Source organism: Sparus aurata, chromosome 6 (genome assembly GCF_900880675.1).
Source record: "Sparus aurata chromosome 6, fSpaAur1.1, whole genome shotgun sequence".
Classification (NCBI taxonomy): Eukaryota; Metazoa; Chordata; class Actinopteri; order Spariformes; family Sparidae; genus Sparus; species Sparus aurata.
In genome coordinates, this window is record NC_044192.1 from 1,792,057 (window position 1) to 1,901,471 (window position 109,415).

The window sequence follows — 109,415 nt, forward strand, 5'->3', positions numbered from 1 at the left end:
AATGCACCCGATTACAATATTAAAGTAATGTAACTTGATTACATTCAGTTAGTTTTGGATTAATAACAAATGAAGACCAGTGAAATTAAATATCAATAAAAAAGTAGCTTTTTGTGTATCCTGTTAACAAGTGTTTATCTGTGTTTGTTCTATTAATTTTTATCTTAACTTTTGACAAGAGAAGTTACAGTAAATATGATGCAGTTGAGTTTCTCTGGCAGGGACTCGAACTCAGGATAAAAGCAGATCTCTGTACACAGAACTTCTACTCTACTGACTGAGCTAAACAGCTTTGGACAATTAACAAATTCTCAGGCTGAAATGACGTAAACTACGTCAGATAAGTCCAGCCCACAGATTTTCTGACAAATCCAGGTGGTGCACGTCAAAAGGGGCGGTCTCACTCGTTTCCCGCGTGAAAGTTGCGCATTTCCCTCCAAAACCTCAGAGGTGTATAAAAATGGCTGACTGATCGTCACTCTGTTTGGAGCTGCTCTTCTCTGAGGACACGAACACGGTGAGTAAACTGTTCTGCGTGAATCTGCTTTATGTGTCCAGTTACCTGCTCAGTACAGGTGTATTCATGTCTGTGTGGGAGGTGTACAGATAGTTGATACTTATTGATCTCTGGTAATAAGCCCAGGTGATGTTCCTTTATATATCAGCAGCTCCACATATTAACTACCTTCATGCGCTGTCTGCCCAGTAAGTTCTACTTATGTGCGGGTTAAAATGGAGCCAGCCTCCCTCTCATGTGGTGAGATTTGTTTCTAGCTCAAATGTTTCTAAAAATAACTCTGAACAGAAGCTGAAGACGTCTCATTTAACTTTTAACTGTCAGGTAAATTCAGCTGGAACATAATCCTTTAATTACAGCCAATTAAATCCGTGATGGACGTTGTGTTTTGTTCCATGCACCAAACTCCATTGTGATTTTGGTCGTTTTCATCTCTGCCATGTTAATTACATGAATAATGCACAGTTAACTAAACTTTGGTCACTATCTAAAAACAAGACGGTACTTTCGGTAAAGTCGGCATTAAGTTGTTTTTTTTTTCACATTTATTTATAATTTAGAATGGCATGAAAGCTGTTTAGCTAACGTTATACTGGTCAGTGTAAGTGAGTGGTTATGTTATGCTATGTTAGCTAGCTGACTTTGAAGTTGTTGCAGATGCACTGCATGGTTTGGAAACACGTTAGCAGCAGCTCAGCTGCCTTTATTAACGGGTACTGACACTATAACGAGCTTATAAAGCCGTCTGAGTCATTTCATTGTGTTTTTACAGACAGGTTTACATGTTAGCTAACGTGTGTCTGTTGGAGAGTGTTAGCATGAAGGCATTATCCTGCTGTGTAATGTTAGCTTGTTAATACTAGCATCTTACAGCTGAATATCTTAGTACAGCACAGTTAGCTAACAGGCTCCATGTGTTGTGTTTATTGTCTGAGTATGTTAGTTTGTCAGCATTGAGAAGGTCATTTTGAGCAGCTAAAGTAGTTTAACACACAATATGCAGCCTCATTGTAGCTGCACAGAATGGATTCAGTTTGTTTGTCTCAGTTCTGGTTTTATGTGTTACTTAATTCACTGCACTGACTCCATGTCTGTCAACTTTACAATCATATTACTTGTCTATAAAGCGCTAAATGTTCTCAGGATTTAATACATTTGGTTAACTTTTGGTTTACCTTTAAAAAACCCATTTATTAAATCAGATTATAGCAGATTTTATAGTGCAGAGTGATGTGAGACTCCTGAAGTGATGTCATGCACATAGTTACAGACTGCTATATCATTCTTTATTATGAAATTATAATCCTGTAAGAAATCCCTGTTTTGCCGGATGTGTCTGTAATCTGATTACATCTTCTTTTTTACTGCTATAATCAGAATATATATACACAAACACACACACACATATGCATGTAGTCATCATGTTATATTAAAGTACTTCCTCCTCTCTCTGAACAGTGGGACTTGTCTTCAGCTTCAGGTGGAACAGCTCTGACCTGTATGGTGATCAGACCCGGAGAGGAGAGACACCTGGTCCAACAAGGTCAGTGCAGTATAGGCGCAAAAATTAAAGGCAGAAAGTGTGAGATTTGTCAGTTGCTGTTCATTAATACTCTCAGATCAGTAAATGATTCTAGAAGATAGTCGAGTCTCATTCACAGGTCGTTGAATACCAACAGTTTGTGTTGGTAGAAGCCACTATAGTGTCTCTGTTAGGACACGGCTCTTTAAATTTAGTAGTTTTTTAAATGTTTTTTGTTTACTGAGAGGAAATATAAACAGTCTGTCTGTTTAGAACGCCTGCATTTATTTGATCTCATTTATATATAATATAAATGATGTAATCATAATTTATTTAACATGTATATCTCCACTGTTCAGCCACAATATTAAAACAACTGACAAGTGAAGTGAGCATTGATCATCTTGTTACAATCAGATGTTCTGCTGGGAAACTTTGACTTCTGTCATTTCTGTGGAGCCTCTTTGACGAACACCACCCACCCAAACACCGTTCAGACCAACTACACCCCTTCATGGCAAAGAACCCAAGGTGTCAAACTGGCCTCCTCATTCTCCAGATCTCAATCCAGCTGAGCATCTGTTGGATGCGTCAGAACCAACTCCCATCCATGTTGGGGCCCCCGTGGATCGTTCTTGGCTCTGACTGCATCCAGTGGAAGCTCAGTTGGATTGAGATCTGGGGGATCTGGAGGCCAGGTTGACACCTTGAGCTCTTTCCCACGTTCCTCGGGTCGTTCCTGAGCAGTTTTTGCAGCGTTGCAGGCGCGTTGTCCTGCTGGGGGGGCACTGCCATCAAGGAGTGCTGCTGCCATGAGGGGGTGTACTCGCTCTGCAGCTGTGTTTGGGTGACTGGTGTTTGTCAAAGAGACATCCACATGAATGCTAGGACTCATGGTTTCACAGCCGAACATGGCATTGGAACAAAATGATCCATGTTATTTATTTCACCTGTCACTGGTTCTAATGTTGTGGCTCTCAGTGTTTACACATTTTAAATACTTTATGAATTAGATCAAATAAATGCATTTAGGCACTGTAACCAGACTTGTTTATATTTCCTCTCAGTAAAACAAAACCTGTTTAAATGACCACCTCTTCCTTTTAACCCTGTGGGTTTTGAGCTAAGACTTATACATTTTAAATGGACAGCTTCATTTATGTAGATTCAACATTAACTTTAGCCTTGGCCTATTCGCCCAGCAGGCCACTAATAAGGATCGTATTCAGTTTTTTATACGTGCAACTGCGTGGTCGTGAAGTTTTTGGTTTAGAAGCTGTTCATGTGGTCTCATTCATGGTAGAGGTGCAGCAAACTGAGCTCCAACCACCAGCAGAATGACCAGAAACATGTTATATTCTGTCAGCCTGTTTAAGGTTTTGCTTGAGCAGTTGTAAGTTTGTCTACGTCCTTTGAGTGTATAAACTATGTTGAGCAGAGCTTGGTGTTAACTTTGCATTCTTATTCGTGGTAGAAGTGCAGTGAAGTGAGAGCTACAACACCAGCAGAACTGAGCGCAGACGTGTTGTTTTGGAGGCCTTGTTGTATAGAGCTGTTTAGGGACAAAAGTTCAGTGACAGTAATCCAGTTGTTAGTGGTCTGCCAGGCAAACCTGGTGTTGTCATTGTAAGTTACAGGTTAACTTGACCGGACTTCAGCTATCTTCAATGGCAAATGCCCGAGTGCTGTCCATCGGAGCTGTAAGCTGTGTTTTCTATGAATGGCAGTAGTCAGGCCTTTGATCAGCTGCTGGTATTGGTAGTAGTGTATCCTACGAGCCCTTGTGCCATCCCGCCAACTTACAGGCCCCTGTTGTTACACACCTATGGTTGGTAGAAGCGTGCACAAAGTGTACGTGTTTAGTTGGGCCTCGTGCCTGGCTAGGGACATGCTCAGGGCCACGGTAAAAGCTCGCCTGACGCCACTGAAGCGGCTCCGGTCTCTGCCCTCATCTGTCCATGCCGAGCTCACTCGCGAGTTCAGTGTGTATGGACGCGATGCATTTGCTTGAAGATAATGTTGAACTCTGTGATAAAACACAATAAAAAAAATTGCAGGAATTGATTTTCTTTGCAACTGCGTGCAACAGCATCCTGCTTGATAACACCATGCAGAGATCATTACAAAGCTGTTACAGGGCCCTTGGCCTCACTGCCCAGCAGACCACTAATAACGATCCGATTGTGCTGTGGTGATGTTTTTTGATTTGAAGCAGTTGTTGTGGTCATGTTCATGGTGGAATTGCAGCAATCTGGTCACTAAAAATAGCTTGAGCGGTTGTTAGTTTGTCTGCCTCCTTGTGGTTGTATTGAAGGTTGTTTTCAGTTCAGGATCATCTCCACTCGAGCGCACAAATGTGCGTTCAGAGAGTGCTTGATAAGCTTTATGAAGCCTTTGAAGTTGTTGTTTTGCTGGAGAAACATCGTGGTATAAAGCTTTTCAGGCTAACAGTGTTGGCTAAACGATGTTGAGCACAGTAAGCTACGACAACCAGTTCACCACTATAGAGTTCTAGGCACAAAAGTTCAGTAACAGCAATCCAGTTGTTAGTAGTCTGCTAGGCAAACCGGTTATCAGGCTTGTGTGAACCGACCAACCACAGCAGACTTAGGCCCCACCTCAAAACCCTCAGGATTCAAGAAGTGTTTTTACAGCTACTGGATATAAAAAAATATATATCTTGAAATAAAATGTATATGAGAATGCAAGTCTTCTCACTATTAACAACTCGACTCTGTATGAGTCCTGTTAACCCACAAAGTGCGTTATTTGACGACCTGAGAATGAGACTCAAAAATCAGCTGTCTTTCTACAGAATTGCTTTATAAGTATACAGACATCACCCAATTAATCAATTCATTAATAATTGTCCTCCATATGCAGCACACTAACTCTCAACTTTCTGCTTTTAATGCTGGATCACTTAATCTATAATATACATCATGTGTGAATATTTAATATTATTTATAGGAATCTGCAAAGTAACGAGTAACTAAAGCTGTAAGACAAAGTGCAGTGAAAGTATGAATAATATAGTCAATTTTATGCAAAATATGAAAAGTATTTAACATGTATATCTTTACTGTTAAGCCATAACATTAAAACAACTGACAAGTGAAGTGAGCATTGATCATCTTGTTACAATCAAATGTTCTGCTGGGAAACTTTGAGTTTTGTCATTTCTGTGGATCCTCTTTGACAAACACCACCCACCCAAACACCGTTCAGACCAACTACACCCCCTCATGGCAAAGAACCCAAGGGGTCAAACTGGCTTCCTCATTCTCCAGATCCCAATCCAGCTGAGCATCTATTGGATGCGCCAGAACCAACTCCCATCCATGTTGGGGCCCCCGTGGATCGTTCTTGGCTCTGACTGCATCCAGTGGAAGCTCAGTTGGATTGAGATCTGGGGAATCTGGAGGCCAGGTTGACACCTTGAGCTCTTTCCCACGTTCCTCGGGTCGTTCCTGAGCAGTTTTTGCAGCGTTGCAGGCGCGTTGTCCTGCTGGGGGGGCACTGCCATCAAGGAGTGCTGCTGCCATGAGGGGGTGTACTCGCTCTGCAGCTGTGTTTGGGTGACTGGTGTTTGTCAAAGAGACATCCACATGAATGCTAGGACTCATGGTGTTCACAGCCGAACATGGCATTGGAACAAAATGATCCATGTTATTTATTTCACCTGTCACTGGTTCTAATGATGTGGCTCTCAGTGTATACACATGTTAAATACTTCATGAATTAGATCAAATAAATGCATTTAGGCACTGTAACCAGACTTGTTTATATTTCCTCTCAGTAAAACAAAACCTGTAAATGTTCAAATTTACTTCCGAATTAAATTAAATCAAAACTCCATGTAAATAAATTATGAAAAGTGATTTCAGGTTAAATACAACAGAGTTAGAGACTCAAACCTCCACAAGGAGACTCAAAACTCATCAAAAATAGACCCAGGTCTCTTTGTGGAGGACAAACAACTACCACAAAAAACTCTAAAAACAATAAAAACCTGCACAGACACACAAAACCTCTAAAAACCAACACACAAAACCCCCTAAAAACAAACAAAAACCCTAAAAACCCTTAAAACAAACACACAAAACCCCTAAAACCAAACAAAAACCTCTAAAAACAAACACACAAAACCCCTAAAAACAAACAAAAACCCTTAAAACAAACACACAAAACTCCTAAAAACAAACAAAACCTCTAAAAACAAACACACAAAACCCCTAAAACCAAACAAAAACCTCTAAAAACAAACACACAAAACCCCTAAAACCAAACAAAAGCCCCTAAAAACAAACAAAAACCCTAAAAACCCTTAAAACAAACACACAAAACTCCTAAAAACAAACAAAAACCTCTAAAAACAAACACACAAAACCCCTAAAACCAAACAAAAACCTCTAAAAACAAACACACAAAACCCCTAAAACCAAACAAAAGCCCCTAAAAACAAACAAAAACCCTAAAAACCCTTAAAACAAACACACAAAACCCCTAAAACCAAACAAAAACCTCTAAAAACAAACACACAAAACCCCTAAAACCAAACAAAAACCTCTAAAAACAAACACACAAAACCTCTAAAAAACAAACGCAAAACCTTTAAAAACAAACAAGCAAACATAAAACCACACAAAACCTCCACAAAGAGCCATCAAACTACCACTGCTCCTCTTTCTCTTCCTGCAGGTGACGGACGAGCCGCCACAGGACCTGAAGCAGGAAAACTGAGTATCGTCTTCTGATGAAACTCCTTCAGGTCGTGCAGGTGTTTGTTGACTCTGGTTTCACCTGAGGCCTGTACTGCGAAGGGGGCTCAACATAGCCAGGCTTTGTGCTCATGATGCAGCTCAACAAAGCCCCAAGTCCCCAAACAGAGTTAAACGGTACTGCGACGGTGGTTATCAACTTACTTTGTCAAGTCTGGTTCTCTGCTTTGTGCTCTGCGCGCGTACACATAAAAGGGGGCGTTTGGCGTCATATTATTCTACTTCCGTGCGAAAATGAATCGATCCCGGGCCACATATTTTACTCAAGATGAGCAGATTCTTATTATGCAGGACTATGAAGAATTCAAAGAAACCATCACGGCAAAAAGTAACACTGTCACCCCCAACAGAGCGAGGGAGGGCTGCTGGAAGAAAATTGCTGACCGTGTAAATGCGTAAGTTAACAATGATTAATATTATGATCAATATTATATTAAGCCCTTAGTGTTTTCATTTCTGAAAGCTCAACATTGTGCAACTTTTACATATTAACCCTCATTAATTTAAAATATAAATAAACTGAAGCAACAACTATCTTTTTTCATTTTTGAATGATGTCTATATTGTTTTCACATTTTACTGATCTCAGTTATAGAATGCGCGTGTGTGTTTTATTGAAAGCGAGGCTGAGTGTGCGTAGGCTATAAATGATCAGTGTTTTTTTGCATTACTGTGTCGGGATGAACAAGCAAATGTAGCTACTGTCCCTGTACAATGACAATAAAGAGCTTCCTGACAGTGAAAATAGCTCAAGCCTGTAAGATTTGTGTTTGGGCGTACACTGCCCTACAACGGGTGAAACATTGATCAGTTCATCAGTTTATTCATGGCCACATCAAAGAAATAATTAACTTTACTCATTATCTGTGACAAATAAATACTAGGTTGGCCTAATTAATATTTCATATTGCATTTTATTAAGATGTGGAAGCAGCAGTCGGACATGGCAGCAAGTTAGAGCCAAATACAAACACATCATTCAGAGTGGTATGTAGCCAAGCTGCCCATCATTTTGTCAGTGTGTGTTCTTGCTCAGATTTTCTGCATCACCAACTGAATGTAAGAAGGTTCCCGTGGCAAAAAAGACGAAGGGCTACACAAACAGTTTGCCCGACAGTGAGCGCACAGCTTCTTCCAGTGGCATTCCTGACACTCGGCTCAATAAGTGAGCAAATGTACCGTATTCCCTCGGCTGAAAATCTTTATTGCTCATAGAGAATTTCATCAGGAAATGCCAGCGGATCAGCGCGATCTCGAAGAAGCCGCTCACGTCGTAGTGCTGATGAATTATTCTTGCTCCCAGGTCCACCGGGTTCTCAATGAATGGTGACGCCATCTCCGAATGAGTTACACAGTGAAACAGCGGCGCTTTTATAGCCGATTTTAAGCTGAAACTCTGAACATAACCTGGTCGGGACCAGGTTATGAGCTAAGCATAAGTTACCATGGTGATCTAGCCGGGTTAAAAGAGAGCCACCTTCGTAGTACAGGGAAGCCTGGCTTTAGACTCAACATACCTCGCTAACCCACTAAACTGGCTTCGCAGTACACCCCTCTGCTCAGACAGTGACTGCTGTTGTCTTTGCTGGTTATTTACATAATAAAAACTTTTTTGAATTCCACTCTGTTGTGGTTTTTATAGATTTTTAAAGAACGTGTTGAGTCTTTTGATGGAGTCCAATGTCTCCTCTCAGTGGCATTTTCAAAGCTTTAACTATATTTGATGTATACATTTTCTTTCTGTAATGGAGAGCAGGGCTTCCATTACCTTCATTATCTATTCCTATTCTGGAAATGACTGATTTAGAAACCATGTGTTGTTTAATAATGTCTGAGTAAGTTAGCCTCTCTCCATCTCTTATCACATGATAACAGCAGCTCTGTGAGAGGTTTATAATGTTTTACCAGCAGCTGATATGAAATATACCTGAGATGCTGCCTGTGATGTCACCACTTGGACAGATAAAAAGTCATGTTGAGCAGCTACAGTAGTTTATATGATCATTATGCAGCCTCATTGTTACCTGCACTTTAAAATCATATTACTGGTCTGTAAAGCACTAAATGTTCTCAGGACTGAACACATTTGGTTTACTTGTACGGGGATCAGGAGGGTTATTTAAAATGTTTGTTCTGATACAGTTACTTATTTAAAAATAGTTATGTAATTGAAGTAAAACTGTCCACTCATCTAATTCATAACTGTTCACTGTGGCTTTCAAATAAGTACATTTATTTATTTATTTATTTTTATCTGTAGCTATTATATTAGCTTTTTTTCTGTTCTGTCTTTCAGATGCTGTTTTAATGTCTTTGTTGACATTAATGTCTTTGTTTAATGTTTTAGTTTTGATTACTTTCTATGTCTCTAAATGGATCTCTGAATGAGGCTTTATTTGACTGAAGGTATTTACATCTCAACCTTTAGATTTCTACACCTTCTTTTAAACCTAGTACTTATTGATATAAAATAGAAAACGGGACCTGAAATAAATCCAAAAGGCCTTTTAGTCAGGATAGTTCACAGGCTCCTCAGCTGCACCAGTAATGGTCAAATTTTTCTCTGAATGCTTTTTTTCCCACTCTCGCTTCACCTGTTTGTTTAGAGCTAATTCAGTCAGAGCCTAAATATGCTCTCTGAACTTTAAATATTAATGTTCATGTTTTTAATGTGATCACAGCAAAGGAAAAAGTGTGTGTCGGCTTGTGGTTTTACTGTATGAACAATTTGAACTTACAGAAACAATATGGTCCTTGCACAGATCGTGCTCGGGCCCTAATGATACAAGAAAATCAATTAAAGTCTGTCAAGGATTTGATAATTTAATTTGGTCCTTGGATGTAGCAGCAGTACCCAATCACTAATAAACTTGCGTTAGAGCCGATCAAGTGGAGAGCAGTCAGGGGAAGAGAAAATGACAGTTGCAGCAAAAAGTTATCTCCGTGTTAGTTTGACAAACAGGAGTTGAGGTAATTGGTAAGTTCTTGTCTTGTGATCTGATTTCCAGGTTGTTTTTTGCTGTTTCTTTCTGATTTTGCACGTTTAGATGTGGCTTTGTTTCACAAACAATGTCTACATCTTTTGTTTTCCTCACACAAAAACTCAGTAAGGCTTTCAGAGAAAGGCAAATCCTCCCAGTCCAAAGAGCTTGGCAAAAAAGTTTTGCAGACTTGTCTGGTCAAAAAACATTTCCCCTTGGAGCTGTTGTGGTCAGGTGGGGATGGACTGACCCATTTGTTGGGTGGGGGTCTTTCCAACAGCCTCCTCCATGGATGGGTCTTTGACTTTATGGTCCTCCAAGGCCCTCTTTCTGTTTCGGGCAGCTGAAGGACACAAACGAGAACAGGGATGGTTGAGAATAAGCTGCTGATGTAAACAAACAATTTTGCAAATGTTGTTTAAATCCGTATGATTATAGCCTGAGCAGAACTGGACTTTTGAGGCCAGTACCAATATTGAGATTTGTTTGTTTATATCAGCCATAGTACATTTTTTAAACATTGACAATCTTGATACAAACACCTTAGACTTTATCCAGGCTAGTAGCAGGACTATGAACGGCAATATTAGTCTGTCTGCTAGTCGAGTGTCCTTTTTTTCCACAAATCCAGGCTGGCAACTCTATTTGTCGACCACCATCTCAAAGAGTCAGTGTGCGCCAAGATGGGAAACCCAAAGTGTCAGTTATTTAACTTTAACCATTTTTTGAGACACTTCAAATATAATTTTCTACCAATTTGTAGCCATTTTGCAAAACAAACAACAACAAAACAAAAAAAAACAATGAAGAAACGATATAAATTATACATTTTAAATCAATGATTCAGTGAAAAACATGATTCACCCAAGAAGGAAAAAATGCAAAGTCTCTTTTGTGTTCTACACAAGTATCTGAACTTCCTCCTGGAAGAGAGACTGTTTGGACTTTTATCACCTCTGGTAACATTTTCATTAACTTCTCTCTAAATTAATAAACAATACACAACAGTGTTTCTTATTAATGTCTTTGAGTGAAAAGGGCGAGTGACAGCTACATCATCCACAACAGTAGAGCCTCCACAGCACTCGGTAGCATTTAATTTGGTACTTCCGGTGACAGGCAGTGTGAATTTGTAACTTGGCCTAATATTTAGTTTCACCCATGTCATTTAGCATTTAGATTTATATCTAACATTTACCTTTAACATTTATATTGGACATTTAGATTTAGCATTTAAAATTTAGATTTAGATTGATTATTTAGATTACACATTTAGCATTTAGATTTAAATTTAACATTTAGATTAAACATTTAGCATTTAGATTTAAATTTAACATTTAGATTTAACATTTAGCATTTATATTTAAATTTAACATTTAGATTTAACATTTAGATTCAGATTTAACATTTAGATTTAACATTTAGCATTTAGATTTAAATTTAACATTTAGATTTAACATTTAGATTCAGATTTAACATTTAGATTTAATATTTAACATTACATTTTTTAAATTAGATTTAATATTGACATTATATTTTTGCAAGAGAAGTACATATCAAAGTTCAGAAATTTGGCTGTAAATCTGGTACAAATTAACATTTTAAAATTCACAAGTTTTTTAAGTTGCTGTTTATTTTAGCATGCACAACTTTACATTCAGTGCCACATAGTACAAGTTTAATCAGTACTTCGACCTTTACTAGAGTCTGTTTTTACACAATTATCTGATCTGTATTTATCTGAACTTCTACTGGAAGGGAGACTGTTATCCCTTCTGGTAACATTTTAATTAACTTTCTCTCTAAATTAATAAAGGATACACAACAGCTTTACTTATTAATGTCTCTGAGTGAAAAGGGCGAGTGACAGCTACATCATCCACCACAGAGCCACCACAGCACTCGGGGAGCTTTTATTTTAGTACTTCCGGTGACAGGCAGTGTGAATTTGCATATTAGCTTAATATATGGTTTCATCCGTGACATTTGGATTTAATATTACTTAACATTTAGATTTACCATTTAGCATTTAGATTTACATTTAACATTTAGATTTAACATTTAGCATTTAGATTTAGATTAAACATTTATATTTAAGATTTAGATTTAGATTTAACATTTAGATTCAACAATTATGATTTAGATTTAGAGGTTTTATTTGGATTTAGCATTGACATTATAGAAATAAACTAGAGAAGTAAATATCACAAAGTTCACAAATTTTGCTGTAAATTTGGTCAAAAGTAAAGTTTTAAAATTCACATCTGTTTTTAAACATGGTTTGTGGCTAAATGTGGCGAGAAGTTGCTGTTTATTTTAGCATGCGCAACTTTACAGTCAGCACCCTATAGTACTCTATTACTTTTACTGGAGTAAACAAGTTGAATCAGTACTTCTACTTTCTACTAAGTCTTTCTTACAGAAGTATCTGAACTTCTACAGGAGGAAACAATGTGTGGACTGTTGACCGGCTCACCTTTGTCTACTATACAGTCCTTGATTCACAGTTAACCAGGAAGTACTCATTCAACCATAATGTTGTTCACAATTATTTCCTCCCTCACACCTCATTACTGACTCATGTTTGTGCATCTTATTGTAAAGTGTTACTGAGCTTAATAACTCATCTGCTGAAGGTGGAAACATTCTCTGAGTTCACATTTAATCTCAGCTGTACTTTAAGATACATTTGTGACATCACATCCTGCAAAACACACCAACAATGGACTTTACAGTGAAAAAGGAGACATCTCGTCAACAGTAGTCAGCCTTTAAATCAGTTTCTGTGATGAATCTTGTGCTCTGTCCACACACCACATTTCATGCCAATATGATCAATAAGTTATGCAACCAAAAACACCAGAAGTCACAGGGTCAGATTGAGGAGACAGAGTTGATGTAATTTTAACGAAGCACCTGGGAAAAAAAGACATATCAATGCAATATACAAATAAGTGTATTTCATTTGTCTTGAAACAAGTCATGTAACAAGAGAGCAGTGTGTCTGCATCAGAAGAACATCATCATTAGATAACAATCATCACAAACATCTCTGTGCAGCAGAATCAAGTTTATCACTTCACTCATTCACCATAATGAATGTTGGCAGTCAACATTCCAACAACGTTCAGATCTGTACGTATCATCACACAAACATTAAGGAGATGGGTTTCCAGCTGCGTTTGTGGAGACAAAAACAGGCATTTTAAGCCAAAACATGAACTTTTCCTGGTTGTTGTGTAGCAGAAGCACAGCATTGTGTCAACATAACATTTCACATTGAACATAAATCAACATTTAATGCAGAGACATGAATTATAAACATTTATTCTCGTGATTGAGTAGGAGATTTTAAGAACAGATCAACAAAAGATGTAGATCAGAAATCTTTTCACTTAACCAAATGAAGAGGTTGATGGCAGAGTGAATGAACCATGTTGGTTAATTAGCGAGTTAAGATTATTCCTGATATTTAAAAAATGACTCTTCAACTCTGGGTCAAATTTTGAGATAACCAGTTTCCTAAAACTCTCATTTATTGGACTACAGGGACCAGACTGATACGCCACTTCACATTTCTCGCTATGTAAAACACAGACTCCGACAACAGAAGCCCAATATATTCTAGGACTGGTGTTTTGACGCTTTAATGTCTCCAGCAAAACATCCAGGTTCTGCAAATACAAACTGATGGCAGCGTTGATCGCATAAACATAGTCTGATCTATGTCTGCCGGCCTGAATGTTCAGTCGAGCCTCATGGATTAACATCTGGAGGTGGAAGGAGGCTCCATTGATCCAGATTTTGAAGCCCTGGTTGCTCATCTGTCCATCATGCAGCAGGGAGTTTCTCAGGATGGTCAGGTGGTTGCTCAGCTGTGCTTCTAGTCTCCGTAGTTCCTCCCGTAATCGTTGCTCATTTCTCATGAAGGTGTGATGGCGCTTCACGTACTCTGACATTGTGTCCCGGACAGCGTTATGTTTCTCCTCACCAAACACACGTCTCAGCAGGCTGTATGTATCCTCAGTCGGTCCAGCGGTGCTCTTCATTACAATCTCCAAGACCATAGAAATCACCAATGCTCCAAGTCCAACAGCATTTGGGATTGAAGTCAGTGGAGCCAAACCTGATCCCAACCTGCTGATGAAGCCTGGAACGCTGTTGATCAGATCATTAGAGTAGGTCCGCAGCTCAGCGTTTGAGTTGATGCCAGAATATTTCAGCAGAGACTCGTCTATGCCGATATCTGGTAGGAGGCAGGGGTTCCAGAGTGCAACTTGATAATAGTCACGACCAAAGCGGTCGTAGTCTTCTTGTGAGTAATGAGAGCCCATGTTTTTCAAGCTGATCTGTGAGGCTCAAAGTGTGTTTGTACCAGCAGACTGAACACCAGGCAGTTCAGACTGTATGAACATAAAGTCCAACCAGCTCCCTCATTTAAAGCCATAACCAACCAACCAGGTCTCTGCAAACTTGGAGGTGTATTTGTTGACTTTCTCAACCACAGTGTGTTGAAGGCATCAAATTGTACATGTATTAACATGTTTTTGTGCTATTCAAATACGTACAATTTTTCATCTATGTTTTTTTTTTTTTTAAAAGGTATTTTAGGCCAAAACATGATACATGATTTTTTCCTGACCTTAGAGGAGGGAATGAGGGTGATTGGTGCTAGCAAAGTGTGAGATCTGCACAAAGCTGAAGGGATCTTGAATAAGGAAGGCTGTCACTTTATTTTGCAACACAATGCTGAGCACTGTGGACGAGGCTGGGCTCTTAAAAGTGTCAAGCCAGTCATACAGACAAAAGCAAACAGTAAAATTGGCCCACTTTATTTTGAATATTCGGCAAATATAATGACAGAGAGAAAGAAAAGTGTGTGTGAGGAGGAGTTTCAACTCTTATCTGTTTATTTTATCTATTTAAATAAACTGATGGTGTTCTTTCTGCCAACAGACACATGGATTCTGTTTATTTTGCCACTGATGTCCAAAAGTGTCCAAGGTCCAGAAGTTTAGAGCTTAAAAGCAAATATTTACAAGAGCAAGAAACAGAATAGACAGCATGTTAAATCACAGTCTGCAAATGTATTCAGTGCAGTACTGCTTACGAGTTTACTAATTACAGACCAATCTCAATACTGCCACAACTGTCGAAAATCCTAGAGAAGCTATTCAACAATAGGCTAGATAACTTCATCAACAAACACAAATTGCTATTGAGATTGAGGAGTCACGTGCTGATTTGGGTTGATTTGGGTGGGGTCTGAGCCGGTCGGCCATGATGGTAGGAGACGCTATCGGTTGTCAGGGGCAACGCCTGCAGAACTTCACAGAGGCGCGACTAAACAGTCCAGAGCTCTTTAATTTCTGCGCATTTATTATTTCGGCGGGACAGAGACGGATCTACGAATACGAGAAAGAAAAGGAAGAAAGTAAAGCAATGCAAAAAGATAAGGCGAAAGAAAAGGGACCTTACAGGAACAAGCTCACACCAAGCGCATAACAGCGGTATTTGGAGAAGCTCTCGGACATCCAAAATATCGACCCATACGAGCTCCCTGCAGAGGAATGGCACAGAGACCTGGATCATTTACCTCCATGCACATACATGGACATCGTCAGTTACCTTGTTTTTGGTGTAAGTTACTACACAATGCAGGAGTTTAAAAGCCACAAGTCTTCGGAAAGTTACGAGACTTTCTGCTGTGGCTGGGTGCAGGACTTGGCCATCTACAAGCCTCCAGGTGGTGAAAACAGCGTTGTACTGACAAAAAGACATTTTTAGAGAACGTACCCGAGTGTAAATGCAGAGGCAATACTGAAGCAGTTTTTAACGCAGCAGTGACTACCAGGCATGGTAAAACAGTGCGGAATTGTAAAAACCTCCTCTACTACAGAGTTAAGAACACACGTAAACAATCGTGTTTTGCCGGCGGCATCCTGCCATCATGGCGGAGAGGGGGAAGATCCCGCGAGATCGAGGGAGGGGCTTTGTACCATGACGACAACTCCTCACTCTCAATATGACAGCCAATATGGATTCAGAAAGAACCACTCGACTGCCTTTGCTCTAACTGAGTCTGTGGAAATCATTACTGACGCTATTGACCATAAACAACATTCAATAGGAATTTTCATAGACCTGAAAAAAGCATTTGACACCGTTAATCATGATATCTTAATAGCTAAACTGGAGAGATATGGCATCAGAGGTGTAGCACTGCAGTGGGTCAAGAGCTATCTACACAAGAGATCCCAATATGTCAAAATGGGTGATAACACATCGACTAGCTTGGACATAGTCTGTGGGGTCCCACAGGGGTCAGTTCTGGGTCCAAAGCTGTTTATACTATATATAAATGATATATGCAAAGTGTCAAATATTCTGAAATTAATATTATTTGCAGATGATACAAATATTTTCTGTTCTGGGACAAACCTGAACCAACTTGTGGAAACAGTAAATCACGAAATGGCCAAACTTCATGTGTGGTTTAATATAAATAAATTATCATTAAATCTTGAGAAAACTAAATACATGCTATATGGGAAAAAAGGCTGCAACAACAGTACTAATATTCAAGTAAACGGAGTGAATATTGAAAGGGTACATGAGAACAAAGTACTGGGAGTAATCATCGACGACATGTTAAGTTGGAAGCCACACATAAGACAGCTAAAAAGGAAGTTGGCCAGGAGTGTGTCCATACTCTGGAAAGCACAAAAAATATTAAATCAAAAAGCACTTCACCTGTTGTACTGTGCACTCGTCTCTCCACACCTGCAATACTGTGCAGAGGTGTGGGGACACACATATAAAGGCTCCACACAGCCTTTGTTAATACTCCAAAAAAGAGCTCTGAGAATCTTACATTATGCCAACTATAGGGCACACACAAATCAGTTATTTATTGAATCAAGAATACTTAAACTATATGACTTAATAAACTATCGCACACTACAAATGATGTACAAAGCTGCTAACAAAAGCCTCCCTCATAATTTGCAAATACTCTTCCTAGACAGAGAAGAGAGACACAATCTCAGAGGGAACATGATTTTCAGGCAAAGTAAAGTACGAACTACGTTAAAATCCTTTTCTTTATCGGTCAAAGGTGTTAAACAATGGAATGTGCTAGAAGAAGATGTCAAAAAATCAGCAACACTAAGTGGCTTCAAAAAAAAGTATGTACATTCAATCGTTGATCAGTACAGATCAATACTAGAGGGTTGATAAAGGTCAGAGTCACGAATCAACAGACACTGGGCAGACACTTTGTTGAGACGGCATGTGAGCATAACAAATACCATTCTGTACCCAAACAATAAGTTGAACCTGAGAAAATTGTATGGTCCAAGGCCAATGCCAGTTGTACATGGCAGGATGTTGTTATAATGTGCATCAACAATGTGAGATAACTTAGGTACGAACACTGTGCCACTATTGTGAGTTATCACAAGTTCTTCTGAGCTGTGAAGGACTCAACCCTGTAAATCGGCACACAAGAGTCATTCGATTGAGATTCGTCTAATATTGTCCAACTACGTTCTTAACCAATCAATCAATCGATCAATCCACGATGGAGTTGCTGAGCTGGTCAATGAATGCCATCGACAGAGTGTTCTCAACACGGCGTGCGGGTTCTGGTGAACCGACATGCCCGGACGGGACCTTTATGTCCGGCTACGTTATGGATGGTTGGGGAAAGTGGAGAGTCATCTGCCTTGCCGCACTGGATGTGGAAGATGTCGAGGACGTGTACATGTTCACGTTCATGACAATTGGAACGATCGCTTTGGGATTTGGAATCTTTATGCAATATTGGAAAATGAGAAAGATCGCTACTGAGCAGACCAGTGCGAGGGCGGACAACGCCAATACTCGGAGTGCTGTGGTCGTGATACGCTCTGACATCTCAACAATCCGCGACTTCGTGATACAGATGCGAGTTGATGTAGCCACCAATCGGGAGGACATGGCGAAGCTAGCAGCCATAAAAGCTGCAGAGGAGACTGATGAATAACATGAAAATGCATTAAAGGGCTCTTACACCATCCCAACACCATCTCAACAAATAATAAATACACTGGACTTTTGCTCTCTCTCAATTGGATATTCTGACTTTGTGGCAAGCCTGGCTATAAGATGAGGCCATAAGATGAGACTGTTGTTCACTCATGATGGACTAATATGGACACATGTGCAGACACACATGTAATCTGTATGTACTGTCTAGAGCTTGAATTCAGCTCTATATGCTACTGCTGTAATATGTTTTGTCAAAGGTCATAACAAAAGAAAAAAAGAGAAGAAAAGAAAAAAGTAATTTGCAAAAGACAAGAAAAGATCAGAATGAAGATTTTATACTGTGGGTAATGGGGGCGGGACTTGATAAGCTTTGGCTTCTCCCGCTTTTCCCTTTCGGCCATGTGTGTTGTATTATTTGAACAATGATGAAATGTGATGCTTATGAATTGACATGTCCGAAACAAACAACATAAATAAATAAATAAATAAAATAAATAAATTGTGCTAAATTACTCTTTCAGCTGTAATGTGTGATATTTAATTGAACATCTTCAGAGATTAAAGAGCACCATGGAGCCGACTCCAGGATACTGGCCTTCTAGGCAGTACAGCATAGAAAAAGCCAAATCTGAGACTGATGCTGGCAAATGCCGTACCCTGTGGACGGAGCGCCAACAAAATAACAAGCCAAATCAAGCTCCAAACTATGAGGAACTATTCAAGATAGAAGGAGCCAGCTGGTAGTTTGTCTACAAAGAGTGACCAGCACTGTCATCGGCTTTATCGTGCCCCCAGGTTACTAAAAACACTGAAGGTGCCCTCTTGGACACCCTCCCACTAGAGAAAATGTGAGATAGTGCCGAGTCTACCTTTTCCATTTCACAATGAATGAATCATGACTTTCTGCACAATGGTGCCCTTTTTTTCCCGCCCTTTCTTTTTCCATGCTTGAGGTATTTGGATCACATTGAAGAACATCTGTGTCAACCCTCATAAGGCTGTTGGCCCAGACTACATTCCTGGGAGTGTGCTCAAAGAATGTACCGCCCAATGGGCAAATGTTCTAATGGAAATCTTCAACATCTCCCTGAACAGTGCTTCCATCCCATCATGCTTTAAAACCACCACAATTGTCCCTGTGCCCAAAAAGTCACCTGTGTCCTGCCTCAACGACCACCGCAACATTGCACTCACCCCTACCATCATGGACTGCTTTGAGAGACTGATCCTGAGGCACATAAAGAACCTTCTGCCTCTAATCCTAGACCCCCGGCAGTTTGTGTATCAAGCCAACCGCTCCACCGACCACCGAGCACTCACCTATCTGGACAAAAAGGACACTTAGGTGAGAATGTTGTTCATAGACTTCAGTTCAGCATTCAACACAATCATCCCACTGCACCTGATTAGGAAGCTGAGCTTTCTGGGTCTGAACACATCCCTCTGCAACTGGATCCTGGACTTTCTGACGGGAAGACCTCAGACAGTCCAGGTCGGGAATAACACCTCCGGCACCACCACACTGAGCACAGGGGCACCTCAAGGCGGTGTGCTCAGTCAACTGCTGTTCACACTCCTGACCCCCAACTGCACAGCACTACATGACTTGAACCACATCAGCAAGTTCACCGACGAAACAAATGGGGTGGGTCTCATCAACAAGATCGACGAGTCATCATACAGAGAGGAGATGGAACAACTGATAACCTGGTGCAAAGTCAACAACCTGTCCCTGAATATAGACAAAACCAAAGAGATGGTTGTTGACTTCCGGAGAGCACAGAGGGACCACAAGCCACTACACGTCCACAGCTCCCTGGTGGAGATTGTGAAGAACACTAAATTCCTTACTGTCCACCTGGCGGAGAACATAACCTGGTCCCTCAACACCAGCTCCACCTTAAAGAAAGCCCAGCAGCGTCTCCACTTCCTGAGAAGGCTGAGGAAAGCCCACATTCCCCCACTCTCACCACTTTCTACAGAGGGACTATAGAGAGCTTCCTAGGTAGCTTCATCACTGCCTGGTTCGGAAACTGAACCCAACTGGACTGCAAGAACCTGCAGTGAGTGGTGAGGATGGCTAAAAAGATCATCAGAGTCACTGTCCCCTCCATCTCAGACATTAACACCACACGCTGCATCTGTAAGGAAACCAGCATTGTGGAAGACCCCACCCACACTTCACATAGACTTTTCACCCTCCTTTCATCTGGCAGAAGGCATTATAGCATCCGGTCTATCACTATCAGACTACAAAACAGCTTCTTCCCCAAGGCCGTAAGACTCCTCAATGCTCAGGTACTGAACTGATCACCTCTGATGCTCTATTGTATGCTGTCCTGCATCATAATATTAATAATAATAATAATAATACAGTCACTTCACAAGTATTTTTTGCACTACACTAGCAGTTACATGTAGCATCTGGAATTGTTGTTGTTGTGCTATGGTGTTGTTGTTGTTTGTTAGCATTGAAGCTTCTTGCGAAACATTTTTTCATTGCACTCTGTAATGTGTATATGGCTAGAATGACAATAAACCCTCTTAAATCTTGAAATCTTTAAAATGACCCTTAAAAGTGCGTGAAAAGTGCTTGAATTTGACCTTGAAAAATGTGTACGAACCCTGAATCTAGCTTTTCCAATTCACAATGAATGAATCACGACCGTCTGCACATTGATGCACATTTTTGCTGCCCCTACCCCTCAAACATCCAGAGTCCGCCCCTGGTAATCGATATCCAGTAATAATGTTCATGTGAGTTATTGGTCCAACTGTTTCTTAGTGTTTTTCTACACAAAAGGCAGTTAAATATTTAAATACTGACACAAATAATTATGATTATGTTCCGCTATAATGATATTTATACAGAGATTTTCTATTCAATTTGACTGAATTTGACATTTTTGAGACACTTCAACCTTTATTCAGAGCTACAACAGAAGTTGACCTTGTGTGTTCTGGGTTAAGTTTAATAATTCATCTGCTGAGGGAGGAAAGATTCTCTGAGCTCACATTTAATCTCAGCTGAACTTCTGTACTCTAAGATGACTGTGTGACAACACATCACACCAACAATAAAACAGTAAATCACACCAACAATGGACTTTACAGTAAAAAATAGTCACTGGTGTTCAGCAGTTGAATGTTGATTCATAACTGCTGACAAAACCAGCAGAATTTATGCAACTGAAAAACACAACACATTCCAAAAACACCAGAAGTCAAAGGGTAAGATTGAGGAGATGGAGTTGATGTAATTTTGACAGGGCAACTGGGGAAAAAAAGTCATATAAAGAAAAATAATATTCAAATAAATGTATTTTATTTGTCTTGAAACATGTCATTTAACAAGAGAACAGTGTGTCTGCATCAGAAGAACGTCATCATTAGATAACAATCACAACAAACATCTCTGTGCAGCAGAATAAAGTTATCACGTCACTCATTCACCATAATGAAATGTTGGCAGTCAACATTCCAACAACCCCTACGACCACGTTCAGATCTGTACGTGTTATCACACAATCATTCAGGAGACGGGTTTCCAGCTGCGTTTGGGGAGACAAAAACAGGCATTTTAAGCCAAAACATGAACTTTTCTTAACTCTAACCAAGTGGTTGTTGTGTAGCAGAAGCACAGCATTGTGTCGACATAACATTTCACATGGAACCTAAATCAACGTTTAATGCAGAGACATGAATTATGAAAATGTTTTGTCATGACTGACTCTGAGATTTTAAGAACAGATCGACAAAACATGGATCAGAAATCTTCTCACTTAACCTTATAAAGAGGTTGATGGCAGAGTGAATGAACCATGTTGGTTTAGTAGAGAGGTGAGGTTGTTCCTGATATTTGAAAAATGACTCTTCAACTCTGATTCAAATTTTGAAAAAACTTGTTTTCTAAAACTCTCATTTAAGTCAGAATCTATACAGAGATATCTGCCCGTTTTACTCACTACATAACATTTCTCGCTTTTTATAGCACAGTATCCAAGAGCAATGGGATCATAAAACCAATTTACTGTAGGATAGGTGTTGTGACTCTTGTACTTCTTCAGCAAAACATCCAGGTCCTGCAGATACAAACTGATGGCAGCGTTGATCACATTAACATAGTCCGATCTACGTCTACCGGCCTGAATGTTCAGTCGAGCCTCATGGATTAACATCTGGAGGTGGAAGGAGGCTCCATTGATCCAGATTTTGAAGCCCCGGGTGCTCATCTGTCCATCATACAGCAGGGAGTTTCTCAGGATGGTCAGGTGGTTGCTCAGCTGTGCTTCTAGTCTCCGCAGTTCCTCCCGTAATCGTTGCCCATTGCTCATGAAGGTGTGATGGCGCTTCACATACTCTGACATTGTGTCCCGGACAGCTGAATGTTTCTCCTCACCAAACACACGTCTCAGCAGGCTGTATGTATCCTCAGTCTGTTCAGTAGTGCTCTTCATGGTGATCTCCAAGACCATAGAAATCACCAATGCTCCAAGTCCAACAGCATTTGGGATTGAATTCAACGAAGACAACCCTGATCCCAACCTGTCGATGAAGCCTGGAACGCTGTTGATCAGCTCATTAGAGTAGGTCTGCAGCACAGCGTTTGAGTCAATGCCAGAATATTTCAGCAGAGACTCGTCTATGCCGATATCTGGTAGGAGGCAGGGGTTCTCTAGAGCAACTTCATAATAGTCAAGAGCAAACCTGTCCCACTCTTCTTGTGAGTATTCAGAGCCCATGTTTTTCACGCTGATCTGTGAGGCTCAAAGTGTGTTTGTGCCAGCAGACTGAACACCAGGCAGTTCAGACTGTATGAACATAAAGTCCAACCAGCTCCCTCATTTAAAGCCAGAACCAACCAACCAGGTCTCTGCAAAGTTGGAGTTGTATTTGTTGACTTTTCTCAATCACAGTGTGTCGAAGGTCTTGGAATAATACAACATATTTGTATATTTTGTTGTTTGAGCTTGGTTAGTTTGGCCAAGAATAGCATGAGAGCCACCTCAGTTCTGTATCCCCTGTCATCAGACTTGACCTCCGTCTTCTTGGAGGCCTTGTTGTTCTGTCCCAGTCCGGCCAGAGTCGGCAGACTGCCAGCACCACGCTGAGGGGAACGAGATGTAATGCTAATGGCTGGCTGCGTCCCTCCCCAGCAGACTGTTTTTACAGGAAAAAACAACTGTGTCAAAACAAATAGCAACTAGATGTTTCATGAACGCCCCATGAAACCCAAGCTCAACTATCTTTGAGGTGCGTTCAGGAACAGCTGGGACCAGGGCCACCCATGGCCAAATTGGAAAAAATAGGAAAAAATCAAGTGAACAGCCTCTTTCAACAATGGAACAAGCCTTTTACAGATGCACACGTCTGCATTTTCTGGATGCAAAGTCATTAATGAGGTCATCATATGGCAGCTGCTGTGCCACTTCTGAGTTGATGGTTATGATAGCCAGGCCACTTGAGCGTTCTTGTGCCATTGATGAGTGGAGGTATGTTTCGATGAGCTTCAGTTTTGAAAAGCTTCGCTCAACAGAGGCAACTGTAACAGGGAGAGTTACTGCAATGTGGAGGGCAATCTGTAGATTTGGATACAGGGTACATTTGTGAAGAGCCCCGATCGACATCTGATAGGTGAGCTGGCCACAGAGCTGGATCAACTGGTTGTGCACTTGGAGTAGTGATAGTAGCTGTACCTGTTGACATGGTGCTTGATGGCCCTGGTGACGTACTGGGCGTTGGCTCCGTGTCACCCTTAGTGACCATCTTCAGCACTGACCCTGTTTGACAAGGAATCCATCATACAAATAGATTATTAAGATTAGATTTGGTCTTAATATTATACAATGAAATTAATGTAAATATTAGCCTCACAAAGATTAAATTGCAATTAATGCAAATATGACCACAACTAATGATAATATTCATTATGATTGGATTTGATATTTCTACATTTAAACATTTTTATATACTTATTTTTACATTTTGTACTTAGGCTCTATATTCCCTACACAGCTGTTTACTGCTGCAATGCTTTACATTTCTCCATTGTGGGTCAAATAAAGGATTATCTTAATTTATTCTATTTTATCTAATCTTATATGACTGTCATGAATTAAATCCACCAAGAGATGGCGACATTTTACCTCCATAAGAATAGCCCAAAACTTCTGTTGATAGCATAGATTGATAGGCTATAAACCGGAGCAAACATACAACCACCAACTGGTCAATTAACCCATTTTTTTTTCAACAGAGGTGAATGTACATGCAGTTAACAAGACATTCCATAAAAGAGGTTGATAAAACTCCTTAAATTAGCGGTCTGCTAACTTGATCTACCGAGAGGGAGTCTAACACAGTTTCACGTGATTTAGACCATGGATTAAATTTACACCGGAATATCCCTTTAATCTCCAGTCCACATCTAGACAGAATGATCCTCTCTTCCGTCTCATGATTAGCAGCTGGGGTGTTTATGCCACAAAGTTTTTCTTTTTTATTTCAACAACATACCCACCTTCAAGTGAAGCACGAGCCTCTTTGCTTTGCCATTTGCTTGCTCCGGATTCATGTTGTTGTTTGGAGGCCATCTCTCCACCTGCATCCAACTGCCTGTCGGCGCGTCTGACCGCTGATTGGTCAGATGCACATTTGCAGAGAATGCTTCCCCTTGCGCAAAATGGGCCCCCCATGGATCATGGGAACTTTTTACTCTGATAGTCTTAGCACATTTCAGAGCCTGGTCTCCATTACTTTTACTGGAGTAAACAAGAGGAATCAGTACTTCTACTTTTACCAGAGTCTGTTTGTTCACAAGTATCTGAACTTCTACTTGAGGAAAAAATGTGTGGACTGTTGACCGACTCACCTTTATCTACTATACAGTCCTTGCATTACAGTCAATCAGGAAGAACTCATTCAACAATCAAGTTGTTCATGATTACTTCCTCCCTTGCTCTTAATTACTTACACATACTTTGTGTATCTTATTGGAAAGTGTTACCGAGCTTAATAACTCATCTCCTTGAAGGCGGAAAGATTCTCTGAGCTCACATTTAATCTCAGCTGAACTTTAAGAGGATTTTGTGACATCACGTCCTGCAAAACACACCAACAATGGACTCTACAGAAAAAGGAGACATCTCGTCTTCAGCAGTCGAACTTTGATTCAGAACTTGTGATGAATCTTGTGCTGTGTCCACACACCACCTTTCATGTCAATATGATCTTTATAGCAGAAGTTATGCAACCAAAAAACACCAGAAGTCACAGGGCCAGATTGAGGAAACAGAGTTGATGTCATTTTAACGAAGGGAAAAAAAGACATCAAGAAAAATAATATTCAAATCAGTGTATTTTATTTGTCTTGAAACATGTCATGCAACAAGAGAACAGAACAGTTAGTTCAGAACAGAAGAACATCATTAGATAACAATCACCACAAACATCTCTGTGCAGCAGAATAAAGTTTATCACTTCACTCATTCATCATGATGAAATGTTGGCAGTCAACATTCCAACAACCCCTACGACAACGTTCAGACGGGTGAATGAGAGTGAGTGAGACGGGTTTCCAGCTGCGTCTGTGGAGACAAAAACAGGTATTTTAAGCCAAAACATGAACCTTTCCTAACTCTAACCAAGTGGTTGTTGTGTAGCAGAAGCACAGCGTTGTGTCAACATGAAATTTCATATTGAACCTAAATCAACGTTTAAATCAGAGACATGAATTATGAACATTTATTATCAGAGATTTTATGAACAGATCAAAAAAACACGTAGATCAGAAATCTTATCACTTAACCTTATAAAGAGGTTGATGGCAGAGTGAATGAACCATGTTGGTTTATTAGAGAGTTAAGGTTGTTCCTGATATTTGAAAAATGACTCTTCAACTCTGAGTCAAATTTTGAGAAAACAAGTTTCCTAAAACTCTCATTTATTGGACTACAGGGACCAGATTGATACTTCACTTCACATCTCTCGTTTTTCATTAAGCAGTCCCCAATGACCCATGGGGCAGAAGACCAATATATTCTAGGATAGGTGCTGTGACTCTTGTACTTCTCCAGCAAAATATCCAGGTTCTGCAGATACAAACTGATGGCAGCGTTAATTGCATTAACATAGTCTGATCTACGTCTGCCGGCCTGAATGTTCAGTCGAGCCTCATGGATCAACATCTGGAGGTGGAAGGAGGCTCCATTGATCCAGATTTTGAAGCCCCGGGTGCTCATCTGTCCGTCATGCAGCAGGGAGTTTCTCAGGATGGTCAGGTGGTTGCTCAGCTGTGCTTCTAGTCTCTGTAGTTCCTCCCGTAATCGTTGCTCATTGCTCATGAAGGTGTGATGGCGCTTCACGTACTCTGACATTGTGTCCCGGACAGCTGAACGTTTCTCCTCACCAAACACACGTCTCAGCAGGCTGTATGTATCCTCAGTCGGTTCAGTGGTTCTCTTCATAATGAGTTCCAAGATAATAGAAATCACCAATGCTCCAAGTCCAACAGCATTTGGGATTGATTTCAACGAAGACAACCCTGATCCAAACCTGTCGATGAACTCTGGAACTCTGTTGATCGGATCATTAGAGTAGGTCTGCAGCACAGCGTTTGAGTTGATACCAGAATATTTCAGCAGAGACTCGTCTATGCCGATATCTGGTAGGAGGCAGGGGATCTCTAGAGCAACTTCATAATAGTCACGAGCAAACCGGTCGTAGTCTTCTTGTGAGTATCCAGAGCCCATGTTGATCTGTGAGGCTCAGAGTGTGTTTGTACCAGCAGACTGAACACCAGGCAGTTCAGACTGTATGAACATAAAGTCCTACCAGCTCCCTCATTTAAAGCCAGAACCAACCAACCAGGTCTCTGCCAAGTTGGAGGTGTATTTGTTGACTTTTCTCAGTCCAAGTGTGTCGACGGTCCTGAACAGAGTTGGGCAAGTACGTAATGCATTATTTATTACTTGTTATTATCATTTTAAAGTAATTTGTTGTATTATAATGTTACTGTCTTTGAATTGAAAGGCATTACATGTGTATTGCATTACCCTGAAGTACTTTAACCAAAATAACTGGAAATATGGATTTGGCGTTCTAAATATATCTTTTTGCGTTCAATGCAGCTCAATACATATCCAGTAGTAGGTGATTTGGTATTGCATAATGACTGAGGTTCAAATTAAATTAAAGTGCTTAGGCCTTTTGGCCCCAATTGGAAACACAATTCAATTCATTTCAGAGTTCAAACAAGTATACAAAAAGAAGTAGCATGCAGCCAAACAAGGCTGGTAAAATGGACTTAAAGCCTGCTTAAGGTTACTAACCTATTGCACCATCTACTTAACTGAAATATCTGTTAAAGGAAAAAATGGAAGTAGAGAAATCAAGTCTAAACAGAAAATCTGTTACAAATATAGAAATCACTTGTGCTATTTCGCGAGGTAGAGAGATCTTTTGGTTTTGCATGCAAAGTGCACTTAACTATGATGTTCTTCACATCCTTGTCTCTGACGAACTGAAAATAATGAGCATATGTCCATCTTGAGAATGTAGAGTCTAACTTGTCTGCTGTTGCAGTCATCTTCTCCTCAATCTCTAGCACTGACAGGAAGTCTTACATTACTGCCTTACAGTAAAAAGGATTGCATTACAGTAATTATATTACTTTTGTAACGTGTTACACCCAACACTGGTCCTGAAACTGTCTATTCACGCCACCCTAAAAAAACCCTTGAAGGAATAATCTTCAAATGGAGAGCCCTGCAGTTCAAGTTTGGAAACCACTGGGTTAAATGACTGAATGAATGTCAAGACATTAACTTTTCCAACAGACTGAACACAGTATGAAAGATCCAATTCACAGTCAACAGCCTAAGATATGATCATGAAAGTTAAAAGTGGGTCTGTTTATTTTGTTCCCTGATGTCCTTAAGTGTCCAAGGTCTAGAAGTTTAGAGCTTAAAAGCAAATATTTACATGAGCAAGAGACAGAACAGACACCATGTAAAATCACAGTCTGCAAATGCATTCAGTGCACTACTGCTTACTGTGCTAAATTGCTATTTTAGCTGTAAATGTGTGATTTTCAATGGAACATCTTTACAGGTTATTGAGCTCCATCAGCAACCATCACTTCAGTTTGTCGTGTTAAAGGGCTGATTGATCATCAGCAAATCATCTTGTGCAATCACATCAGCACAGAAGAAAACTGAAGTAATACAATTCTGTCGTCTTTAGGGTAGTTGAGTATCTGGAGTGTCGGCATTTGCTGGTTACATAATATTTTTTCTTGTTGGCAGTAAAAAAAAAGTACTTCTACTTAAGATCTTGTACAAAAGCATGTAATACTGTGATACTGGCTATAACGAGTATAGAAAGAGAAGTGGGAGCAAGAGGACTTGAACCTCATAGTCTCTAGTTTGACCAAAAGACGCCTCACAGATCCTCAAACTGGCAGCTTCAGGAATTGAGACAACAACAAAACACCAGTCTGAAATTGACAGAGAGGAGACGACTCCAGGATACTGGCCTTCTTGGCAGAACAGCATTGAAAAGCCAAATCTGAGACTGGCCAATACAAGGGGAATATGAGGATGGGCAAAAGAAAACTGAACACAGACGTTGGAGAGAAGGAGGCTGGAATAAAGTGTCATGGACAGAAGAATCCATGTTTGAGGTGTTTGGATCACAGTAAAGAACATTTGTAAAATGCAGAACAAAAAAAAAAAACATGTCTCAGAAGTGCTTCACACCATCTGTCAGCACGGTGGAGGAAATGTAAATGAGGAAGACGATCACTCTGTTGTGAAACACCATGCCTCACCTCGTGGATGGAGCTAAAACAGGCCTGAACATACCCCAAAACTCACACCTGCCAAAAATGTTATAATCTATTGTACATGTCAATTTCCACCACTAGGTGGCGCTGTAATCAAGGAAAGTGCGCTTTGCCTTATAACTCCCATATACTTTATTGCACATTCAAAAAACCTTATATCCACATGTTGCCTGAATTGTGTTGAGTCTAATATGTCCCATTTCCATTTTTTTTCCCGCTAATTTGCAAAATGTTGCAAACCTGCTTTTTCGGACTCCTCTCAGGCGATCTCACGGATTTGCACCAAAATTTGCACCAGCAGCTGTGGACTCTCCCGACAAAAACTTATTAAAAGAATTTTGATATTCCAAACAATACTCAAGTTATTAAATAACTTCTTGTAGAGTTTGGTCAAAGCAGGAAGTGTTGCATATCTCCACATTGGTGTGTCCAAATGACACAATAATACCCAACTGCAGCCACTGCGACCCCCGAAGCCACTCCAAACCACGCCCCATACAAACCACGCCCCTACAAACTACGCCTTCGTGTTGCTATGGTGGCCGGGAAGGACGATTAAACTCACAGCAGCAAATGCAAGCAGTTAAAAAAGAAGAAGAAGAAGAAGAAGACAAATGCAGGCAAGACAAGACGGCAATGCCAGTTCAGGTGAGACGCATTTATATTATTTTTAAGTTCCCGGTTAGGAGGTGTAAACATTGAACAGTTAATGTCATTTTAACCGTATGTTCGCCGGCCGCAGTTGTCAGCAGCGCCTGTAGGCAGACAAGATGGCGTTGCCGGTTCAGGTTAACGTTAGGTCGTTTACATTTTGGGAAGATGTTGACGTTTAATTTAATGTTTGAAACGTCTTTTGCCAGGCAGAAAGAGCATTAATGACTGTTTTTCAAAGACACCGGACTATATGTAAAAACACATTTTGTCAAACCGATACACTGAAAATGTCCGTAAGCAAACCCATTTTGTGTCGTCTTTTACGTTATGAAAATCAGATTAATGACTGAGCAAGGGATGATAACAGAAGTATTGAGGGAACACAGCACGTAGACGCAGAATATTGTCATTTAACTCAACATATCAATGTGTTATTTTGACAAACAAAAACATTAGAAAATAGGGTCATGTTTTATATCACTTCAAATAACTGTACTGGCTAGAGATTTGTTAACGGTGACGTTTAAGTGCATGTCAGAAATGTGCATGAGTGACATACAAATACATTTATTGCAAAAATGACAGATGTATTCTTGAATCCATTTAAATTGTTCATGTTTGATTTGTTTATTGTAAATAGCAGAACATTTGTACATTTTATCAACAAACCTAATTTGCAATGGGGGTGCGATCATTTTAAGTGCAAATGTCAATCCTCCCTGGATCCCCATAAAACAAACTGACACAGTTATGGTTTGCTTTCTGCAGAGTCCACAGGACACCGACGACATGTACAGTAAGAGGCCTTACAGCTTTCCACCCAGAGAGCATGTTAATGTGAGTGAAGTTTATCGCAAGAGAACAACATATCCAGTGTTCACAGCTGTGCATTAAGTCATGACTTTGTGTGTCTTGATTACTTGAGGACTAAAATGACAGCATGGACTAACATGATGTGGTCACCACAACCAGAGACGTTGGGATCCTGAGTGAAGACGCATCTTTCCACAGGCTTGTGGTGAGGACATGCAAAGGATCAACAAACAACAAATCTTATTTAATATACTTAACCAGAATAATTACGTTTAACATCTGAATGCTGTTTAATCAAATTTTAGAAAAAGGCTCAGCAAGCTGAACACCATAGAAGAGTCACTAGTGACCTTCATGTAACTTTCATCACTCAGGATAACGGTCTGCTGCAACATCTTGAAGTGAGTTTGAAAATGGAATTTAAGTCACATAGTGTAACTCATTTTGGTCGACACATGAGCATTCTCCTAAGAAATATATATATTTACAGGCGGTCATCGCATGAAAAGTTACATCCTCCTGGGCAACATCAAAGTGCAGGGTGATCATCTTTGTGGAGGATGAGCAGCTGGACAGAGTGCTGGGCTTCTTGACAAGCCTGGTTGAAGCACAGACAACCAGGTGTCACAATCACGTGGCATTTGTTATGGATGTGCTTCTGCCAGAGGTAAATTATGAAACTTTCTTATTTATTATATTAACATATTTTGTATAATTGTTATTATTGTCAGTCTTTAACTTATGGTTAATATCTTGTTAACTGCAACATGACAGACAACTTAAATGTCTAAATGAAAGATGTCCTTTTGTTGACCTCATGACACAGGCAACAGTCCACGCCCTTTCAGCTGTCCATGCATTTTCCATTGACAGAGCCACAGAAGTGTATAAATGTGGACTGCAGTATGACTTGAGGTATGCTACATACATAAGGAGAGTGCTAATACCTATAAGTATTGTTTTTTACATTGTTTATGACAGCCTTTCCGTGTGAATTTCCTTTTACTAATCGCTATTTTCTTCTATTTTGTCTCATCAGTGAGAAACGGCTGTTGGCTCATTACATGACAAAATACATGAGCAAGGAGGCAAAACAGCAACTAGAAAAATATGCTGAAAAACTCAGAAGAGCTCTGGACTCTGAGGAGCTTTTGAAAACGCTTTAGTATGTATGTAGGATGAATTAAAAAATTGTCTGTGAAATGATAATGTTTTATTTTATTGCCAATAAAAGTTGTTGCTGGCTAATTCATTTGTCTCAACTTTTGTGTTTTGAGGTACATATTTTAAAGACCTGTGTATGGTCATATTTATAAATACATAAATACATTTCATTTGTGTCAAAGGGCCAGCAGTCTTTTCTGTTAACCCATAACAAATCATCACCTTAGAGTGATATTTATGGCATCTGATGTAGTAGGCCAAGCTCTGTGACAGTGTGGCTCTTTGAAAAACGGCTGGTGGAAACAACCCATTTTAAATCGAAATGACTACTACTAATTATTATTATTATTATTGTTGTAAATTTTATTGATTTTAAAATAACCTTGTACACATACATTAGTCACTTATATAAAAAATGAAAAGATGCATGCACCAGATTTAGCAGTCCTATATAATCTTTTATCAGATTAATCTTTTATCCCAATCTTTTATTACTTAACTTTCTATTTTTGTATATATTTATTGTTTCAAGCACATTGTTTGCATTGGAAAGCATTTAATGTTGTGAATCAACCGTTAAAGTTGTTAAAAATGATCTGGTTATTGCTTTGTTTCCTTTGTATTTGCTTTCTAAGTGCTCTGGGCCTTCACAGCCACCGTAGTGTCGTATGGGCGTGTTTTGTAATGGGCGTGGTTTGTAGCGGCTCTGGCTTGGCTGCGGCTGCAGCTAGACCCTTCTCAAATGACCTGAAACTCAGGTTACTACTTCCCAATGAGCCTCTGAGGCACTGTGCAAAATCCTTTGGCCCATTACCACTAGATGGCGTTCTTTAGATTGAAGTATTTTGTATCTCCACATCGGTAGGTTGGATTAACACCAAACTTTGTACAATTATTGCCAATGCCCTCCGGACAATAGCTGATGAACAGTATTACCAGGGGACTCTATAGCACCCCCTGGAATATTAACAATCCAAGCCCCTCGTCAAACATGCATATACATAAATGACATTCAGTATGTATATGCATCATGACCAGATGCACAAAAAACGTCAGGGTACCAAACTGTCACTCCAACAACAGGAAGATGGCCATTTTGATTCCAAGGTCCCATTTCACCCCCATTTTGATTCTTTTCCATGCTTCGCACTTTAACCAACTCCTCCTACAGATTAAACACCACAGACTCCTTATTCACACAGTATCATCCTTACACCTTGTACATGGAAAGTTATCAAAAGCTTTCACCTACATCAAACATGGTGGGTGTTATGGTGAGGTCCATTTTCATGCATTGCCAGAGCATCAAATCCTTCAACTTAAACATACAATTTCCCATGTACACAGTTTATCACACATGTCTACGATGCGCCCTGGATACTTCCATGCATCAATACTGTGTCATATCCATAGCACCACCTACTGGACACAGGAATTCAGACAATCATCCCCCCGAAGTCACAGGGTTAGATTGAGGAGACAGAGTTGATGTCATTTTAACTCATTTTCAACTGGGAAAAAAAAGACGAATCAAGAAAAATAATATTTAAATGAATGCATTTTATTTGTCTTGAATTTGTCTTGTAACAAGAGAGCAGTGTGTCTGCATCAGAGGAACATCATCATTAGATAACAAACATCTCTGTGCAGCAGAATAAAGTTTATCACTTCACTCATTCACCATAATGAAATGTTGGCAGTCAACATTCCAACAACCCCTATGACCATGTTCACATCTGTACGTGCCATCCAGGGGATGAAAATCACACTTCATAGTTGGGGGGACAATAAATAGTAACATTTTAGATAATAATTACAGGTGGTGGAGAGGGACACAGGAATAAAAGTGGTTGCCTGTCTTTTATACAGCTTCTTTTACCGCAATTTGACGCTTTGAGTCCAACTGCACGTCTAGACTTAAAACCAAATGATTTAAATCAAATTAATATCATTTTACTAAAACTAATTATCAGGCAAACATCGAAGTTCGTTTGTCAGATTTCTCATGATCAGATAACTGCCTTTTTCCAGATTAAATATATCAGATTCTCTCTCTCAGTGTTGCACTATTGCACTGTCAGCATGTTCAAATCAAATGTTTTAAAAAATGTAATCAAAAGAAATGATAATTACAATAATTGCTTTATACTGTAGTAGTCCTACCCTATCTGTATACAAGTTCTTGTTTATTCACCCAGCAATACAAAACAATGGTATTAGGTGGAATGTGGCAATAATATTTTTTACTGTCAAATGTGTAAAACTCCAGAATGAATATCATGTGTAATAATAGGATCTCACACTTGTGACAATACTGCTAAAATATCTGTTGAAAATAATTAAGTTGTGATAATTTAATTGGAGATTGACAGAGACTGCAACATTTGACTCAAATGAAAAAAGCAGTTTTAAAAACAAAGTAGGTGCAGTATCTACTAGTTAACTGAACATAGTTCAAGACAATTAACTCTGGATAACTGGATAAAACCTTAATGGAAATAAATCTAAAATGTCAGTAATATCTGATTCTAAATCTTTAAAGATGTAAATAGCACATTATTGCGCGATTATAATGAGCACCGCTTACATTGCGCTTTCAATAAATGCTATAGCATTGTTTAAAATTATTAATTGTGTCTCAAATTATTCTAGGTGGGGGCAGCTTTACAGGAGGGGGGGACATGTCCCCTCCTCCTGTAAAGTACCTGTAAAAATACCTGTAAATACAGGTATTTTCAGCCAAAACATGAACTTTTCCTAACCTTAACCAAGTCGTTGTTGTGTAACAGAAGCACAGCATTTCCTAAAAATAACATTTCACACTGAACCTTAACTAACATTTAATGCAGAGACATGAATTATGAACATTTATTTTTGTGATTAAGGAGATTTTAAGAACATAACAAAACAAATTGATCAGAAATCTTATCACTTAACCATATGAAGAGGTTGATGGCAGAGTGAATGAACCACGTTGGTTAATTAGAGAGTTGAGATTCTTCCTGATATTTGAAAAATGACTCTTCAACTCTAAGTCAAATTTAAAAAAAACAAGTTTCCTTAGACCCTTAATTGTTTCAGATGCTTCACAGGGACCAGATTTATGTTCCACTGAACATTTCTCACCAGATAAATAACAGAATGCACAGCAATATGGAGCAACAACCCCATGTATTCTAGGATAGGTGCTGTGACTCTTGTACTTCTCCAGCAAAACATCCAGGTCCTGCAGATACAATCTGATGGCAGCACTGATCGCATTAACATAGTCTGATCTACGTCTGCCAGCCTGAATGTTCAGTCGAGCCTCATGGATCAACATCTGGAGGTAGAAGGAGGCTCCATTGATCCAGATTTTGAAGCCCCGGGTGCTCATCTGTCCGTCATGCAGCAGGGAGTTTCTCAGGATGGTCAGGTGGTTGCTCAGCTGTGCTTCTAGTCTCCGTAGTTCCTCCCGTAATCGTTGCTCATTGCTCATGTAGGTTTGATGGCGCCTGACATACTCTGACATTGTGTCCCGGACAGCTGAACGTTTCTCCTCACCAAACACACGTCTCAGCAGGCTGTATGTATCCTCAGTCGGTCCAGCAGTGCTCTTAATGACAATCTCCAAGACCATAGAAATCACCAATGCTCCAAGTCCAACAGCATTTGGGATTGAAGTCAGTGGAGCCAAACCTGATCCCAACCTGTCGATGAAGCCTGGAACGCTGTTGATCAGCTCATTAGAGTAGGTCCGCAGCACAGCGTTTGAGTTGATGCCAGAATATTTCAGCAGAGACTCGTCAATGCCGATATCTGGTAGGAGGCAGGGGTTCTCTAGAGCAACTTCATAATAGTCACGAGCAAAGCCGTCATAGTCTTCCTGTGAGTATGCAGAACCCATGTTTTTCAAGCTGCTCTGTGAGGCTCAAAGTGTGTTTGTACCAGCAGACTGAACACCAGGCAGTTCAGACTGTATGAACATTAAGTCCAACCAGCTCCCTCATTTAAAGCCAGAACCAACCAACCAACCAACCAACCAACCAATCAGGTCTCTGGTCCAGAAAAGTCAACAAATACGCCTCCAACTTTGCACAGTGTGTCAAAGATCTTGAAATTGTCTTTTCACGCCACTCTAAGAAAACCTTGAAGAAATTGTAATCTACAATTGGAGAGCCCTGCAGTTAAAGTTTGGGAACCACTGGGTTAAATGACTGAATGAATGTCAAAACATTGACTTTTACAACAGACTAAACACTGTTTACAAGATCAAATTCACAGTCAACATCCTCAGATGTAATCATTAAAGTCAAAAGTGGGTCTGTTTATTTTTTTCCCTGATGTCCTGAAGTGTCCAAGGTCCAGAAGTTTAGACCTAAAAGCAAATATTAACATGAGCGAGAGAGAATAGACACAATGTAAAAACACAGTCTGGAAATGAATTCAGTGCACTACTGCTTAAATGTCTGATTTTCAATGGAACATCTTTACAGGTTATTGAGCTCCATCAGCAAACATCACTTCAGTTTGTCACGTTAAAGGGCTGATTGATCTTTCGCAAACTCTTGTGCAAACATGTCAGCACAGAAGAAAACTGTTGTGCTGGTTAAAGAAGTAACCATTCGGCCGTCTTCAGGGTAGTTGAGTATCTGCAGTGTCCGCTTTTGTGGGTTAGATTATATTCGTATATATTCTTGGATTATATTCGTTTTTGCACAACAGTATGTAATACTGTAAAACTGGCTATAACGAGCATAGAAAGAGAAGTGGGAGCAAGAGGACTTGAACCTCATAGTCTCTAGTTTGACAAACAGACACCTCACAGATCCTCAAACTGGCAGCTTCATGAACTGAGATAACAACAAAACACCAGCCTGAACACTGATGGAGAGGAGACGACTCCAGGATACTGGCCTTCTAGGCAGAGCAGCATAGAAAAAGCCAAATAATAAAAGGACAAGATGAGGATGGTCAAAAGTAAACTGAACACAGACGTTGGACATAAAGGAGGCTGGAATAAAGTGTCATGGACAGAAGAATCCATGTTCGAGGTGTTTGGATCACATTGAGAAACATTTGGGAAACGCAGAACAAATAAAAAGATGTTAGAGAAGTGCTTGACACCGTCAGTTAGCACGGTGGAGGAAATTTAAATGAGGAAGACCATCACTCTGTTGTGAAACACCATGCCGTACCCTGTGGACGGAGCTCCAACAGGATAACGAGCCAAAACAAGATCCAAGGTATGAGGAACCATTCAAGGAAGAAGAAGTCTGCTGGTAGTCCGTCTCCAAGGAGTGACCAGCACTGTCACCAGCTTGATCACACCCCCATGTTTGTAAAAACACTGTAAAGGTTCTCTCTCAGGTGCCCTCGATAAAATGTGAGACAGTGCCGTCTAGTTGACCTTTGCCATTCCACAATGGATGAAAAATAACTTTCTGTGCATTGGTGCCCCTTTTTTTCCACCCCTGCTCCTCAAACATCCCGAGTCCACCAGTGGTAATATCTGGGCATATTGTTCATGTGACTAATGGGTTCAACAGTTTATGTTCAGCTATAATAATATTTATACAGCGATTTTCTATTAAAATCGACTTAACTTGACACTTTTGAGTGGATGTAATTTTAACAAGGAAACTGGAGGGAAAAAGACACATCAAGAAAAATAATCAAATCAGCTGTGCCCCCTTATTCTAACTCTAGCATCCAACACTTTGGGAACCACAGAAACAGACAGAAATTCACTCATCACATCTCTTTCTAGGCAGAAATGTACATGTAGAAGGGGGTTTATCAACTTTGTCCCATTTCTGAGGTGGATTCTGGGAAGGTTTTGTTTATTTCCATATATCAATCTCTTAAAATGCTCAGAAATAAAAACTTTATGAATTTGAATGGTGTGAAAAGACAATTCCAAGACCTTCGACACACTGTGATTGAGAAAAGTCAACAAATACACCTCCAACTTTGCAGAGACCTGGTTGGTTGGTTCTGGCTTTAAATGAGGGAGCTGGTTGGATATATTCATACAGTCTGAACTGCCTGGTGTTCAGTCTGCTGGCACAAACACACTTTCATCAGCTTGAAAAACATGGGCTCTGGATACTCACAAGAAGACTACGACGGCTTTGCTCATGAGCATTATCAAGTTGCTCTCTGGAACCCCTGCGTCCTACCAGATATCGGCATAGACGAGTCTCTGCTGAAATATTCTGGCATCGACTCAAATGCTGTGCTGCAGACCTACTCTAATGATCTGATCAACAGCCTTCCAGGCTTCATCGACAGGTTGGGATCAGGGTTGGCTCCACTGACTTCAATCCCAAATGCTGTTGGACTTGGAGCATTGGTGATTTCTATGATCTTGGAGATCATTATGAAGAGCACCGCTGGACCGACTGAGGATACATACAGCCTGCTGAGACGTGTGTTTGGTGAGGAGAAACGTTCAGCTGTCCGGGACACAATGTCAGAGTACGTGAAGCGCCATCACACCTTCATGAGCAATGAGCAACGATTACGGGAGGAACTACGGAGACTAGAAGCACAGCTGAGCAACCACCTGACCATCCTGAGAAACTCCCTGCTGCATGACGGACAGATGAGCACCCGGGGATTCAAAATCTGGATCAATGGAGCCTCCTTCCACCTCCAGATGTTGATCCATGAGGCTCGACTGAACATTCAGGCTTGCAGATGTAGATCAGACTATGTTAATGCGATCAACGCTGCCATCAGTTTGTATCTGCAGAACCTGGATGTTTTGCTGGAGAAGTACAAGAGTCACAACACCTATCCTAGAATACGTTCAGATGTTGTTCCATATTGCTGTGTGCACTGTGTAATACAAGACGAAGAATGTGTAGTGACGAGTGACACGAGGATATATCTCTGTGATCATCCTCAAATAAATGAGAGTTTTAGGAAACTAGTTTACTCAAAACTTGACTCAGAGTTGAAGAGTCATTTTTCAAATATCAGGAACAACCTCACCTCTCTAATAAACCAACGTGGTTCATTCACTGTGACATCAACCTCTTTTTATGGTTAAGTGAGAAGATTTCTGATCTACATGTTTCGTGATATACCAATTTGTCTATTCATATTAGTAATGTTATCCTTTTTACCGGCAGTCTTTGAGTGAATGTATGTTTTTACTTTCCACAGTCTCAACAAGAGTTGTCTCTCTTTCCTTTGACACATTTCAAAATGTCATCCTGTTTCCACTAGAGGGTGCTGCGTCACTGCCATCTAATGAAAACAGGCACATAACTCAAATGCAAATATTAACAGTCAAATGTTTTATCTGCTTGTTTCACCACAGCCACTTTGAAACAAGAACAGATGTACACAGTGACCTCTCAAAATAACAGAGTCACAGAAACTGAGGTGACTGCATGTCCAGGGTCTGTCATGAATATATTTAATACAAAGACGTGACAGCATGAGTATTTTGAGTCTAATCTCTTATGTACATGCATACACACGTCCTCAAACACCTGAACACAAGATGTGGCTGCTGTAGATTGGTCGCAGCTTTGTAGACCAGTGACTGTTTGGACCCACAGCAGCAGATAAAGAGCTGCTGGTTCTAGATAAATAGATTCACAAAGCGGACTGCAGAGTAAAGACACCAGGCGGGCGGATACAGGCTGCATGGGTCACTGTTATTCACAGCTTTTTGTAGGATTAAATGTTGTGACATCTGCTTTTATGAGTCATGTGTCTCCTGTTTATGCACGATACCAACTGAGAGACAGAAACACACAATTGCCACAAACTGTATGTTTGTGTGCATGTGGTGAACATACCTGGACGGTGACACAGTGACACATGCTCCAGTGATGTTGTGGCTTCACACTGTAACAGAGGAGACAATGCAGGCGTCAGATCTCACAACACCAAGTGATTTTTAATCCATCTCTTTATTTCTACTGATTTTCACAAAGGTTGTTGAGGTTTACCTGCAAATCTGCTCAAAGAAAGTAAACCCACCGCTCTGCGCACTTAAAGATATGATATTTCTGAATCAAACTGTACGACAAGACCTTTGTTATGTACAGTAGATAAAGTTTCCATGTCCAGTCCAGAGAAGTCCGCAAGTCTACTAAAGATAACGGCGCATTTCATTTGGTTGGACGCGACCTCAGGGATAGGAAAGTCTGAAAACACGACTGAATTCAACTTAAACCTTAAAACATTAACTCGGCTGTGAATGTTTGTGCCGAGTCACATCAGATAGATTTTCATCAGGTTGTTTCATGGTGTGTTCATCGCCAGTGAAACGAGTTCGACTGCAGTATTTGTGTCAAACAGCCAAATTACTTTATTTACACAAACTGTAAGTACGTCTGTGTGTTTGAATTGAAGTCTGACAAATCACTTAAACTCTGGTTCTGGTTCTCTGTCTCCTCTCTGTTGCATTATGTTCATGAAGTAAAGTCCATTTCCCCTCCAGCTCCAGTCAGCAGTCAGCAGAACAGAACCTGGAGGTCCGCTCCGGATCACTGCTGCAGTGAGGAGAAGAGAAATCAACTTTTTAATCCCACAAGTTCAACAGTCATCTCTAAATTCTGCTCCCGTCGGATCAGAGCAGAACCTGATGTGACTCCAGGTGTTTATTACTTCAGAAGGTCTGGATCTGCACCCTCACGCTAACATGCATGATGTTGGCAAGATTGTTAGTTTTGCAGATATTTGTGGTTGTACACCAAAAGTTAAAAAGCTGATGTTGATTTTCTGTCTCATTCGTTGGTTCTGTCTGCCGTCCGTCTCCTCCCCCACATGACTGATACTGTTTGTTTTGAACCTGTTGTCGTGTTAAAGCCCGCTTGGCTTTGATCCATTGCAATAAGTTCCAACACATTCCACTGTAACAAAAGGTAAACCGCAGAATGCCAAGTGGAACGCGCCCAGTGGATCTGCGTACATGACTCTGGTGTTTTTTTCTATTCTGGTTGAAACCTGAAGCCAACTCATGCTTCAGGACTTCAGAATGAGTTTTGTTTCTGAGTTACGGATCACTTGGTCCCATCTTCACTTCTACAAAGACTCGTGTTGAGATTCTGGTGCTGGATGGCTCCGTGCAGGTCCGTCAGGTTAATCCACAACAAAGTGGGAACAAACATTTGTTTATAGAGCAGCTTCATGCACGTCGTCATGCTGAAACAGGAAAGGGACAAAATCTGCTCTCTTATAAAGTGGACCTTTAAGTTCAGGGTCAACGATGGCGGTCGAGACCCAGAAGATGAAAACGTAGTTTCTTTCTCCAGCAGGTGGCTAACTTAGCTTAGCATAAAGACCAGAAACAAGGGTGAACATCTGTTCAAGTGTATCAAAATGTGCATACCAACACCTGTAAAGCTCACAGAGATTCATGTTGCATCTCATTTGTTTAATCTGTAGGAAAACCTGAATATTAAAATCATAATTCTGCATTATATGTGGGGTCACGACTGGGAACAGCTGCCAGTAGAGATACTAAGAAATGAGCCGTCCGAGCCGAGAAGGACAGATCCATTCAAACTGGGAAGACTGAGCTCCCAGTCAGCCGTTTCAACTGGAACTGTTCATCATCAGCTGTAGAAGAAACTGTTTATAAGTCTTATTTCTGTCTCATGAAGTCGTTCTAACACACGGTGCTGTTCAGCTTCTGTCTGTGGACGTGTCACTGGGATGTTTGAATGCACTAAGTAATCCATAATGCGTCGTTATTAACTGGTAATCCTAACAATAGCTAACCTGACTGGAACTGGTTTTCCGACTTGTTCTACTGGAACGTGATATGATGTCATACTCCGCTCCGACTTTTGAGTTAAAAAGCAACAAGTCTGGCCGAGAAACCCAAAGTCCACTGAGTTTAATCCCCGAAATGTTAAACTTTCCCTAAAGTGCAGGTTAATGTTCCAGGTGAAGTTCAGGCTGCAGACGTAGACAGCAGAATAAATGTGTTTGTTTGCTTGAAACTGAGCTTCTGCCTCAGGTGACATACCGATGTTAAACCCTCGGTATGAAGGAATTCCTTCTGAGTAATTGTTGTTGTGAAATCGGCAGCAGCGTTGGCAGAGAGACACGCAGAGCCTGACAACAGAGGGAGATCAGGAGGAGGTTTGGAAATCATGACTGCTAGCATCAGTCAGACTTCTGATTGTCAGTTAAAAGTTCGATATCTGTCACAAACTGAACTTTCAGTCAGAAGAAGAAACATCTCCTGCTGTGATGAGCTGTGGCAGCAGGCGGTGAAGCAACAATCATCTACAATATTATTGTTCAAACTTGATTGATAATTGTTATTTACAGTGATGCAATTCTTACTTTGAGTGACATTATAATCATGTGATTCAAATAAAAAGCTGCAGAATGTCTCTGAGCGAATGTCAAGAAGCTTTGGCAGCAGGAAGTTGCAGGACGAGACTTTTACTCTGGAAAACATCATTTGATTAAGTCAAAGTGGTCAAGCTTTAAACTTCCAAATACATTTTTAGCAGAACAAGAACTTCCGTCACACACTGAGAAGAAATCTTTAAATGTCCACTGAAGGAACAATTCTCTTGCACGTTGTAGTGTGACGTAAATCCACTTCACAAACCACCTGTCCTTTTGTTCTGGTGCCGACTCATCAGTTTATGTCTGCAGTAGGGCTGTAAAGTTTCATCATGAGACGATCTTTTAATCGATTCACAATCACATCACAAAGTCTGCCACGATACGCTTTCGTTTCGATTCGATACAGCAGCAGAAAGACACGGATGAAAAAGCTCTGTGGACGGACGCTGAAGCTAAAACAACGTGCAGTTTGTCAGGCGGATATTCGCCACATTATATTGTGCAAGAGGAAAATTATATGCAGCACGCGAACACTTCTCCAATGTACAAATGAGAAAGGTTGAACCTACCTGTGTCTGCCAATAGACGAGGATGTGATAGAGTCAGAAGTGGCTCAGTGAGGAACGGTAATCAGGAGGTATCAGAGGTGTGTGTGTGTGTGTGTGTGTGTGTGTGTGTGTGTGTGTGTGTGTGTGTGTGTGTGAAGGTGTTTGTTAAATGACATTAAAGTAAAAACTGAGAGTTTGTCAGCTGGAACAGATCAGTGAGTGAACTGATCCTGCAGCTTTTACAGCCTGGACAGCTCCGACTGACCAGCTGAGCTTCATCCAGCTAACGACTTTCCAAATCAGCCTCCTGCCACCTGAGTTCAGCAGATCCACAAACCACAAGCAACAAATGATGAAAATGAAACAGTGAGTGTGGATGGAAATTCTCGACACCTTTCCAACTGTTGTTTTCTCTCGTTGATTTAAACTTTTCATTCATTTGTAACCCTGCAGACAGCTGTGTTTTAAATCATTTTACACGTGATTCTGTCGGTCAGCAGATTGTGTTTATGGAAAATATCTGCTGCACAAGAAGCATCGCTTGAATTATTAAAGAACCATGTTGCAGCGGTGGAGTCACCAAATGTTGCTGTTGTGATTATGAAACTCTTGTTTTCTTTCTCTGAAGACCGAGAGCGTCCGGAGCTAAATCCAGATTAGAAACTTTTAAACTTGTCCCAGAATGCTGCTGAGAGGACAATACACCAGGCTTCCTGCCACACACACACACACACACACACACACACACACACACAGCAGCAGCATCAGGTAAAAAATATCTGTATTCAGGGACAAAACACAGACCATCAAGGACACTCACTGACCTCACGTGCACAGAGTTTCACGTGCATCTGGCCCAAGAACAAACACAAACACACTCAAGTTCTGATACACACACACACACAGAGCAGAAAATAGGCCTGAGCGGCAGGAAGAACGCTGCATCCTGACGATAACATCAACACACTGTACACAACAATCAGGCGCTCCTCGAGACGCTCCAACGGTTGATTTCAGGGATGAAGTCACTGTTACTGACACTGAGCTGAAAACACAGAAGATTAAATGACGACAGCACGACATCGTATGAAGAAGAAGATCAGTGTTTAACGTACATGTCAGCTGTCTGCAGGTCGCAATCATCATCCTCAGCGGCTAAAACTCCAAAACACCAGCTGAGTGTCTCTCAGTGTGAGTGAAGAGACTCATGTCAGGTTACACTGTGAAGGAGATGCTGCAGCAGATTTAACGTCTGGTGTGAGTGTTTCAACATGTTCCCAGGCCACCGGCTCCGACTGCAGGATCCGAACAATCCCAACAACTTGCTGCAGTGAAGCTAATGTGCGTCAGCGAGGTGAAACAGGTCAGGCTGGGTGAGGAGAAGAGGTCTTCTCAGGAGCTAACGTTAGCTTCAAGAGCCATAAAAGTTTCCTGTTGCCTGGCAGCACCATCAGCTGTGGAAGCCTCTCTCATTGGTTGTTGAAGTCCGGCTCAGAAAAAAGTTCTGACATTATCATCCAGACTTTGAATCCTAAATATCAGACATGTGTGATGTCATCAGGGTGGTTAAAGACTGGACCTGAAACCCCCTCACATCACCAGATCATCTTAGAATTGCAAATGAGGATTAAATCGACCAGAAAGTCTTGCACCACAACAGAACGTACGATGATCTTTAGTCATGACACGATATCGCAGGATCAGATGTTCTTGTTAAGAAGTTCTCCTCACTTGAGTCGAGGGTCTGAGGAGGACAGAGGATGTCGTTCACTGTGCAGTTTGTAAAGGCAGTTTTGTGCAGTTTAAATAAAGTTGATTTGATTTGATTTGATGTGTTTCTCATGGAGGTTCAGTGTGTTTCTGTCGTGGCCGCTGCTCACTGGTTTTGACGCGTTGCCTCGGTTACGGGATGCCCTGTTGTTTTCACTGGGTTGTCATGGTAACGGGTTTTACAGGTTGTCTCCTGGTCGTCGGCCAGGATTTTCTGTCTTTCACTGCCGAGTGCTGCGCTCACACCTCACAGCTCAGAAACTGGGCGTGACAGTCGGCTGGTTTTTCAGCTCCTAAAATAGATTCTGTAGGTCCAACAGCTGATCTTCTGACACCACCCATGCTGCCATATGTTGCTGCTTTAATCAATATTTCAGTCATAACAATGTTAAGTGATGCAATCATGTAAAAAAAAGACCTTCGAGTTTCAGCTCATTGTGAATCTATTGAGTCACGAGCTCGCTGCAACAATGTGAGTCTGCTGTGACGGAGCAGATTCAGCCTTTGACTGATGGTGTAAGAGTGTTATTGATACGCCTGAGTTGACACACAAAGCATTAAAATGTCCGTTCTGTGTGTCTGTAGGTGGTTTGTAGGGCAGACGAGGTAACACAAGCTTCCCTGCTCATGTTTCAGTCTTCAGACCACTGCTGCTGTCGTCTGAACAGTTAGAGAGAAACTGCAGTCAGTCAGCACAGCGTTTCTCTTCAGACTGAGAATATATGATTACAATAGCATCAAAATCTCTCTGTTTAAAACAGTAAGAAGTCTCGACACAACATGAAACTTTGCTGGTAGTATCACCAGGGTCTCTACACATGAACACGAGCATTGAGAACATTGTTTGTGTACACAGAGTTTACTAAAAAGAAGCTTTTTGAACAACTCACGTTAGCAGTAGCTTGTTCCGCTCGCCGCCGTCCTGCCAGTGGAGAAGTGTCGATCTCAGAATGTGACGTAACCTGGAGGACAGTTGCCATGAAAAATGTCTGAAACATACTGTGAGATCCACTAAAGCATATATATATTACATTTGCTAAAACATGTGTTTTCTGTCATTACGAGTCGTGTTTAACTCTCCTGAGTGTTCACAGACGAGCTGATGTTTAAAATCATCTTCACGTTATGTTCATTCTTGTCCGCCGACTTCCGACATACTGTGACAGCGACTCCTGTAGATTAAAGCCGCCAAAATAAAATTTGATTAGCAAGAACATTTGTTCCATCAGCTGCCAAAATAAAAGAGAATGACAGCTTTGGAGACCTGGAACATTAATGTAATGTGGACTCTGGTGACAGGAGTGTGATGTATGGATGTGTGTCGACACACAGAAGCTGGCGACCCGTTTAAAAGCTTCCATTGTCTCTGTGTTTCCTTCTGGATCTGTGAGGATGAATAAAGCGACTCCAGTTTTGGGACTTTTGCAGGACAGTTTTCTTGGACGCTGCATTGTTCAGGTTTTATTCTGTCACATTGTTTGTGCTGTGGCCTTTGACCCAGCAGCCTCTGGGCTGGACTTCCTGACAGGAAAACACACCGTACGGCTGCTCGGTGGGGAGAGTTGATCCTCGAGGCTGAAGTGCCGACACACAGGTCCAAACCCGTCCAGCAAACATCCTCACAACACTGACCCGCTAGAAACAACAACACGGTTCTGCTGTCACACGTTCATATCAGATAAGACGAGTCATTCTGTCAGCTGGGAGGTTTAATGAACTTTTAATTTAAGCTTTAAGTAAGTTTTTAGTTTAATTAGAACATTAAACATGGTTTCCATCTTTTTAATTCTAGAAAAGTCTGGAGATCTTTAAAAGCCATTTTTATTTCAGCTGCTCTTACAAACACCAAACGTCACAGTTTTATTACTGTCTATAATCTGAAGGTTTTACAGAAAGGTTCATATATATTTAATAATGTTTTTAGTGGTTGTTGATGTATTTTCTTATTTACGGAGTGATAAAAATAAATATCTTATAATATAATTTCCTCTGGACTCCAATACGTCAACACAATGAAACTAGATTTTTAAATCTTTTAAATAAATCAATGAAAATCAATGTGCATTTTTAATTATGAATGGCCTCATTTTTATACTTAAAATATCAGACAACTTGTGACACAGAAACAAATAGTCTTAGTGTCATTGATCAACTGGTGAAGTTTCATAGTTATGTCTAATAGTTACATCTCTAAAGTCTAAAGTCTCCCGTTAAGATACATATTAACCTCGGTACTGATTCAGGCGGGCAGAAGATGGAACGTTCAGATTTCTTCCTCATTATTGTGCAAATTTAAAAAATCCCACAACACACGTGGCATGTTAAAGCTCAAAGGTCAAGACTCGAGATCTGAAAGTGACAAAAATATGTTTCATCCTCAAAAACATGAAGAATCTGCGTCCACACGGCGGCTGAATGCTAACATCGGCATGCTAACACGCTAAAATGCTAACAATGACAGGTGTTCTCATGCTCAGTAGTTGTTATGTTTACCATGTTCACCATCTTATTTAAACATGTTAGCTAACATTTGCTAATTAGCACGTGAACAAAGACATGATGACATCAGTTCTGCAGAATATTGGACACATGAGATACTGAAGTGATGATGGTGCTGGACGGGAAGATCTACCGTCTCAGAACTCATGACGCTACATCTTCCTGGTGGCGCTGGAGGAAAGTCCGAAGATCACCAGCGTCAGTAGTTCTATAATAAGCAGGAATCATCTGGTTTTAACACCCAGGTCTGATTTCTCCTGCATCTTTAAATACACGCATTAATTAAGAGTTCAGGAATCAAAACATTCACGTTAATAAAGATTAATTTCTCACCGTCTACAACAGAAGAACATCGACACTTCAAACAAATCTTGACTTCAACTTTCTCTTTTATTAAAATCCTAAATTGTTCATCTTACAAATTAAGATCAACTTAAACAAAAAGTTCACATTCTCCAGTAAATGACACGATGTAAAAATAAAATAACAACTCAGTTACAGAAGAGTTTCTTCAACAATAACCCAAAGTCCTGAACCGTCAGTTCCTGTTTTATTTACAACATATGAAACAAGATGCAGTCGGACAGACGAGGATGAACCGGCTGACTGCGGCGCCGACGACGACAACAACAACACAAAGTGAAATGAGCAGTAAACAACAACTCACACAGAGTAAAAACACAAAGAACAGATCGCTGTCGATCATTATTGCTCAGGTGACGACAGCAACAACCAGTTCCCACGTCAGCACTGATTATTTAGCCCTGTAGTGCCGCGGTGGAAATCTACGCCAGCGTCACGCGGGGCTGCGAACTAATCGCCTTGTGTGTCACACGACATCAACACAAACGTGGAAGATGCAGTCATGAAAACTTCACAGGTGAGAGTGCTGAGTTCAGGTGGACCTTCAGAACCCCTGCTGCACTCACCGGGCCCACATTAGATCAGGAGACATCAGGCGTGTCGACTTTCACTTTCTCTCTCGTATCTAACGTGTTTTAATAAGCAGTCTACATGCAGACGTTTGAGTAAAGAGCTGTTTAACGTATAAAATGTTCAGTGTGAGGAAACGATCCTCTGTAAGAAAGAAACGACAGCCGGCCTCCTCTCGCAGCCGTCAGTCTTTGTACAAACAATATTTTCCACCTGATCGCCTCAAAATGCCCCGAGGCCTTTTTCAGTTTTCTATATTTACACCTCATTTCCCAGAATTGTAACATGACACAGCACCAGGAAATACAGTCGCAGCGCTTCTGCTTTTATTTACAACAGACTTTGTTCCCTGCAGCGACAGCGGCTTCAAACAGGCGTGTGTACCTCAATAAACACTCATCTGAAGTCACCGGAGATATTAATTATTACAATGTGATTGTAAACCTTAAGGCAGGATGATCAAGGCACAAGTTATGTACACTATGATACAGGAGTGTTACAGGAATGATCTGAACGAGAGAAAGAAAGAAAGAAAAGGGTGACGAGGTTTTCTTTACATTCCGGCAGCTTTAAATCTGTTTAACTATAAAGACAGAAACATTTATTTAGCTTTTTTTGTACGAAACAACATAAGACAGTAAAAATCTGAGATCCAAAGCCGAGTTTGACGTCAAAGTCTGACTGAAGTTTGTTATATGTTTCTAAACTATCATCACTATCGTATAACTACTCAAAAATGTTTTGGATCCAGCAGCTTTTTCAAGGCTCATGGAAAAGTTTTTAAGATATATAAAACTTAATAATGCGAAGCGTAAAAGTCCTGTTTTATAAATGTGTGTCCTCGCTGAAGGGCGTCACTGAGACAAACCACACAAACATTTACCACAGGAGAAGCCCTCCGCTCATGTAAATATGTGCAAAACCAGTAATTCAATCCCTTGAAAATTTAAAATTTAGGCAGATTTGCTGCACCATGATTATAATCAATAGTTCCTCACATCAAAAGATTAAAAATATCATCTGGGACTCGTTCAGTAAGCTCTGGCACACGGATCGTCTCCTCAGACGACATGTAGAGTTGAACTGTCTGTTTAATATCTTTTATACAACATGTGTTGTTGTAAACTACGACCCGACAAAGAGTCACAACACTCCTGCACTCATGAAACCTCCTCACATTATGAAAGTGTAAAGCCCGGCCGGTCTTGGCCCGGACAGAAAGATGGATCATCACAGGTTAATCGGTATCGGCATAAATGTTTTTCCGACACGGGGAGATTTCTAATTATGAAATTCCTGTTAAAGTTTACAGTCAGTGCTCTGTCGTCATATTCATTGTTCAACTGTAAAATATCCTGCAGACGTGTCTCGAGTGTTTTACAAACCACATTTGAAGGATCATTGTAAAAAAAAAGAAGTATCTATTTATAGTTTCTGTGTGAATAAAAATATCAGCTGATATCAAAACCAGAATTTAGTTTACTTCCATCCGCTTCAGCCCCAAAGCTCCCGCGTCGGTCGGCTCTATAAAAGAGGCAATACGGTTTCAAGACTCACAGAGACGAACGCTGTGACTGTGTCGAAGGAGCCAACATGGCTGCAATGGCTTCATTTCCAGCAGGCATCACTGAACTGTGGAAGAAGACGAAGGACTGACGACTTTATAAAAACCTCCACGGAAGAACAGAGAGTCTGGAAGTCCGACAAGTCCGAGTTTAATTTGAGGACTTGAGCTCGAAGCGGCTGTACACCTGCTTGGATTTCATCTTGTTGTACTGGTTCACCAGGTCCAGCTTGCTGTGACCCAGAGTCATTCGTTTCTGGTCCTGCCGGCTCATCACCGCGGTGGGCGACAGCGGCGGCGGCGGGCTCTGCTGGCTCTCCGGCTCAGCTTGAGAGAGGTCCGGTCCTCCCCAGGACGGGATGCCGTGCGGTGACGGAGACCTCCGGAAGTTGTAGCTCTCTTTTTCTTTGCCGAAGAGGTCTGAGAACTTGTTGAGGAACAGGTTCGGGGTAGTCCTCTGCTTGGGGGTGATCTTGCTGTCGCTGACGGGGGAGGGGCTCTGGGTCTTGGGGTTGAGGTTCATGTTGGGGGGTCCGGGGACGAACCCGCTGCTGGAGAACAGGCTCGATTTGTGGTCGTACAAACCCAGAGCCTGGAACTTGGAGGAAGTGCCGCCGATATTCGACCGCTTGACGTCCGTCTGGTTGGGCTTGTTCCACTCGATGCCCATCTGCTGACCGTAGGCCGGCGGCGGTCGGTCCATAGCCGGGCTGTGATTGGTTACTCCGTTGGCGGTGACCCGTGGTACCGGTGTGATGTGACCCTGAGGCGTCTGGGTCGGTCCTCCTCTCCTCTCCGGGCTCAGGTGAGAGTTGTTGTTGGGCTCCTTCTTGTCGTGACCTTGGGTGACCTTGTACACCGGGTTCGTGGTCATCCCAGGCGCCGCCTTCACGCTCGACACGCTGTTACTGGATTGGCTGCTGGAGTTTTCAGACACCCGGTCCCGCTGCCTGCTGGAGGAAGAGTTCAGGTCAGATTATCTGTTTTCTTTACTTTCTTCTAATCTGATGATTCAAACTAAAAAACTTCTTTCTGTCTGTTTTCTCTACATTTTATGTAACTTCTGCGAAATTGGTTGTTTTTAATTTGTAATTAATCTGTATAATAAACTTTATCATTGTTTTATTTATTATTATTATCATTAGTTGTAGACCAGCCTGTCTGTCAGTGCTTCAACTGTTCAAGGAATATTTTGTTATTCAGAAGAAATCAGGAAATAAAAAAGCTTTACTGAAGTTATTTGTTTACATTTATTCGACTGGATATCAAAAATTATCATACAAATTAAAGTTAATGTCACACTTTTTGTCCAGTTTAGATAAACTGGACATTAATATCATCGTTAGACAGCTTCTGCTGCAAAACTCTTTAATGTTACTGTCATATTAAAAATAATCCTTATTTGTTCTCATTCTGAAATATCGATATTGTTACCGGCCTTTAAAAATCTGTCTGGTTTACTCAAAACTCACATCAGTCACTGACGACTGCACGAGACACATAATTAATCTGAGATGTTTAAAGAAGCAAAAATCAATAAGTCGATAAATCAGCTGTTCAATGAATCAGCTTCTCAGATTTTAAGATTTGCTGTTTCTTGTTTTGTGTCGCCGTAAAATGAACATCAGAGTTCAGCGCTCAGAAACTGTGTTGGACAATTTTTACCGTCTGACATTTTATGGTGCAGAAATAAAAACTAATCTGCTGACAGAAACATGAACCGACTCCTCAGAGCGACTCTGCGTCCTGGAGTCAGCAGGAAACACCGTCGACCCTCGAACCAGAAAACAAACACAAGAACCATCTCAACAAGGCGACTCGAGCTCGGTACCTGTCAGACAGCAGGTCCAGACCCATGACCGGGCCGAGCCCCATGCCCATGCCGGGGGCCATCATGGCCTGGTACGAGGGGTAGTAGGGCATCCCCTCCTCCTCCGCGTTGAAGAAGCAGTCGATGATCTGCGAGTCGGCGTACAGACAGCGGAACTCGCGGTCGAAGCTGTCGGCGATGCGACCTGAGAAATGCATCACCATGTTGCTGTGCACCTGAGCCGACAGCCAGGTGAAACTGGAGAGGAGACACAGAGTGAGAGAGTCTGAGGCTCTGACGGAAATAAACAACAGCAAACATTATTGTTTCAAAAGAAAAAGAAGAAATAATTAAATCCATGTCATGAACTGGGAAGATGTCTGAATTCTGTGTAATATCATTAATTATCAAACGCATGTGTTTCAAAAAGTGTTAATGATGTTGCTGAACAAGCAGGCGAACAGGAAGTGACATCACCCTCCTGCGTTACTCTGCACACAACAACATTCATCATGTTTTCCTTCAGCGCGCGGAGGAAATCCCTCCTGACGTCACTCAGTGCATCAAAGTGGAAATCATGAAACACACAATGTGAGCGAGAGCATCAACTCTCATTATGCAGATTACTTCCGTCCACCTCCGGCTGATTAAACTGCAGATCGGCCTCAACAATTTCCTGAACGCTGATGATTCACCGCGATGATTCATCAGCGTGAACACTGAAGACGCTCGGCTGCAGCAGCAGCACCGAGGCTCTCAGACTACGAGCTGTACGATCACACAAACGTCTGAGCGGCAGTGAAGGCAGCGTTTTACCCAGCAGGCCTGAGACATGTGAGGTTACAGTGACCAATAAAAGAATAAAGATGAGGGAATCATTAAGAGACGGCATTTTATAACAGTGAGATAACAGAAGTTATTACATCTTATCCAAGGTAAACCGTTGATATGTGTTATATGATATACTGTAAAGGTAAGTTGTGCTTCATGTATTTAAGTACAGTTGCTTGCTGAGGATGATGTCATCCAACGGTGGAGTCTGATTTGGTTGTTTTTCTTCCAGAACTTTTTTTAAAAAGGTGCAGCAACGAACATTTTGATACACGAAGAACAAGGTTTTTATTAAAAAACAGCCACACAAACGCCTCCAAACTTCTTTTGTGCACGCTCACGTTTAACGTTATTTGTGACTGAGGGAAACAGAAACGATCCGGTTGTCTTTGCTACAGCAGCACCGACAGTACTGACACTGGGAAACTCTCAGAGATAAAAAGTTATCTGGTGTCACTTTAAAGAAGCTCCCATCAACTTTTGTTCTGTTGGTTCTGACGCCCCGAGTGGACTGAAGCACTCTGAGCACCTCCTCCTCCTCCTGTGGTTCAGATCTGGTTCTGGTTGCTACGTATCGATGAGGTAACGGATCTATTTGTGTCTATGTCGGATTATTACAGAGCAGCTTCTCTCCTCAGGCGCCTGAATTCATCCTCAGCACGTAAAACATTGTTCTGAGTTTATGAACCGACTCAGTGACGGGCTTTAAGAACAACTATAGAACCAGACATTAGACATATAGACATTCCTCTGTCAGATGGTCTGGTTGCTTCTGTAGTTCAAACAGAAGCATCACTTTTAAACGTTCCTTGCTGAACATTTAAAGTGTACCAACTAGTTTTATAATGTTATCAGTTGATGAGAGAGTGAATGATTGAAAGAGGCCTTTAATGCAAATACCATCAGAGCTGCGTAACTAAAACAGACTGAACATTTTGAAGTGCTCACATGATTCACCTGCAGAAGCCCTCAAGTCATTCAGCAGAATCAGAAGAAGTCACTAACTTGATAACTGTGGTTCTTTGGGAGGAGTTGTGCTTTGACAGATACGAGCTTCGTGCTGACGCACTAAATATTTGCGTTTTCCAGCTACACCTCTTCATGTCAGGCCCGTTTGCTCGAACTTGTCCAAGACGGTTTCTCAGTTAACACCCAATTTTAATTAGTATCCCACGAAAGGTTTCCTAAAAGCACACGCAGCACGAAAAACAAAATCTGGCGGTTATAAAATTGGTTCTGGAAGCAACTCATTTGGAGGCCAGCGAAGGCGTGCTGAGGCAGCCAGCGTGATGCTGCAGCAGCCAGAACCTGCAGGACCGCTCTCGGTGGTAAATCACTCAGCGCTCAGAGATGTTGGACGGCATTCAGCTGAAGATTAATTCTGGTCAGGAGGAACTGATCGGAGCACGCCTTCATGCATCAATCATAAAGTTTGTCTTTGTCGTGAAGAGGAGACAGTCGTCTTACCGCAGAGCTCGTTTAAAATCACCCTCCGTTCATAAATCCATGATCGAGATATGAAATGAATCTGTGACTGTAACACTGAGAAATATATCTGGTTAACAAATCTGTGGATTGTAAATCAACAAGCTCTTTTTTTAGAAAATATAAATAAAAACATTATAAACGTTTGTAAAACACTGATTGAAAGCCGATAAAATGATATTTTAAAATATTTACTTATATTCAGTATTTGTCGACAATCTTAACTATGAAGACTCGTTCTGTATCATCACAGCTGTGTTTAACAGTGTTTTATATACATTGTGTGTTATCTTTAAGATCATTCCTATCCAGATTGTAGAAACCAGCTACAGAAATCTACTTCTCTAGTTCAACAAGCTCTCTTAGCTTTTTTTATCCAATAAATATAAAAATAAACTCTTTTAAATGACACAATCATGTAAACACAAGTGAAGTGGCCGTCGTGAACGGGCCTCGGTTTGAAAATGCTACCTGACGCGACAGTTACGCCTAACTGCCGTGTGCTTTGTGCTAACGTTGGCCACTGAGCGTGTTGCTCTCTGTACTTTGGCTCGGAGGCTGTGTGCTTTGTGCTAACGTTAGCCACTGAGCGTGTTGCTCTCTGTACTTTTGCTCGGAGGCCGTGTGCTTTGTGCTAACTCGGTTAGCCACTGAGCGTGTCGCTCTCTGTACTTTGGCTCGGAGGCTGTGTGCTTTGTGCTAACTCGGTTAGCCACTGAGCGTGTTGCTCTCTGTACTTTGGCTCGGAGGCCGTGTGCTTTGTGCTAACTCGGTTAGCCGCTGAACATCGGCTGTGTACTGTGAACGCAGCAGATTGTTGTCGAGATGTTAAGAGATTTTCTACAAAGAAGAATAACTTACCAACTCTTCTTTAAATGTTTGTTTATCTCACAGTAACAGAGTTTAATCTGGTTTTTCATATCTTTTGATTTTTACTCGTCTTGAAGTAATTTCTTCTTTTGTTTTGAAAAGTGAAATATCAACATGTGATGTTATTCTATTGGACTTTTGTATTATTTCTTTTGTATCCATTTCTAGTTGCATCATTGCTGTTCTGTTAATTCTCGTTCAACCATTGAAAAGCATGTTAACAGCAACAGTAGTGTTGATAATAATAATAAAGTTTGCATAAGTATTAGTAGGAAGTTATTTCAGTCCTTCAACTAACTTGTAGCTTTACAAAACACTTCTTACACGTCAACATAGAGTTTATAAAAGACTAAAGAAGGACTAAAGTAAAGTACGGCCTCCTGTTGCACTTTCTTCTGGATTAACAGATAAAATCTGACATCATCGACTCGATATCAGTGAATCAGTGTTTATCATTCACTGTGCAGCAGTCGGCACTGCCCAGGTGTCACCGTGCACAGCAGCTTATTTGTGGGTTTTAGTATCAGAGTCAGGATGTTTTAGATAGCGTAGGAGGAGGGAGAGGTGCGCTCCGGTGATAAGACAACATTTGCCGCCCTGAGGCACTTTGGCAGCGATCCGGGCCGCGCCCTTCATTCCTCTGTCAGCTGTTTCAGTCTGATGACATTCGGCCTGCATACCTGACCCAACCCACCGCAGCGCACCTGAAACACACTCAGTCTCTGAGCAGAAACACTCTGCAGCCGCCGTGTCACACCTGAACCACTGACACATAGAGGAGGACGCGAGGTGAGACAGGAAATGAAATAAAACAAAGAGAGAATTAAGGTGCAGGTGGAGACACACCTGAGGCAGCTGGCTGGTTGTAAAAAGATGAAAGGATGTGTGAATAATTTTTAATTGAGTCATCATGAATACAAGCTGCTGGTTGGTTTAGTTCAGACGCCATCGCTCAAATCAGATCTACCTGCGGCTCTGCAGTCAAAGCTGGATTTATAGTCAGTCGTTCATTAGAAATGATGTAGGCAGGTAACACACCTGTGCCAGCTTCATGTCAGCCTCAACAGAGGAACAATAGAAGTGAGGAGTGAAGAGCTCCACAGCACATTTAGCCAACGTTGGTCGCATGCTAGCTGCGTCACATTTAACTTCACTGAACTGGCTTCACACCTCACAGGCTCATTCGTCTTCACACATTATCACCTCAGCCAGCGACAATATGTTATAATCAGTGTCCGTTTGTTTGTGGGTTTGTCGGCAGGATTACACAAAAACTGCTCGACGGATTGAAACCATGAAGAGTTTCACAAACACATCAGAGATGACGGAGGTCCTGCAGGAACACAGAGCTGTGTGGAAACCAGGTGAGACGACTGAGTTTATCTTCGGCTGCGAACGCTTTGAGGACAAACTGTGATCTGTGACGTCGGGCTACACAAATAAAACTGATCTGACTTGTTTACACTGATGTACTGAGTTACTATCAGCCGCCCGCATCTGATTTCTCAGAAACATGCGATCAGTTATCAGAAAAGAGCATCAGAGAAGTTTGATCTCGATGATTTCTCCGCTGCATGAAACCGGTTTAATCTGCTTTTCAACGCGAACACGTGTTCACGGACAAAGAAGTGAATGCTGGATGGAGAGAGATTACATTTCACGCTCCGATGCATCCGTGTGTGAAACAGCTTCATCCAAAGTTGGACACAAAGAAGCTCGATGTCACCGTCGTCTTTCAGAAACAGTCTGATTCAAGCTGTTTCTGCAGCTGTTTGAACATTTTACCATCTGCTGTAAAATCGTACAGTGACCTCGTTCCTCCGAGCTCCACCAGAGGTTCACACACGAGACGAGAGCGAACTTCAGAATGTCAAACAGTAAATGTGGTTTGTGCTTTACGACTATGATTAATAAATAAAATGAGTGCAACGAGGACATCAACACTCGCTCTGCTCCGCTCGGGACACCGAGTTGTTAAAATCAGACAGCAGCAGTTGTCTCGCAGCTTCACTGGTACATCACACACACACACACACACACACACACACACACACACACACACACACACAGACACACACAAACGAGGATTTTAAAGTATTAATTATAAAAACAGGACGCGTTTATTTGTCCGTCATCGTCACTGAAGACGAAGACGACAACTGTAGAGAATTGGAACTGTTACTCAAGAAGCTTCTATAATTTTGTCCTTTCTTTCTTTTAATATACTATAATTAGTATAAAATTATTACATGATTTAACTCACTGAGGAGACGAAGAAACAAGTCAGAGCTAATGGAGCTCAGATCTCACTGATGCTGATGATCTTAGTGGCTGCAGCTCTGATTATAAACACGACGCCTCTTAAAATGAAGATGGTGACAAACTGAACAGCACGGCGCTAAAATAAAAACACATCCTGACTGAATGTCAACAGAGAGACGATACAATCGCATCAAAACATCTTCAGTGTTTCTATGATACTTTATTCTAAGATTAAAGACATTTAACTGGTGAACGACGATCTACATTAAAAGTTAACTTGTGTTTTGTTTCCGTGACGTTATCAGTAAATATACAACATCTTTATAACACAATCTGTCTCCTGCATGTCCCAGAACTGTTTAGAAGTTGGCACATTGCAGCTGGTTGGTTCTGTTGGTCAGGATAACGTTGCAGTAATTTAAATCTGGGAGCAGCCCGGAACGAAACACACCGACTGACTTCAGCTGTAAGAAGACGAGTAGGTGGACTCAGACTCAGACCGAGACGTTCAGAACACGGAGGGAAAACACGTCTGAGCACGGAGTGAATGTTTCACCGCAGCTCACGATCGGCAGCCTGACATTTACTTTGCATCCCTCCTGATAAGCACGAAAGCTGCAGGAGGAAACCGGCTGAGCTCAGAGGCAAATGTGTGTGTGTGTGTGTGTGTGTGTGTGTGTGTGTGTGTGTGTGTGTGTGTGTGTGTGTGGATAAGCTGTGAAACAAAGCCGGCGCTGTGCAGAGACGTGACTGAGCTGCGGTCGACGTGGAGCTGACGGCGGTATTTGAAACTGTTATGAGAATACCTGAGTAATACCTGTAATTACAGCTACACACACTCAACGAGTACGACTGATAGCTGAGAACAACGACGGCTGCAGAGGCTCGTCTCAGTGCACAGAGACGGGGAAGACTTTAATTAAATATATTTAATATCTCTTCCTGCAGCTTCTCCTGTCGTTCAGGTTTCTTTCACTCGTCACGTTGTGTCTCTGATTTCTGGTAAAAATAGATCTAGTGTTTCTCTACCTATCAAATACCTGCTGATTATTTTTCTGAGGATTCAATAAACTGTCAGAAAGTAGAGAAAAGTGCCTGAGGAGGTGCGTTCAATGACTCCAACCAGGAACAGGAACCTGAAGTATCTCAGCTCAACAACGGACAGTTTCAATTAATAAATAATTACAACTTTTATCCAGTCGTGATATAAAAAACAGAGTGAGCAACAAAGCGTGTGTGTGTGTGTGTGTGTGTGTGTGTGTGTGTGTGTGTGTGTGTGTGTGTGTGTGTGTGTGTATGTGTGTCACTGACCTGTACGAGCCGGCGATGACCTCTTCACAGTCGATGATCATAAACTTCTCCAGAACCTGACCGGTGAACTTCTTGCCGCTCTTGGTGCAGTACGTGTCCCCGCACACACTGCGAACACGCATGTTCTGCACACACACACACACACACACACACACACACACACACACACACATGACTGTTAGAAACACAGATACACAAGCGAAGACTCGTAGAAGAAACACAACATTTCAGTTATCAGAAATCAGAAAATCAGACCTGACAGTCTGATTCTCATCGACAGTATTTAAAATTTATAGCAAACAAGCAAAAATCCACCAAAACAAACAATAATGAGAAACTTCCTCCTGCTGCAACATGAACAGATTCACATAGAAACAACATTCAGCCGCTTCAGTAGCAGAATCAGTCAGTAGTTTGTTGCAACAGACGGATGAAAACGTTTCTATCTTCCACTCCAACAGAGTTTCTACAGTTTAAATATTCAGTAAATGTTCATGTGTGAAACCGACTGCTTCCTTTCAGTCGGCCTCTGGTTGAGTTTAATTCAGTGCGCTGTTAAAAGAGTTAAGAGCATTATATTTAATCTCTGCCACTGGAGGATTAATCAGAACAGAAGTAAAGAAGTTTGCAGAGGGTTGTGAGTTCTGGAGGAGAGTCGGTGCAGATCCAGAAGTTCTGGAGGAACAAACACCGGGAGTCTCATCAGATTCTGCTCTGAGCAGATCACTTTTTAACTTCTGGGATTAAAAAGAGGATTTATCTTCACTCCTGTTAACGTCTCATATTCAGTAATGTTGCCTGCTGGAGTGATTCACTCACAGGGAGAATATAAATGATTACGTTGCTGAAGGACTCGACACTTTTTACTGCCGTAGGAGGAAAAACAACACAAACTAAAGGTTGAAGTGAAACCTGCCACAGTAAATGAAGCACGTCCCACTTTTACAAACACTATGAAGTTCTGCTGAATGTTCTCCTCTTCTCTGACACTCCAGTGTGACTTCTAGAGGCTGAGTGTGGAGAAACATATGCTGCACAAACGCTCACACTGAGACGGAGCTGCAGCGACACATCCATCAAAACAGAATTCATCGCTAACGATCCAGAGAACCGATCGTCTGGTTCCAGCTCCTTCAATGTGAAGATCTGCTGCTGGACTTTGTCGTTTCTGACAGTTAATTCAGAGTCTTTGGGGGTTTTTGGAACGTCGGTCTGACAGAAGAAGACATGAAGTCGTCACTTTGGGCTTCAGGAGGTTCTGATGAGCCCGTTTCACAAAAGTGTGACATCGACTGAAATCATGAGCACAAAGAGATTCTGGAGAAAGATGGTTGAATGTTTAATCTGACTCCCGGGCAGACACCGTTTTACATATTAGACTGTTAATGATCGTTAATGATAATAATCGTTAGCAGCTGCCCTTATTAAAGTTAACTAATGCTAACACCAGCACGCTAACATGCTAACAGTGACGATACGTGCTGATGTTCAGCAGGTACAATGTTAAAAATATCACAACCGAGACTGATGATGATGATGATGATGATGATGATGATGATGATGATGATGATGATGATGTCATAACATCATTGTGCAGGAATTTCCTCATAAAGTATTTAAAGTTAAAGGGTCACCACAGGCTTCAACACATCTTCCCTCGCTGGAATCTCTTATATTAATAATCTAACGGATCTTTACAGCGTGTGAACCCGAGCTCGTCTGTGTGAACGCTGTGTTCTGTTGGTTCTGGCCTCCCTGCATCAGAACTCTCTGTATCAGCTGTACTTACGCCCAGGTGTGAGTTCTGGATGTCCAGCGCCGAGCACATTTCTGTGAAGTAGTCGAGGTTTTTCTCGTCTAGCAGGATGTAGACGGGAACCCGCCGCTTGTTGGACGCCTCCATCAGATCGCACATCAGGTCGACGTCTGTGAACACGTCCATCACCAGCGCGATCACCTGCAGCAGAGGGAGACACCAGAGACGTGAGCTCGCAGCGCCGCATCAACATTTCATGAGAGTGGGCTTCTTCATGGCACAGCGCCGACACCGGCAGAGCTACACTGACATGGTACTGATAGACTGAATGTGAGGAAACAGGATCCAATCACTGAGAAAGTTCTGTGTGATGATATGTAGGGATGAAAGGTTTAGTAAATACATGCAGTAAGCACAAAATAATCTTTAAGTGATTCACTGTTTAAAGTGAAAGTTCAGCATCTACATTATCTCCTCGCCAGCTGAAGTTCTGTCCAAAAACATTTCTGGAGCTTTTTCATTATTTATATTATTTACGACCTTTTTGAAACTAAAATCTGAACTTTAGCTGCTAAACTGAAAGTGTGAATGCAGGTTTAAATAACGTCACAGAGACTGGGATTACACCGGACCAGCTGTACGGAGACATTTAATGATAGTTTCAGTTGGTTTTTTGGTAATTTTTCATAGCTATTAGTTAGTTAGTTAGTTAGTTAGTTAGTTAGTTCTCTTTTCAACATTTCAGTTTGTTTAGCAGAACGCTGCAACTCTGTTTTACTGTGAAGCTCCTGAAATGTTTTTTGACACTTCACCTGACTTTATATAATCAGGAGGAGGAGATGATGACATCATTTGTGGACGAACTGTTCCTTTAAGTCAATTTCTAATCAATACTGATCATTTTCAGGTTTCAGCCTCTCACATGAGGATTTTCTGCAGTTTTGGGCCGTGAGCTCTGGGGAACTGTGTTTTCATCTTTGTCTAGTCGACTGATTGATCATACTTAAAATAAATTGCTGATATAATCGTTTTGTATTTCATTCAATCATTCAGCCTTTTTATGAACGAAACCGTTCGACCAACAGAAAGTCTTCTGCAGAGAGAAGAACCTCTCCGGGCTCTGCTATCGTGAACAGAACAGGTTTAATTACGACTCTGCAAAATTTGTGCTGTTGAGGATTTATGACTCAATAACTCAAAAACACAAGACAACACAGCTCCTGAACACAACATGTCCTGATCAACCTGTTCTGAGGTTCCAGGGTAAAAAGTTTCAGCTCAGCTGCTCAGAAGTTCAGGACCAGAAACCTGTCAGGACTCCAGAGTCGTACTGCAGCACAACCGGGCCCTGCAGCACGACCGGGCCCTGCAGCACGACCGGGCCCTGCAGCACGGCCGGGCCCTGCAGCACGACCGGGCCCTGCAGCACGGCCGGGCCCTGCAGCACGACCGGGCCCTGCAGCACGACCGGGCCCTGCAGCACGACCGGGCCCTGCAGCACGACCGGGCCCTGCAGCACGGCCAGGCCCCGGGTCTGTTCACCGTTAGTGGTAACGTGAAAATGCACAACATGAGCAACTAAAAGAGGCCGGCACATATTTATTAAACACACTGCGAACAAATCAAGTCTTTACATGCACTTTAAAAATCAAAGTGCTTCATGCAGTTTGAGTTATGCAACATGAAGAATGTGTTCGCTGTGTGCAGACGCGTCGGAGAACACGTGTCATCAATAACACACCGAGACGGCCGACAGAGTCGAACCACATCTGAGAACTAAAAGAAGCAGCACACAGTGATCAGCTGCACATCAGCCGCTGTCAGCAGGAAGACTTCTTCTCTGAATTATTCCAAATTGATAAAATCATTTAAAAGATGATTAATTAGCCGTTAACACAGGAGATCAGGGGGAGCAACCTAAACCTGCTGTGAGAACATCTGCAGGATTCTTTAATGGACGTCAGGCAGCAGCTCACATCCAGATATTGTCCTGTTATCTGAGAACAGCGAGCGAAGGAGCCTGCAGGTCACGCCGCTGGAGCTGGTGGCCTCCCGGGAACTGACCCGAGAGGAAGTTCTCCAAGTCTGCGGATCTTGTTAGCAACTTCCAGCTGAGGGGGTGTTTTAGACGACGGGGAGCCGGAAGTCTGCAGCTCTCTGAATAACTCTGAGAGAACAACCTGAACCCGACGCAGGACTTGTTGAGACCTGAGACAAAGATTTAGAAATGATGTCCTGGTTTGTGTTTTTGGTGAAAAGGCACTATAAGTTACGGACCTCCTGTCTATGTCGGGGATACACGTCTGGTTAAATCCAGGATCTACGTTAACTGCATCAGACTTGAGCTGAGTTCAGATGTAAACAAACAGAACACCTGTTGAGTTTGGACTGAATATCCGTCCCGAGCTGCAGTTTAATCATCATCCCATCAGGCGACACGTCCAGACGCTTCATGTGCAGCTGATGACTTCTGTTCTCTGATCAGCCGAGTCCTGCTCAACCTGACAGCTGAGGAGTTTCTCTAGTAGTCTGAAACTCCAACCTGATTACAAACAGCCAGGACGTCACAACAAAACACATTTATAGTTCAGATGTTGTGCGAGGCGCTGTGATGTGACCTGCAGATTGGTGCACTGAACAAATGTGCAGCTCTGTTAGCAGCTATCACTGACTGATGCTCTGCATTCAGAGTGTCATCTGATCCCCGCTCTGCTGACTCGGCACAAACCTGTGAGAAACAGGTCAAAGTCACCGACATGTTGCCGGGAAAAAGCTCTCTGATCGTTGTGTTTCTGCCTTTTACAGAGGAGTTCCTGCAGGATCAGAACCGTTGAGATTTCATCTTCAGCAGCAGCAGCAGACTCGCTGTTCATGCATATGAAACAAGTCACACATAGAGAAGGAGGAAGTGTCTGTGGACGCGGCGGTGACTCATGAGCAGCGTGATGCTCGACTGTCTGCCAGGAAGCCGAATGTGTCTCTGACTGAGCTGCTGTCTGGTCAGATCAGCGATCAGGAACATTCAGTCTGAACTCAGAATTTAAAGTCACAACGGTTCTGAATTATAGAGCTGATAAACAGTCAGTAACTTCATATAGGTTAGAAATGAGTTGCTTTATTTTTACGTCACGTTCTCAGATGGATTTCTGAACGAGCCTGACGAATCACGACTGCAGAGAGATGCAGAACTACAACAGATGCAAAAATCACAACACATCTGCACAAAACGGCTACAAAGAGACACAAACTGCCACAGAGACGTAAAACCACAAAACGATGCAAATATCCACAGAAACACACAAAATGAGGTTTCACAAAGACGACAAAGAAATGCAAAATACACAGAAAGACAGAAAGATGCAAAATGACTACAGAGGTGCACAAAACGAGATGCAAACGAGCTCAGAGACACACAAAGTGACCACAACAACACAACAACAGAGAACAACTAGACAGAGCATGAAGACAATAAGACAACAACATGGAGACACAACTACCACAGAGACACACAACGTTCTCTCGTGTCTCCTCGGGATCTAAAGCCGCTGATTAGATGATGAAACGTTTCTAATCTGTGACCCGAGGTCGGCTGTTCAATGAGTGACAGAGTGAGCTGCCGACCTCGAGCTCAGATGGAGATAAGAGCTGATCAAACATGACAGCAGGCAGGAGACCGGGCCGGGCCGGGTCGGGTCGGGTCGGGTCGGGTCGGGTCGGGTCGGGCCTGCTGCATTTGTTTGTAAGCAAACCGGGTGGAAACCGCTGCAGGGAGGAATGAACGCAGTCAGGTGGAAGGTGAAAAACAAGAAAACTCCCAGCTGACAGCAGGAGACGTGATGATGTCATCAGGAACACGATGTTGTTCTGTTCTGATCCAGAACATCGACACTCTGCTGGATCTCTTTACTTACTTACTGTTATTTCACTTCTATAAAACTGTTTTACTGTTTATTACTTTACTGTTTTAACACTTTGGATGCAGTAAAGAGAAGGAACGAGGATCACAGCTGCTGCACTGACAGAACTCGGTTCAGGTGAATACTGGACCGTGATTGGCTCCAGAGAAGTTATGATGTCATAAAATCACGTAGATTTGTTAAACTAAGACCAAAAGAGAAGTCACAGAAACTTTCCTCCTTCAGCTGATGAACTCTGAACTCATTCTGCACACTGAAGAACAAACTTAATAAAGTTGTGATAATAATTAATTTATTAATATTGTGGAGCTTTAATCTCGTTCCTCTTCATCGATACTGTCACTGTGAGCGATACATAACGACTGAAGGCAGTTAAACTCATTAATCATCGATCAGGCCTTTTAGCTCAGCAGCTTCTGGACCAAAACAGCTCCGTGTGTGTTTGACCCACATCCTGTCATTGATTAACTGATTGATTAGTGTTTGTTTAACTGTACTGAACCAGACAGACGACATCAGCGTGCCAGAACTGAACTGGGTCTTTATTTCACGTGGATTAAAGAGAGAAGATCAACAAAGTGAGACGTGTTTTATCTCCTCCAACAGAATTTAAACTCATGTGAAGCTCTCAGAAACATCTATTCGTCTATCAGTGAATAAACAAACTGCTCTCAGAGGAAACGAAGGTCCCAGAACACTGTGTGAGGTTAGAGAGGTGGCAGGGTCCGCCACATGTAAACAGAGTGTTGTCCTTTAAGTTCAGTTTGTTTATTTAGTTGATGAAGATCTCATTAACATGAATTCTCCAGAACTACGGACTGCTCCTTTAAAGGACCCTGACGCGTCCTCAGGTGTCTCTCTGGACTTTGTGCCGTCTTACCTTCTTGGCCTTGTTGATCAGGGACCGGATCAGGTCCTTCACATTGTGAGACTTGTCCCTCTGGAAGTAGATCTGGGTCTCTGACGGTCCGTACCGCGCCGGGGCGTCCGGCCAGCCGAGCTCCAGCATCGGCGGCTCCTCGTCGGACATCATGGGGAAGTAAGTCCCGGAGGTGAGCTCGGACACGGCGTCCCCGTCCCCGAAGTCCCGGTCGTTGGGGCCGGTTCCGTTGCTCTCCGGGCTGCACGCCTTGGCCGCATGCTGGGTGATGTACCGGACCTCCAGCGGGGACAGAAAGTTGAGCTCCCGCTCCTCGCTCAGAACCCGGCGGTACTCCTTCTCTCCGTGCTCCAGCAGCGCGTCCGTGGCGAGCCGGGCCGCCTCGTTGTGGCTCAGCTCCAGCGTGGAGACCTGCCGCCACGGGTTCTTCACCTCCTCCAGCCGGGACGCCAGTTTGCCCAGCGGCTTCCTGCCGGACGAGGCCGGCCGCAGGCCCTCCGAGCTGATCATGGTGCCGGTTCGGTCAGCAGCCCCGGGATGAGTTTGTTAAAGTCTCGCTCCGAACGACCCGAACAAAATCCTGCGGTGAGAAATAACCCGAGAATCAGATCTGGGTCCAACTGAGATGGTTCCGAGGAAACATTCTGCTCAGAGGGATTAACGAGCCGCGCGGATCAGAGCCGATCAATAATCTGTAATCAGGTCAGTGTGACACAACAGGCAGGTGAACCCGCAGCGTCCCGCAGAGCCGCGCACAGTCCGGATCGATAATATTAATGATAATCTATTAATCCAGAGGTCCGGGACTGCTCTGCTCCTCCGAGGCGCTGACGCGGTGAAATGGTCCTCGCTTCTCTAATTCCGCTTCATGTCGGACTGGATCAGATCCCAGGAGCCCCGCACACACCGCGGGCCTGCGTGTGTGTGTGTGTGTGTGTGTGCGCGCGCTCACCTGTTGCTACCTGTTCTGTCATTGGTCTCCAACGTGACAGGCTCCTCCCCCTCCTCATCCTCCTCCTCCCTCTCCTGTCTCTCCGTTGTCCAGCCAACCAGTTCACAACATACGAGCTACTTCCTGTTGCAACATTTTCAAAATAAAGTTATTATGAACATTTCCAGACCTGTAAAACAATAAAAGGCACTGAGGATATTTGAGGCAGCGTCTCTTTCCTTCCTCTATAAAACATAAAATTATTACTTTGACTGTTTCAGAGTCTGATGTAAAACCTGAAGAGATCAACATCAAGACACAGAATTATTAAAATGAGTTTTATAAGTTTGTTGTGTTTGCAGTCGGCCCGTTCGTCCAAATATATAGAAAATCAAAAAAATTCAGAATATGTCACAAACTCCAAGTTTCATGGAGTATAAATATATTTCAGGTATTTGTCAAAGTGCAGTTTATAGTTTATCGTGCATCAGTAGAAACAGTTTTGTAACTTTTGATATTGAATGCAGGTAACTTCACCTGTTTTACTGTATCAGAGACTTCAGTGTTGTAAAAAAAAGAAAAAGGTTGTTAAAAATCAAACTCAAGTTAAAGTCAAGCTGTTTGATATAATAAAATATCACCAAAACTCACAGTTCTTGAGAAAAAAGTGTCAAATGATCTGTTATTAAATATATTTAAGTATCAAAAGTTCCAGTAAAATCATTTGTACACGTATAAACTGGATGTTATCGATCCATCGATTATCAGCTTGGCAAATAATCAGATCCAATATTCAGCATGTTTCTGATCAAATAAATGAATCTAAAGAATTTATACAACTTTGGCTTTAATGAAACGTGTAATCAGAAAAGTAACTAGTGATTAATGGAGTAAAAACGACAGTATTTGTTTCCAAAATGTAGATGAGGAGAATTAAAACAGCAGGAAACAGAAATGTTTCCTTGTTTGCTGATGTACCTGCTGTTTTGTGCTTTTATTTTGAAACCAGAACTTCCGGTCTCGCTCACACTGACTCTGGTTTTGTCTTTTTCTCCCTCTGAAAACATGAAAACATCATTTTGAATCTTCCACTGAGCTGAATGTTATTGATTGTATTGATCACAGTGTTGATCTGCTGATTAAATGAGTCGTGTTTAATTTTCCTCACACGACGTGTCACAGAACATATTAACAACAACAGAATTAAAGAATATATTGATGAGATTTAGACGTCAGTGAAAGTTCAGCAGCAGAAATGTTTTCCAGCCGTCTGCTCACATCATGTGTGAAATGGAAAACCTCCCTCTCCTCCTGCTCCTCGCTGTCCTCCCCCGAGACTCTCCGTCTCCCTGGTACCGTGTTACATGGAGGCTACAACCCCAATTCACCTGAGAGCTCTGTCTCTACCTGCACCTTTCCCTTCTGCATAATGAAGACCACATACAGTCACGACCAGGAGGGATCAATATCTACGTATTGATTAAAGATAACATACAGCATGTGTTCCCTGGAATATACGAACGAGTCCTTTAACCTGGAAATAAATCAGCATATGTCTTAATCTCTATACAACACACACACACACACACACACACACACACACACACACACACACACCTCCATCTGCCACAGAGGGATTAAGTAATTATCAGACACAGATTACAGCCGTCTTGTTGCTCCTCTGCTGTGCTCATCGTTTTATTTTAAATCATGAGAAACTTCAGCAGCTGCAGATTATCTCTATAAACATGCGACTGACCTGAGGTTCATATTAAACCTTCACACATTAATTGAGGTTTATTTAACTCTAAAAATTTCTTTAAAAAGATTCACACAACTCTGTCGATACACATTTTTATGACACTTTTTGTCTGCCAGGACGGCGGCGAGCAGAACAAGCTACTGCTAACGTGAGTTGTTCAAAAAGCTTCTTTTTAGTAAACTCTGTGTACACAAACAATGTTCTCAATGCTGGTGTTCATGTGTAGAGACCCTGGTGATACTACCAGCAAAGTTTCATGTTGTGTCGAGACTTCTTACTGTTTTAAACATAGAGATTTTGATGCTATCGTAAAAGTGCCCGTAGCACTCCCATTGAAAATGAGTTTGACCTGAAAACGACAACACGGTAAATCTTAAAAGTGCCTCTTTCATCGTAATTATGCTTTTACATGAAGGTTTGACTCATATACATTCACAAATAAAGCCTCAGTTGCTTTCTGGCGAGAGTTTCACTTTAAAGGTATAATATGTGACATTCTGCATTAAAATGACTGAAAACTTAAAGACAAAGTGTTTCTGTCGGGACTCGTGTCGTCAGCAGGATCACAGCAGACCACACGGAGCAGACGAGCCGGTCTGAGGTGAGCTGACGGATTCAGACTTCAAAGACTTCCAGAGCTTTTGTGTCGACATCCTGGATCAGCTTCTGGACGGGTTCAATTCCCCCGCGAGCTTTACGAACACAATACAGTGTTAGAGGAGGGTCAGGGGAGTCCGAGCAGAGAGGAAGCGTCTGCAGCTGAGGTCACCAACGGGTTTGAACCCACCGCGTCTCTGTCGTGGCGTTTAAGACATTTCACTTATAACCTCCAGGAAAAGACGTGTGGATGTGGAATCTGAAGAAAGCTGGACACGATTTAACTCGACTGTGACTACATGCAGCGTTAAATAAAAGCCTTGCTCACGACTTCCACATCTGAAACTTACTGTGTGTGAACCAGAGCTCAGGCTAACGTTAGCATCTTAGCTGCTCTGAGGGAATTCAACCACACTTCTCAGAGACAGAGTCACTTTCTCCAGACATGCTGGTCATTCACCATTGTCAAAACCTTTTCTCAACAACAACAGTAGAATCGAACTGTTGGCTTGTCAAAGTATCTGAGCTAAGCAAAGAGACACAACAGCCTCTTTTTTACTCCATTTATCTCTACTAAACATGCGAGGAGACGTCCAGAACATCAGGAGCAGTTTGGGGTTCAGTAACTCGCTCGAGGACACTTCGACATGCAGACCAGGGGAATCAAACCAACCTGAGGATCTGTTAGCTTCAGTCAGTCCCAGACAACATTTTCATCCAACGACTAACATTAGCCTACGTTATTTAGATGGCTAGCTAGCTAACAGAATGATAAAACCTTCCAGCTGACAGATGGCATTTAAAATAAACTCAACCGTTTGTTCCTTGTTCCGAGTTCCTGTGAATTTCGATGTTTGGTGTCGCTGAAGGAACAACCGTCTCCGGTTTCACCATAATTCCCCAAACACTGGCGAGTCTTTCCCAGGAATCTTCCACAGAATTTAGACCAACGTATCAGTTTCCTTTCTGCAGAACTCTCTGGTAAGTTTTGTGATATAACTTTACAATTCAGACTGTGAACCTCCCGTCTGTATGTCAGAGACACCAAGAGCATTTGAAGGAGACGGAAAAGGATTCATCATCTGTGCCTCGGCTCCCCTGAGCATCGACGCAACATTAATAGATGAACAGAGAACGTTTCTGATCTCGTCGTCTGTCCTACATGAGTTTTCTGTGTTAACGTGGAGCTCCGGGGTCAAACAGTCAGAGTACACTTCGCTCTCAGCGCGTTTCAACGACAGAAACCAAACACCTGGTTCTCTGCAGGTACGACGTGTGTCAGGGGAACGTTCACGATGTCCGTGAGTGGTCGTAAACATCCGTGAGCAGTCAAAATGTTAATGTGTGACTTAATATTTACCCAGCAGGGTGAGGCGGCGCTGAAGCCCAACACCTCTCTGCTGTTCGACATCAGCGCTCTGCAGGATTTGAATAAGTAAATACTGAAGGCAGCAAGTGAGCCGAGCAAAGACCGACGCTCATCATCAGGGATTCTCGTTTAAGTCTGTGCAGGTCATGAGGCGCTGGAAGAAAAAAAGAAAGCAGTCACACCAGATCGACGGGTTCACCTGTGCTAAGAAAAGCGTTATCTGCAGGCTGATGAGGCAATACTGCTAATCTGAAGTGACAGTCGGCCTGCGAGATGCAAATAGGCCAACTGTCGAACAAAAGATTTACCTCCCAGTGAAACTCTGACGGAAAGAATTCACTTAATCGTAGAAACGTAATAAAGAAGAGTTAACATCTGTCAAACATCCTGTTACAGTGTCGAGTTAACGAACAGTCGGACTGGTGCTGCTGGTTTCTAATATTTCTGTGACATCTTCAGTGCAGACAAAAGAAAAGACAGCTGTCATATCTAAAGATCACACGTCCATCACTGATTGGATATGTGTTATATTAATATCAGCTGCTCATTAATCCATCTAATGTCCGTGTCCTTATTAGGCACGACTTCCTGTCCACAGGTGCTCCTCGTGGTCACCTGTCTGAGATGAGTCAGCAGGTGTATCACTGAGGGGAAGTCACCCTGAGTCACGAGCTGATCTGAGTTCAGTGGTTGTTGACTGAAACCACAGAGGTGAGTCACAGCTGTCGTCTCCAACATCGTTAATGAAAACATTCACGTACATGAACGACACACGTCCTGCATTCAACACAGTCGCATCGTTAGTAAACATGAATTTATAGTATCAAAATAAAAGCATTCAGTCTGCAGTAAAATACTTTAATGACATCATAGTTGGCTCGTTTAGTCCAGAGGTTTCCAGCCTCGCGTCGGGTCGATGCTCATCTGCTTAATCTGAGTGGTGCACAGCAAAGTTTCTGTACACAAATCTGTTTTTTAACTTTTCTTTTTCAATTTAGAAACTGAATTTCCCTGCTGGGGGATCAATAAAGTCTCTTTGAATAAAAGGGATCAGTTGAGTCTCAGGTCTCAGGCTGGAGGACGTCACGATGACCGCCAGCGTCACGAGAGGATCGTGTTGATTCACAGTCGAAATTCATTTAATCTGCTTCATTAGCTAACATTTCTTATAGCAGGCACATTTAATTTCATCTTCAAAAAGGTGTGAGGACGTTTCAGAGTGAATGACACTCACACGGTTACTGAAATGAATCCACGAGAGACGGAGCTTCATTTATTCAGTTTCTTTTGTTAGCACATGTGATTTTCTTTTATTTAAAGTTACAATCAAGTCGTTTGTCTCCAGGAGCACAAAGAGTTACTGAACACGCCGATTTCAGTCCTGATACACAAATCTGTTTCCAGTTTTCTGACTCTCTCTGCAGGATTTGTTTTCAGTGAAATGCAGGAAAAGTCGAAGAGTTAATTAAATGAAAACATGTGGAAAAAGTCTGGAGGTGAAACGTCTCAGCGGAGGAACCGACAGTCGAAGACATCTCATGACGAGAGACTTCTATTATTAACTTTCTATGAGACGTGACGAGCAGACGGGTTGGGAGGGAACAATGAAGCTGTAAAGCTTTTTGTTTTTCATGGAAAGTCTCTGTCGTGGTTTTCAGCCACATGAACGACTTTCAGGACAGTTTATGTCATAAGTTGTTGAGTTTGGGTCTCAGTTGGATGTACACATCAGTAAACGTTAGTATTTGGGTCCCGAGTGTTCAAAATAACTGTTTCTCATTAACAAAAGTAAAGGTTGCTTGTGCGCAGCGGAAAAACAATAACCTGCGCAGTGATTGAGTCATTCTGACTTAAACTACGACAACAAAACTGTCTCCCACAGTCACAATTAATTAATATCAGTTGTCAGATGATTGCAGTGGAGTAAAAATACAATATTTGCCTCTGAAAAGTTAAATACAAAATAAATACTCGCACCTACATGATGTACCAGAGTAAATGTACTTAGGAACTTTCCATCACTGGAGGACTTCACCGCCATGATCGTTAAAATACCGACACGATCAGCAGAGAAAGTCCCGAGGCTGAGAAGTGACACAGGTGACGAAGGAGCAAAAGAAAACACAGGAGCAGGTGTTTACGCTGAAGGCGGCAATAAAAGCAGCAGGAGGAGAAGAAGTGGAAGGACTCGTTTCAGAGTGAAGCTGTCGCCTCGCTGCAGGTCGATGACAGTAAATATATCATCTACATTCGTTCAGTGTTGACGAATCTCAATCACAAATAAAAGATGAAGCTTTGGGTCAAACTCTGCTGGAGGCGTGATCACATGTACGGCTGACAGACGGTGCAGGAACTTTATATTTCAGCCATGAAAGAATCTGAGATGAAAATATAGAACTAGAAGATTTAGAACATATCCACACGTACCAAAACATTTTTCTTTCCTCCGTCTTCCTCGTCATCGTTTCAAGAATATTTGCGTCCAAATGGATCCATTGTAAATGACTCAACACGCAAATGCAGACAGAAGAGATTGAGCATGCACATAAAGCTTGCACACTGTAAACAAACAGACAGTAGAAGAAGAAACTGAACACAACAAGAAGAAGATGAAAATGTCTAGTCGGTTGTCCATCATCCTTTTCCGCTCAGCGTCATGGCAGAGCAGCAGAATATTTTGACCTAGAAACGCTGATGGGCTCAATATCTTCTGCAGCACCAACACAAGCATGAAGTCCGCCATTGTTGTTGTTGTTGTTGTTGTTATGAGACGTCGCGGGTTCAGAGGTCGCCGCTGTCCTGAAGTGTCGATCTCAGAATGCGAATGAATGGACTCCATTGTTTCTTATATGAGGCTCCTTTTTCAACTTCAAGGTCGATATTGTTTTTCACTAACGACAAAACAACAAATTATCCTGCATTTATATGGAACTAAGCTTTAGGAGCGTTCCACCTTAACTGTCCTCCAGGTTACGTCACATTCTGAGATCGACACTTCTCCACTGGCAGGACGGCGGCGAGCGGAACAAGCTACTGCTAACGTGAGTTGTTCAAAAACCTTCTTTTTAGTAAACTCTGTGTACACAAACAATGTTCTCAATGCTGGTGTTCATGTGTAGAGACCCTGGTGATACTACCAGCAAAGTTTCATGTTGTGTCGAGACTTCTTACTGTTTTAAACAGAGAGATTTTGATGCTATCGTAAAAGTGCCCGTAGCACTCCCATTGAAAATGAGTTTGACCTGAAAACAGAAATACTGTAATTATGCTTTTACATGAAGGTTTGATTCATATACATTCACAAATAAAGGCCTCAGTTGCATTTTGGCGAGAGTTTTGCTTTATTGCATGTCATGTTGTTCGACCGGACTGAATTCAGGTTGAGCTGTAAAGTTTAGGTCGAGTCTTTTATCTGATAAAATCTCTTTGGCAGCTGGAAGTTTTGGACCGAGATCAATGAAAACATTTACACTATTAGAGTCTCTTGTTGTGAAAAGTGACGATAACGATCCGATGTGACAGAACACTGCAGAACAGTTTCTCTCTGATACTTCTGCATGTTTGACTGGATGATAATCTGCTGCTTTGATAGCGTGATGTAAAATAAACACGGGAGCAGCTCTGTGATAGTTGCAGCTCTGAATCAGGTGAAGGATCAGAGGATGAGTCAGGTGTTTGGCAGCGGAGCAGAAACACTGCATTGTTCCGTAAACCTTCCTCGCTGAGGGATTTCCAGTCGTACAGAAACCTCATTCCGATGTTTCACCTTTGAAAAGAAGCGATGCATTAAGTACATTCACACTGACGGGGTCATGAAAGTGCAGACGGCTGCGATTAGACTCGTGATTGACGTCTTACGTGAGCAGCCGTCACACCTGCTGCGCTGCACCTGGTGAAGGAGTTCTGCCAACCTGCATAAACGTACCACCCAGTTCCATGTTGATGTACTGTGGACTTTGTACCCGGGCCCGGATCAGCACCACGCTGCTGCTCTCAGCCACTTCTCATGACGTTGAGGAGGCCGAGCCGCGGTAACGCCCACGTCTGGAAACCAATCAAATACTTAAAATGCCAGTCGTTAATCTGCTCGCCACACTAACACAACTCGGTCCAGGCGCTGTCATCACTGCGCTCTCTGTTTCTGTTTGACCAAAAGAATCTGAACACATTGGACCACATTTAAATGTTCTTCTTCAGCATGAGAACGAGACGTTGATTAACTTGATGTTAAAACTGAGTTTGAACAAGATTTACTGGAAAACTTTGTTAGTTTTCAGTCACATATTTTTGAAATCTGACTCTTCTCGTATGTTATTTGTTCCTAAACAATAATAACCTGTTACACAAACACGCTACAGGCCGTGAAGGGTTCTGACATCAGTTCTGTGCAGCGCGACTTCTTTCCCTCATGTCACTTTGTGTTAAACTCAGTTCAGGAGCTGCTGAATCAGCAACTTTTCTCCGTCTGTGCAGAACAAACAGCTGCCGGCAGACCAGTCAGTGTGTGTGTGGGTGTGTATGTGTGTGTGTGTGCGTGTGTGTGTGTGTGTGTGTGTGTGTGTGTGTGTGCGTGTGTGTGTGTGTGTGTGTGTGTGTGTGTGTGTTAGGTTGGAGGTGAACATGTTCTGTATGTTCCTGACATTAATCAGATGCAGGTGACGAGATATGAAGAGACGTTTGAGAAGCCGTTTGGCCTCCAGAAGGCCGGAAAGATGAAAAATATCTCGTTATCCTGAAGTTCCAGAGCTGAGATCAGGTTTTGGATTAATGTACAGAACCCAGTCATCAGCACCTCCCTCCATGATGATGTAAAGTCAGGTGAAGTCCACAGAACGGTTCTGGAGCTGGAGAAACATCAGACGTCTCCAAACAGCTCGTCTGCTGTGATCACAGTCTGCAGGAGAGAACACACAATGTTCTGCATGCAGGTGAAGAGACAATGACCTAATTAACATTTTAGGGTGTGTGTGTGTGTGTCTGTGTGTGTGTCTGGAGGGGGGGGTCTGTGTGTGTGTGTGTGTGTGTGTGTGTGTGTGTGTGTGTGTGTGTGTGTGTGTGTGTGTGAAACAGAAACACTGTCAGTAGAGTAACATCCTCCTTTAGTAAATGGAAGATCAGGTTCAACCTGCTGCCACTGAGCCCCCCCCCATACAAACACTCCCACACACACACACACACACACACACACACACACACGCACACACACACACACACACACACACACACACACACACACACACAGCCTCCTGTTCAGTGTAACTCTAGTCTGCTGCTAAATGGGTACATTGTGTGTGTGTTTGTGAAAAAAAGAGACAGGCATTTTGAATAAGAGTGTGTGTGTGTGTGTGTGTGTGTGTGTGTGTGTGTGTGTGTGTGTGTGTGTGTGTGTGTGTGTGTGTGTTGTGGAGTGGAGGTGTGCAGATTTAAGCGCAACAACAAACACAAAGACGTCACGATGAAGTCAATGGAGTCGGTTACATAACGAGCGTCGAGGCGGTCGCTCTGGACCGGAGTCGGTGTGAACATGAGCCCGACCGCCGGCTGCGCTGTGATTGGCTGAATTTCATAAAGGAAACACTGATCAGTGAGATCTGTGTCGGCCGGGAACAGGAAACACTGGAGGACTGTGAACACAGCAGACACACAAACTGCTCAGGAGATCACAGAGAGGAACAGAGGACGGTTTGGTGGACGGACGCAGAGACGGAGACAGAAACTAAAAGTCAAACATCTGCGTTGATTCGAGTCTGCAGACTAAAGCTCAGCGCTCACAGGAAGCATCATAATTGTCAGTAATTGCACGCTGGTGTTGCAGCAGTGGGAGGGGGGCGTTCACAAACACTTGGACGCGGCCATTAACACCCACACTGTTCATTCACACTGTGAGCCGAGAGCCGAGCGTCGCTTTATTCCACGACACGATCCAATTCTGTCCACAGCCTGCTCACGGCCCTTAAGCAGAGCTAAGCTAACCAGCTAAGCTAACCAGCTGTAGCTTCATATTAACAAAGTGGAATGAACCACACAAACAATGTCAGGATGGACCGAACCATCACAACGTCACACAACAACAAGGAGTCACTTCCTGGTCATTTCAGCCGTAACGGTGACATTTAAAACATGTTTCTGTCGCGTTGTGTTTTTCGAGCATCTTTAATTTCTCACCGTTTCTCGGACCGACCGCTCGTTTCAGGTAAACTCAGGTCCAATGTTAATGAACGTGTTGACACTAATGAGATATTAAATGATCAGACGTGCATTTTAGATGAATGAGGTGCAAACACATCATGAGGCGAAGCTTTTCTACCCAGACGTTATATCGTAAACAAAGATTGTGATCGGCAGTGACCTCTAGTGGCTGCTGTAGGTTTGACAGGAGCAAAGGAGGAAGTCAGGTGACGTAGACGTAAGAGCGATAAACTCCACAGATGGAGGAGTTTGAGGTGGACGGATGGATTAAACAAACGCAGGACTTTTTCGTACAGGAGACGAACGTTTGTGTCCCGAGTGGAACCAAAAGTCAGCGCTGAGTTTGAGCAACTTACCAGTGTTGTTTTTGGCAGCCATATTAGATTTAGTCGTAGTCTTTTGGACTAAAATGCTTTTTAGTTTTAGTCAAATTTTAGTCATTTCTATGTGATAGTTTTAGTCCAGTTCTAAACGAAAACTCAAACAGGTTTTAGTCAGTTTTAGTAAAAAAAAACAAAAGACGAAGTTTATTTAAAATACGTCCATATATCTGAGGTAGGCGTAAACATGTGACGTGACGTGAAGCTCGAAGTTGTCTTCAAAATAAGAGCTTTACATTGCACCCCATTGGAGTTTAGAACTGGGTTCTTAGCGGGGGGCTTTTAATTTGAAAGTAGCGACCGTTAGTAGCTTGCAGCTACAACAACAAGCGGACAACAAAGACAAAGACAGCAGAAATGTCACACATTTTGAACGTCTGACAGACCCACTAACATTTACGTCAACATCTCGTCAACAAAAACTCACACACGTCTCGTCATGTTTTAGTCATCAAAGAGCCGCGTTTATCTCATCACCGTCTCGTTATCGTCATGAAAAAAAGGGGCGGCAATGAAATAAATTTGTCATCGTTGACGAAAACAACACTGCAACTTACAGAACTTTTACATTACATACTCTTTCCTGAAATGTATCAAACAGTTTTGAAGCCTAAACCTTGAGAAGAAGTGACAGATTCACAACATTAACAACGTAACAACGTAACAGCGGTCCAGTGAGCAGGTGGGAGTCGATCTTCTTCTTATCGCTCAGCAAGACGCGTCAGTGTTCCTGTAACTTCTTCCTCACAGAACGATCTGAGTCGACTGTAACTCTTTTAGTTCAGAGTTAGTTTCTTCTCTCGAGCACAGACTTTCACAGTCGCCCACCGCCACAGTCGCTCCAACACTCACACAGGACGCCATTGATGAGGAGGCACTGAAGGTCACAGCTCCGACCGCAGAGTGAGACTCGAGTGTTGTCACGAGACAGTTTGTTCTCTGTGACAAAAGAAAAGGTTGAAATTAAAATAAACCTCACAGACGATCTGCTGTCGGGACGAACGGGCAGCTGAATGAAAACCCTCAGAGTGTTTCAGTGTCTGTGGTTATTATTGTGTCAAATATGACGTTCCAGAGAGTGAAGTTCAGATTCATGAAGCCGTGGGAAGTGACATAAAGACACTGTTGATGATGACTGAGTCCACATTCTTGTGTGACCTGTTCTGCTGTTCTGTTGAGACTGTGAACTGTGGTCCAGTAAGTCCAGCTGGAGTATTTAAAGTTTCATCAGAACACCAGACGGATCAGTGCAGCGACTATTTCATCTGCCGCCATCATGATTTCAATGTACACAGTTGAAATATTGTGTTCATGTTTGAATAATCTTCCAGGACTGTTCGCTGCGTCCTGCCGACGATGACATTTCATCACATTGCAGTAAAAGGTCCGGAGTCGTCTGATTGGTGCCCTGACGGCGCCACCAGACCGGTGCTGTTAAACTGAATGAGACAGACGCTAACTTCATTATGCTACCATGCTCACAGTGACAAAGTTAAAGGGATATTCCGGTGTAAGTTTAATCCATGGTCTAATCACACCGTGAAACTGTGTTAGACTCCCTCTGGAGAGATCAAGTTAGCAGACCGCTAATTTACGGAGTTTTATCAACCTCAGAAACGACCGCACGACAACAATACACTGCAGTAAATGGATCCAAATATAAACCGCCACCAAAAAGCCACAAATAATGCTCAGAACAGCACCAAACTTCAGCAACAGTACAAATAGGGTCTCAGCACATAGTCCGGGGCATCTAACCTCCGCTAGCTTAGCTGGATTTCTATTGTGAAGCTAAAAACAGATTTCAACTCTCCTCCATCAGCTTCCGGGTCGGGGAAGTCCCGACGCGACGATTACCGAGTGCGGTTAGAAATGCTCAATTCCGTTCTTTTCCCTGTCCGCTCTCGATAATAACTGTTATAAACTGGCAGGTAAGACACATATGAACTTTGATTGCTTTTCCATGGAGTCATAATCATACATTTTCATCCATGAGCCGCGGAACTCTACTGCACTCGGTAATCGACTCGTCGGGACTTCCCGTCAACAGGAAGCTGCTGCAGAAGAGTGGTAAATTTAGTCAGCTTTTCAGTAGAAATCCAGCTAAGCTAGCGGAGGTTAGATGCCCCGGACTATGTGCTGAGACCCTATTTGTACTGTTGCTGAAGTTTGGTGCTGTTCTGAGCATTATTTGTGCCTTTTTGGTGGCGGTTTATATTTGGATCCATTTACTGCAGTGTATTGTTGTCGTGCGGTCGTTTCTCAGGATGCTAAAACTACGTTAGCTAGCAGTCTGCAAACTTTATCTTTCAAGAGGGAGTCTAACACTGTTTGACGGTGATTTAGACCATGGATGAAATTTACACCGGAATATCCCTTTAAACTGAATGAGACAGATGCTAACTTCATTATGCTAGCATGCTCACAGTGACAGCTAACATGCTGATGTTTAGCACATAGTTCAGCATCTTACTTTAACATGTTAGCGTGCTAAAAGTGGCTAACTAATGGGAACACTGAACACAGCTGAGGCTGATGGGAAATTCGTGGCAAAACATCCAATAATCCTCCAGATATCTGGGTAAAAAACTAAAACATCAGCTGCTGCAAGAAAACTCAGAGGAAGAACTGATATCTGAACCAGGTCTCAGGTCCAGTAGGTTCTGAGATGTTTCAGTGCTGAACTGACCGACTGACCAACTTTTCCATCTGTAAAGCTGCAAGCAAACTCACAAAGCTCCCATCAGTAGTTTCATTCTCCTGTTTGACATTCAGACACAATACCCTCCGTCCACACCCGGACTTTCCACCTCGCTGTAAATGAAACACTCATTCCTTTATGGCTCTGAACGTCGTCACTGGACCTGACTCTCCCGGGTCAGGGAGGGAGTCCAGCTGTGACAAACACCATTTGTGAAGCAAAACCAAAAAAAACCCTTTCAGTGTCACTGAGGACGAAACAAGCGAGGCAGAAAACATCAGACCTGAGCTGTGTGGAAAACATGATGCTGCCTCCACTGAGTCACGAGCTGCTTTATGAAAACAGTGTGTGCTAAAAAAAATAACGTCCCAGCGCTGTGAATATGATCAGAATATTAAACCAGTCATTACACGGTGAGCAAACACAGCTCGCTCGACAGCTGTCACCTCAAATAAAGCCTGTATTTTAGACGGAGTCATATAATGTTTTATAATGTCAGTCAGCAGGAGGACGAGTCAGAGCCGCTGACTTCACGTTACTGGTTCTGACATGTGGACACGACTGAGCTGCCACTCTCAACAGAAACAAGGATTTTAAGCCAAAAACACAAATGAAGTGTGTAAAACGTCACCAGACCCAAACACAGCGCGGCTACAACGTAAAGCTGAGGACAGAAGAGTAAAGAGATGCAAACACATGAATGATGCCGACATTTATTCTGGTGACTGGGCTGAAAAATGTCGACATGAGCAAAGATGTCACGTTACAACATGGATACAACTTTAGATTTCGTAAGTATACAGAAACCAGAACCTGACAGAGAGTGTTAACCGGGCCGGCTGAAGAATTTGACTTTGAGCACAGAGAGAGATCAACATGTTTGTCACCTGCAGGATTCTTGTTCCAGCAGGTCGTGTGCATGTCAGCGTCTTCCCACATTATCCAGGTACCTCAGGTGTGTGTGTGTGTGTGTGTGTGTGTGTGTGTGTGTGTGTGTGTGTGTGTGTGTTTCTGGGTGTAAAGCGTCAGTTTGTTACCTGAAGCATCAAAAACTTCTGATTTATTGACAACCGAAGCATCATGTGATTATTCTGGCTGTTCCAACATGTTCTGAACTAAATACTCTCGTTATACTTCAAGTTCTGGTTTTATATTTCTTTAATTAATGAAACACATAAATGAGTCTGCAACATGTGCAGTTGAATTAAAAACAACAACACTTAAATCTGTGAGAAAACGTCAGACATTTGATGATAGTTTAACTAATTTTTTTGTGATTCATTTTTATTCATTTTGAGAGAAAAGATCCCAACAGTCTCAGCCTGCTTGTGTTTGGTGCACACAGACAAACACTCCTGCACTCACGCATCATGTTCACTTTATATTCCAGATAAATAAAGATGAAATCCTCGCTGTCGTTCTTTACGCAGCACTTTGAAAACGTCCTCACAGACTGAAAGTGAGTTTCCTCTGCGGCGGGTTAGAACCTCGGTGTGACCCAGATGTCACCATCTGACTCGGTCACTCGGGGATCCTCCATAATGAAACCTGGTTGTTGACCCGGTTTAGATCCTGACACACTTAAAGTTCTTTATGAAGACTAAAAGACTTGAGTTTGTTTCCACAGAACGGAACAAAGCAGACGTGGCTGGAATGAAAACAGCTGCAGGATGGATCGACGTTCAGCTCGCAGAGAAACATCTCACCTGCAAAGTTTTCACTTGTTACTGGACATTACACTGACTTTAGCTAACCAACATGAGCATGTTAATGTTTAAAGATGTATTTCAATTTTCATATTTTTAGTATTTCACCTCTGGCCCTAAAACTGATAGATGCTAATACTTTTTTTTTTAACTGATGCTACGTGAGCAGAGGAAACAGAAAAGGGTTTTGTTGTTCTCTTTTGCTCAGAAGGTAGAAAAACCTACAACAACCAGAATGCACCGCTCCAAACCAATAAACACTCAGGGAACAGTGTGGCGGTCAGCTGGTCACAAACAATACGTTATTACAGCTGAACAGTCGACTAAAACACTTCTCTGAAAACTTTGAAGCAGAATAAAAACTGTTCGATTCTGACGTGAGAGAGAAAGAGAGGGAGGCGGATTACTATCTTGATCCCACTGTACTCTTTGTGTCCATCGATGCTGCTCACAACCTGCAGAACAACAATCTGTATCTGATGTAAAGTCATCTTGGCAGGTAGAAGTTGACTCTTGTTAGTTTGTCGTGAGAGTCACGTATTCAAAAGCCTTCAAGGTGTTTCTATACTGCACCTGAACGCCTCGCGACATGTTCACTGCATGCATAGTGGTGCAGGGCGTGCGTCTCTGTAAGGTGAGCTGGAACACCTGCGGCTGATGTCGGTGTGAGTATTAACGTTCACTCTGCAGCTGCACCTTCACTTTCTGTCACTGAGGCTCAAAGGCACTGCGGTAACGTCAGCACTGATCTTTACTGTGATTAGCAGCAGAAGTTCCTCCTGAAGACTCTGAGTGAGATTATAATAACCAGGTGTTGGTGCTCAGGTGGGATTAAAGGTGCAGTGTGCAGGATTCAGGGGCAGAACAGGAAGTTAGTATTCGTAACGATGTTTGTTCAGCTAAAACCGACAGTTGTTGTGTTGTTGTCTGTTCTATCTACAGACGGAGCGTCCGCCATGTTGCACCGCCGTGTTTCTACAGGAGCCCAGAATCAACCAAACACCCTCCATGTGTGCTGACTACAAAACAGTTACCATCAATCAAACTTATTGATTAGCATAAATCTTCTTTTGTTTCTGAGTTCAGCCGCTCTCACTCGCTCTGTGGATGATGTGTGACGTGTGACTGGACTCAGTAACTGTAAAAATATGAGTTAGCGCTAAAAGTAATTTATCTGACACACACACACACACACACACACACACACACACACACACACACACACACGGTGAGGGAGTAACACTGTCACTTTGGAAAAACTGGTTTCTTTATGAATGGACACAATAGTCGGCAGGTTGGCGCTCGAACCTCCTTTTCACAGGCGGAGAACAGAAGACAACAGGAGAGATAAAAAACTAAACGGAGGAAGAATCTGTTCAGCAGTGAAAAGATCGAGAACGTCACATGAAGAACAGCTGTAGAGATGTTAAACGTACAGACAGACCGTTGATTAAATAAATAAATACATGTATAAATGCTGAACGGTCGATTAAAACACTGTCTGATTGGTTCGACGTAACAGCCTATCAGCACCGAGTAATCTGAATCTACAAAGTAACTGAAGTTATAAAATAAATGTAAAGGAGTTCAGTGTAAATACTCGAGTACAGTGAGTTCTACTTAGTTACAGTCCATCTCTGGTTTTCTCAACTTTGACCCATTTTATGTTTTTTTACTGCAAATATCAGTTCCAGTTATCAGTTATTGATCTCCTCCATAACTAATAATCAGTATTGGCGCTGAAAAAAGAACCAAAACTCAACTTAAGTTGCAAATTTACTCACTTAATAAAAGTCAGTGTTACATGTGTTTTAAAAGCACAAGCAGAAGTAGAGTTTAAATATATTCATGTGTATTTAAATGCTCTATTTCTCAGCATTTTACTGATTATCAGAATCAATTGTTTTTATCAGACTGATGATGTAATAAATTAATTTAAAAACTGTCTTCCTGATGCAGCAGGTAATCTGTGAAGTAACTGTTTAGTGTTACTGAGCAGCACAAACTGGAAACACTCCAAACTGTTCCGTGTTTGAGTAAATGTACAGAGTAACATTTCATCTGTGGTTGTGATTTGATCTGATTTGAGTTTCTGCTCGTCCGTCTGAGCTCTCAGCTGTGATCTCTCCTCTTTATTAAAAAACTAATATGAATATGAGCCGAGTGTGAAGTTTAGATGTCTGGAACATTAAGAGAAATCAAAAAGGAGGCGAGAGGAAAGAAAAGAGAAGCCGGGAGATGTGAAGTGGAAAAGAACAGAGAAGAAGAAGAAGAAGAAGACGTTAACTCTCCTCGTCCTGTGCAGATGACTCAGTCTGACCACTTCCTGTTTGGACGCTGCTGTCGGTGAGATTTTAACCGTTAACGTTCTGAGACAAACGTGAAGCTCACAGGATTTTTTTTCCACTGACTGTGAAACTCAGAGAGGCAGCGAGTCGAGACAGACGAACGGAGGAAAACTGTGTTTCTTCAACTTGTTTCTTTGCGTCATTTCCACTCGTTCAGCTCCAAAGTTTGTGAAAATGTTTCCATAAACTACAAATGACAGAAGAAGACTGAAGGTTACAGAGAAGTGAAGAAGAAGAGAAGAACAAGAACAAGAAACTAATCTGCTTCAACAGAAAAAAAAATATCCCAAACATACAATAAATATACAATAACTGTCTTAATGTAACTAACTGAAGTTTCATGGTGATCCAGTTTTTATCCGAAGCAACATCCCATGAAATGTTCTCCTGCAGATGTGACCAGCTGTTATCTTTCACAGGGAGTCAGAACATCCTCGTCTGTGATCACAGCAACTAATAATAATAATAATAATAATAATAATAATTATAGGTATTTTAATCTGATCCATGAGGTTCTCTGAACACTAAGCGAGTGTTTCTTGTGCCTAAACCAACTTATTTTATCTGTGGTTCAGCAGAAACGTACTCAGCTAACATTTATTCTGGAGTTTGGGTTTAAATATGCAAATGTTTTCAAAATGCGACCAGAAATCTCCACTTACATACATCAGACCCTGCAGTTTGTTATTATCTATAACATGTTGGGACGACGCTGGACGAGCTGCGTGGAGAATTCTGATGTTTCTTTGGTTGTTTCTCTGTTTTAAATCGAGTCTCCAGCTGCTTCAGTTGTTTATCAGAACGCTGCAACTCTGTTTTACTGAGAAGCTCCAGAACTGTTCTGTGGACCACGACACATCACCTGACTTTACAGGTGAACTGTTCCTTTAACTAAACATCAATTTAATCATTTACATCAGAAGTTGTTTAATTTTCACACGCTGACTCAACATGATGGATAAAGACTTTGATGCTTCTTGTTGTTGTTGTTCGTGCTGTGAAGCTGCTCCAGGATCAGCTGCCTGCTGCTCTGTGTGTTAACAGGTGGAGTGTGTCGCCCTCTGCAGGCACAACACAGAGCACCAGTCAGCTTAATATTATACATTCATATATTTAGTGAAGAACAGAGCGAAACATTGAAGAGCTGCGACGCTCACGACTGGAACAGTTGTTGCAGAATGTTTACAGTCCTTCAAATGAAAGACAATCAATCGTTTAAGCCACAAAAAGTTGCTAAAATGATCATATAAAACTAGAATTACTGCCTCCTGGTTAAGTTGCTGATGGTCAGAACATTTTTCACACCTTCATCATTACATCCTGTTAAACATTTGTATGAAGTTTTACAGTAATTATTGGACTTTGAGCTTTGGACACAAAATTCTAATCAGTTCATCGTCGAGTCATTGAGGACATTAAGTTCCTAATTTAAAGAAAGTCGAACACATTATACAAAGATGTTATACGACTCCATCGTTTAAGGATTTTTTGTGATGAGATATGAATTTTTAATACTTTCAGTTTCCTGGGACTCGACGTTAAAGAACTTCTCACCGCTCAAAAAAGGAGTTCAGCACAGAAAAGGTAACATTTTAAATTCTGCAGCATCGTCATGATGGTTTATTGAACTCTGCATGATGTCATCTTGTTCTTTCCGAGGCTAACGATGCTAACGATGCTAACGAGCTTCTACTCCGGCACATGAAGAATAAAAACAAGGCTCGCTGGTTTTTATACATACAGAGAACATTTTATTTTATTCACTTTTTAAAAACTTTCTCATCGTTTTTAATGCAGTGAACATCCAGGTCGCTTCCTGTTCGGGTCTGAGAGCATCATGGGACAAGAGAGAGAATCATACAGAGGAGAGGTGATGAGCTACAGACGTCTGACCCACAGGAGGTCCGTTAATCTGCTGAAACCTGTCGTTTGTTTCCTGCCGGTGTCATTTTAATGTCACTTCACCTGCTGAGAGTGAAACTTTATCGAACACACAGTGAAGGAGCAGTGACAGAGGTCTGGACTAACACCTCGGCAGGACAAGAGTGTAAACATGGAGATATACAAAATAGTTTATAAATACAGCGTGGCATTGACGGAAAAACAGGAAAATATAAATACAGAGCGTCTTGTTCTCTTCTGGTGTGTTTCACTCGACAGTTTGCAGAGAGGAAGCAGCAGAGGCTCTCAAAACCGACAGGACGACCGTGACGATGATGATGATGATGATGATGCGTGGCTGGTTCGCTGATTGATGGGAGTACGAGAAGGTGTGTGTGTGGTCATGTGTGCGTGTTTGTGTGTGTGTGTGTGGTCATGTGTGTGAAATAAATCCCTGACTGTCTATCCTGCCTATAACTGTAGCTCCAGAAACAGGACATCTGAGGGGGAGGAAGCCAAGAAAGAGAGGAAGAAGTTGTGTTTTGGGGGTAAAAGAGCAGAAAAGAAATGAAGGAGTGGATGAGAAAGCTACGGCAACAGAGAAGGTAAAATTTAAGATCCCTCCTGGTACGACAGAGAAAAGAGCGACGGGAGGGGAACATGATTATAGGAGGGAGGAGGGAGAAGGGAGGAGGCAGGACGACTCCTCTCACAGTCCCGTGTCGTTGTACGTGGGCGTGGCCACCTTCAGGATGCTCTGTGCGTTCTCCTCCAGCAGAGGGCGCCACTTCACCTCGCCCGTCAGCAGCAGGTCCTCCCCGTTCAGAGCGTCGATGAACTGCATCTGCACAGGAAATGAGACGGACATGTTCAGCGAAGCTCAGAGAGACGACAACGAGACGAGAAGCTTCAGCACAGACGAGGTCAAAGGTCACAGACAACGACCTGCGTGTTGCGTCTGTCAGATCTTTAAATCTCGGCTTTTCTGCTTCTGATTCACATCTTGATTTTTTTCAGGCTGTAAGAAAACCTTTATTGGATTTGTTTCAAACTTTATTATACGACTGTGATCCTCAAACAAGTGCTAAAACCAGAAATCAGTTAGCATGTTAGCACTTCCTGTTCCCTCGTCTCAAAGTCTTTTAAATGTGTGTGTTCACCACAGGCTGAAGAGATTTACAGGTTTTGTTCTCCAACATAAAATCATCATTAAGGTCCCACAGGTTAATTCTGAAGCTCTTCATGTGTTAAAGGGATATTCCGGTGTAAATTTAATCCATGGTCTAAATCACCGTGAAACTGTGTTAGACTCCCTCTGGAGAGATCAAGTTAGCAGACCGCTAATTTACGGAGTTTTATCAACCTCAGAAACGACCGCACGACAACAATACACTGCAGTAAATGGATCCAAATATAAACCGCCACCAAAAAGCCACAAATAATGCTCAGAACAGCACCAAACTTCAGCAACAGTACAAATAGGGTCTCAGCACATAGTCCGGGGCATCTAACCTCCGCTAGCTTAGCTGGATTTCTACTGAAAAGCTGACTAAATTTACCACTCTTCTGCAGCAGCTTCCTGTTGACGGGAAGTCCCGACGAGTCGATTACCGAGTGCAGTAGAGTTCCGCGGCTCATGGATGAAAATGTATGATTATGACTCCATGGAAAAGCAATCAAAGTTCATATGTGTCTTACCTGCCAGTTTATAACAGTTATTATCGAGAGCGGACAGGGAAAAGAACGGAATTGAGCATTTCTAACCGCACTCGGTAATCGTCGCGTCGGGACTTCCCCGACCCGGAAGCTGATGGAGGAGAGTTGAAATCTGTTTTTAGCTTCACAATAGAAATCCAGCTAAGCTAGCGGAGGTTAGATGCCCCGGACTATGTGCTGAGACCCTATTTGTACTGTTGCTGAAGTTTATCCCTTTAAAAACAGTTAGCGGTTGCTAACGAGTGTCTGAATGAGACTACAGAGGTTGTCGGGGACATTAAACGTCCTCACAGCGAACACGGAGACTCGTCTACTCACTAGTCCGTCCTTACAGCCACTTTAGTTACACACTGTTCTAACTCTGACTTTACAACTTGTACATTGATCAGTTTATAGAAAACCTGGATAGTAATTGTGCAGTAAGACTCTTAGTGGTGGAGACGTTTCAGTCATGTGACCGTGATGTCGTCTGTTTGTAGCAACATTAGCTTCTTACTGCTACACAGTTAATTCACAAATCAAACCAATTAAAAAAACTTTACGACAAGGGAGCCAGACGACCAATAATCAAACTGATTTCTGGGTTTTAGGACTTCAGACTACAGCTCAGACCTTTTATCTCTCCTCACTCAGATAACGTAGGTAGCAGCTTCTCATCTTTAGTCATCCGTCCTTGAAATTAAATCAGCTGGAGCTAAATAATCCAAACTGAATAACGGCTGACATCAGAAGTGTTTCTGCTCTCATGTAGTTCAGAAGAGAAACGATCAGCTGATCAAGAATCTCAGCTGAACTTTAAAAACTTCCTCCAGCTGCCAGTAAAAACTGTTTCTGCTCCTCAGACAACAAAAGCTGATTGGACGTCTCTGAGTTTCTTTTCAGCCTTCAGTAACTTTCACATGTTGAAAGGAAAACTTAATCAGGTTTGACATTACAAATTGAACGCGCTGTAATTAATACGGTGAGATCATTTATAATCCTCATCAAGTGTCCCGAAACAAAACAAATAAACGAGGGGCCGTTCAGAACGAGTCAAAGTGAATCAGATCAGTTAAAGACGGAGCCGAGTTTACAGAACTCCTCCACCAGGACGAGAAACCAGACGACCGTTAGAGAAACCGGGTGTTTTTATTTTACTCAGTGAATAATTGTGACGTGTGTGTGTGTGTGTGTGTGTGTGTGTGTGTGTGTGTGTGTGTTAAATGTCGTCAGCAGCAGGTTTATGTGTTACGCTTGTGATGGAATCAACCTGACAAACTTGTTTACTTTCCCTCGAGATGTGTGTGTGTGTGTGCGCTACACTGAGGGAGTCAGGAGAGCCATTTATACCTAACGGACACACACTCACACACAAACTCACACACAAACTCACACACAGACACACTCACAAACTCACACACACACACACACACACACAGTGGAGTGTGTCATTTGTTTGTTTTCTAACGCAAGACCTGCACACACACAAACAGCTGGGGGGAAACTTTACTGGCTGATTAAGTTGAACACTGCTTCCATGACCTTTGACACACCTGTGTGTGTGTGTGTGTGTGTGTGTGTGTGTGTGTGTGTGTGTGTGTGTGTGTGTGTGTGTGTGTGTGTGTGTGTGTAGTCAGTACTTCTCTCTCTCTTCACATTTTTTTACTAAAAGTAAAACGCAGCGATGAAACAAAAAGAGAAACACTGATGCAGGAACCGAGCGCTGAAGGAGGGGATGAAAGGAGGCGAGGAGGTGACAGGAGAGAGGAGGCGAGGTTACAGGAGAGAGGAGGCGAGGTCACAGGAGAGAGGAGGCGAGGTTACAGGAGGGAGGAGGCGAGGTTAGAGGAGAGAGGAGGCGAGGTTAGAGGAGAGAGGAGGCGAGGTTACAGGAGAGAGGAGGCGAGGTTACAGGAGAGAGGAGGCGAGGTTACAGGAGAGAGGAGGCGAGAGGAGGCGAGGTTACAGGAGAGAGGAGGCGAGGTTACAGGAGAGAGGAGGCGAGGTTACAGGAGGGAGGAGGTGAGGTTAGAGGAGAGAGGAGGCGAGGTTAGAGGAGAGAGGAGGCGAGGTTACAGGAGAGAGGAGGCGAGGTTACAGGAGAGAGGAGGCGAGGTTACAGGAGAGAGGAGGCGAGGTTACAGGAGAGAGGAGGCGAGGTTACAGGAGGGAGGAGGTGAGGTTAGAGGAGAGAGGAGGCGAGGTTAGAGGAGAGAGGAGGCGAGGTTACAGGAGAGAGGAGGCGAGGTCACAGGAGAGAGGAGGCGAGGTTACAGGAGAGAGGAGGCGAGGTTACAGGAGAGAGGAGGCGAGGTCACAGGAGAGAGGAGGCGAGGTCACAGGAGAGAGGAGGCGAGGTCACAGGAGAGAGGAGGAGAGGTTACAGGAGAGAGGAGGCGAGGTCACAGGAGAGGAGGTGAGGTCACAGGAGAGAGGAGGCGAGGGTACAGGAGAGAGGAGGCGAGGTTACAGGAGAGAGGAGGCGAGGTCACAGGAGAGGAGGTGAGGTCACAGGAGAGAGGAGGCGAGGGTACAGGAGAGAGGAGGTGAGGTTACAGGAGAGAGGAGGTGAGGTTACAGGAGAGAGGAGGCGAGGTTACAGGAGAGAGGAGGCGAGGTTACAGGAGAGAGGAGGCGAGGTTACAGGAGAGAGGAGGCGAGGTTACAGGAGAGAGGAGGCGAGGTCACAGGAGAGGAGGTGAGGTCACAGGAGAGAGGAGGCGAGGTCACAGGAGAGAGGAGGCGAGGTTACAGGAGAGAGGAGGTGAGGTACAGGAGAGAGGAGGTGAGGTTACAGGAGAGAGGAGGTGAGGTTACAGGAGAGAGGAGGCGAGGTTACAGGAGAGAGGAGGCGAGGTTAGAGGAGAGAGGAGGTCCGGGAGCACACGGCCTCCGGGCCTGCAGGTGTTTCTGAAAGCAGGAGAGTGTTTTCAATCTCACAGAGGCAAAGAAAATATACAGAGAGGAGCGAGGAGGAGGGGAGGAGGTGAGGAGGGTGAGGAGGAGGGGAGGGAAAGTGCTCAGTGAGGAAGGGGGGAGGCGGAAACGTTTCTGACAGCGGATATTTGGTCTAATATTGACCAGGACTGGATTTAATTCACCAACGTCGGAGGAGTTAAAGAAACAGTTCACCACAGAATGGAGTATCAATATCGTGGTATTTAATCAAAACAACTGATTTTTGATTTTGTCACCCGGTCCTGACCTTTATGAAGCTTTAGAGGAGATTTCAAAATATCAAGATATATACTGTCTATCACGATACAGCCATAAATATGTGGATATCATTTTAAGGCTGCATCATCCAGCCCTGAGTACAAGAACACTAAAATGGTTGTTGGAGTGCATCACTTAAGTTTTCTTCTACTCGTGAGACCGCAGAAGGGCAGGAGAAGTAAAGAAGCTGTGACTCAGCTGAAGCAAAATAAATTAAAACATTTGGGGGGGAATTATGACTGCTGCCATCTTGTTTTTACTTTGGAAGTGACCGTATTTGGACGAGAGGAGAAGAGGATGGAGCTGCGACATGATATCCTGATTGGACCTGACTGACAACCTTGTCATCCACAAAATACACACACCTGAAGTCGTATCCTGCTTCATCATCTAGTTTCCACTAAATGGAAACATCATTTAGTAAATAAACACCAGACTGTGTTGAGAAGACTTCAAACTAGAGACTGAGACCATAAACTCATCAGGAAACTGTTTGCTGAGGTGATGAATCAGGTGAGAAGTACGATCATGTTTTCATCTAGCTCCCTGCTGGACATTAGAAAGAAATGCTGCTGCATTGCATTTGTGTTTCTTCAGGTGTTTGTATACCTCACATGAATGGAGAACACAAACACAGCATCAGGTGACGCACACAGAGACGCTGAACAGGTGAACAAACACACTCACCTGTTTGCGAACGTATTCCACCATGAGCTCGAGCTGCCGGGGGTCTTCACACTCACGATTGAACAGGTTCCTCCACAGAGCTGCAGCCAGCACACAGTCATCAGACAGGAGTCCCTGCACACACACACACACACACACACACACACACACACACACACACACACACACACACACACACACACACACACACACACACCACACACACACACACACACACAGAATGTAATGATACGTCTGCATCAGTTACAACAACTGTCTTGAGTTTAACAATCTGCTCGCTCTGTGATGTTTGACGTGTGAATCCGCGTCCACAGGAAATGTTTTAGAAATCTGTTTCTCATCAGCCACATTAGCAGTAAAGTTTATGGTTGTGCTTCAGACATATTCCCTGTTTTAAGTGCATGGAAACACATTTGCATCAACAGATGCTTCGTCTCTTTCTCCTCCTCCTCCTCCGTCTCGCCCGCCAGTTGTTACGAGAAAAACTAGTTTTGATTTAAAGACTGACGTGTTGAGACGAAGCTAACAACAAAGAGAATACATCATCAGCTTTTCACTTAGGATTAACTGCTAAAACACACACACACACACTCATACAGACTCACAAGGGAACTGAAAGCTTCACACACAATCGACAGTAAAGTGAAGAGACTCTCTCACCTCATCATATCCAAATAATGCTGCGTAGAACGTCTCCGTCATCAGCTTCATCGCTTCCTTTCTGTGGATGGCATCGACCTGAAGCACAGCGGGAGCACGTGTTAAACACTCGGATGTTACAGGAGCTTCATCTCATCACCGCCTTATTTAGCTTTTAAACTTCATCACCAGCGACTTCTGAGCCGCTGTAAGTTTGAGTCACGTAACCCACATTTGAATTCTGATTGTAGGATTAAAACACTGAGAGCCCTTTCACACTGGACAGAAACCTCACCAACATCTGGCTTTTGTCTTTATCTGAATTGGGCACAATCAACATTAATCCTGCATAAAATGACTGTGCAGTAGTCACGGGTGGTAATCGTCTGCAGCTCTGAACCACTGGCTCATTTCCAGACTTGAAAAAGGAGTCAATTCAACATTTTAGCTGGTTAATCTACATGTTGAAAACCTGCTCAGCTTTACATACAAGATCACAAAGACAAAGTTTACATGGCTGATGGTTTCTAATGCTCACGGTCTCACATTTAGCACAAGCTGAAATTATGACCTGATGATGACGCTACATGAAAATCAGAAGATCACCCAAATTATTACTAGAAACACGAATGATTGTACAAAATCTGATGGCAATTCTTCTAATAGTTGTTGTGATATTTCAGTCTGGAGATTTTAAATTGCATCTTGATCTTAGTCTACTTATTTACCTTTAAAGGGATATTCCGGTGTAAGTTTAATCCATGGTCTAAATCACCGTGAAACTGTGTTAGACTCCCTCTCGACAGATCAAGTTAGCAGACCGCTAATTTACGGAGTTTTATCAACCTCAGAAACGATCCGCACGACACAATCCACTGCAGTAAAGATCCAATATAAACCGCACCAAAAAGCCACTAAATAATGCTCAAGAACAGCACCAAACTTCCGCAACAGTACAAATAGGGTTCAGCAATAGGTCGGGCATATAACCTCGATAGTTAGCTGGATTTTATGAAAAGCTGATAAATTTACATCTTCTGCAGCAGTTCCTGTTGACGGGCAAGTCCCGACGAGTCGATTACGACAGTGACAGTAGAGTTCCGGCGGCATGAGATGAACAGTATGATTATGACTCCATGGAAAAGCAATCAAAGTTCATATGTGTCTTACCTGCCAGTTTATAACAGTTATTATCGAGAGCGGACAGGGAAAAGAACGGAATTGAGCATTTCTAACCGCACTCGGTAATCGTCGCGTCGGGACTTCCCCGACCCGGAAGCTGATGGAGGAGAGTTGAAATCTGTTTTTAACTTCACAATAGAAATCCAGCTGAGCTAGCGGAGGTTAGATGCCCCGGACTATGTGCTGAGACCCTATTTGTACTGTTGCTGAAGTTTGGTGCTGTTCTGAGCATTATTTGTGGCTTTTTGGTGGCGGTTTATATTTGGATCCATTTACTGCAGTGTATTGTTGTCGTGCGGTCGTTTCTGAGGTTGATAAAACTCCGTAAATTAGCGGTCTGCTAACTTGATCTCTCCAGAGGGAGTCTAACACAGTTTCACGGTGATTTAGACCATGGATTAAACTTACACCGGAATATCCCTTTAACTTTGACAGTCAGTCCCTAAAAAGCTGGACAAAGTTCATGTAAAATGATTTTTCAGCACAATAACTCTGCACTCGACTGAAGCAGACTGAATCTGCGTCTGTGTTCAGGGTGGAGCTGAGATCAGCAGCAGCAGCTCAGCGGTAAGAAGACGGACAGCTCAGTCATTGTAGAGTTCGGTTGGTTTCATCTGGTTGCGGTCGTAATTATGAACATGGAGAAAATGACCAATGATGTTTTCACTGCTCCCGACGACAATTAACATGAAACCTGAGAACGGCTCCAATCACTGGGCTGCGTGCTGTAAAAATACATGTGCAGCTGACGTAGAGCTCCAGAACACCGAGTGGAGGTGAGTTGTAGTAAAAACAAGCTTTCCCACCACAGGAGGTCAGAGGTCAGGCTCTGGTTTCTTCCTTTTCTCACTTTATTTCCACTTTTAAATCTTTTTTCCCTCTTAAATTTCTGTTGTTCCATTCTATATTTTCCGTTTCTGACACATGTGATCAACGATTATTTAGTTATTGTGAGCCGTTCTGTTCTGAGGATGGATCAATGGCTGTGATGTCACCAGGTGTTTAATATCAGACAGAAATTAAAAGTTTGAGTTTGTGCCGAGGTCAAACTGATGAAGATTTTTTTAATTCGCGGTCACGTGTGCAGCCGTGTAGCAGCACATGGGATACGCAAGTGTGTGTGTACACATGCCGACAAAAGTTCACATACGCAGCTGTGAAAACACCAAACACACACACACACACACACACGCACACACGCACACACATGCACACACTCCCCCCTGCGCTCCGCCCAATGCATGCATGCACACACACCACAGAGTGACCTCACAAACCACACTGTAATTTCTCATCTCTGACCTCTTTCTGTCACACGCAGCAAAATGAACCGAACTGAGGAGCTCATGAACGTAAAAGCTTCTGAACGTTGGCTCCAGTTCAACGTCGTCATCTTCATCATATAGATCTGACCTCTTGTGTTCACCTGCCGCCAGGCTCATCGTTTCAATATGGGTGACTTGGTTTATTTGTTTTCAATAAAGACAGATAAAACTTTAACAGCGCGCGGCAAAAGTGAGAGATTAACTTTAAACTACGCAGACAGATCGATCATTCTAACGACAAACTACAAAAAGTGACGATCAGAAACCAGCAGTGTGACGCGACTGAAGAATCAGACGATCTGACAAAACACACCAATCACTCGTGACTCCACTTTAACTTGAACAACTATTGAATTGATCGCCATCTATTCTGGTAATTGATTATTTGATCTTAAATGTGAATCTTGTCTGGTTTCCTCTGGACAAAACAGGATTCTGAGGACGTCTCGCTGACTTTTGGAAATCAACATTTTTTCCCAATTTACTGACATTTTATAGACACCTGATCAAATAATCTTGAGATGAATCGACAATGAATCGTTAGTTGAAATCCTAATCGAGATATTTAAACATTCAGGTCAACGGACTGATCATCTTTTTCTTTCACAGATAAAATGACAACCTGCCACACAGCAGATTAAATCAGAGGAGTGAGTTACTCAGTTAATCAGTTTTTATGTGACGTGGGATGAAAAACGATGCTGCTGCTCAGAACTGCAGAGCTTCTGCAGTCTGAGGCGTCATGACCAGCAGATTAAAGTCAGATTATTTAGTTTGAATCGTTTGAAAACTTCTTTTTAAAGTTACACATTCTGAAAAGCATTCATTATCTCCAGTGTTGTTAAAGTAACTAAAAGTCAAACTTGAGTAACAGTAAAGACATTGTGTGAAAGTCACTCACACAAGTAGTACTCGAGTAAAAGTTGTTAAGTATCTGATATTGAACGTAATCGAGTATCAACAGCATGTAATCTGCAACTAAAGATAAAGTTTACTAAAGATACGTGAGACAGGTCCACAGAACCGACCGCATCAGTATTCAGCCGTATGTTTAAAGATCGATTGGTACAGATTAACTTTGACCTTTCATTTCTGAATCCAAGTTTACAGTTCTCGTCCTCCTCTGTTGAGTGACGGTGAAATAACACAAACACAAACTGCGGTTTGTTCTCCCACATGAACTCGGGAGTTGACTCGAGTCGAGAAAGTCTTTCTGAAAGCTACGCGCGAGCAGAGCCAAGCCTGAAGTCTGTGATGTCAATGAGCGACACTTCCTGGAGCTGCTCCACTGACAGAGAATAGAGGAGCGACTCTGTGGACACGGCGACCGCGGCCAGCCTCGACTCTCCGGGGATCTGGCTTCACTTTCTGCCTGAGAACTGTTGGCACAATTATGCTGATGTAAAACGTTAAATAAACAAAACCTGCATCCTATGTAGCATGCAATGGCACGAATAAAACTTAATGCACTGTTGCATCAGCCCGAAGCGGAAATGTCTCGAAAATAATGAATATTTATTCAACAGAATGTAATTTAGTTGTTGTGAGACGGAGGCACAGAACACGGAGCTGTTCTCAGAACCACAAAGAGCGACGACTTCACTGCTGCAACATACAAGCCATCACACAAACACATCAGTAACACAACTGTGCGACTGCTTGTAGTTCTAATAGTAACCATCGAACATTCTGACATATTTTCTATGTTGCATTAATTTCAACTGAATATTTTTGGGTTTTGGACGGTTGGAGACGTCACCCTGATCATTTTTATCTGTTTTTCCGATCAATCAAAAACACCAAGATGATTTTCGCTGCTCGTTAGACTCTCGCAAATATAATTTAGCCGTTTGGGGCAAATAAACAGACGTGAATAACAATCATCTCTACGCTTGTCCAGCTGATGTAAGTCAGTTACGATTGTTCACAGACGATGTTTGAATGTTTTAGTGTTATTCACGTTACTTTCAGTCTCGTTCACGGACTTCCTTCCTCGCTCTCTGACTCTCTCCTGGAAGTCGAAGCGACAGGCGACCAGATGAAACACACCGTTACCTCGAGGGTTCAATTAAGTTCCCTCAAGGTTCATACTGATCTATATGTAGACCTGCAGACACTGTGGGCTTCATCATGTTTCCATGGTGCTGCGTATAGAGGAATAATTGTCACATGATATCATTGTATGGAGACATCCGTCTGAGGAGCTATATTTACACCACACTGACCTCGTGTGTTATCACAGGCATGCTGTGCAATGTACTGCACAACATGTGTTTATGGTGGACACGCCGTTATATGATCTGTGGGTTTAATGCTGCTGTACGACCTGACGGGTACCATGAAGCTGTATATGAAGGTACACACACACACACATATAAACAGAACTTACCCCCATGATTTTGCTCCTCTGCTCTACATCCTCCCACATGGAGTGGACGATGTAAGTGCACATGTACTTTCCTTCTCGGCCCTCCTGACGCATCCGGACCAAACACATCCTGACAGAGCGAAGAGTGAAGTCAGACGAGGGGAAAAACAAGAGAGGACAGCGCAGGACAGGAAAAGTGATCGGATCAGGAGAGAAGGAGTAAAAACAGAGTGTGTGTGTGTGTGTGTGTGTGTGTCACTCACCACACATGCAGCTGCGCTACCAAGAACCAGGAGTTGAGTGTGTCGGGCAGCGAGCACTCTGCAACAAACACACAGCGTTAACGAGCATTTAGATTGTTTTTCATCGAAACTCCAACTATTTGTTCATTTGTCGGTAAAATAATAATTATATTAACTAAACATTAATCGTATATAAATAAGAAAAACAGGGAAAATGTCTGTTTTATTGAATCGATTATAATCTGGAACGTTAAACACAACGCAGGTTGATCAACTTTACGAATCAGCTTCACACAAACAAAAAATAAATAAATATGAATAAATGAGTAAAAGCTTTGCTGAGGACCTTCATATTAACTCAGTGCAGCAAAAGGTCTGTCAAAAGATAGATACAAAATAACATTTATAATTCACGAGCAGTCCCTAAATACGCAGTCAGTCAGTAGAAGCAGCAGTCGTTTACTGCAGGACACAACTGTCCATTAAATCTGCTGTTTCAGAGACGAGAAGAGATCCAGTTTTCAGTCTTTGTGCACTTTTTTGGGGACTGTACTGACAGTAAACAGCACTACATGAGAGTTTGTGTTCTGCAGCAGCTTTTTCCAGGAAGAGGGCACCAAGACTGGAGACTGTCCACGTCTGTATTGTGGCTTTGGACACGAACAAGCGCCAGCAATAAAATGACCTCGATTTCACTGCTTTGTATTCTAACTGGCTGTTTTTGAGCCCCGTTTCTATTTTCATCCCTGTCGAATGTCTATTAATTGGATGAGACACAGTGGATTTGTGAAGTTAAGAAATAAGGAGTGATCTAAACAATACTGCCTCCCTACATCACAGATTATATCATTCGGTGTGATATACTATCACTGGCTGCAGATGTAAACCGGCCTTATTACTGGCAGTATAAGGAGTTAAACCATTCTTCAGTTTTAGGCTTCGTTTTAATGTCCTCCCATCATCAGATTTCACCTCGTGTATCGTAAACTCTTTTCTATGCTTCCTGATTTTGCTCTCGCAGCGTCGGAGCTGCTTCATACTTACTATCAAAGAAATCGTCGTAGTTGATTCTCTCTACGCAGCACGTGTACATGCGCAAGGCAGCGATCTTGATTTTCTGTGAAGACAAGAGAGAAAAAGAAAATCAGTAACATCTTACACGTCTTTCTAATATCCCATAAACCAACAACTGTAGTCGCTAAAGCAAACTAAAGACAAGAAACAGTTTTCAAACCTGGTGACACGTTTAGCCACCAGCTTTAAAACAACTCTGTCTTTGATTACGTCCATGATGCCGATTCTGTAGCCACGGTGTTTAACTGGGCCGCCACAAACACACAACACACCTTTAACTGTAACAACTGTATGGAGGAAAGGAGAATACAAACAGCTACACAAACCTGTGAGAGAACAGGACATGAGGTCAGACACGTTTAACTGCTCATGCCAATCGTTGCCAAGCCGGCGCGAAGCCCAACACTTTACTAGATGACACAACAACACACATTCCTCTGCACATACGCCACCTCGCTCACTGTTTGGCCAAAACCTCCCACGGAACCGAACCGTTCTGCGGCTGTAAATGTTTATGCTCTGCTGATGTGTGAATTCTTGGAAAACAAACTCACTACGAGGGCGAGACGGAACCAAAACCCAGTCACATCCCTGACGAACATCAGCAGCTACGACATAATGTCCATCTGACCAACAGTCTAGGAATGCTGACTCAAAGCAATTCTCTTAATTGATTGTTGGACGTGTTAGCAACGGGTAGCTAATCGACAATAAATAATGCAACACAAAGTGCACGTTGTTCAATAAAAGTGTTCATCAATCACTGGTGAGGCTCACAGTCAGAGCTGGAACATATACTGAAATTAAAACCATTAAATGTTTCATTTCAGTCGATGTCAACAGTTATTAACATTCTTAATGACCCATTTTTAATAAAGACCAGGACTCAGGTTGGATTTAACTACTTTATTTTGGTTAAGCACCTTATTCTAAGTACATTTTTCTCTTAAAACTTAAATGTGCTTTTTTTAATTGACTCTGAGTGTATAAAACAACCAAAGAAACTTTTGTTTGTTGTTGCATCACAGAGGTCTGTGTGAGTTGTTCGTGACTACGGCTGCGTATCACCAGGTACCTCGCGATACGATACTATCACGATATTTTACCCACGATAACGATAATATCACGATACAGCGATTCTGCGATAAGCGACATATTGCAAGAAATTTCATCCACGATACATCACGATATCTGTGTCACTGAAGAAATTCAGAATTTATTGACTGCACTGAATCCATTTCACAGGAATTACAAAACATTGTCAATCAATTTCACATGAATGACAGCCAAGTAAACAAAGAGTATATTGCACAGCGTCTCTTTTTAACACACACACTGACTATAACTATCATTAAATATCTATATGTGTGGGTTTCAGAGCTGCTTAAACCAATTTTTTTTTTTTTTTTTTTTTTTATTTGGTTGTATATCTATGTTTGAATAAAGGTAAAGTTGTCCTCCGAAGAGGGGTGGTGGTGGTGGGCCAAAAAAATAAATAAAAACATTCAAATATCGATATTTGGCATCAGTGTATCGATAACGTACCTCAAGATGAAATATCGCGATATATCGTAGTATCGATATTTTGGCACACCCCTATTCGTAACTGCGATGTCAAAGATTATTTGACAGATTTTCATGTGCAGTGTGAGAATGATCTCCAGTTGTGGTTGCCAGGTCGAGCCCGTCTCTGATGGAGTTACAGAGAGTTGGACAAGCGTCGCTCCCTCAAACGATAAAAACACTGTACACATGCCAAACTGGTGACAGAGAGAGAACCAGCAGGTCCATCCTGGACAACAAGAGTCCACTTTGGATAAAGGACAAACAGAAGAGGGGCACTGGTGTGGAAACAGGCCTGACATCAGTATCAGCTGATATGGAGGCGCCTGACCGACATCTGAAGAAGCTGGCTGATGTTAATCTGCTGCGTCTCATTCATATTGTGCTGGATACACACTCTGTCCAGCCCCGCCTCTCTGCACACTACAGCCATATACCTGCATTACTTTCTCCACGACTCTGGCAACGTGCAATATGGTTTGTTTAAGACGATGTGGTTAGTGTGGCAGCATCACAACGTGTCGGAGAAAAATCAGCGACTCAACCAAAAAAAAGGTTTTATTCTACAATTCTATATTTCTGATAGTGTTTGCATTTATATTTCAATTACATTAACATACCTTACATGAAGGAAATGTATTTGTTGGGCTAATTGTTGAAAAACTCTCCTCATTGAGTTGTGTAGCAGGATACGAACACTTCAGAATGAGTTTTCTGTGAGTCTTTTTCATGGGAATATGTTTTTATACAGGATGTTTTAATAAATGTGGATGATTGTTTCTGTGCTCATTCACAGAAGAGAGTGTAACAAAGAGCTGAAGGCTTTAAAACTATTCCGTTATTTCTTGTATAAAGAAGAATGCTTCGTTGTCTCGACTAAAAATGGAGAAAAGAATAACAACAAACATTTGAAGATATCGGTGAAGACCTCACTGAGTGTGTGCAGCAGTGAACACCTGCTGGGGGGTGTGTGTGTGTGTGTGTTTGTGTGTGTGTGTGTGTGTGTGTTCATGTGTATATATGCTGGGAGAAATATTCCTGGATGACAGCCCATAATTTCAGCTCCCTGCTGGGAGGTCAGAGCTCTTCTGTCCTCCTCTGACCGTCCACATTTGCACATGTGCCAAACTAACGAAGGTAACAAACTAACACAGTCTTCTGTTGTCGGGAAACTTAGTCGTGAATTAATTTAAATTGGTTATTTCTCTATGTAACAGTGAGCAGACAGAGACTGTAAGACTTCACTCTCACCTTCATCTCTGTCTCAATGCCTCCCTCCCTACGATGTTTCCCTCGAGGTGTTGTTGACATGTTCTTACTCAACCGACAGGTTAAATAAGGGTAAAGGTGCAGCTGTTATTGCATTGGAACATTTTGATACTGTACTCAGCTGTGGTCTCACAATTTAAAACTCAACAACAGCCTCTGGTTTCTGTCCCTCATCATGAGCAGGACTGGTCACAACACTGATGTGCACATAATCCCACACATGAGGCTGTGGGGTGACTGATGAACTGTGAAGACGTACGTGATCGTGTACAGGTATCTCCCTCCGTGTTAACTCCCCCTCTGTCCACCATTACTCACCCATTTGTTGTATTTGAGAGGCCCAGTGAAGCCCATGGCCTCGATGAGCTTTGTGAAGGCCCCGACCTCCTCCTCTGTGTGCTGGGGCGTCTCCTTCACATTGTAGAGCTGACGGACGACAAATGGAAAAGCAGTGAGAGGAGGATGACAGAGGAGGTGAAGAACAGAGTGAGAGGTAAGAACAGAACAGAGAAGGAAGAGAGAAAGAAAGACTAGCCCTTTTTAGATAGAAAGGGCGGCACATTTGCTCCAAGGTAGGGACGGCAATGTGCCGGCCTGTCTTTCTAAAACGGAGGCGTAATATTCCTCCTTTTCCAAAAGCCGCCTCTGAGGTAGGAGTAAACATGTGACGTGACGTGAAGCTCGAAGTTGCGCTGTGAACCGTGACAATGAATTTGTCTTCAAAATAAGAGCCTTCCATTGCACCCCATTGGAGTTTAGAACTGGGTTCTTAGCGGGGAGCTTTTAATTTGAAAGTAGCGACCGGTGTTAGCTTGCCGCTACAACAACAAGCTAACACAACCAAACAGCTACAGAGACCGAGGAGACGCTGCATCTCCTGGATCTCAGCGGCTGTCCAGTTGTTCATCTTAATTTCTGTGGATGAAGTGATGGACTGACTGCTGTGATCAGCTGTTTCCTGGTTTTAAAACTCCCCGGCTGTGGGTCGCACAACAGTGCAGGTCATCGACACCTCCGCCCACCTCACACAGAGGCCGGCACATCGCCGCCTCGTTTTTAGATAGCAGGCGAGGCGGAAATAAGTGTTCCCTCCGAGGAGGAAAATTGGCGGACCAAAACAGACCCCCAATTTGCCGCCCTCTGTCTAAAACCGCGGACCGAGCCGCCAGAAGGACGAAAGGACGGGCAGATTGGCGGCTTGGTGCTCTGTCTAAAAACGGCTAGTGACAGAAGAGAGAAAGAGAGGAAAAGTTGTAGAAGGATGATTGACAGATGTGACAGACGACAGAGCTGAGGAGAAACTCCTTCATACACACTGAATCACCCTCATTAAATCAGCAGCACAGTTTCAGTATGACGACACACACCTGGGGAACATGGCCTTTACTGGGAGAGTGCAGCTGCTCAGTAAATTAATATACTGACCTATTCTAAGCTGCATGTTGTCTTCATGCCTGACAGTTTTATTACTGCCACCATGACCCCAGTTGGCCTTCATCACTGCTTCCAGACGTTTTGCTTCAAAAAAGGCTGCACTTGATTTTTTAAGCCGAGTACTTACACGTTTACCAGCCGTGTTTTCAGTTTGTGTGTGTGAGAGACAAAATATGTCACAGTATTTCTCCATGTTTTTATCATGTCTGTGCAAGATACAGTCCTGAAAACTTCACAGGTGTGTAGTTCAGATCCAAATGAAGGCCGAGTTGGAAGTAGTGTTGTCACATACTGGAGTTTCTAACTTTGTGTTCTGTACCACAGGAAACTGACAACACTGAGGGCAAAAGTTGTTTATCTTTACTGAAAGATAAATATAAAAAGGCTTGTGTGCTGCAGCATTTAAGATTGAGAGCATTTTCTCTGACAACAGGGAACAAACCAAATACTACAACATGTTTCACTCATATTGTCATTATATTATCATTTGAAGTGAAAAAGCAGTATCAAGTCTGGTACCAGTAAGAGTGCCTGTGAAATGTGACCAAGGTGGAAGGACTGCTACTACTTTACTTTTAAAATGGTGGAATACACTGTGTTAATGTCTCGATGAGTTTGAGTTCGAGTGTCACAAATGTATATGTTGAACTTATGGACAGGGTTCGTACACATTTTTCAAGGTCAAATTCAAGCACCTTTCAAGCACTTTTAAGGGTCATTTACAACATTTTCCAGTACCTTATCGCTGGGGTAAAATACATATCTACAGGAATATACTCGTGATTATTTTTTTCACTTTTTATCACAATTATGTACATTGTAATACGCTTTCAACATCTAAACTGATGTTTCATAATAGGAAAAACTTAAGAAATTAAAGGAGAACACAAAGTTTTATCCAAAAAAAGGGAAGCCACTCGGCGTTCTTCAGGCACACTTGCACCGGGACAAAGAGACCTGAGAGCAGCCTGTAGTTTACTTTTTTGACATAAACTTTTTTAAGCTGTTCGCTTATTCATCAAAGTTTAATACTGAACATGTCATCAGTCCAAATTGCATCAAATTCACCTTCTCCTCAGCCATCCTTCTCTATTGCTACCAGGCTGCATGTGTGATGACACACACACACTGATTTTATTTCTCCTTGTATAAGCAAACTATCCAGTCTGATCCCAATGTTGCCAAGACACAGAGTTATAATGTCAAGCACTTTCAAGCACTTAAAATCCAAGCACTTTTCAGACCTTGAAAACACAACATTGAAATTCAAGCACTTTCCAGGATTTCAAGCACCCGTACGAACCCTGTATGGAATTTCATTTGATCTCACGGGTCTTTTGGGTTATTATGTACCTGCTTCTTCCTTCAGAGACTAGAAACAGGCATGAAAGTACATGTTCTGTTGTCTGTTGTACACTATGGCTGCCAATAAAAAGTTAAATCAAAAACAAAAAAGAAAAACCAGTATCAAATATCAAATTTGTAAATTCGTACTGTGTGTAATGATGTGTGTGTGTGTGCTGTTGTTACCTGTGTGGTCATGTGCAGCGTCCGACATGGTGTTAAACTGGGAGAGGAGACTCTGGCCAGTTGGCAGGCTACTAAAGCTCTGGCAAAGCAGGCTTCTTGATCTAACACCTGGACGGAGACGAGAGAGATGAAGCAGTCAGACAACAACGCTCACAACGACACGAGCAGCTGGTGACATCGACACGACAAGAGGAACAAGCATGTGAAGGAGCTGGAGAGAGCGGTTCTCATGTTGTCCTGGTACAAATAATCACTTTGATAACAACAGAACTGGAAATATTAAACTGTGTCAGAGGGAAATATCAGTACAGAACGTCTCTTTCATAACAACTGCGCTGATGTATAAGATTTAAATTTGATAGTCAAATTAGAAGAGTCACATTCTGATAAACATCAACACCAAAACCACATCTGGAGAAGAATTACAGAATAGTATCTGAATATTACGCCCAAAATTTCAAGGTTCTACAACCTCTGGAGGTTCTGATGCTTTTATTGTCTTAATTTATGAGTTCATTTAAGATCTCCGGGTTTTGGACTTAACCAGCCAATTACATTAATCATTTCTGTTAAAAAGAAAAGTTCCAGTCGTTCTCCAGTTACAGCGTCTCCAATGTGAGGATTTCCCCCTTTTTGTGTTTTTTATCGTTGTGAACTTAAAAAGAGCTTCAACACACTCTTAAATCAACCACTCACTGTTTTAATAAAGAATTAAAGTCAAAATTCTGATTCCAGCTTCTAAAAAGTGAATATTTTCTGGTTTCTTTATAATATCTCTGGGTTGTAGACAAAGCAAGAGTTCTGAGGACGTCATCTTGGGCTTTGAGGAACTGATCAACATTTGCAAACCATTTTCTGACATCTCAAAGGCCACAACTTATCGATTGATCTAGAAAATAATCGACATGTTTATGTTCACCATCAACAATCAGTAGTCGCAGCTCTAAACTGAACATCTTTGGTGTTTTTCTGGGTTTTTAATGTGTCGTTTTCAAAGTGGCTACAAGGAACATTCATTTTTTTTGTCCAGTCTGATCATGGAGGTTATGAAAGAATTGTTTTAGTTTCATCTGATCCGACACAGATAAGGCAGAACCTGACCCGGTGACAGGCAATATGAATAACTCTTGTAACTATGAAGCAACAGCCAATCTTCTGTCTGATGGTCCTGTGAGCTAATGTAGGTCAAACAGAGGTATCAGTGTTAAACTGAGACTGTTTCATAACCATGTAAAACTTCCTTTTGGTACATTTAACTAAGATATATAATAACAATAATAATTAACAGGTTAATAGATAATGAAAATAATCATTCTTTGCCCCTCTGCCTATTTTTTCTTCTTCTTTCTTTTCTACTAATCTTTTCAGCTCTGGTCTGACAGAACAGGTACAAAGATTTATCCTCATGACGTCCAATCCGCCCTCTTTCTAACAGTTTTCATCTCCAAATTTAAGGGTCTCCTCTCGGCTTGTGGAGGGCAGAGGTGGACACGTTTCAGGAGCCTGGAAAGACCATTACTATCATCTTATCTGTGTATAAAAAGTTGGAACACCTAAAGCTGGTAATAAACAAACGGCACACAAGAATATGATAAAACTGGAGACCAACTACAACCACTACACCGGTCATTCAATTAGTTATTTTGCTCTTCACGTTGAATTTAAATAATTAGACTTTAATGGCTCTTAAACAGCTGCTTGTGTGCTGCTGTGATGGTGGGAAACCCTGACAGCACAATAACTCATTTTACAGGGACTTTTCTGTTTTATCCTCTCAAATAGAAGGAAGACGTTTAAATAAAGCTGTTCTCTGTGATATTGTGACATTATGGTGAATAGTTAACACTGATTCTGCTCATGATTCCAGTTTTGTGTCTGTGATGTGAGCAGGAGCAGGTCAGTGGTCTTTGTGTGTCTGTCACTGTTGTGTTGAGCAGCAGTATTGTTAGCTTAGTTAACCTGCGCGGTCAAGTTCACCTGCCACAACCAGCTGATTAGCTCGACAGGTAACTAGTAACTCTCTCTAAACTAACAGAAGACAGTTGGGAGCTTTGGTGGTTTGATTAAATCTCAAACACACACAAACTCTTCACAGAAACACACGTCCATGTTTCGTGTGTGTTTCCTCATCGTTGTGTGTAACTGGGGTGTTTATTCACACACTCCGTTAGCTCTCAGAACAGCGTGGGAATGTGGCGTGTTAGTCCAACTTAGCTTAAATCCTATTAGCCAGCTAAGCTAACTTTAGCAGTGATGTTGTTACCTTCCTCCGGCGGTTCTGGACGCTGTCCGCATTAAAAGCGGTTCTGACGAAGGACTGCAGCGGCCGCCGATACATGACTGCACGTGTCCGAATATCGCAGCTGAGAAGCGGGCTGCCACCACACTGCGGCTCCCTTCAGTAAAACCTTCAGGTTGGGTAACACCAGTCCCGTCCCCACCTCCTCCTCCTCAGCAATGTCAACGGAATCTGTCCGGCACGCTAATCCGTCCGGTCAGAAAAAAGGGCTCAGCGGAGAAGAGTTCCGCTTTCACCCGGAGCGTTTTAAATTCGATGTCTAAGTTTGTTTTTGTTTTTATATCATGATGATGTATTTAAATTTAATCTCCAGGTTCCATTTGTTAACTAAGTACATTTACTGGAATATTGTAGCTAATTTAAAAACAAGTTTCACGTAATTTCTGTCACTTTATTCTTCTGAACTTCACAGAGAAATATTAAAGTTTTTACGCCATTATTGATTTAATCAGACTTATTAGTCACTACTATTACTACAGATTTGTAATAAATAATATTATCAACAAACATAATATGACATATTATTATTATAAACAACAGTAAAGGAGCACTGTGCAGTTTTGAAAAAGAAATTCAAACTTTTTTAATATTTACAATGTTAATGAGGTAATAATACAAACTCAGAAATATTTTTTTCTTCCATAAGTGAATAAACAAGTTGTTTGGTCTATAAAATGTCAGAAAATGGTGAAGAATGTCCATCAGTGTCAGATAATGTCCTCAGATGTTTTGTGTTTTGTCCACAACTCAAAGATATTCAGTTTACTGTCATAGAGGAGGTGACAAACCAGAAAACAATCACTTTTAAAGGGGTAATATGTAGTTTTGTAGAAGAAATTCAAACTCAGGATTTTAATATTTACAATATTAATGAGGTAATATACAAACTCAGAAGTTGACAGAGTATTTTGACCGTTTACTTTTTTTGCACGTTATTCAGCACTAACCAGAAAGACTTCAGACTTTATCATTTTCTTTTGCTGTAAAACAGATATTTAATGTTGAGCAGGAGGCAGAACAAAATCAAACTGGGGCACAGTAAATGAAAAAGATCGATATAGTTGTTTCTCTCCTCTCCTCTCTCCCTCCTCCTCCTCTCCTCTCCTCTCCTCTCTCCTCCTCTCCTCTCCTCTCCTCTCTCCTCCTCTCCTCTCCTCTCCTCTCCTCTCCCCCTCTCCTCTCCTCCTCCTCTCCCTCCCTCTCCTCTCCTCTCTCCTCTCCTCTCTCCTCCTCTCCTCTCTCCTCCTCTCCTCTCCTCTCTCCTCCTCTCCTCTTCTCTCCTCTCCTCTCAAAGGAGAATGAATCTGGATGATGAACATGACAGAGGCTCGTTCAGGTTCTGGAGCGACTCCGGAGCCACAGAGTAAGCAGGGTCATGCATGGCTGCCTCCACAGATTGTTCAAAGCCATCCAGCTATTCAGCTGCTTCCTGCTAAAGCCCCCACAGACCGACAGTCACAGTGTGTCGTGTATTTCTGCACGACAGATGTTAGAAAATAAAGTTCTGCTGTCATCGTGTAGAAACAACTGATTTACTGTACATGCAGGAAAAACTGTGATGTGACACAGATGGAATATTTTCATTTTTGTGTGAATTGTATCGTTATTTCAGCCTTCGTGTCCACATGATGATCTGAAGCTGCCGCTGTGAGTCCTCCAGGTGTGCGTGTGTGTGTGTGTGTGTGTGTGTGTGTGTGTGTGTGTGTGTGCTAGGCATGCTTCGATACACTCACCAACATTCAGAGAACAGTTTATATATTCTGATCGACTCTGTTTCGTCTCCTTTATCAAGTTATGTCTGGATGAACTGTCCTGGTGATCCTGAGAGAAGCAACTTCCTGTTATTATTATTTTTGAGTCACAGCTTGTAGACAGAATCGATCACTGCTGATTAACGGATGATGACTGATGAGAAAACACTGCATGTGTGAGAGAGACATAAAAAGAAAAAGATCTGTGAGGGAGAAACTAAACCAAAGGGTGTGAAAGGGGAAAAACTAAAAAGGTCAAGTGGAGTTTTCTGGGCCAGCAGGCTGGTTGAAGACCTGAAACGCTTGTGAGGAAATGAAATCAGCGTCTTCAGATTGATGCTGAACGTGAACAGTTACAATAATACTTCAGCTGTGAGTTATGAGACGCGACTGAGTGGGGAAACGTCAGGTCTAGCCACGGCTATTTCCTCCTCAGTCAGTCAGATGCTGAACTCCCTGCAGTGACATCACCTGACAACACACACACACACACACACACACAGACACACACACACACACCAGTCACCATCTCTGACCTTGATCTAACACTGAATATCCCTCCCAGGAAGCTACCAGCAGTCTGCCTCCGCTCCAGACTCAGAATGTGTCAGCAAGATTAAATTTCATCTGTTTCAGAGTTTAGTTTTTCTTTTTTAACTCAACATGTTGAGACTAAGATTGCTGGTGGAACCCCCTAAAATTATCATCTTCATGAGTCAGATTCAGAAACAAAGACTTAGTAACCGGAGATCCAGCACACATTTCACATTCAGTCCCACTTTCCACTGTTTTACACCAAAATAAGAGCATATTTAGATTTTTAGCAGCTAAAAACAGATGATTGTCTTCTGTCCCGACGCCAGAAGACAAGTTTGTCTGTCTGTTTTTTCAAGGTGGGATGTTAGCACGAGCCACCAGCTGGTAAATCATGGAAAGTACAAATACTCAGTTACTCTCCTTCAGTACATGTTCCATGTATTTGTACTTTACTCTGAGTATCTGTGTGACTTCTCCTCTCTACATGTGAACTTTCTCCTCCTCACAGCTTCAGAACAGCCTCGTTACTTTAGTTTGATGCATCTGAGGTGAATTCTGGATTCTTGTTATTTCCCAGCATCAGCAGACTGATGTGGACCAATCAGAGCACATCACGCACGGCAGACGCAGCGAGACGAGACAAAGACGTAAAAGCCGTAAGAAGGCGTAAACAGACAGAGAGGGAGACTGGAATGTGGAGAAAAGGCGTGTTAGTGTCTCGTATCTGCAGAGAGTTTCTGATTTTCTCTCTTTGTTGCTGCTCGGCGACTTTTACCAACCCAACATGTGTCTATTTGACGTCCTGGGAATGAGACTCAACAATCAACTGTCTTTGTGGTGCGTTCAGGAACAGCTGGGACAAATCCTACTGATTCTACCTTTAACTTTAATAGTCTTTGAATTCTATTAATATGACGTGAGCTTCAGTTAGCTTTGAGCACAAATGTCCTTCAGAGGGAGACTTTTTACTCTGATACTCTGAGTACATGTCAGAGCCTGTAATCTATTACTTTACTGGAGTAAACAAGCTGAATCAGTACTTCTACTTTTACCAGTGTGTGTGTGTGTGTGTGTGTGTGTGTTTGTATTAATAAAGAGTGATAAATGGCGGACTCAGAGGAAGCGTTGGATTCCTGTTCGGCTCCTGTTCCTGTGAGAAACCTCGCTAAAGAAAGCAGACATAAATAACGGCTGCCACCGCGCCATCCTGCCCGCCATGCTACAGTGTGTGTGTGTGTGTGTGTGTGTGTGTGTGTGTAGGTCTACTTTTGACAGTATCCCATAGGAGAAAAAGTGCAAAGAAAACAAAGGTCAAGGATGTATTTATACTCTCTCTCACACACACACACACACACACACAAAGTGAGTGATGGCCCTGCCTCTCCTCAAAGGCACGTAGTAAAGTGTGTGTGTGTGTGTGTGTGTGTGTGTGTGTGTGTGTGTGTGTCTGCTCCATCATCTGCTCCCACTACAGGGTAAGAAGTCAGTGAAGGTCTCAGCAGAGTGTGTGTGAGCACCTTGTTGCCACATGGCCCCCGGTCTGGAAGAAACGAGGTTATTAGCACTAAAGTACAGAAGCCGTTAAATGGACCTGTAACACACGATCGCAGCTTTAGATTAGATTCACAGGTAATTTACTTTTACTCACCACATGCTGCCTGAACGGTAACTGGATCCTGAATACAAATAAAACTGCAGCCAGATTAGATTCATAAATGCAGACAGATGGAGGGAGTGAACGCACAACATGCACTCCGACCCAATCAGCAGAATGAATGTTAGCTCAGTACGTTTCTGCAAAACCACAGATACATTTCATCTTCAGGCTCATAAAGGTTGAATTTCTCTCTCTGCTGAAGCTCTGGTTAGGTTAAGGAACTAAACCCAGCCGGTCAGGGTTAGAAAACACCACGCTTTGGATTAAATGACCCGTTTGTGTCGCCACAGTCACGGGTGGAGACCGTCTGACTTACTGTTAAGAATAGCTGGTCGCCACAAAAAAACATGATGTGGGAATGTCTGCAGCTCTCTTTAAAAAAACACCCAATTTAGATGCAGCGTAATGGATAGAAATGTCTGCAGGTGTCCTTAAAACATCCATGTTGTGACTCTGTGGCTGCTGTGATGATGATGGCGCGCCGCCTCTTCTTCCCGATACCATACTGGTTCAGTAATATATTCATTTTCAACAGTTTAGTTTGTTAGATATTCATTTTATGGTTTATTTTGTGGTTTAATTCAACACACAGCATTAAAAAGCACAACGAGACAATGATGAAAACCAGCAGCAGGGACACAGAACGATAGAAAAGATCAATAAAAGAGAAACGTGCGATAAAATCAAAGTTAAGTTTCTGCACTTTTACATAATTTCCTGTGTTTTTGAATACAAAAATATCAATATAATAACATGGGTAGAATGTGAATTCACACATATAATGTAAAATAACATTAATTTCCATTCATTTAAAGAAAAATCATGTTTTTCCACATAACTTTGTGTACAAACTCACAAATATATCGTAATTTCATAGATACAAATTTTTGACTTATTAGAGGAAACAATCAAGTTTGATAATGTAATTATATTTATACAACTGGATTTAAATTAGTGTCAATTAACAGTAAATTAGGTTTTTGGTTCTTACCAGCATTCATCAGCATAAACATAGAATTAAACAATAAAA

At 42.2% G+C, this 109,415-nt stretch overlaps 3 protein-coding genes and 1 long non-coding RNA gene across 7 annotated transcripts; 1 reads left to right on the forward strand and 3 right to left on the reverse strand.

Annotated features, from left to right (window-relative positions):
- Positions 1 to 25,176: 25,176 nt before the first annotated feature.
- Positions 25,177 to 26,636, reverse strand: LOC115583757 (uncharacterized). The gene is made up of 2 exons (XM_030420930.1): positions 25,640 to 26,636; positions 25,177 to 25,418 (listed from the first exon to the last, which is right to left on the reverse strand). The coding sequence occupies exon 1, from the start codon at positions 26,580 to 26,582 to the stop codon at positions 25,641 to 25,643; it is 942 nt and encodes a 313-aa protein (XP_030276790.1). The 5' UTR covers positions 26,583 to 26,636; the 3' UTR covers positions 25,177 to 25,418; position 25,640.
- A 2,557-nt stretch (positions 26,637 to 29,193) lies between these two features.
- LOC115583754 (uncharacterized) lies at positions 29,194 to 31,316 on the forward strand. 3 transcript variants are annotated; one of them, XR_003984417.1, is made up of 7 exons: positions 29,195 to 29,323; positions 30,098 to 30,166; positions 30,255 to 30,347; positions 30,448 to 30,543; positions 30,633 to 30,809; positions 30,969 to 31,057; positions 31,182 to 31,316. It is a non-coding gene; the product is annotated as an uncharacterized LOC115583754 (long non-coding RNA). The 3 variants fall into 3 exon arrangements; XR_003984415.1 differs by having other exon boundaries at positions 29,194 to 29,323; positions 30,098 to 30,347; XR_003984416.1 differs by lacking the exon at positions 30,448 to 30,543 and having other exon boundaries at positions 30,098 to 30,347.
- Positions 31,317 to 46,805: 15,489 nt separating this feature from the next.
- On the reverse strand, positions 46,806 to 64,982 carry fam83c (family with sequence similarity 83 member C). Of its 2 annotated transcripts, none has more exons than XM_030421270.1 (5): positions 64,054 to 64,982; positions 59,290 to 59,457; positions 57,501 to 57,625; positions 50,763 to 50,999; positions 46,806 to 49,881 (listed from the first exon to the last, which is right to left on the reverse strand). In XM_030421270.1, the coding sequence occupies exons 1-5, from the start codon at positions 64,561 to 64,563 to the stop codon at positions 49,083 to 49,085; spliced, it is 1,839 nt and encodes a 612-aa protein (XP_030277130.1). In that variant the 5' UTR covers positions 64,564 to 64,982; the 3' UTR covers positions 46,806 to 49,082. The 2 variants fall into 2 exon arrangements, with proteins under 2 accessions (XP_030277130.1, XP_030277129.1); XM_030421269.1 differs by having other exon boundaries at positions 46,806 to 49,884.
- Positions 64,983 to 83,761: 18,779 nt separating this feature from the next.
- Positions 83,762 to 102,276, reverse strand: uqcc1 (ubiquinol-cytochrome c reductase complex assembly factor 1). Its single transcript, XM_030421184.1, has 8 exons — positions 102,142 to 102,276; positions 99,496 to 99,603; positions 96,316 to 96,388; positions 95,293 to 95,350; positions 95,051 to 95,159; positions 90,176 to 90,253; positions 89,516 to 89,629; positions 83,762 to 84,761 (listed from the first exon to the last, which is right to left on the reverse strand). The coding sequence occupies exons 1-8, from the start codon at positions 102,151 to 102,153 to the stop codon at positions 84,627 to 84,629; spliced, it is 687 nt and encodes a 228-aa protein (XP_030277044.1). The 5' UTR covers positions 102,154 to 102,276; the 3' UTR covers positions 83,762 to 84,626.
- Positions 102,277 to 109,415: the final 7,139 nt, after the last annotated feature.

Coding starts and splice junctions, on each gene's coding strand:
- LOC115583757 (XM_030420930.1), bottom strand. CDS start 26,582: ATGGGCTCTGGATACTCACAAGAAGACTACGACCGGTTTGCTCGTGAC.
- fam83c (XM_030421269.1), bottom strand. CDS start 64,563: ATGATCAGCTCGGAGGGCCTGCGGCCGGCCTCGTCCGGCAGGAAGCCG. Junction 57,626..59,289: donor TCCAGAACTCACACCTGGGC/GTAAGTACAGCT, acceptor GTGTGTGTGCAG/AACATGCGTGTTCGCAGTGT. Junction 51,000..57,500: donor GTCATCGCCGGCTCGTACAG/GTCAGTGACACA, acceptor TCTCCTCTCCAG/TTTCACCTGGCTGTCGGCTC.
- uqcc1 (XM_030421184.1), bottom strand. Junction 95,160..95,292: donor GTAGCGCAGCTGCATGTGTG/GTGAGTGACACA, acceptor TCGCTCTGTCAG/GATGTGTTTGGTCCGGATGC. Junction 89,630..90,175: donor CATTATTTGGATATGATGAG/GTGAGAGAGTCT, acceptor GTGTGTGTGCAG/GGACTCCTGTCTGATGACTG.